Consider the following 144,179-nt stretch of genomic DNA (forward strand, 5'->3'; position numbering starts at 1 on the left):
TTCGAGCAAGCCATGTATTGATGCTTGTTGGTGGAGGGGGGGTATAAACTTTACCATTCTATTTGGGAACCGCCTATAATGTGTGTAGCATGGAAGATATCGCCATCTCTTGGTTGTTATGTTGACAATGAAAGTATACAGCTCAAAATATTATTTATCTCTATTTCAAAATCGAGCTCTGGCACCTCTACAAATCCCTGCTTCCCTCTGCGAAGGGCATATTTATTTACTTTCATGTTGAGTCACCACCCTCTTATTAAAAAGCACTAGCTGGAGAGCACTGCTGTCATTTGCATCCATTACTATTAATTTATATTGGGTATGACTATGACTGGATCTCTTTTACCATGAATTACAATGTCTAGTCAGTCCTTGATCTTTAAAGGTGCTCTGCATTTATGTTTTGCGGTCTCAAAAAGGGCTAGCGAGATACCATCTTATTATATCATATCATGATTGTTTTGAGAAAGTGTTGCCATCCGAGATTTATTATTATTGCTCGCTAGTTGATTATGCCATTGACATGAGTAAACATGAGACCTAAGAGTTATTGCGAATGTGGTGTCATAATCTTTGCTGAAAACCTGAATGCTGGCTTTACATATTTACAACAACAAGAGCAAACAGAGTTTGTAAAAGTTTTTCTTTATCACTTTCAGTTTATCAACTGAATTGCTTGAGGACAAGCAAAGGTTTAAGCTTGGGGGAGTTGATACGTCTCCGTCGTATCTACTTTTCCAAACACTTTCACCCTTGTTTTGGACTCTAACTTGCATGATTTGAATGGAACTAACCCGGACTGACGCTGTTTTCAGCAGACTTTCCATGGTGTTATTTATGTGCAGAAACAAAAGTTCTCGGAATGACCTGAAAGTCCACGGAACATCTTTTTGGAAAATATTAAAAATACTAGAAGAAGAATCCACGTCAGGGAGCCCACACCCTGTCCACGAGGGTGGGGGCGCACCTGCCCCCTGGGCGCGCCCCTGCCTCGTGGGCCCCCTGACGCTCCACCGACCTCAACTCCAACTCCATATATTCACTTTCGGGGAGAAAAAAATCAGAGAGAAGGATTCATCGCGTTTTACGATATGGAGCCGCCGCCAAGCCCTAAATCCTCTTGGGAGGGCTGATCTGGAGTCCGTTCGGGGCTCCGGAGAGGGGAATCCGTCGCCATCATCATCATCAACTATCCTCCATCACCAATTTCATGATGCTCACCGCCGTGCGTGAGTAATTCCAGCATAGGCTTGCTGGACGGTGATGGGTTGGATGAGATCTATCATGTAATCGAGTTAGTTCTTAGGGTTTGATCCCTAGTATCCACTATGTTCTGAGATTGATGTTGCTATGACTTTGCTATGCTTAATGCTTGTCACTAGGGCCCGAGTGCCATGATTTCAGATCTGAACCTATTATGTTTTCATGAATATATGTGAGTTCTTTATCCTATCTTGCAAGTCTATAGTCACCTACTATGTGTTATGATTCGGCAACCCCGAAGTGACAATAATCGGGACCACTCCCGGTGATGACCGTAGTTTGAGGAGTTCATGTATTCACTATGTGTTAATGCTTTGGTCCGGTACTCTATTAAAAGGAGGCCTTAATATCCCTTAGTTTCCATTAGGACCCCGCTGCCACGGGAGGGTAGGACAAAAGATGTCATGCAAGTTCTTTTCCATAAGCACGTATGACTATATTCGGAATACATGCCTACATTACATTGATGAATTGGAGCTAGTTCTGTGTCACCCTATGTTATGACCATTACATGATGAACCGCATCCGGCATAATTTTCCATCACCGATCCGATGCCTACGAGCTTTTCACATATTGTTCTTCGCTTATTTACTTTTCCGTTGCTACTGTTACAATCACTACAAAACCCAAAAATATTACTTTTGCTACTGTTACCGTTACTTCCATATTACTTTGCTACTAAATACTTTGCTGCAGATACTAAGTTATCCAGGTGTGGTTGAATTGACAACTCAACTGCTAATACTTGAGAATATTCTTTGGCTCCCCTTGTGTCGAATCAATAAATTTGGGTTGAATACTCTACCCTCGAAAACTGTTGCGATCCCCTATACTTGTGGGTTATCACTCCGCACTCCAGGCGGCCCGTGCACCGCCGAACACCGCGGGGCGTGGGCGGCGCGGTCTGGCACCTTCCACCCTCACATCGTGGCGCGCACAGGCCGCCGCAAGGGCCTCAAGCTACGTAGCAGCGACGGCGCCACACACCCGACGGGAATAAGCAAACATGCGAGCCGCGCTCATAGTGGCGCGGGAGCTGCTGCAGTGCCGGCTGGCGGAGAGCGGCCGCGATGCATTGCTGAAGCACGTCGCTGAGCTATTGGACGCCGCAACCAGGGGTACGCCGCCTTTCCGCTCCTTACCTACGCCTCAAGTTGTGGCCAGATCGCATGGTGGGCCTTCTCGCGCCCGCGTGCTCCCACGTGCACCATAAGGGTTCATCGGCGTCGGCATGGCCAACGGTGCCGGGCACCCGGCCGCACCTGTGCTTCCCCCAGCGGGCGTAGGTACGGATGTTGCCCATTCGCGACCCCAGCGGTATGCCACCCTACCACCACCAGGGCGTCGCGCTGGGGCCGGCGGCGTGGAGCGCGGGGCGTCTCGGCGGGGGTTCCGGGGCGGCGGCTCCGGAAGCCTATAGCCCTGCATGGTGGATCGAGAATACACGCCAGAGGATGACCCCGGCTAGTTCCTCGAGCCAGGTTGGGAAGAGGAGATGCTGGAAGTTGAGGCCTTCGAGGAACCACCCAGGAGCCTCACCGACCCCGCCAACGACAACAACCGCAGGGTACCGCTAATCTCTCAGGAGCAGTCTTACGCTAACCATGGGTCGCAGCTAGACCAGGTCACAGTGGTGGACGGCGACCCCAGCGCGGCAACCTCGCTTCAACCAGGGGAAGCGCACTGGCGGCTGCGCGGGAGGGGCCTGGAGCGAGGCCCCTCTCTGCGTCGCACGGAGCAAGGCGTCGCCCGGAGGTAGGTCCTCTGTCGGGGAGGCACGGACGAGCCTTCCCCCCGGCAGAGGGCCCGTGGTCGCCGAGGGCGCCGCTAGCGTCCCCTTTGCCCCTTGGCATCGTCCTGGTTTTCGGACGCCCCAACGGTGGTCGAGGGCCGCGCAAGGCGGGGCTCTCGTCTGGCGATATGAAGCAAGGCTCACGCCTGTGAAGGTCTCCGCCCGTGACACTCTCACGTATTAATGAGTGGGGCTGTACACGCCCCGGAGTCTCCGGAGAGCCTCCCTCAGGCCTCGGGGGCTCCCGCCCACGTCCTAGTGGAAGCACCATGCTCCGCGTTGGCCGTCGACACTGTCCCCCAATGACTATGCTCACGGCCTGTGAAAGCACTTAGCTCCGCATTGGTGGGAAGACAAGAATACTAGCTAGGTGCTGGATGCGGCCATTTGCTTTCAACCCCTCTTTTCTGTAGCTCGGTTTGCCGCCTTTTCAGATTTGAACTTGAAATTGTATTTTCGCTGACAAGTGCGGGGGGGCGTCTTTTTATCGTTGCATTGGTTTCTTGAATTTTATGGTCCTGCGCCTAGTTTTTAAGGACTGCGCCTGCTACCCCTCCCTCACGAGCACCTTGCGAGCGGGGGCTGGGTGGGGCATGCGTGCGCTTCCTGCCGCGCTCAGGCGCTTGCTTCTCGCGAGGCCCTCTTGGGCGGACTAGCAGGCTCCTCAGGAGCCCAACACCTTGCGGGCCCGCAAAGGACTCCCCTCGGGGTAAATACACACCGGCAACCATAAGACCAGTCCGAGGTCTATCGGGACTGAGGTAAGTTGCTACAACAAGCTCACAAAAGAACTTAAGGACTCATAAAATCAAGCTTTAAGTCTGGCTCAAGGAATAAAACAATAGTTTGATTACATGAGGGGCTCCCCCTCCCCAAAAATGCTCTTACATCTTGAAGGGCCATGCCCAAGCTTTTGCGTGCAGGTTTAAAAAAAAGGAGCACAGGCCTAATCGGACATGTCGCTCGCAGCGTCTTCCGAATCGTTCCTGGACGCGCTGCTGGCACCATCGTCGTCGCCTGCGTCGCCTCCGCGATCGTCAACCGCATCGCCTTCGTCCGCCACGACCACCACCGCGTCGTCCTCGGAGGCGAAGGCTCTGACCAGAGCATCCACATTATCGTCCACCCAGCGCGCCAGGTTGTCCCGGATAGCCCCGGGCACTGGGGCAATGGCGGCGTCGAAATCGAAGTTGGGGTCGGCATTTTGAAGATGGCTGAAGACGCGGGAGAATGCGCGCCCAAGGAGGCCTCGGCTCTTTTCGTCCACGAGCTCGCAAGCCCTCTCGGCCCGGTTCTCTAGGCGCGTCATGACATCGGTGAAGAAGCGAAGGTGGCTGGCATAGTCCTTGGCATGGGGGTGAGGGGCGTGCTCGTCGCAGATGACGCCTAGCACCTGATTGGCCCTCGTCCTGAGGTCCCGGAGCATGGGAGTGTGCTCGCGCAGTAACGTCAGCCGGCGGAGCGCCTCTTCCCTGCTCTGCTGCGCGAAGGACTCGGTGTTGGTAACTCACCGCTGAAGCGGGAGCAGCTCAGCACGGGCGGAGGCCAACTCCGCCTGAATGGAGATCAGGGCCATAGAGGCGGCCTTCTCATGCTGCTCCACCTCATTCAGCTTCGACCGGAGGGCAGCGGTTCTACCCTCAGCTTCGTCTTCCAAGAGCTTCAACTTTAGGTCGTATCTGTTGGCCAGATCCGCATGGCCCTCCGCCACCCTGCGGTCAATCTCCTCCTGGATCCTGGCCTCGCGCGCGCTTGCGGCATCCTCCGCCTGGGCGACTTGGCGCTCCCTCGTCTCCAACCGTTCAAGCTCGAGGCTGCGCTCCGTAGCCTCTAGCACCAGCACTTCCTTGCGCCTCAAGATCTCCTCCTCTTTGGAAGGCGCCCCCTTCATCAACGCCAAAACAGCCCTGCGGGCCTCGACCTGCTGCTCCAGGGAGGCGTTCAGGGCCTGGAGCTCCAGCCTGCGCTTCTCTGCGACCTCGCGGCGGTGGTCAGCCTCCCTGGCCTCTTCCAAGGCTCGGAACCTGGCCTCGCGCGAGGTTGCAAGCGATGCCTCGGCCTTCGCATTGGCACGCTCGCGCTGGAGATGCCCGAGGTTGATGGCCACCTTCAGTTGATGCCATTCGTCCACTAGACGAAGACCCTCAGTTTCAAGGTGGGCGTCGACGTCCACGAGTTCTTCCCCAAGCCGGCTCAGCGCACCCATCGCCTCTCGGAAGAGCTCGTGACGGACGGCACCCCGCTCGCGCGCAAGCTCGAACGCACGACCAGACCCGTCCTCCACACCGGAAGTCGCTGAAGAGGTCCAAGGTGGCTCGCCTTCTCCCAGCAGGGGGCTGGGGGCCGGCGCCTTTCCAGTCGCCCTTCGGGCCCTGTCGGGGGCCCGGAGGGGCGGAAGCTCATTGCCCGAAGGAGAGGCCAGGGTTGAGGCCACCCAGCCGCGGTCAATAACCAGAGGAGGAGCCCTTGGCACACCTTCCGCATCCCAGACAAGGTAGCGAAGGAGGGGCGACAAGAACGCGGGGTCGAGACGCCAGGCCGGCGCGCTTACCTCGCCGGCCGACCTCGCGACAAGTGCGGCAGGCCGGCTTGGTGCGCCCAAGGTCAGCTGAGGACTCGAGGCAGGAGGAGGTTGCCTCTCGGGAGACTTCGTCGTCTTAGCAGAAGGGGCCCTGAGAAACCATAGTCAGGAGGGGAAGCAGCACTCGAGAAATTACAAAGATAAGGTACTCACTCGTCTATGGCAATGTACTTCCTCTGTTTCAATAGCCGGAAGGCATCACCACTGCAGCTTGGAGATCCCTTCCTCTTCTGGAGCGCGTCGAAGTTCGGTCAGAGCCGGCCGAAGCCCTGGGTGCGGTCACCAGTGCCGGGCGCAGCTGGTGTGGCTCCTGAGGAGGCGACCTCAGGGGTGCTGGACTGCGTGGAGACCTCGGCCCTCGCCCCGTGGCGACTCACCGAGGCCTAGGGGGCTTCGGCCTCAGGAGCATCAGGCCGCGTCGTCCCTCCGGCCGCTCCCTCAGAACGGCTCTCTCGGGGCCCGCAGGACGACCCCTTAGGAGCCCCGAGCGGCACTGGTTCCTCAACAGCCGCGTTGCCAGCGGCCAGCAGTGGTCGCCCCCCTGCGCCCACTTCCGGGGAGATCACCGTGCTGGCGGCGGGCAAGGGAGCCACGAAGACAGGGTTCTCGCGAGGCCCTTTGAGGCCAGCCGGGCGTAGTCCCCAGTCGTCGAAGGGGGGCATCTGCTTCGCGAACTCCACCTTGTTCGAGCAGCAGTATAGAAGACAACCTTCTCTCGGCAGGCTGGCTGGCGTTGGGTCGCCAGTTAGGAGCTCGAGCACCGTGCACTGTGCCTCAGGGGCGAGAGCCGGTACCTGAAGCCTCATGCGGTCCCCGTAGCCGGAGAAGGTCCACATCGGTCGGGAGTGACGCTGAAGCGGAGTAATACGGCATCAGATGAACTCCTTCACCACCATAGGCGCCGTCACCCCGAGGCCCTTCAGCCTGGCCAGCTGGAGCCAGACATGAGCAAGCCGCTAGTCGGCAAGCCTGGTGTGCTCCCAGCCGGAGCTTGGGGCGGCCGGAATCCGTGGAAGCAGCAGCAAGGGATTGCGCATGCCAACATCCACATACACCCATCGCTTCCGGAAACCACCGACGACCGGCGAGAGCTCGAAGTCAATCCCCGAGCCGGCCGACGCAGCCACAGCCTGGAAAGACACACACCCCGAGCGCTAGCGAGCGTCTGTCAGATGCAGGGAGAAGAAATTGCGGAACAAGGCCACGGAAGGGGCAATGCCCACCATGGCCTCGCAGACGAAGGCGAAGACAGCAAGAAGGATGATGGATTGGGGATCAAGGTGCAGCGCGTTGATCTGATAATGCGAGAGCACCGCATTGAAGAAGTCAGAGAAGGGAGGGATCAGACTGGCCCAGAGGGCGTGAAGATGAAGGGGAACCTCGGTGACCGTCATGTCGATTTTAGTGCGGGAAGCAGGACAGGCCACCGTCGCCCCCCACTCATTGGAGTCGGCGGCGAGTGCCGGGCGCACCTTGCCCATCGCCTCCTGGTTGAGCACCACCGACCGCTCGACAGCGGGTTCGAAGATCGGCGGTGCAGGAGCCGAGGTACAGGACTCCTTCTTCCCCCTTCTTCTTCTGGCTTGGTGCCATGGCAGCGGGGACAGCTGGTGTCAGATCGGGCCGAGGGAAAAGATCCAATGTTTGCCAGAAGACGAGGGAGTCGCGGTGCACTCGCCTGTGATGGGGGTGGTGCTGTGTAGGCAATGGTGGCTGCTTAGCCAAGCGAAAATCGAGGACGCGTGGGGAAGTGAAGACGCCCACGTCCCGTCAATCGCCACGCGTCAATCAAGGCCACAGGCTATTGGGGTCCGTGGCGCTCCGCACTTGACCCTTGGCTTCGCCTCGAAGCCAAGTCCGAGCACGCCTTGGGCCCGGGGGCTACTGTCGGTGTCCTGGGAATGGGAGTACCCAGACTTGCCTGCCTGTGGCCCAGGGCGTGGCTCATCCAGCGGCCTGGTACGGCCCATCTTCATCAACAACCACTCAAGACCCTCGCGAGGGGCCAAGCCTCGCGAGGCGGACGACGCAAGACCTCCTCAAGGGCAGCCTCCCTAGGCTGGCTCCCGAGGAGTGGAGATATCAAGGAAAGGGGCACCTCACGAGGTGCTCGTGATGTGAGCCATGACGACCAAGGCCAGGCGGGCGCTAGCGGGCGCAGAGTACTCATTGCCTCTTTGGTGCTAAAGGGGCAAGCGCAGACGAGGAGTCCCGAGGCATCAGGCAAAGGTTTCCATATTGGTGCAACAAGACCAAGACCAGCAAGACGGCAGGATGGAGGTCACCACGGAGCCCACGACAGCGTCACCACCAGAGCCTTTGGCAGGCGAAGACCACCTTTTGTTAGGATAACTTGTACTAGTTGTCCCCCTTCAAACTCGCCGTTGTGGGAAATTCCCATGTACCCTCAAGAATGCGTTGCTTATCATAAGAGACTGTTTTGGCATGTCCTTTGCCTCAAAAGGATTCGGCTACCTTGCTGCATACTTATTGCTACTATCGTTACTTGCTCGTTACAAATTATCTTGCTATCAAACTACTCACTACTTACAGTTTCAGCACTTGCAGACATCACCTTACTTAAAACTACTTGTCATTTCCTTCTACTCCTCGTTGGGTTCGACACCCTTACTTATCAAAAGGAGCTACAATTGATCCCCTATACTTGTGGGTCATCAGTTGGAGGGGAGGAGAGGCAGCCATGGGAGCGCCCCAAGTAGGAGGAATCCTACTTGGGGTCCTCCCAATTCGGCCTCCCCCTTTCCTATTTCTATTCGGAGTAGGAAGGGAAGAGGGGGAAGGGGGAATCCTATTCCCTTTTTCCTTTCCTTCTTCCCCTTTCTTTCTCCAATTTGGCCAGACCATATGGGGGGAGCACCAGCCCCTTAGTGGCTGGTGTGTTTCCCCTCTTCGCCCATTAGGCCCATATAGCTTGCCGGGGGTTGCCCAGAACCCCTTCCGGTGACCCGATCCGTACCCGGTACCCCCAGAACACTTCCGGTGTCCGAATACTATCGTCCTATATATGAATCTTTACCTCTCGACCATTTTGAGACTCCTCGTCATGTCCGTGTTATCATCCGGGACTTCGAACAACATTCGGTCACCAAATAACATAACTCATGTAATACAAAATCGTCATCGAACGTTAAGCGTGCGGACCCTACGGGTTTGAGAACTATGTAGACATGACCGAGACACTTCTCCGGTCAATAACCAACAGCGGAACCTGGATGATCATATTGGTTCCTACATATTCTAAGAAGATCTTTATTGGTCAAACCGTAATGACAACATACGTTATTCGCTTTGTCATCGGTACGTTACTTGCCCGAGATTCGATCGTCGGTATCTTCATACCTACTTCAATCTCGTTACCGTCAAGTCTGTTTACACGTTCTGTAATGCATCATCCCGCAACTAACTCATTAGGCACATTGCTTGCAAGGCTTATCATGATGTGCATTACCGAGAGGGCCCATAGATACCTCCCGGATACTCGGAGTGACAAATCCTAATCTCAATCTATGCCAACCCAACAAACACCTTCGGAGATACCTGTAGAGCATCTTTATAATCACCCAGTTTCGTTGTGACGTTTGGTAGCACACAAGGTATTCCTCCGGCATCCGGGAGTTGCATAATCTCATAGTCAAAGGAATATGTATAAGTCATGAAGAAAGCAATAGCAATAAAACTTAACGATCATTATGCTAAGCTAACAGATGGGTCTTGTCCATCACATCATTCTCCTAATGATGTGATCCCGTTCATCAAATGACAACACATGTCTATGGTTAGGAAACTTAACCATCTTTGATTAACGAGCTAGTCTAGTAGAGGCTTACTAGGGACACAGTGTTTTGTCTATGTATCCACACATGCATCAAGTTTCTGGTTAATACAATTCTAGCATGAATAATAAACATTTATGATGGTATAAGGAAATATAAAATAACAACTTTATTGTTGCCTCTAGGGCATATTTCCTTCAGTCTCCCACTTGCACTAGAGTTAATAATCTAGTTCACATCACCATGTGATTTAACACCAATAGTTCACATCTTTATGTGATTAACACCCACATTTCACATTGCCATGTGACCAACACCCAAAGGGTTTACTAGAGTCAATAATCTAGTTCACATCGCTATGTGATTAACACCCAAAGAGTACTAAGGTGTGATCATGTTTTGCTTGTGAGAGAAGTTTAGTCAACAGGTTTGACACATTCAGATCCGTATGTATTTTGCAAATTTCTATGTCTATAATGCTCTGCATGGAGCTACTCTAGCTAATTGCTCCCACTTTCAATATGTATCTAGATCAGGACTCAGAGTCATCCAGATCAGTGTCAAAGCTCGCACCGACGTAACTCTTTACGACAAACTCTTTATCACCTCCATAACCGAGAAATATTTCCTTAGTCCTCTTTAGGTACCTAAGGATAATTTTGACCGTTGTCTAGTGATCTACTCTTGGATCACTATTGTACCCCCTTGACAAAATAATGGCAAGGTACACAATGGTTCTGGTATACAGTATGGCATACTTTATAGAACCTATGGCTGAGGCATTGGGAATGACTTTCATTCTCTCTCTATCTTCTACCGTGGTCGGGTTTTTAGTCTTACTCAAATTCATACCTTACAACTCAGGCAAGAACTCCTTCTTTGACTGATCCATTTTGAACTCCTTCAAAATCTTATCAAGGTATGTACTCATGGAACGTCCTATCAAGTGTCTTGATCTATCTCTATAGACCTTGATGCCCAATATGTAAGTAGCTTCACTGAGGTCCTTCTTTTGAAAAACTCCTTTCAAACACTCCTTTATGCTTTCCAGAAAATTCTACATCATTTCCGATCAATAATATGTCATTCACATATACTTGTTAGAAAGGTTGTAGTGCTCCCACTCACTTTCTTGTAAATACAGGCTTCTCCGAAAGTCTGTATAAAACCATATGCTTCGATCACCTCATCAAAGCATATATTCCAACTCCGAGATGCTTGCACCAGTCCATAGCTGGATCGCTGGAGCTTGCACACTTTGTCAGCACCTTTAGGATTGACAAAACCTTCTGGTTGTATCATATACAACTCTTCTTTAATAAATCTATTTAAGGAATGCCGTTTTGACATCCGTTTGCCAGATTTCATAAAATGCGGCAATTGCTAACATGATTCGAACAGACTTAAGCATCGATACGAGTGAGAAAATCTCATCGTAGTCAACACCTTGAACTTGTCGAAAACCCTTTTGTGACAATTCGAGCTTTGCAGATAGTAACACTACCATCAGAGTCCGTCTTCTTCTTGAAGATCCATTTATTCTTAATGGCTTGCCGATCATCGGGCAAGTCAACCAAAGTCCATACTTTGTTCTCATACATGGATCCCATCTCAGATTTCATGGCCTCAAGCCATTTCGCGGAATATGGGCTCATCGTCGCTTCCTCATAGTTCGCAGGTTCATCATGGTCTAGTAACATGACTTCTAGAACAGGATTACCGTACCACTTAGGTGCGGAACATGCTCTGGTTGACCTACGAGGTTCGGTAGTAACTTGATCTGAAGTTTCATGATCATTATCATTAGCTTCCTCTCTAGTTGGTGTAGGCATCACTAGAACTGATTTCTGTGATGAGCTACTTTCCAATTCTAGAGAAGGTACAATTACCTCATCAAGTTCTATTTTCCTCCCACTCACTTCTTTCGAGAGAAACTCCTTCTCTAGAAAGAATCCATTCTTAGCAACAAATATCTTGCCTTCGGATCTGTGATAGAAGGTGTACCCAACAATTTCTTTTGGGTATCCTATGAAGACACACTTTTCCGATTTGGGTTTGAGCTTATCAGGCTGAAGCTTTTTCACATAAGCATCGCAACTCCAAACTTTAAGAAACAACAGCTTAGGTTTCCTGCCAAACCACAGTTCATACGGTGTCATCTCAAAGGATTTAGATGGTGCCCTATTTAACATGAATGCAGCTGTCTCTAATGCAAAACCCCAAAACGATAGTGGCAAATCAGTAAGAGACATCATAGATTGCACCATATCTAATAAAGTATGGTTACGATGTTCGGACACATTATTATGTTGTGGTGTTCCAGGTGGCGTGACTTGTGAAACTATTCCACATTGTTTGAAATGAAGGCCAAACTCGTAACTCAAATATTCGCCTCCGCGATCAGATTGTAGAAACTTTATTTTCTTCTTACGATGATTCTCAACTTCACTCTGAAATTCTTTGAACTTTTCAAATGTTTCAGACTTGTGTTTCATTAAGTAGATATACCCATATCTGCTTAAATCTTCTATGAAGGTTAGAAAATAATGATACCCGCCGCGAGCCTCAACACTCATCGGACCACATACATCGGTATGTATTATTTGCAATAAGTCAGTGGCTTGCTCCATTGTTCTGGAGAACAGAGTTTTAGTCATGTTGCCCATGAGGCATGGTTCGCAAGCATCAAATGATTCATAATTAAGTGATTCCAAAAGTCCATCCGCATGGAGTTTCTTCATGCGCTTTACACCAATATGACCTAAACGGCAGTGCCACAAATATGTTGCACTATCATTATCAACTTTGCATCTTTTGGCATCAATATTATGAATATGTGTATCACCACGACCGAGATTCAATAAACCATTCACACTAGGTGTATGACCATAGAAGGTTTTATTCATGTAAATAGAACAACAATTATTCTCTGACTTAAATGAATAACCGTATTGCAATAAACATGATCTAATCATATTCATGCTCAATGCAAACACCAAATAACATTAATTTAGGTTCAACACTAATCCCGACGGTAGAGGGAGTGTGCAATGGTGATCGTATCAACCTTGGAATCACTTCCAACACACATCGTCACCTCACCCTTAACTAGTCTCTGTTCATTCTGCAACTCCTGTCTCGAGTTACTAATCTTAGCAATTAAACCGGTATGAAATACCCATGGGCTACTATGAACACTAGTAAGGTACACATCAATAATCTATATATTAAATATACCTTTGTTCACTTTGCCATCCTTCTTATCCGCCAAGTATTTGGGGCAGTTCCACTTCTAGTGACCATTCCCTTTGCAGTATAAGCATTTAGTTTCAGGCTTAGGTCCAGTTTTGGGCTTCTTCACGGGAGTGACAACTTGTTTGTCATTCTTCTTGAAGTTCCCTTTCTTTCCCATGCCCTTTTCTTGAAACTAGTGGTCTATTGATAACCATCAACATTTGATGCTCTTTCTTGACTGAGGGAGTCCTGGATTATGGGGTCGTCGGGTGTCCGGGCTATGTGACGTGGGCCAGACAGATGGGCCGTAAAGATACGAGATAGAAGGCCTTCCCCCGTGTCCGGATGGGACTCTCCTTTGCGTGGATGGCAAGCTTGGCGTTCGGATATGAAGATTCCTTTCTCTGTAAACCGACTTTGTACAATCCTAGCCCCCTCCAGTGTCTATATAAACCGGAGGGTTTAGTCCGTAGAGGCAATCATAATCATACAAGCTAGACATCTAGGGTTTAGCCATTACGATCTCGAGGTAGATCAACTCTTGTAACCCCTATACTCATCAAAGTCAATCAAGCAGGAAGTAGGGTATTACCTCCATTAAGAGGGCCCGAACCTGGGTAAACATTGTGTCCCCTGCCTCCTGTTACCTTCGATCCTTAGACGCACAGTTCAGGACCCCCTACCCGAGATCTGCCGGTTTTGACACCGACATTGGTGCTTTCATTGAGAGTTCCACTATGCCGTCGTCGAAAGGCTCGATGGCTTCATCAGTCATCTACAACAATGCTGCCGCGAAGGAGATTTTCCTCCCCGGCCAGATCTTCGTATTCGGCGGCTTCGCACTGCGTGCCAACTCGGTTGGCCACCTGGAGCAGATCGACAGCTACGCCCCTGGTCACCAGATCAGTTTTGGGAATCTGAACTATGTCGCTGATATCCGAGGAGACTCGATCTTCCAAGGGTTCGCGGCTCCAACCACCACTCCGGCCATAGATCCGGAGCACGTCACCAGGTCCGAAGACGCGAGTTTAGAACCCGCCGGACTCTATGCAGCTATAGAGCTCAACATTGGAGAACCGGAGAGAATAGCGCCACCGACAGTTATCACAAAGCCGAGCTCTTCTCCGGATACTAGCTCCGAACCCTCGAAGCCCGCGTCACGCGAGTTCGGCCAGGGAACTTCTGTCCCCATCCAACCCTCGCTCTTATATGAGGCTCTAGACTTAATGCGATCCCTCGCCATCACAGAGGAACTGCTTCCGAATTGCGCCCAGCCCGGACTAGGGGCTGAAAATAGGGAATTTTACCTCCCACCCACCACCCACTTTATAGCCACTGTCGAGGACCTAACCGACATGCTGGACTACGCCTCCGAAGACATCGACGGTATAGACGACGATGCCGGAGAGGAGCAGGCCCAAAATCCGCCGTTCACCAGACGCTGGACGGCCACTTCCTCATACGGCGTGTACATGGTGGGCACACCTAAAGAAGGCGACGACAATGATGAGAAGAACCCAGTCGAGGGCGAACCTCCTGAGATACCACCGAAGCATCGACGTCAGCGGCGCCGCTCTAAATCGCGTCGTGGAAAAGACAGCAGTACCGGCACCGGAGACAATGATACTTCAGAAAACGCCAAAGACCAAGAAGACCCCATTGGACCAACATCCGAACAGGATAACCGGGAGGACGGGCAAGTTGACCCTGACGAGCAAGCAAGGAACGAAGACTCGGAGGACAGCAACTATTTGCCACTCTCCGAGGACGATGTGAGCCTCGGCGACGAAGATTTTGTCGTGCCAGAGGAACCCCTAGAACAAGAGCGCTTTAAGCGCCGGCTAATAGCCACGGCAAGAAGCCTAAAAAAGAAGCAGCAATAGCTTCAAGCTGGCCAAGATCTGCTCAACGACAGATGGACTAATGTCCTGGTAGCCGAAGAATACGGCCTCAAATGCCCAACAAAGAGTTACCCGAAGCGTAAGCTGCTACCCCAATTTGACGATGAGGCACTGGAGCCTATACCACCTGCTCGTAACGTGGCTGACAGATTCGACCGACCACCACATGGCCAGGACAGAACGGCAACTCAAGCCGAACACCAGCCCGCACCACCTCGCCGTAAAAGCAGAGAAACAACAGCTCGGGGATACACATATGACCTACGACAGGACCTGGAAAATAGAGCAGGTTCGACTAGATCAATCTACGGGTCGTGGGGGCGTGCCCCCGCACGAGAAGACGGTTATCAAGCCTGGCGCGACAAGCATAACCACGCCCAAGCCGAAAACTGCATACGCACGTCATCCGAACTGCGTCGTGACATGGCCCGATACAGAGGCGCCGCACACCCCCTGTGCTTCACCGATGAGGTAATGGAGCACCAGTTCCCAGAAGGGTTTAAACCCATGAACATCGAATCATATGACGGCACAACAGATCCCGCAGTATGGATTGAAGATTTTCTTCTCCACATTCACATGGTTCGCGGTGACGATCTACATGCCATCAAATACCTTCCCCTCAAGCTTAAGGGACCAGCACGACACTGGTTGAACAGCCTACCAGAAAACTCTATTGGTAGCTGGGAAGACTTGGAGGACGCATTCAGAGATAACTTCCGAGGTACCTATGTTCAGCCCCCAGACGCCGACGACCTTAGTCACATAATCGAGCAACCCGGGGAATCGGCCCGGCAGCTCTGGACCAGGTTCTTAATCAAGAAGAACCAGATTGTGGATTATCCAGACGCCGAAGCCCTTGTGGCCTTCAAGTAGCATCCGAGACGAGTGGCTCGCCCGACACCTCGGCCAAGAAAAGCCGAAGTCCATGGCAGTCCTTACCGCACTTATGACCCGCTTCTGCGCAGGAGAGGATAGTTGGCTTGCTCATAGAAGCAATAGCACCAGCGACCCCAGAACCTCTGAAGCCAGGGACGGCAACAGCAAGCCACGACGCAACAAGCACAAGCTTCAAAACAATAACGAAGGAACCCAAGACATGACGGTCAACACCGGATTCAGCGGCTCCAAACCCGGTCAACGGAAGAAGCCATTCAACGCTAACAGAGATGGCCCATCGAGTTTAGATAGAATACTGGATCGGCCTTGCCAGATTCATGGCACCCCCGATAAACCTGCCAATCATACCAACAGAAATTGTTGGGCCTTTAAGCAGGCCGGCAAACTTAACGGCTAACTCATGGGAAAAGGGTCGCCAAGTGACGACGATGACCAAGAGCCTTGTCAACCAAACACAGGGGACAGAAGCAATTTCCCCCCGAGGTAAAAATAGTGAATATGATATATGTCACACATATCCCTAAGAGGGAGCGCAAGCGCGCACTACGGGACGTCTACGCCATAGAGCCGGTCGCCCAAAAATTCAACCCATGGTTGGCTTGTCCGATCACCTTCGATCGAAAGGACCACACAACCAGTATCCGTCACGGAGGTTTGGCAGCTCTGGTCCTCGATCCAATCATTGACGGATTCCACCTCACGCGGGTCCTCATGGACGACGGCAGCAGTCTCAGTCTACTTTATCAAGACACTATCCGCAAAATGGGCGTTGATCCGTCAAGAATCAAGCCCACTAAAACTACCTTCAAAGGAGTAATACCTGGTGTAGAGGCCCGCTGCATGGGCTCAATCATGCTGGAAGTCGTCTTCGGTTCGCCGGACAACTTCCGAAGCGAAGACTTGATCTTCGACATCGTCCCCTTCCGCAGCGGCTATCACACACTGCTCGGACGAACCGCTTTCACTTGCTTCAATGCGGTCCCACACTATGCCTATTTGAAGCTCAAGATGCCCGGTCCATGTGGCATCATTACAATCACTAGAAACATGGAGCGCTCCCTCCGTACTGAGGAGCATACTGCGGCCATTGTGGCCGAAGTACGAAGCGGCCCTGTCAAGCCGCACACCTCATCGGCTATTAAGCCATCGGACTTCATTGCGCAAGGCCAGTCAGTTCCGCATGCCGGCAGCCTGACAACTCCAAGGCTGGATTAGCAGTTTTGCCTCCGTCGACCGCCACGTACATCAGCAAAATTCGTACCGCGCGTGCACAATTATGCACTCAAAATACCTTGGGCATCGGCGGAGGCAATATACGGACAAGCCTATAACACAGTTCGACCTTATCGGCCTTCCCCTTTCTTTAATCATCTTTTCTTTTTTACAACAGGTGAATCAAAACCTACTCATTCTTCGGACTCATGAGGACTCTCTCCGAGCCCGGTTCCATATACATAGCCGAAGACCATCCCTCTAAAGGAATCTTTCTTACTTGGGCCAAAGCGGCGCAGACGTGCGGCAGGAAGGTGCAAAGCATTTAGTAGACCACAACTTCACTCAAGAACCTATATAGAGTTTTTCCCCTTAGCCCTAGACCCTCGGCATGTAAAATGGCCTTGGTGATTACGGTACCTTCTGTAAGATTACGTCTTGACGTATCAATCAGATCCCAGTGAACCAAATTCTTGTTCGGTATCATCTTTACTTATAGACTTTATTCCATCTGTTCAGTTGTCTCACGCACACACCTCGACACAAAATTGCCAGGGGCTCTATAGGGCAACATGTGTGTTACCAAACAAAAGTCCGAACAACTTTATAGCAAAATTCGGCGTCCCGAGCTCGGCACTATATGCATCGGCTCCGAATCATGTCTTTGGTCAATAGTTGGGTTGCCCAGCTCCTGTGTTTGCTGCCTTACGTTCCGTCTGATCGGCTAGGGTAGTAAAGGGAGAACTAATGTGATTGTGCTTCTGGTTCGTCCGGTTAAGCACCTCAGTAGAGAAAGCCAAAAACTGACTATCATGATGCGGCGAGAGCTGGTCAGCCACTGAGCGATTTATTACAATCCTTAGCGATTTTTCCGTATTACACGAAGGACTGTTTCCCGGTCACATATGTAATGCATCCGCGTCAGGGTAGCCGCGTACATACCAGGGGCTACTAGTATAGAACCATTGTCAAACTCCTATAGCTAAGTGAGAGCAATAAAACCGAATAGTCCGATTGCCTGGTTCGCCGCACTGACACCTCCTTCAGGGACCAAGACATTGGGTTAAGTGTAGTCATGTGCAATTCCGAACAGCCCAGTAGTATCTACATGGGGGTAGAAGCCGGCGACTGGGAACTCGCAGATATAATAAACGGCTGCACAGGAGGATACAACTTTTCATCAAGGAATGAATATATTACAAAATACTTAGTTCATAATACAAACCCCCCGGACAGTTCAGACTCGTTTATTCGAACACTACATCCTTAGAGCATTGGCCCTCTACAAGGCGGGAACCTTTTAGCACGTCCTCAAAATAGCGCTCCGGTGTGTGGTGGGCCTTGCTTTCGGGAGGACCCTCAACTGCCACCTTTTCGGCCTTCATTTTCACCCAGTGCATCTTGACACGGGCGAAAGCCATATGCGCTCCTTCTATACAGGACCACCTCATGACGGCGTCAATCTAGGGCAGCGCATCGACGAGACACCACATGAGGCGGAAGTAGTTGTCCGGAATGGCTTCGGTAGGCCACAACCGGACTATGACGTCCTTCATGGCCGCGCTGGACATCTTATGAGCTCTGCCCATTGTGCCATCTGGTCATTTAGTAGTACGGGACGCTCCTGCCCCACAAACTGCGACCAGAAGAGCTTCTCCGTCGCATACCCCTCCTGGGCCTGGAAGAATTGGACGGCGTCCGCGGCACTCTTCGGCAGATCCGCATATGCGTCTGGAGAACTCCATAGTCGATTAAGCAAGGCATACTTTCGGTCCCCAAATTTAGCCTATAAAAGAAAAGGCTTACCAGCCGCTATCTGACCGACTTGACGGATTTCCTCGCGCGCTGTGCGGGATTCGGACCGCGCCTCCAAAGCGTCTTGAAGGGCCTTGGCAAGTTCGGCCCCCTTCACCTTATTTTACGTTTCCAAGGATTCGCACTTGGCGGCGGTGTCCTTGAGCTTTTGCTCCATCTCGGTCACCCGTTCCTCAAAACAGCGCCGAGCGGCTTGTTCGGTCGTCAAGTCCACAGCCGCCTTATCGGCGGGTGCCTTGCTTACCCTTGCTTGCTCCTTGGCTTGAGCAAGCTCTCCCTAGGGGTTTCCACCGCAGCGACACCATCTGTACAAACACGCACATTGCAGCTCTTGAATTTCCACAAAACACGGACATAAACAGGCATACAGTAAGATGTATCTTATACCTAGTGCCTGGTCGAGCCGCGTGTTAACAAGGACTAGGTCCTCATCGGCTCCCTCCAGTTTCCGTTTGAGTTCGAAAACTTCCGCTGACTGAGCAGTCGCCGCTAACAGAGAAGCCTGTTTCAATCCAGATGAAAAGTATGTTACCACATGACAAATGATTATTGATCCTCTGCTCGCTTTTTTTAAAGAACCAAACAGAGTCTCAGAGGATACTATCTATATACAGGCATATTTCTCATAAAAATGATCACAAACATTACATTGCGTACCTCGAAGCCTGCTAGCAGGCTGGAGAAGGCTTCGTTTAGCCCACTCTTGGCGGACCGAATCTTCTCAGACACCGTACCCATCAGGATGCGGTGCTCGTCTAGGACGGATGCACTTTGGAGTACGTCCGCCGTAGTGTTCGGCGCCTCCGGATTAGCAGAGGTCGCTGCTCCCTCTTCTCCTGCAGAGGGTCGCTCATTAGACTCCGGAGCCTTGTGGGTCTCTGGAGTAGTATGCGGCTGGGGGTTGGATTGACTGACGCCCCCGTTGCCGGTCTTCATGGGGGCTGTACCCCTAGTCCTCTGACGGTCGAGGCATTACCCTGTGGCGCTATTAAATCGCCCCCTCGCGTCTCTTCAAGACTTGGGGAGGGTCTACGGGACGACACCTCGGTGTCATCCGCCCTGGGGGCGGAGAAACTAGTGGAGGCGACTCGCTCTCCATCATCTCCAGCGGCAGGTCCCCTGAGGATGAGGATGGCTGCGGGAGAACGCGGGCCGGACTAAAAAAATATAGAACTTAGAGTTATTATCGCAATTCATAAGATATCGAATGAATGTGAAAAACCCCGGACTACTTACGAGTCGGCCTGGGGCTTAGTCCGGCGACAGTGCTTCGGGATAGCCTCGGCGTCTGACTCCGAGTCATCGGGGAGGGTAATTTTGTCCCTCTTGGATGCTTTGGCCTCCAGGTCTTCAGAGGCCGCCCTCTTTTTGCCCTTGCGGGGAGGATCTTCTTCTTCCTCCTCCTCCTCCTCGTCGTCGCCCTCGTGAGAGGACTGGGCATCAGCTTCTCCGGACATTGCATTCAAAGTGCCCTCTTCTCTCTCCTTCTTTTTCTTCTTGTCCTTCTTTACCGGCGCCTGGTATGGCACCGGGACCAGCATCCTCATTACTAGAGGAGTGGCTGGGTCTTCGGGAAGCGAAGCCGGACACCGGATCTGCTCCGCCTGCTTGATCCAGACCTGTTCGGGGATGGACTGTTCAATACTTCTCATTTGGATGGACAAGCCTAGTGATGTTCTGGGGTTTTTGAATTTACCTCGGAGGCCGGATGGTTGCAGTCGAGGCCGGTGTCGTCTGAGGACCTTGGCCACGATTTCTGCTTCTTAAAAAGCAGCTTCCAGATCCCCTTATGCGTTGTGTCGTAGAACCGTTGTAGGGTCCGCGGCCCTTCTGGATTGAACTACCACATCTTGAGGGGCCACCGCTGGCAGGGAAGTGCTCGGCGGATCAACATCACTTGGATTACGTCGGCGAGGGTAATGTCCTTCACTATCATGCTCTGGACACGTTTCTGCAACAACAGCACCTCAGGGACCAACACCCAGTCCGGACCCTTGTCGGTCCAGGATGTGAGCCTCAGCGGGGGTCCAGATCTAAAGGCTGGAGCGGCTGCCCACTTGTAGCCGCGGGGTTCTGTGATATAGAACCATTCCTGTTGCCATATTTTGACGGTGTCTACAAAGGCTCCCTTTGGCCAATTGACTTTGGGGAGCTTGCTCACCGTGGCGCCACCACAGTCCGCGTGTTGCCCGTCGACCACCTTCGGCTTCACATTAAAAATCTAGAGCCATAAGCTGAAATGTGGAGGGACACGGAGCAAGGCCTCACACACGACGATGAACGCCGAGATGTGAAGGAACGAATTTGGGGCCAGATCATGAAAATCTAGCCCGTAGTAGAACATGAGACCCCTTACAAAGGGATGAAGGGCGAATCCAAGTTCGCGGAGGAAGTGGGGGATGAACACCACCCTCTTGCCGGGCTCCGGAGTAGGGATGACTTGCTCCGGATCGGGAAGCCTGTGCTTGATTTCTGCGGTTAGATACCGCGCTTCCTGCAGCTCCTTGATATTCTCCTCCGTGACGGAGGAGGCCACCTGTAACGCCCCGAGACCGACGCTCCAGATGCGTTCCATGTTTTGCGTGTCAGCTCGGTTATTTATTTTGTTGTTGCATTCTTCATCGCATCATTCGCATTGCATCGGCACTCTGTTGCCGTCATTGTTTTTCAAACTTGCATCCGCTCGTAGTTGCCGTGTTCCCCCTTGCGTTCATTGACCGTTCTGAGTCTAACCGGATTTTCGAGTCTCTCTTGTCTGACCATCTGACCCCCTGTGCACAACCACCGACCCCCTCGCGCGCGTCCGGAGATTGTCCCGAACCCGACCCGGGTTGTCGTTACCGATGGGTCCGGATCATCCCCCAACATCCCTAAAATATCTCCGTTTTCTTAATCGGACATCCTAACCTATATTTTCCCAGCCGTCCGATTACGATCGTAGGGACGTGATAGCCCCTACCCTAATCTCATTGCAGTATAAATAGTGGACAACCCTAAAATCTAGGGACCTGTCCCATCCTCCCAGCCGCGCCGCCACTCTACCAAATCCCCATCGGGATCCATCCCACCCAACCAGATCGCTCCGACCACCTCCCTCGTTTTGCGTCGCCGCCCAACCACAGCAAGCCTTCCTCGATCATCCATCCACTCCACCAGCCACCCACGAGCTCCCTCACGCTCGAGGCTGTCCTCCTCGTCTCCGCGCCTCTGCTTCGCCAGAGACTGGCCTCGTCGCCGCCCAAGCCCACCGGGGCTTCGGCCATGCCAGTGCCCTCCTCCACGCGCTGCCCCGCCGGGCCTCTCCTGCAACCGAGTCCCTCTCCCAGGCGCCCGCGTCGCCAAGTACCTCGACCAGCCGGAGCTTCTTCCAGCCTCGCGCGCCCGAGCCCCCGAGCTCCTCTGGTCGCGCACGAGCTCTGTGACCCCGACGGCCACTTCGTCAGTCTCGTCGCCGCCGTTGACTCGCAGGCCAGCACCTTGCCTCCTCCTGCCGACGCCCTCCACCACCCAGGCCAGCCCCCGTCGCCTTTCTCTTTTTCCTCCGTCCTTCTCCACCTCCCTAATCTCTCTGCTCCCTCTCTGCTGCTATGGTCAGGTGCCCCGTCGTCCGCGCCAAGACCAGCTAGCAGGCGCCCGCGTTCGTCGTCCCGAACCTCGCCTTAGCCTCACGCCTTCGCCTCAACTCCGGCCGGATCGGCTCGGTTCCCCGCCGCCCCGCCAAGTCCATGGGGCCGCCTCCCTGTCGCACGTCCGGTGAGGTCACCGGAGAGTGCCGTGCCTCTGCTGCCTCTCTATCCCGCCGTCGCTCCTAGCTTCCTTCCCTGTTCCCTCTCTGAATCCTCTCCCCGACCTTCATTTCTTCAGGCTTCAATAGCAGCCATGGAGCCGCCCCGCTTCAATTCGGCAGGGAACGGGACCCCGACGACCTCCACCGCCCGAATCCACCGCCTCCTGCCGCCCTTCACCTCCTGCCGTCGCCCGGATCCAGCGCCCCTCCGCCCGCCCATCCCCGGCCTCCTGTGCTCGCCTGCTTCCTCTGCATCGAAGCCGCTCGCCCTTTGTCTGCATCGCCCCGAACCGGTCTCCCCTCCGCGCGTTGACCACGCCCTGCCTCACTTCGATCTGCCTGCGAAGCCCAAGTCCAGCCAGCCGGCCTGCCTTGCCTCTCCACCGACCGGGCCGAGGCCCATGGTGAGGCCACCCCAGCGCCTCTTTTCCCTTCTGTTGGGCTAGCAGATTCGGCCCGCTTCTGTTTTTTTTTTCCTGTCAACAAATTTGTCTAATTATCTAGTGAATTAGTTTTACAGTAAAACCCTTGCACTTCATGCATTTAATAACTTCACAACCATGCATCGGATTAAAATAATTTATATATGTAAAATGCTTAGAATTTTGTGTATATTAATAATTTGCCACTTTCATCCCATGTTAAAATGTTTAAAATGCTGTTTATTTAATTTTGCATAAATGCCATGTTAAAATGATTTATTTCATAACTAAATAATCGTAACTCGGATTTTAATAAACTTTATATGCAAATGGGGTAGAAAAATGCCTAGTTTAACATGGTGCACTTCATTTTGCTGTTTAACAACATTAAAATTGTGTTTAGGGCAGAACAGTACCAAATCTAAAATATGCACATGAGGATTTTCCGGAATTGTTGTTTGTTGTTCCGGCCTCATTTAAATTGCTTAGAATGTGTAGTTTACTTATGCTTCACCTCTTGCCATGTTAATCAACATTTAATATTGTTGGGTACATAAACAAGAGCGATACTAAATAACTTGAATGTGGTGTTTCGTCAATATGCAACTCGTTGCATATTGAGCTCCACTTAATTTGTAGTATTGTTTGTGCATTTTGCCATGCCATGCCTCATTAAACCGGTCATGCATCATAATTGTTTGTGCATCATGCCATGTGTATGTGGTGGTTGTTTACTATGTTGTTTGTTTCTTTCCGGGTTGCTTCTCTCGTTAGCTTCGGTTTCGTTCCGGAGTTGTGAGGATTCGTTCGACTCCGTCCGTTTGTCTTCTTCATGGACTCGTTCTTCTTCCTTGCGGGATCTCAGGCAAGATGACCATACCCTTGAAATCACTTCTATCTTTGCTTGCTAGTTGTTCGCTCGATTGCTATGCCGCGTTACCTACCACTTGCTTATCAAGCCTCCCAAATTGCCATGAACCTCTAACCTTTGTCACCCTTCCTAGCAAACCATTGTTTGGCTATGTTCCCGCTTTTGCTCAGCCCCTCTTATAGCGTTGCTAGTAGCAGGTGAAGATGAAGATTGCTCCATGTTGGATTATGTTTATGTTGGGATATCACAATATCTCTTATTTAATTAATGCATCTATATACTTGGTAAAGGGTGGAAGGCTCGGCCTTATGCCTGGTGTTTTGTTCCACTCTTGCCGCCCTAGTTTCCGTCATACCGGTGTTATGTTCCTTGATTTTGCGTTCCTTACGCGGTTGGGTGATTTACGGGACCCCCTTGACACTTCGCTTTGAATAAAACTCCTCCAGCAAGGCCCAACCTTGGTTTCACCATTTGCCTACCTAAGCCTCAAGGGTCATCTTTATTTTAAACCCCGGGCCAGTGTTCCTCTGAGTGCTGGTCCAAACTAGAGCCACTTGCAGCGCCACCTCGGGGAAACTCGAGGTCTGGTTTTAGTTGTACGTAGTGTTCATCCGGTGTGCCCTGAGAACGAGATATGTGCAGCTCCTATCAGGATTTGTCGGCACATTCGGGCGGTTTTGCTGGTCTTGTTTTACCATTGTCGAAATGTCTTGTAAACCGGGATTCCGAGACTGATCGGGTTTTCCTGGGAGAAGGTTTATCCTTCATTGACCGTGAGAGCTTATAATGGGCTAAGTTGGGACACCCCTGCAGGGTATTATCTTTCGAAAGCCGCACCCGCGGTAATGTGGCAGATGGGAATTTGTTAATATCCGGTTGTAGAGAACTTGACACTTGACCTTATTTAAAACGCATCAACCGCGTGTGTAGCCGTGATGGTCTCTTCTCGGCGGAGTCCGGGAAGTGAACACGGTTTCTGGGTTATGTTTGACGTAAGTAGGAGTTCAGGATCACTTCTTGATCATTGCTAGTTCACGACCGTTCCGTTGCTTCTCTTCTCGCTCTCATTTGCGTATGTTAGCCACCATATAAGCTTCGTGCTTGCTGCAGCTCCACCTCACTACCCCATCCTTTTCTATAAGCTTAAATAGTCTTGATCTCGCGGGTGTGAGATTGCTGAGTCCTCGTGACTCACAGATACTTCCAAAACAGTTGCAGGTGCCAGGGATACCAGTGCAGGTGACGCAACTGAGCTCGAGTGGGAGCTCGATGAAGATCTTGTTCGTTGTGTTGTTTCTTTTCATGTTGATCAGTAGTGGTGCCCAGTTGGGACGATCAGGGATCTAGCAGTTGGGTTGTCTTCTTTTATTTTGGTTCCGTAGTCGGACCTATGTGGGTATCTCTGAATGATGTATGTTTTATTTATGTATTGTGTGAAGTGGCGATTGTAAGCCAACTCTATATCCCATTCTTGTTCATTACATGGGATTGTGTGAAGATGACCCTTCTTGCGACTAAACCACAATGCGGTTATGCCTCTAAGTCGTGCCTCGACACGTGGGAGATATAGCCGCATCGTGGGTGTTACACCACCCACTTGCCTTGAGAGCCGGCCATGGTCGGAGGAGTTGCAGAGGGGAGAAAAGCTTGGAACTTGGGCGCTGGAGCTCGAGGTAGGAGAGGCAGAGGGAGAATGAGGTGTGGGCGGAAGAGTTGGATTCTATCCACTTATATGGACTGCGAATATCAAGCATCCCCTCCCTCGAGCCTTAAAACTCGTATGTTCCCAAGGGGTCATGCGAACAGCATGGTTAGGTTATCAAAACTCGTATTGATGAGAATCCCGCAATAAGGGGACACGATCTCTGCTTTGACAAGACGTGTCAATGGGAGTTGCGTATTAAAACGCAGGGCGGGAGGCCAAAAAAATGGTTCGAAATGATAGCGGCGCCAAACATGACGTTTTGCCGGAAAAAGCTATCAAAGGATATATTTTAAGTATTATGCTTTTAAGGTTGGCAGGATAAACTTGTTATACAGAGCCGGATATAGATCTCTTGTTCGGGAAACTACTTTGGAGTATTCGGAGGAGGAACCCGCCTTGCAATGCCGAAGACAATCTGCGTGCCGGACACATCGTCATTGAAGACTGGTTCAGGGGCTACTAAGGGAGTCCTGGATTATGGGGTCCTCGGGTGTTCGGGCTATGTGACGTGGGCCAGACAGATGGGTCGTAAAGATACGAGATAGAAGGCCTTCCCCCGTGTCCGGATGGGACTCTCCTTTGCGTGGATGGCAAGCCTGGCGTTCGGATATGAAGATTCCTTTCTCTGTAAACCGACTCTGTACAATCCTAGCCCCCTCCGGTGTCTATATAAACCGAAGGGTTTAGTCCATAGAGGCAATCATAATCATACAGGCTAGACATCTAGGGTTTAGCCATTACGATCCCGAGGTAGATCAACTCCTGTAACCCCTATACTCATCAAAGTCAATCAAGCAGGATGTAGGGTATTACCTCCATTAAGAGGGCCCGAACCTGGGTAAACATTGTGTCCCTTGCCTCCTGTTACCTTTGATCCTTAGACGAACAGTTCGGGACCCCCTACCCGAGATCTGCCGGTTTTGACACCGACATTGATTTCTACCTTCGTCGATTTCAGCATCGCGAAGAGCTTGGGAATCGTTTCGTCATCCCTTGCATATTATAGTTCATCACGAAGTTCTAGTAACTTGGTCATAGTGACTAGAGAACTTTCTCAATCACTATCTTATCGGGAAGATTAACTCCCACTTGATTCAAGTGATTGTAGTAACCAGACATTCTGAGTACATGCTCACTGGCTGTGCCATTCTCCTCCATCTTGTAGGCAAAGTACTTGTCAGAGGTCTCATACCTCTCGACATGGGCATGAGTCTAAAATACCAATTTCAACTCTTGGAACATCTTATATGCTCCGTGGCATTCAAAACATTTTTGAAGTACTGGTTCTAAGCCGTAAAGCATGGTGCACTAAACTATCAAGTAGTCATCATACCGAGCTTGTCAAACATTCATAACGTCTGCATCTGCTCCTGCAATAGGTCTGTCACGTAGCGGTGCATGAACGTCCATTTTGCATCATGTTTCCTTACTGTTATTTATAATGTTTTTATCCATAATAATTCTTTTTGGAGTAATTCTAGAGTCTTTTCTCTCATAATATGCAAGGTATACACAAAGAGGGAGAATTCCGCCAGCTGGAAATCTGGACCTGGAAAAGCTACGTCTGCCCGCCTATTCTGCAAAACTCCAAACAAGCTGAAACTTCACGGAGATTTTTTTATGGAATGTTTGAAGAATATTGGAGCAAATAACTACCAGAGGGGGCCCACCAGGTGGGCACAACCCACCTGGGCGCGCCAGGGAGCCCAGGCGCGCCCTGGTGGATTGTGCTCACCCAGGCCCAGCTCCGGTTCCCATGTTCTGGTATATAGGTCATTTTGCCCTAAAAAAATAAGGAGAGGGCTTTCGGGACAAAGCACCGCCGTCTCGAGGCAGGACTTGGGCAGGAGCACTTTTGCCCTCCGGTCGAGCGATTCCGCCGGGGGAACTTCCCTCCCGGAGGGGGAAATCATTGTCATCATCATCACCAACAACTCTCCCATCTTGGGGAGGACAAAAGTAACTACAGCACCCAAACCCGTAGAAGACGTTCTTGCCCTCGATGGGGACGTGCTTCTGCAGCCGCGCCGTGACCTGCTGTATCTGCTCGGCTGTTGGGGTGCGCAGCCCCTGCCGGTACAGCCCCTCCAGCATGCCGATCTGCTCCTTGGTCGGCGTCCAGCGCGCATTCGCCGCCGCCGCCGCAGAGTTGTGCGACAGCGGCGGGGAGGGCAGCACCGCCGGATGGGGCGGGGAACTGGAGAGGCGGGTGGCAGCTTGGTGCTGGCGCTCGATGCTCTCCACGGCTAAGAAGGAAGGACCACTCTTCTCTGCATGCGGCTGGCGAACGCGCGCTACCAGGGGGCGCGCCATGGAGGAGCTCCTGCGCGCCGCTGTCCCTGCTGCTCTGCTGGGCAAGGGGAGGCCGCGGCTGCTCTACTGAGCGAAGCTGCCCGACGGGCGGGAGGTCGCCATCAAGCGCTCCGAACGACCGTACGCCGGCAAGATCCTCGACAGTTGGGTGCCGGTGCCGCGGGGGCACGAGGTGCAGGCACCCGAGGCAGTGGCGACAAAATATGCTATTTAATACCCCTCTGATATTGAGCATGATTATGATTTGTGAGTAGTTACTTTTGTTCTTGAGGTCATGGGAGAAATCATGTTGCAAGTAATCATGTGAACTTGATATGTGTTCGATATGTTGATAGTATGTATGTTGTGATTCCCTTAGTGGTGTCATGTGAACGTCGACTACATGACACTTCACCATATTTGGTCCTAAGGGAATGCATTGGGGAGTAGCAATTAGATGATGGGTTGCGAGAGTGACAAAAGCTTAGACCCCAGTTTATGCGCTATTCCGTAAGGGACCGATTGGATCCAAAAGTTTAATGCTATGGTTAGAATTAATTCTTAATACTTTTCTCGTAGTTGCAGATGTTTGTGGGAGGGTTAATCATAAGTAGGATGTTTGTTCAAGTAAGAACAACACCTAAGCACCGCTCCACCCACATATCAAATTATCAAAGTACCGAACACGAATTAAACCAACATGATGAAAGTGACTAGATGAAAATCCCGTGTACCCTCAAGAACGCTTTGCTTATCATAAGAGACCGTTTTGGCCTGTCCTTTGCCTCAAAAGGATTGGGCTACCTTGCTGCACTTTTGTTACTACTATCATTACTTGCTCGTTACAAATTATCTAGCTATCAAACTACTCGGTTACTTACAATTTCAGCACTTGCGGACATTACCTTACTGAAAACTACTTGTCATTTCCTTCTGATCCTCGTTGGGTTCGACACTCTTACTTATCGAAAAGAGCTACAATTGATCTCCTATACTTGTGGGTCATCAAGGCTATTTTCTGGCGCCGTTGCCGGGGAGTGAAGCGCCTTTGGTAAGTGGAATTTGGTAAGGGAACATTTATATAGTGTGCTGAAATTTATTGTCACTTGTTACTGTGGAAAACAATCCTTTGAGGGGTTTGTTCGGGGTATCTTCACCTCAACCAGAACCACAATTAGCTACCCCTCAACCTACTGCACCTACTGAAAATATTTAATATGAAATTACTTTGGGTATGATAGAACAACTGCTAGCTATCCTTATGCAGGAGATGGAACCTAACATCCTGATATGCACTTGATATATGTAGAACAAATTTGTGGATTGTTCAAGCTTGCAGGTTTACCCGGAGATGAAGTTATGAAAAAGGTTTTCCCTTTATCTTTGTAGGGAAAAGCATTGCCATGGTATAGGCTATGCGATGATATTGGATCTTGGAATTGGAACCGATTAAAATTGGAGTTCCACCAAAAATATTATCCTATGCATCTAGTTCATCGTGATCGGAATTATATATATAATTTTTGGCCTCGTGAAGGAGAAAGTATCGCTCTAGCTTGGGGGAGGATGAACTCAATGTTATATTCATGCCCCAATCATGAGCTCTCAAGAGAAATTATTATCCAGAACTTTTATGCTCGGCTTTCTCATAATGATCAAACCATGCTTGATACTTCTTGTGCTGGTTCCTTTATGAAGAAGACTATTGAATTCCGGTGGGATCTTTTGGAAAGAATCAAACGCAACTCTTAAGATTGGGAACTCGACAAAGGAAAAGATTCAGGTATTAAACTTAAGTATGATTGTGTTAAATCTTTTATGGATACCGATGCTTTTCAAAAGTTTAGCACTAAATATGGACTTGACTCTGAGATAGTAGCCTTCTTTTGTGAATCATTTGCTACTCATGTTGATCTCGCTAAAGAGAATTGGTTTAAATATCACCCACCTATTAAAGAAGAAATCAAAGAACCGCTACCAGTTAAAGAAGAAACTATAATTTACAATATTGATCCAGTTGTTCCTACTGCTTATATTGAGAAACCACCTTTCCCTGTTAGGATAAAGGAACATGCTAAGGTTTCAACTTTGGTCAACAAAAGCTATATTAAAACACCTAAACCTAATGAACAAATTAAAGTAGAACCTATTATTGCTATGGTTAAAGATCTCTTGGAAGAAGATATGGATGGGCATGTTATTTACTTCTATGAAGAAGCTGCTAGAATTGCCAACCTGAAAAAAGGATAAACATAGACCTGTTGTTGGCATGCCCGTCATCTCAGTTAAAATAGGAGATCACTGTTATCATGGTTTATGTGACATAGGTGCTAGTGTGAGTGCTATTCTTTACACCTTATATTAAGAAATTATGAATGACATAGCACCCGCGGAGATAGAAGACATTGATGTTACTATTAAACTTGCTAATAGAGACACTATATCACCAATTGGGATTGTTAGAGATGTTGAAGTCTTGTGTGGGAAAATAAAATACCCTACTGATTTTCTTGTTCTTGGTTCCCCACAAGATGACTTTTGCCCCATTATCTTTGGTGGACCCTTCTTGAACACCGTTAATGCTAAGATAGGTTGTGAGAAACAAATTTTCGGTGTTAGTTTTGGTGATGAGTCTCATGAGTTTAATTTTTCCAAGTTTAGTAGAATGCTTCATGAAAAAGAATTGCCTAGTAAGGATGAATTAATTGGTCTTGCTTCTATTGATGTACCACCTACTGATCCTTTAGAACAATACTTGCTAGACCATGAAAATGATTTTCACATGCATGAAAGAAATGAAATCGATAAGATTTTCTTTGAACAACGTCCTCTACTTAAACACAATTTGCCTATTTAAACTCTAGGAGGTCCTCCTCCACCTAAAGGTGATCCTGTGTTTGAATTAAAACAATTGCCAGACACTTTGAAATATGCTTATCTTGATGAAAAGAAGATATATCCTCTTATTATTAGTGCTAACATTTCAGAACATGAATAAGAAAGATTATTGAAAGTTCTAAGGAAGCACCGAGCTGCTATTGGATATACTCTTGATGATTAAAGGGCATTAGTCCCACTCTATGTCAGCACAAAATTAATATGGAACCATGATGCTAAACCGGTTGTTGATCACCAACGTTGGTTAAATCCAAAAATGAAGGAAGTGGTAAGAACGGAAATCTTAAAACCTTTGGAAGCAGGTATAATCTATCCTATAGCTGGTAGTAGATGGGTAAGTCCTGTTCATTGTGTCCCTAAGAAAGGAGGTATAACTGTTGTTCCTAATGATAAGAATGAACTTATTCCACAAAGAATAGTTACAGGTTATAGAATGGTAATTGATTTTAGAAAATTAAACAAACCAACTAGAAAAGATCATTACCCTCTGCCTTTTATTCATAAAATGCTTGAGAGATTATCTAAGCACACACATTGTTGCTACCTTGATGGATATTCTGGTTTTCACAAATACCTGTTTCTCAACTTGATCAAGAAAAGACAACTTTTACTTGTCCCGCTGGAACCTATGCTTATAGACGTATGCCTTTCGGTTTATGTAATGCACCTGCTACCTTTCAAAGATGTATGACTGCTATATTCTTTGACTTTTGTGAAAAGATTGTTGAGGTTTTCATGGATGATTTCTCTGTTTATGGGAAGTCTTTTGATGATTGTCTAAGCAATCTTGATCGTGTTTTGCAGAGATGTGAACAAACAAATCTTGTCTTGAATTGGGAGAAGTTCCACTTTATGGTTAATGAAGGCATTGTCTTGGGTCATAAAATTTTTGAAAGAGGTATTGAAGTGGAAAAAGCTAAGGTTGATGCAATTGAGAAAATGCCATGTCCTAAAGATATAAAAGGTATTCGTAGTTTCTTAGGTCATGTTGGTTTCTATAGGATATTTATCAAAGACTTTTCTAAAATTTCTAGGCCTCTTACTAATCTTTTGCAAAAGGATATTCCTTTTGTTTTTTATGATGATTGTTTAGAAGCCTTTGAAACACTAAAGAAAGCCTTACTTTCTGCACCTATTGTTCAACCACCTGATTGGAACTTGCCTTTTGAAATTTTGTGTGATGCTAGTGATTATGCTGTTGGTGCCGTTCTAGGACAAAGAGTTGATAAGAAATTGAATGTTATTCATTATGCTAGTAAAACTCTAGACAGTGCTCAACGAAATTATGCTACTACTGAAAAATAATTCTTAGCAGTGGTGTTTGCTTGTGATAAATTTAGACCTTATATTATTGATTCAAAAGTAACCATTCACACAGACCATGCTGCTATTAAATATCTTATGGAAAAGAAAGATGCTAAACCTATACTTATTCAATGGGTTCTCTTGTTACAAGAATTTGATTTACATATCATTGATAGAAAAGGAGCTGAGAACCCCGTAGCTGATAATTTGTCTAGGCTTGAAAATGTGCTTGATGACCCACTACCTATTGATGATAGTTTTCGTGATGAGAAGTTAGCTGCAATAAATGTCCCTTTTGTTTTTTATGATGATTGTTTTGAAGCCTTTGAAACACTCAAGAAAGCCTTAATTTCTGCACCTATTGTTCAAGCACCTGATTGGAACTTGCCTTTTGAAATTATGTGTGATTCTAGTAATTATGCTATTGGTGATGTTCTAGGAAAAAGAGTCGATAAGGAACTAAATGTTATTCATTATGCTAGTAAAACTCTAGACAGTGCTCAACGAAATTATGTTACTACTGAAAAGAATTTCTAGCAGTGGTGTTTGCCTGTGATAAATGTAGATCTTACATTGTTGACTCTAAAGTTATCGTTCACACTGACCATGCTGCTATAAAATATCTTATGGAAAATAAAGATGCTAAACCTAGACTTATTCGATGGGTTCTCTTGCTACAAGAATTTGATTTGCATATTACTGATAGAAAAGGACCTAAGAACCCCGTAGCTGATAACTTGTCTAGGCTTGAAAATGTGCTTGATGAACTACTACCTATTGATAATAGTTTTCCTCATGAGCAGTTAGCTGCAATAAATGTTGCTCATAATACTCCTTGGTATGCTGACTATGCTAATTACATTGTTGCTAAATATTTACCACCTAGCTTTACATACCAACAAAAGAAAAAATTCTTCGATGATTTAAGACATTACTTTTGGGATGACCTAAATCTTTATAAAGAAGGAGTAGATGGTATTATTAGACATTGTGTACCTGAGCATGAACAAGGACAAATCCTACGGAAATGTCACTCCGAAGCTTATGGAGGGCATCATGCTGGAGATAGAACTGCTCACATGGTATTGCAATCTAGATTTTATTGGCCTACTCTCTTCAAGGATGCCTATAAGTTTGTCTTATCTTGTGATGAATGTCAAAGAATAGGTACTATCGGTAAGCGTCAAGAAATGCCTATGAATTATTCACTTGCTGTTGAACCATTTGATGTTTGGGGATTTGATTACATGGGACCTTTTCCTTCCTCTAATGGGTATACACATATTTCGGTTGCGGTTGATTATGTTACTAAATGGGTAGAAGCTATTCCAACCAATAGTGCTGATCACAACACCTCTATTAAAATGCTTAAGTTATTTTCCCAAGGTTTGGAGTCCCTAGATATTTAATGACTGATGGTGGTTCACACTTCATTCATGGTGCTTTCCGTAAAATGCTTGCCAAGTATGATGTTAACCATAGAATTGCATCACCTTATCATCCTCAGTCTAGTGGTCAAGTTGAACTTAGCAATAGAGAAATAAAATTAATTTTGTAAAAGACTGTCAATAGGTCCAGGAAGAATTGGTCTAAGAAATTACATGATGCACTTTGGGCTTATAAAACAACATATAAAAAATCCTATGGGTATGTCTCCTTATAAAATGGTTTATGGAAAAGCTTGTCATTTGCCTCTTGAGTTAGAACATAAAGCATATTGGGCCATCAAAGAGCTCAATTATGATTTCAAACTTGCTGGTGAAAAGAGGTTATTTGGTATTAGCTCTTTAGATGAATGGAGAACCCAAGCTTATGAAAATGCAAAATTGTTCAAATAAAAAGTTAAAAGATGGCATGACAAAAGAATCCAAAAGCGTGAGTTTAAAGTCGAAGAATATGTTCTATTGTACAACTCTCATTTCAGATTCTTTGCAGGAAAACTCCTCTCAAAATGGGAAGGCCCCTATGTTATCAAGGAGGTTTATCGGTCTGGAGCCATCAAAATAAATAATGCCGAAGGTACTAACCCGAAGGTTGTCAATGGGCGACGAATAAAACATCAAATCTCCGGTACGCCCATTAATGTTGAAAGTAATATTATCCAAATTTTGACACCGGAAGAACACATAAAAGAGTCCTTCCGGAACACTCAAGAATCATGAAAATAAGGAGGTACGTGATACGGTAAGTAAACGGACTCCGAAAAATCCGGAAAAATATTTTTTTGTCAGTTTTGGAATATTTAGAAAAATAAGGAACTTCCAGGAAGCGTACCCTGGTGGGCATGGGTTGTGCCCACCTGGGACACCTTACGGACTCCGTTTTTCTACAGTTTACTTGTCCCCCAAGATAAAAAATCTATATGTACTTCCCGAACCTGTTAACCATGAGAGTGCAACTATCCCTGGGTGGTTTTGGTAATTACTAACAACATATAGCTCATTGAACTAATACTATTTCAAGATGATCATTTCAGAAAGTTCAATGATTGGCATGGCATGGATCAGAAATGTGGACCCCTCAAAATGCTATGGACACACATTGGCTCAAGCTCAAGACTCTACTTTTTCATTTTAGTGATCCAAGATCACATTGAGTCCATAGGAAAAGCTAATACTATTAAAAGGGGATGAGATGTTGCTTAATGGGCTGCTTGCTCAAAATGCTTAGTGATATGCTCCAAAAACCCTCAAGCACTTTCTCATATCCACATATGTCCCAAACCAAAAGTCAAACTCGGCCCTACCGATTTGATCTATCCGGCGCCACCGAGTTCATTTGACATAGCCACAGCCAGAAACACTAGTCACTTCGGTCTCAGTGATAGGGATCTCGGTCTCACCGAGATGGGATTGCAAACTCTCTGTTTCCCTTCGTAACATTTTGGTCTCACCGAAATGAGTGAATCGGTCCCACCGAGTTTGCCTGACCAACTCTCTGGCTAGCTTATTACCAAAGTCGGTCCTACCGAGTTTGTGTAGTCGGTCTCACCGAGATTACGTTATGCCCTAACCCTAATGAAATCGGTCCCACCGAGTTGACATGCCGGTCCAACCGAAAAGCCTAATGTTCACATTTTGAACTGAATCGGTCTGACCGAGTTTTCTGATTCGGTCCCACCGAGTTTGGTGAATTGTGTGTAACGGTTAGATTTTGTCTGGAGGCTATATATACCCCTCCACCCACTCCATTCAAGGGGAGAGCCATCAGAACATGCCTACACTTCCAGCATACATTTTCTGAGAGAGAACCACCTACTCATGTGTCGAGACCAAGATATTCCATTCCAACCACAAGAATTTTGATCTCTAGCCTTCCCCAAGTTGCTTTCCACTCAAATCATATTTCCACCAAATCCAAATCTGCGAGAGAGAGTTGAGTGTTGGGGAGACTATCATTTGAAGCACAAGAGCAAGGAGTTCATCATCAACACACCATATACTACCTTTTGGAGAGTGGTGTCTCCTAGATTGGTTAGGTGTCACTTGGGAGCCTCTGTCAAGATTGTGGAGTTGAACCAAGGAGTTTGTAAGGGCAAGGAGATCGCCTACTTCGTGAAGATCTACCCTAGTGAGGCAAGTCCTTCATGGGCGATGGCCATGGTGGGATAGACAAGGTTGCTTCTTCGTGGACCCTTCGTGGGTGGAGCCCTCCGTGGACTCGCGCAACCATTACCCTTCGTGGGTTGAAGTCTCCATCAACGTGGATGTACGATAGCACCACCTATCGGAACCATGGGAAAAAATCTCCGCATCTACATTGCGTTTGCTGCCTCCAAACTCCTCCCTTTACCTTCACATGCAAATGTTTTACATTCCGCTGCTATACTCTTAGACTTGCATGTGTAGGTTGATTGCTTGACTTGTTCTAGAGTTGTTAAAATCTGCCAAGACTTAAAATTGGGATAAGGCTAGATTTTTATTTGGTCAAGTAGTCTAATCACCCCCTCTAGACATACTTTCTATCCTACAAGTGGTATCAGAGCGTTGGTCTCCATTTGCCTTGATTTCCATAGCTTTTGGTGATCATAGCATTGGTTTCACACCCTAGGAGAGTATGGCGTCTAGCCAGGGAAATTACCATCGTAGAGGTCCTTACTTTGATGCTACTAATTTTGCTAGTTGGAAGCATAAGATGAAAATGCATATTCTTGGACATAACCCCACCGTTTGGGCTATTGTGTGTATTGGCTTACAAGGTGAATTCTTTGATGGAAGAGAACTGAACCGTGAAGCTACCGCGGAAGAGTTGAAGATGCTGCAATACAATGCTCAAGCTTGCGATATGCTCTTCAACGGATTGTGCCCCGAAGAATTCAACAAAATCAGCCGTCTTGAGAATGCAAAGGAAATTTGGGATACTTTGATTGATATGCACGAAGGTACCGACTCCGTCAAGGAATCCAAATTGGATGTGCTTCAAAGTCAACTTGATAATTTCAAAATGAAGGATGGTGAAGGTGTCGCTGAAATGTACTCTAGGCTTGCTCTCATCACAAATGAGATTGCCGGCTTAGGGAGTGAAGAGATGACCGATAGATTCATCATCAAGATAATCCTCAGAGCCTTGGATGGAAAATATGATACCGTGTGCACATTGATCCAAATGATGCCCAATTACAAAGATCCCAAGCCAACGGAAGTCATTGGAAGAACTGTTGCTCATGAGATGTCACTCACACTACAAAAAAATACACTTCCGTGATGATACGTGTTTGTCACAGTAGGTCACGTTTTCTGTCATGCATGTACATCCATGACAAATTTATGACAGATTCAAGATAGTCATACTTGTGCTGTCATAGAAGTGTTCCATGACATCACCAAAATTATCATCACGGAAGTGTCCACTTCCTTGACGATAAATCACGCGTCACAGAAGTGCTTTCGTCAAGGGTGACCGACACGTGGCATCCACTGTAACGGAACACCGTTAAGCTATCGGGTCCGGTTTTGGATCCGATAACCCGTTAACAGCCCGGACCAATGGGGATTTTCCACGTGTAAAATTCTGATTGGCTAACGGAAACACGTGTCAGCTCCACGTTGGCACAGGTGTCACTCATCCAATGGGCGAGATGCACCTATGATATGCTGACACGTGGACCGGCCCAAAAGTGGCCCATAAAGTTTAAATGGGCCGGCCCAACTAAAGGCCCACAAGATTTTGCGGTCCATAATGGGCCACCAGCAAAAGGCCCACGAGATTTTTCGTATCATAATGGGCCGGCCCAGCTAAAGGCCCACGAGATTTTGCGGGCCATAATGGGCCGGCCCAGCTAAAGGCCTGTGAGATTTTGCGGACCATAATGGGCCGGCCCAGATAAAGGCCCAACATTCTCAGTTAAGGCCCGTACGTCTAGTGTCAAATCGGCCCGTCAACGGCCTGTCCTAAACTTGTCATCATCGCGGCCCATGATCAGTTCTGGCCCGTTAACAGTCTGCTAAGTATATGGGCCAAATTACGACCCGGTGTATTTCCGGCCTGTTAAAGGTCCTGCTTCATTTGGGCCCATTTATATGCCATTGAAACTTTCGGCCCATAAATGATCGTGAAGGATTTGGGTCTTATTCGGCCATGTCTGACATTCGCCCTGTTAGCGGCCCACTATAGATTTGGGCCACTTTCGGCCTGTTGTGATTTTCGGCCTGTTAATGTCAGACCAAATCCAAGGGCCATATGTGGCCCAACGTCACATCGGGCCCATTAACGGCCCATATAAAAATGACGATAATCTGGCCCGACCGAACTTCCGGCCTGTTAAAGGCCCATGTATTAGGTCGGCGCATTTACGGCCCGTCCGAATTTTGGCCTATGAAAGATCTGCATCGTAAATGGGCCCAATCTCACTTTCGGTCTTTTAAAGGCCCATGTTTTTATGGGCTCGAGATATTTACACCTGTAAACGGCATATTGTTACTGAGGGCCCAAAATATGTTTAGGCCTGTTAAAGGCCCACTATGGGCACAGGCCTACCAAAAAAATATGAAATCTTATGCTGATTTAGGCCCAGATATTTTTAGTGGGCTACATGCAAATTTTGGCCCATAATCATTTTTAGCCCAATTGGAATGGGTCCGACGAATGTTAGCATGTTGGGCTCCTACGAAGCTTTCGGCCGAATACATTACTAAGATAAACCTACACTATACAAAAATAGCGTCGTAATTATTGCAGCCTTTGGCAGCAGCATAAATGCTATATCACAACAAAAGGCCTGTTGGCATAAAGTTTACAGTCCTTGCAGATAAAATCACCATCAGATGTATAGAAGCACAGATCATTTGACGTGAGTGCTAATGTTTCAGGCTGTAGAATCTGATGGAGCAGCACGATCTTCACCTTTTTTCCGCCATTGCTCTTGAACAACAAAGCGAATGTCTGATAGTCTGGTTTCAAAACCATTCATATCTTGACGACATTTCTCAACCACTATTCTTGTTTCCAAAATGACGTCCATTAGGGATTGGACTTGTGTCTGGAGCACAGATATATCACTCTGTCTAGCAGGAAGATTTTGTTCAGTAGGCGATTTGGACGAGGTTACCTTGACAACCAACCCAGAATTACGCAGGAAGGTGCTTTTTGCACTGTTAGTGGAGAGATACTGACGCACTGCAGCAAGAGGTGACATTGTGCCTATGATAGCCTCGTCACCTTCAGGTGGTTGTGGCTGTTCAATCATTTTTTCCATAGCTTCCTGAAAGTTTGAACTTGTAGATTAGTGTACCAGATAAGTTCCTAATGAGACAAAAACAAACAAAGTAGGTTACACGTTTATATACATAACTTATTTTGGTGAACTACTGTAATACATTAGCATGTATTGTAGTGCCAACTACATAATAAAATCACTTTCGGAACATATGTCCATGTAGCATGCCTACTGTATTGTCTATTTCCTCACATTCGTTGACATCTAAGGATAAAGAGACATGGTTTAAAGTAGGATGAACATAGTATGGCATCATTCATATCATGGGCAAACAGATATAAAACAAACAGGCTATTTTATCATTGTGTGCGCATGTGAGCATAAAAACTAGAATACAGATCAAGACCAAAAGAATATCCTTGATCTCTTTTAAACCATGTAAGGTGAAATGATACGTTAAGACAACTGTGTATAAAAGTGAACAGAGTAACTGACATTGGCTACAAACCAAGTAGTTAAATGAACACATCACAGTACCAATCAGTTCAAAGGCAGGAGGAGTAAGGACTTACAACAGCGGCTTGAACCGGTGTGCTCATGCCCTTCATCTTGCTGGTGTGGCAATCCTTGAAGATTTGCACTGCATTCGGTTCAGGTTCTTTTTGGTCCGCACAGGCTTTCCTCTGTATTTGGAACAAGTCAATATAGATACGATAATATGGCACAGAAAAAAGAAGGAAGTAACAGCTATTTACAAGAGCCTCGCAGTGTGCAATATAGCTATGAGATCCTGTTGTCTGTTGGAATTTCACTTTAGAACAGTTGGTCTTGTTCTTCAAACAGTTAGCCTAGAAGAAGATGCACTTGTAAGGCACATACATAAATACAAGTTCAATATGTGGTCTGATCAAATACATATAGCCTACCTGGTACTTTGGATCAGACCAGTGTTTAACAAGGGTTGTCCAGTCTTCATCTGTAATATATTCCACTGGAGATGTTTGGGCGATTTCATTGTTAGCCTTGCCTTCAAAGTGAGATTTTCAAAGGTGGTAACGATACTGTCGCGGAGCAGACTGAAAAACATGAGTGCATGCTTGTTTAGTTGCATCATCTTTCGGATCCAACTTGAACCTCATCTGTTGAAAAAAGAATGTGAGTCTTATAAGGAGGAAGCTAGAAAGTATGGGACAGAGCAAGACAATATTACTAATTGCGATGAATAACATTACTTACGGATAAATGGTCAAGGAAGGTGTTAAACTGGGTATTGTCTTTCTCATTCCTGTACTGGATCCACGTTGGGAGGATACGTGCATGACACCTAACGGCAACTGCTGCCTCTGATACTAACTTGGCTGACTCTGTAGCATCACGTGGCCTTTTTAAACCTGCCTCAAAATGGGTCTCCATTCTTCCTCCTTTAGATTTTGTTAATCTGTCAAGCATTATCCCTGATGTCTGTTTCCGCTTGCGTCGTGGTGCTAGTTCAACAACGAATATGGAAAGTGTTAGTGTACATCAAACTGTGAGAGTACATATAAAGGAGCATGCAACTGCAACTTGACTCGGTCAGGTACCGTCTTGGTGTTGATGCTCATGAGGTTCATATGATCTTGCCAAGTCCTGTTGTGTCAGCAGTGCTTCGGAAGTAGTGTTAGGTGTGAAGGCAGCTTGGGAACTGGCCAGTTCCGGAGCAAATGAACGAGTAACTCGTTGAGATGCTGGTACAGTTGAAGCAGATACTACAGCTGGTGGAGCAGGTGATACTGTGTTTGTAGATTTAGCCGGTGGACTTGGACCTTCTACTGCACTATAAGTACCAGCAGAATCTGGATGGCCGATCCTTTTCCGTTTCACCCGACGAGTAACTCCACTCCCTACTATATTATTTTCCTTGCTCTTTTTTGACTTTGCCATGTCAAGCCATACCCACAACACAAAAGAATAAAATCGCTCTTTAGAACTCATTGATGCATGATACAGACAAGCAATACTTTGATGTAAGACAACCGTATGAGGATGGAATATGTAAGGAAAATAGGACGGCATGACATATTCACAACTACGATGTGTAAACTAAGCAGAAGGATTTTCAAGAAAATAGAAGTGATGCAAGCTATACACCATATGAAAGATGCAACCAATATTACTCTGCCAAGTTAAAAGTGTCTTGTCATAAGTGGCAATTCGAAAAATTAGAAGCAGTACAACATAGAAATCAATGCAAGATGCAACCACTATCAAATTGCCATGTTAAAAGTGTCCAATCATGAGTGACTGATGCGGGATACACAACAGCAGTACTTTGATGTAAGAACATGGTATGATAGATAGATGCAGTGTATTCTAGACACAGAACGCCATGTCATATGCACATGTATAACGTATGAACTCAGCAGGTGCAATTTAATCAAAATAGAAGAAATACAGGCTAGACAACATATGCAACATGAAACCAATTATCACACTGTCAACTTAGAGCAAGCACCTGCGATGGAGTACGGGAGATGAACTCATCATGTAGACTTGGGACTTCAACTTCATTAGCAGTAGCAGTGGAAAATCTAGAGAGTCTCTGTTTGCGTCGGTGCGGAGGACCACCAACATTCCGTAACTTACTCTTTTCCTTCCTATTTTCTGATATTGCCTTATGAAGTCAAAACCACAAGAAGATGAATAAAATTAGCTCCGCATAACTGGTTGATGCATGATACAGACGAACACTACTTTGATGTAAGGCAAGCGCAGGATAGGAGGATGGAATATATACAAAAAAGACAGCGTTTCATATTCACACGTACGATAGGAGGATGGAATATGTATGAAAAAACAGTAAGCGGAAGGCATTTCAACAAAATTAGAAGAAATGAAAGCTAGGCACCATATGAACATGCAACCAATATCACTCTATCAGGTAAAAAGTGTCTCGTCGTAAGTGCCATTTCAAGAAATTAGAAGCAGTACAAGCTAGAAGACAATGCAAGATGCAACCTACATCACAGTCCCAAGTTAAATGTGTCTTATGGGTAAGTGATCGTTGCAGGTATAAGTTGTAAGCTACGCAGATGCAATTCAACATAATCAGAAGCAATACAAACTAGACATCATACGGAAAACGCAACCACATATAACAATTCCAAGTTAGAGCAAGCACCTGTGATGGTGGAGTAGGGGAGATGTGCTCATCATGTACACGTATGTTCTAGAAACAGGAACACGTGTCATATTCACAGGCATTATGTATAAAGTAAGCAGATGCAATTCAACAAATTTATAAGCAATACAAGCTAGACATCATACGCAACATGCAACCACATATAATACTGCCAAGTTAGAGCAAGCACCTGTGATGGTGGAGTAGGGGAGATGTGCTCATCATCTACACAGCTACGTTGACTGTCTAGCCTTGCGTTGTCTTGCGATTTTTTTTGGGAGGATGGCGGAGTAGAATCTGTAGAGAACCTCCGTTTTAGTTGCTCAGAAGGACCACCATCATCCAATGCCTTGCCAATTTCCTTCAGCTTTATTGATTTTGCATTGTGAGGTCAAACCGACAAGAAAAAGGAATATAATTCGCTCTTCAGAACTCATTCATGCATGATACTGACGAGCACTACTCTGATGAAAGGCAAAGTCATGATACGAGGATGGAATATGTATGAAAAAATGGACGGCTTGACATATTCACACCTATGAAGTGGTAACTAAGCAGAAGGCACTTCAACAAATTAGAAGCACTGCAAACTAGACACCATATGAAAGGTGCAATAAATGTCACTCTGCCAAGTTAAAACTGTCTCGTCATAGGTGGCGTTCATCAAACTAGAAGCAATACATGCTAGAAATCATATTCAAGACGCAAACCAATATCACACTGCCAACTTAAAGGTGTTCCATCATAAGTGACTGATGCAGGATACAAAAGAAGAGTAGTTTCATGTAAGAACATGGTGTGATAGACAGATATAGTATGTAGCAAAAACAGGAAAGCGTGTCATATTCACACGTATCATGTGTAAGCTAAGCAGATGCAGTTTACACTAATTAGGAGCAATACAAGCTAGACACCATATGCAACATGCAACCAGATATCACACTACCAAGTTAGAGCAAGCACCTTGGATGGTGGAGTAGGGGAGCGGAGACTTGGACCTTGTAATGCACTATCAGTAACAGATGCTCCGTTTACGTTGCTGCAGAGGACCACCATCATCGCCTTCCTTACTCTTTTCCTTCCTCTTTCTTGATTTTGCCTTGTCAAGTCAAACCCGCAAGAAAAAGGAATAAAATTTGCTCTTCAGAACTCATTGATGCATGATACTGACGAACACTACTTTCATGTAAGGCAGCCGCATGATAGGAGGATGGAATATGTATGAAAAATAGGACGGCGCGACATATTGACATGTATGATGTATAAAGTGTAAACTAAGCACAAGGTGCTTGAACTTGTTAGAATCAATGCAAGCTAGAAACCATATGAAAGATGAAACCAATATCACTCTGCCAAATTAAAAGGGAGCCCTAACAAATGTATTTGACCAAATTAGAAGCAATACATGGCAACAATTCCGAAATGGCGCTCCCACCTCCCACCGCGGCGCTGACCTCACCACCGGCGATCTCCACCATCCTCCACTAATCTGTGGATCCCTTCCGATCATCCTCTCCGGCGTCTCTTCTGGATCAAGGCAATACCCATCTCCTATGGGTTCGTCTGGTGGATCTACCCTTGGCTTGGATTTCTCCAAGGGTAGGGCTTTTTCTGATGAGGTTTTCAGATCCACTGGTCAAACGATCCATCCAATGGGACGAAGGAGGGCTTTCACATTGATTGTGTCCTTTAGCCACCATGCGTTCCGGTTGTCGGAGGATTCGGTGGCGGCAGCTTTGGAGGCTGCAATTGGTGGATCGGCAATCAATCTACGGGTTCTTCACGTCAAAGACAAGGTTTTCTCTTTCCAAGTATCATGCAAGCAAGTTGGTTTTATTATTATTGATCTGCGTTCATTTGCTTGCGATCTGTTCAAATGTTATTTCAATCTTTGGGGCAATGGAGGGCCTAATTGGGTTCGGGAACTTAAGATCTAGCGTAAGGAATGTGATGCTGAGTGGATTCTAATTAGTCCTACTAAACGTAGATCTTCTTTGGGTCTTTTGGCGATGCATAAGCCTCCAGTTAGATCTTCTCTTAAGTCAGCTACCACTGTTCGGAAGAAATTGTCTTTTGCCACGTTTGAACAGTATTCTGCCTGCAAAGGTTATAGATATCCTGCTTCTCAAAATTGCATTGATACTATTATGGATGGGGGTTATGATCTATCTGCTCATGAGCGTGTTGTTATTAGACAAGCGCCCCCTTGACTTGCATTGGACGGTAGCTTGGCCACCTATCGTGTTTGGTACTGTTCAACCATTGCCGGAGTTGCACCGGTTGACCACGTCGCCCACACTTGATCTGATAACTGTGGATCCGAGGCCCGTGGTTTCTGGTAATCTTTCTGCACAATTTGCGGAAGCGGGAATTTCTCTAGTTCAAAATGGTAGCTTCGAATCTAGCCCATCATCTTTGGAAGCACACCTTTCTGGCCCAGTGTCCCCAGAAGTATCTGCTGGGCCAATCTCTGGTCCTGTGGTTAATGGGCCTGCCCCGTCGCAGAATACCCCACTTTCTGAGATGTTGGATGCATCTACTATCCCAAGCCCACCAATCCCTCTACAGGAAATACCAACCACGCAAGAAGCAGCACAACAGTTTGGTGCCATGGTCAATGACATGGTGGACCGGGTTTTAACTTGTACCGTCTGTTCTCTCAGGGGCCACCTTGCAGCCTCTTCTGGAATGCGAGCGGTCTGCTCGGCTTGCTCACGCACGGGTCACTTTAGCAGGGATTGTAATGATTTCGCGCGCACCAATGGATTGGCTTGGAGACCAATTTCTCTGCAACAAAGCACGAGTATTTCGGAAAAAGCCTGCCGGTCAGGGGAACGGTGCCGGAGTTATTGGGATAGCTTGCCCAGTCACATCGTCGCCGCCCACATTGCACCAATCCCCTCTCCTCCTTCCGACGAAAACCCCATCCCCTCCTTGAAGCGGCCGGCTATGGCGAACTATGAGCTTGATCCACAGCGTTTCGTTCCGGCAGGCCATCACATCATCGATGGTGGATACATGCGGCTTCCTCGCACCTTCATCACGCCTGTGGCTCGTCCTCCTCGCCGCCATGAGGATTACATGGTCGCTGAGGTCATGCCTACTCTGGAGGGACCCCTTGGACCGGTCAGGGAAGAGATAGTTCAGTTCCTTCAAAACAGAGGTATTCTGGTTCGCTCCGCTCAGCCTTGGTTTCATGGGGTAGGGTTATTCCAAGTCAGTGGTCCATCTATCAGATATATGTTGATTCAGCATGCCCCTTTTCCTCTGGGTAATGATCGTTTTGTTAGATTTATGAAACATGATGAGGGAGAGAATTTTAAGGGGAGTCATGGGTTCCGCAAGGGTTGGCTTATGTTCATTGGGATTCCTCTTGATTATCGCAATACGGAGTTCATATCATAGGCGGTTGGCACTTTTGGGAAATTTCAGTCATGGGATAGTGAAGATCCATATTTGGTTCGGACTCTAGTGGAGGCAAGTTTCCCTGACACGCCATTGGTGCCACATGATGTGGTCTTTGGAGACTATGCAGAATGGGGAGGAGCTCAGGTTCGTGGACTGCTGCTTGCTATGTGTTGGGCGCTGACTTCGCTGATCAGATGCCAAATGATGAGGATCCAATGCCGCTGGATGGAAATCCGCACCCATTGCCTGGAAATCTACTGCAAGATAATTTGATGTTTGTTCTTCCGCCGTACCCGATGCTGGGGTGGAACGATGTGCCTATAGCACCTCCAGTGCCTCAGGACAATAACAATGGTGATGCTGGATGGGGAAATGCAAACTGGGGCGATAATGAGGATGAGCATCAACAGCCGCCTCAACCTGTGGTGCCAGAGCAGGACCAGGTCTCTATTGTCATTGATCAGCCGAAGGGCTCTGGGTCTGTGGAACAGCATGTGGAGATTCAGTTTGAGGAGCAAAATGAGTTGCAGCAGGATCAACAGTTACAGGACAATGTGCAGCCGGCTGTTGAGGAAAATCCTTTGGCAATTGTTCCATATCAACCTCCTGTCATTCAGCAGCATAAGATATTCATTGGCATGGCAAGGATTGTGGCTGGGCCACCGCTTCCTCCAGAGATGATCTGGAAGAGATCTTTTGAAAATCTGCTGGTGTCTGGCAGCCTGGAGGACAACTCCTCCTCTTCTGTGGTCTTTTCTTCTGCACAGGTCAATGACAAGAAGCAGACAAGAAGAAGGAAAACCGTGGCTCCTTTAGTGGATACTTCTGTACGAAGATGTACAAGAAGCGCGGCAAAACTAGATGGGTTTAAACCTATGAGTTTTGAGCAGCTTTCCCTCCAGCCCACCAAGAGGCGTCCGCGGTCCAAGCCCATTCAAGTGAAGGCCCCGCCCAATCCTGACGACGCTGGCGATAATGGCAAGTCTGAAGATGCTCCTCCACCCACGCCTCTCAATGTGCTACAAGCAATTGGAGCGGAGCTGGAGATCGACCCCAACCTGCTGTCCAAGGAGAAGCTTATGGCTCATCCCAAGGATGATTCCTCCTCCAGTGGTGTTTAAATGTTGCAGTTTAAAACTTTAGCTAGGTGTAGCGAGCCTGTTAAATTCGCTGTCGTTTATGTTGTTCTAAACTTTATGCTATGCGGTTAGAACTGGATGCCTTTTGTTTCTTATGGCGTGGGGTGTATGGCATTGTATGTCATGCAGTGGTTGATACCTCGATTTTTGGTTATCTCGTGAATCAAAGATCTATGCGTAATTGGAAGGTGCTTTGTTGGAATGTTCGTGGTCTAAATTCTGAACCACGACAGTGTTCTGTTAGAGAGAAAATTTCTGAAAGCCAATGTGCGGTTGCTTGTTTGCAAGAAACTAAGTTATCAGATTGTCCTCGTTCGTTAATTAAGAGCATTTGTCCTATGGGCTTTGATCAGTTTATTGAATCACCCTTGAGAGGAGCCTCGGGTGGTATTCTGATAGTGTGGCGTTCAGATGTTTTTAAGGGTGTCTTAATTGAAGTAAAGCCTTTTGGAATTGTCATCAGTTTCACCTCGGTGCATAATAATGACCAATGGTTTTTAGTAAATGTTTATGGGCCTTGTCAGGGTGTTATGAGGGATGAGTTTGTTAGCTGGCTATATAATCTTCAGGTGGAACCCGAACAAAAATGGTTGTTAGTGGGAGATTTTAATTTCATCAGGTCCATGGACAATCGTAATCTTCCGGGAGGGGATGTTAATGATATTTTTATCTTTAATGAGATCATTGGTCATTTAGGACTGCTGGAACTTCCTTTAAAAGGTAGAAGGTTTACCTGGTCAAACATGCAGGATGTTCCACTTCTTGAGCAATTGGACTGGTTTTTTACTTCTGCTAGTTGGATAAATCAATATCCCATGACACAAGTTGCACCTCTTGCTAGAACTGCGTCTGATCATGTTCCTTGTGTAATTTCTATCTGCACCACAATTCCTAAAGCTCATATCTTTAGATTTGAAAACTATTGGGTGCATCAACCTGGTTTCATGGACTGTGTGAGGGAGGTTTGGAACAAACCTTCACATAAGGCTCATATAACTGCAGTTATTATGGACAAATTGAAATCCTTGAGGTATGCACTCAAGAAATGGCAGAAGGGGCTCTCACACATTAAATCTTTGATTGAAAAGTGCAATTGGGTAATTCTGTGGCTGGATGATTTGGAGGATTGGAGGCCTCGTTCCATACCTGAGCACAATTTCAGGAAGATATGTAAGATGCATCATGAACACCTTTTACATTTGCAGTTTTTATACTGGAGGAAAAGGTGTACTATCAGATATATCAAGGTGGGAGAAGAAAATTCAAAATTCTTCCAGGCCATGGCAACAGAGATGTATAGGACGAATTCTATTGCTAGTCTGCAACTGTCTGATGGAACCACTCGGCCCAAAATTGTTGATTTTCTACCTTTGGTGGACTGCATGGAAAGAAGGCTAACTGCTAGTTCCTGGTTTTTACCACAAGGCAGTAGGTTGCAGTTGGTAAATTCAGTGATATCTTCACTGCCCATATTCTTCCTTTGCAGTCTATCTTTGCCACAAGGTATTCTAAAGCAGTTAGAAAGGATTCAAAGACAGTGCCTCTGGAGGAAATATGGTCAGGAGAAGGGACACTCTTTGGCTGCTTGGCCCCTTGTCTGCAGGCCCAAGATGAAGGGTGGGCTTGGAATTCTGAATTTGGGACTACAGAATGATGCTCTGCTCCTTAAGTACATGAATAAATTCTATAATAAAGCAGATGTGCCATGGGTCCATTTGGTGTGGGACTCATGTTACTTTCAGAGAATTCCTCATGACACTATTCTTTGTGGCTCATTCTGGTGGAGGGACATTTGTAAATTAATGGACAAGTATCGGGCTGTTACCTTTGTCACTGTTGGCAAAGGAGATTCTGTTCTATTTTGGTCTGATCATTGGGAGATTGACCAGTCTTGCATTCCTCTGCAAGAAAGGTTTCCAAGGCTTTTCCCTTTTTGCCTGCAGAAGAATCTTTCTGTCATGGAAGTGATACAGGCAGGAAATGTGCAGCAAATGTTTTCATTGCCACTGTCTGAACTGGCTTTTAGGGAGTTCAATCAGCTTTCAAGCTTGTTATTTGGGACTTCCTTAGACAATGGTTGTAATGATATCTGGGCTTGGAGACATGGGAAAAAGGCGGAGTACTCGGCAAAGAAGTACTATGATTTTGTCCACCAGCCTGTTATTGCCAATCCTATACTAAGCTGGGTCTGGAAAAGCTTCTGTACCATGACAATTAAAATGTTTGCTTGGCTGGTAATTATGGACAGAGTTAACACCAAGGATATGATTCATCGATGCCATTGGAGAATTAATGATGGACCTAGTTGTGTCCTATGCCCGACTGGAGTAATTGAGGATAGGAATCATCTATTCTTCCAATGTAACTTCAGTATGAGAATCTGGAACTACCTGCAAGTTTCCTGGTTAGATAGCAATGATATGGTGCAAATTGCCTTACATGCCAGGAAGAAGTTTAATAAGCCTTTTTTCTCAGAGGTGGTTTTTCTTGCATGGTGGAATATTTGGAAAGTTAGGAATGACAGGGCTTTTAGGCATGTCAACCCAACTTTTAGGCAGTGGAGAAATGGGTTTATTCATGATATTACTCTTCTTTCACATCGGATCAAGACCAGATACAAGGAGGCTCTGCTCAAATGGATTGATTTCCTGCCTCCTTGAAGGCCATCTATTTTGTAACTTCTTTCTTTCCTAGTTGTAGTTTTTAGTGCTTTCTTTAATTTCTTAGAGTACTATAGATTTTCTTGTATAGGCTTTCTTTCTTTTTGTTCCCGCTCTTGAGGAACTTTGTACTTATTCTTTGTTCTTTATTAATAAAATGTTGTGGGGTGTAAGCCCTGCAGTCTTCCAGGTCAAAAAAAAACAGGCTAGAAATAATATGCAATATGCAACGAAAAAAGGTGACTCATCGTAAGTGATTGATGCAGGATACAGAAGAGAGGTAGTTTCATGTAAGAACAAGGTTAACACATAGATGTAGTGTGTACAAAAAATAGGAAGTGTTGGGGATATTACCACTGGGCGTAAACCGGCCAGGAGAGGCCGGGTTAACCCCATAAGTAGTTCATCTGTATCTGAAGTCCATGAAGACAGACGGTGACGCTTTATGGAGGCCCAGGGCCCAAAGCCGGTTTAAGGCCTGTAGACATAAACCGGCATTGATATGTAAACTTGTGTTGTAAGATAGAAGTAGCAGAGACCGAGCCGGACATGATTATGAGCCGGCCTCGGAGTTCTGTAAACCGGCGGGCGTCAACCCATGTATATAAGGGGACGACCCGGCGGCGGTTCAAGAAGGACAGACAACAACTCGAGACTCAGGCAAAGCGTATTCGCTCCCTGGTCATCGAGACCCCAGCAATTTCATCACAACTAGACATAGGCTTTTACCTTCATCTTAAGGGGCTGAACTAGTATAAAACTCTCTTGCGTCCCTTGTCCGCTTTAACCCCTTTAAGTTAACCCGTAGCGATGGCTCCATGACTAAGTCCTTTCTCCAGGACATCTGCCGTCACAAAACCACGACAGTTGGCGCCCTCCGTGGGGCTATCGCACGATGGTTTCAAGTTCTTGGAGGGCAACTTCAAGGACTCAAGGGTTACGCTGTGGGCCGGATGACCAAGAGTCGTCGCGGCAAGCTCTACATCGACGATGCAGGCTGGGGCCCCGAGGCCGGCTCAATCGAGTACGGGTACCGGGTCCCCTTTGGTGGCATACACGTTTTCATTGGCAAGATCGGTGAACCGGGCCCTGAGCCGGACATCTGCACCGACCTCGTCGAAACGGCTCAGCGTGCAAGATCTGCCCGGGTCAAGCCTGTCATGAAGCGTGCCTTCGTGGGAGTTATCCATGGAGGGGAATCTGAGGATAGATCGGAATCTGGTGGTGAGACCGTCGTTTATTCCGGCGACGAGTCATCGACCAGAGAGACCGAGTCGTTATATTAGTTACAAGATGGCCGGATTGGGGGCTGTTCTAATGGCGACAGTATTCCGGACCCCTTTGATCTGCCAAACCGGGTTGCGATCTTCATGGCCGGTACGCAACCGGCGCTCCACTCTTTGACCGCAGCAGCGATGATTTCCGGATCGGCAGCGACAACAGCGGCCGGGGCAGGAGGCCCTGTGCGACCGCCAGCTTAGGTTCTATCTGATTTGTTTGACGTGTTGACAACGCTGGTGGCGGAGGTTAACCCGGCGGATCATGATGCGCACAATGCGGAAATCGCGAAAGTGAAAGATCAGATCACCCAGGCCAAAGCCGACTTAGCAGCTGAGGATACCAGGATAGCCGCGGAGCGGGCCGCTTTGGATGCACAAGCTTACCGGATTATGCTGGATCAGAGTGCGTCGAACGAAGTCCTGAAGAGGGGGCATCGATCTCGCCTCCCGCCGGTTTATGACGCTAGAAATCTCTTTAACACCCCAGGAGCAGGGACCAGTAATCTGCCAGTGGTAAACCGGGCGGAGGCACCTGGAGCAGGAGCGCTGGTTCAGCCACGTTCGGTGGACCCGCCTCGTTAGAACAACATTGTAGCACCGCATGTCCCCACGCCACCGGGTCATTATTCTAACCCGATGGACAACATTGTCGCTGCCGCTTCACGGCTGGCGGCCATCCCGATCGAAGGCGATTCTCCGGCGGCGGTCGAGACGCGTCGGGTTAAGGAGCTTCTTCAGACAGCCTTGGTTCAACAGGAGGCTTATTCATATAGTCGCGATCGGATTCATTCCACTCCCCGCCCAAGCCGGAGTTACAGTAGGCGTATGGATGAACCGGCAGTGTCAAGCAATGCGCGGAACCGTGATCCGCCCCGTGGCAATAACCCGGCGGGTGGTGCTGGTGATGCTCAGGAGGTGGTGGACCGGGCTCAGGCACGCAGAGAGGCCGAGTTAGCGGCACAACATGAAGCCCGTCTGCTTACTCCGGTTCGTCCAACCACATCGGTGGAACCAGGAGTTACCTCTAGTTCTTTGGGAGTACCGTGTCTCGTCCCGGCGTTACGCAATGTGCGCCTGCCCAAGGATTTCAAGGGCCCGCGCAAGGTGCCGAATTACACCGCTGATTTATCCCCTGAAACATGGGTCGAAAGCTATGAGATGGCCATGGAGATGCTGGATGTGGATGATGCAGCATGTGCGAAATACTTCACCATGATGCTAGAAGGGACAGCCCACACTTGGTTAAAGAGCTTACCGGCTAATTCTATCAGGTCATGGGCCGAGTTGAGAGCCCGGTTTATTCAGAATTTCAAGGATACATGCAAACAGCCTATGTTTTGTGGACTTAGCTGCCTGTGTCCAGGAGGAAGGAGAGTCAACAACCCATTGGGTGCGCCGGGTTTCGGAGATTTTGCATTCATCGGACCGCATCAACGCTGACACCACAGTTTTAACATTGGAAGGCAATTGCCGGTTTGAACCCCTGAAGTTGAAGTTGGGACGGCTCAAACGTCATTGTAATGACATGGGAACCCTCATGGCTGCACTGGTGAAGTATGCCGACTCTGATAGTACCAAGGATCCCGAGTCTGACGATGATAAGACAGGGAAGGGAAAAAAGAGCGGCAACGCCAAGGGGCAGCACCACAACCCGGCGGGTCATGGAAACGGCGGCAAGCGTAAGGCGGACCACGGTTTAGACTTTGTGGCTAATACTAATGCACATGACAAGGGCCAGCAGCGTAAGGGTAAACCGCCCCAGTGCGGTGGAAGGCCAAGTCCTAATCCGGACCGTTTGTCTTATCTGTTGAACCAGCCCTGTCCAAAGCATGGGACGAAGGAGGACCCATCCACGCACCTGTGGAAAGATTGTTACATCATGCAAGAGTTCAAAAATTCTGATTCTTTCCGGTATGATCATGGACCAGGAGGCGGTTCGGGCCCCGGCTCTCATGGGCCGGGTTATGGCGGAGGAAATTTCGGTTCAGGTTTCCACGGTAATCAGGGTGGACATAACAATCAAAGTAATCAGGGTAACCAAGGTGGCTATAATCATCAGGGCAATCAGCAGCAGCAGCAGCAGTCGGGTTACCAGAGCAACCCGAAGCAGTTGAATAGCGGACAGTATCATGTCTTCACCACTAGCTTGGACATGCATGATCAGAAGCTTCGTAAAAGGGCGGTGAATGCCGTTGAACCGGCGGTCCCCCGATACTTACGCTGGTCTGAACAGCCTATTGTGTGGAGTCGAGAGGATCATCCACCCCGGATTGATAATCTGGGTCATCTGGCGTTGGTGGTGGCACCTTAGGTGGGAGGCTATAAGTTCACCAAGGTACTCACGGACGGAGGGAGTAGTATCAATATCCTTTATCATGAAACTTTCCGTCGCATGGGGTTAACAGATAAAAATCTTAAACCGTCCAACACGGTGTTCCATGGTGTGGTGCCTGGTAAATCGGCGTATCCTGTTGGTAAGATAGCTCTGGAGGTGGCTTTTGCAGATGAACATGACTCAAGATCAGAAACTTTGACCTTTGAAGTGGTGAAAATCAAAAGCCCGTATCATGCCCTATTTGGACGGCCAGCTTATGCTAAGTTTATGGCACGACCTTGTTATGTCTATCTGCAGCTCAAGATGCCGGGTCACAAGGGAACTATAACCGTGCATGGGAGCCGCAAGATTGCTTTGGAGTGTGAAGAAGGTGATGCGGCTTATGCTGAGTCGGTTTGTGCAACAGAAGAGTTGAAGTTTTACAAGGACAATGTTGATCCGGTAGATATGACTTCGTTGAAGAAACCAACTACAGAGCATGATCCGGCCCTGAAGTTTAAATTGGCTGATGAGACTAAGCTTGTTGACTTCGTGCCTGGCAATTCGTCCAAGCAGTTTAGCATTAGCGCTAACTTGGATCCGAAATAGGAAAGCGCACTCATCGAGTTCATCCGTGAGAATCGGGACATCTTTGCATGGAAGCCTTTTGACATGCCAGGTGTACCGAGAGAACTCGCTGAGCATACTCTCAATGTTGATCCCAAGTATAAACTGGTCAAGCAGTTTCTCCGCCAGTTCAATGAAGAAAGACGCAAGGCTATTGGAGAAGAAGTAGCCAGACTCTTGGCGGCTGGATTTATCGTTGAAGTATTCCATCCTGAGTGGTTGGCTAATCCGGTGCTGGTCCTCAAGAAGAATGGCACTTGGCGTATGTGTGTGGACTACACAGACCTTAACAAAGCTTGTCCAGCAGATCCTTTTGCCCTCCCTCGCATTGATCAAATTATTGATGCTACGGCGGGTTGCGAGCGTTTGAGCTTTTTGGATGCATATTCTGGTTATCATCAGATCAAAATGGCAGTTAAGGACCAGGAGAAGACAGCCTTCATAACTCCCTTTGGAGCCTTCTGCTATGTGTCCATGCCCTTCGGGCTCAAGAGTGCCCAGGCGACTTATCAACGGTGTGTGCAGAATTGTCTGCATAAACAGATCGGCTGCAATGTTCATGCCTATGTGGATGATATTGTGGTAAAATCAAGGAAGAAGGAGTCATTGATTGATGACTTGAAGGAAACCTTTGATAACCTGAGGGTTTATAAAATGATGCTTAATCCGGCCAAGTGTGTCTTTGGTGTACCTGCAGGCAAGCTCTTGGGCTTTTTGGTGTCTAACAGGGGCATTGAAGCTAATCCGGAAAAGATCAAAGCCATCACCTCCATGGCTAAACCGAAGTGTATCAATGATGTTCAATGCCTGGCAGGCCGGATTGCCGCGTTGAGCCGGTTTGTCAGTCGCCTTGGTGAGAAGGCCATCCCTTTGTATCAGATGCTGAATAAAACGGATAACTTCGACTGGAGTGACGCCGCTAATGAAGCATTTGAGGACTTAAAGCGGCAGCTAGCTAATCCGCCGATTCTCGCTGCTCCGGTTGACAAAGAACCATTGTTGCTATATGTGGCAGCTAACGCTCGGGCTGTTAGTGTGGCTATTGTGGTGGAGCGCAAGGAGGCAGGAAAGGAATATCCGGTTCAGCGGCCGGTTTACTATATCAGTGAGGTACTTATTGAGTCCAAGCAGAGGTACCCGCATTGGCAAAAATTGGTGTATGTGGTTTTCATGGCAAGCCGGAAGCTTAAGCAGTATTTCCAAGGTCATCCCATCACGGTGGTCAGCTCTGCTCCTTCGGGGGATATAATCCAGAACAGGGAAGCAACTGGCCGGATTGCTAAGTGGGCTATCGAGCTCGGGCCTCACAGGTTGAAATACATACCCCGAACGGCGATCAAATCTCAGGCACTAGTGGATTTCATCAATGATTGGACAGAATTACAAGCGCCAGAGGAGAAGCCGGATCATACTTATTGGACTATTCATTTTGATGGGTCCAGGCAATTGGAGGGCTCGGGGGCTGGAGTCGTATTAACTTCCCCACGAGGTGATAAGTTTTGTTATGTTCTCCGTTTAATGTTCCCTTGCACTAACAATGCAGCTGAATATGAGGCTTTACTCCATGGTCTTTGGGTGGCTAAGGAGATGAACCTAAGCCGAGTTAAGTGCTTCGGTGACTCGGATCTGGTGGCTCAACTTGTGTCTGGTACTTGGGATTCCAAGGACCCACTAATGGCAGCATATCGTCGTGAGGTGGATATTGTTGCGGGCCACTTTAATGGTTATCAGGTGGATCATGTGGACCGGCGGAAGAATGAAGCGGCGGATGCTTTAAGCCGCCTGGGTTCCCAACGTAAATCGGTTCCACCTAATGTCTTCCTGGATGTTTTGCATAATCCATCCGTCAAGCTCCCTGGTGAAGAGGATTTGGCTGTTCCTGATCCGGAGGCTCAGTTGGTGGCGGCCCTTCATGTTATCCCGGATTGGACGGTTCCATATCTGGCGTATATGAACCGGGGCGAGTTACCAGAGGATGAAACTCTGGCCAGGCAGATAATCCGGCGGTCCAAGTCCATGACTATTATCAATGGAGAGTTACATCATTGTAGTGTGACACGGGCGCTTCAACGTTGTGTGTCTCGTGAGGAAGGCCGTGAAATTTTGCGTGAGATCCACGAAGGAGATTGTGCTCACCACGCCGGTTCAAAATCTTTGGTGGCCAAGGCGTTTCGTCACGGTTTCTATTGGTTGACAGCTCATGCTAATGCCGAGGACTTGGTCAAAAGATGCGATGGCTGTCAGAAATTCTCAAGACGCGCTCATGTACCAGCTCAAGAACTGAGGATGATTCCAATCACCTGGCCATTTGCAACTTGGGGGCTGGATATGGTTGGGCCTTTCAAGAGGTCCAAGGACAAGAAGACCCACCTTTTGGTGGCGGTTGATAAGTTCACGAAGTGGGTGGAGGCAGAGCCAGTTAGTAAGTGTGACGCAGCCACGGCGGTTCAATTCATCAAAAAGGTGATCTTTCGGTTCGGCTTTCCACACAGCATTATAACAAACAATGGTACCAATCTGTCAAAAGGTGCCATGAAGGAGTTCTGTCAACGTGAGCACATCCGGCTTGATGTGTCATCAGTGGCTCACCCACAGTCTAATGGTCAAGCGGAGAGGGCCAATCAAGAGATCTTGAGAGGCATCAAACCCTGGCTTATGGTTCCTTTGCAACGGACGCCGGGTTGTTGGGTTGAGGAGTTACCTTCTGTGTTGTGGAGCATCAATACCACACCCAACAGATTGACAGGATACACACCATTTTTCATGGTTTATGGAGCGGAAGCAGTTCTTCCTAGTGACGTCCATCATGACTCACCTCGTGTAGCGGCATATGTTGAAGCTGACGACGAGAAGGCACGGCAGGAAGCTCTTGACCTGTTAGATGAGGAATGTGACATGGCGGCAGCCCGTTCGGCGATTTATCAGCAAGATCTGCGTCGTTATCATAGCCGCCGGGTTAGAACCAGAACCTTTCAAGAAGGTGATTTGGTGCTTCGGCTCATCCAGGATCAAACGGATATGCACAAGCTATCCCCCCCTTGGGAAGGACCCTTTGTGGTCAGCAAGAATCTACACAACGGGTCGTACTACCTAATCGATGTTTGAGAGCGCAAAGACTCACGTAAATCGGAGGAGGAGACCAACCGGCCATGGAATATTGCTCATCTTCGGCCTTACTATACTTGAGCTATAGGCTCTGCTTATGTACATATTATGACAATGTATATATTATGATCAATATAATAAACCGGAACCTCGGCTAAAGCGGGGTATCTGTTCTTTTTCTTACATCATGTGTGGTTACATGGAGCTTACAAAGCGGCGTCCGGTTTACCCCTTGATTTAGCTTCTCTAAGCTTTATACAGCATCACTTGGGGGCTTGGTCGTATCCGAACCATAGCTACACCTCTTGATCGGTGCAATGCCACAGCATCACTTGGGGGCTTGGTCATATCCGAACCATAGCTACACCTCTTGATTGGCGCAATGCCACAGCATCACTTGGGGGCTTGGTCGTATCCGAACCATAGCTACACCTCTTGATCGGCGCAATGCCACAACATTACTTGGGGGCTTGGTCGTACCCGAACCATAGCTACACCTCTTGATCGGCGCAATGCCATAGCATCACTCGGGGGCTTGGTCGTATCCGAACCACAGTCACACCTCTTGATCGGCTCAAAGCCACATCAATCCGGGGCCAAAGAGAGTGTTGTAAAACAACAGCTCAAATATAGGCACCCACTGAGCACAACTCACAATGTTGCTTGGGGATTCTTTGTTGTCGAATTTAGGGCCTGGCAGCCCGAGAAAAGCCTCGACTACAACGGTTTTCATTTGCCTTTTGCTAAGTTTTCTTTGTTTTCATAAGATTTGTGATGTTTTTAAACCGGTGTTTATCAACCCGGTTAGGCTGTCAACTACAAGTTGTCAGTACACGATCAACTTATAATCCGGAGACTATCAGCCCGGTCTGGTTTTGACTCAAAGTCACCAGTATGGAATAAGTCGGTGTTTATCACAACCCGGAATGGTTTTATTGTAAACTGGTATCATATAACAGGAGTTACTTATCCTCCAGAATAGGGTTATGGCCCTCACTACAAAGTTGGTCAGCTAACATCATGCCTAAAGGTCCCAGGTATCATATATTTCCATATTGGGTTATCTTTTACAACCTTGGTTATAAACTGTGGTCATATATATATATGGGTATCATGACCCGGCCGGTGGTAAACCGCCAGGGCGCTTGAAGCTTCTTATCTGCAGGAACAACTTGAATAAATAGCTATGGATTACGAACATCATATCTTAAAGCATGGCAGATTAACACGCATCAGTTGCAGATAAATATGCACGAAGGCATAACATACCAAGTGTTTTAACTAGCCTATTACAAGGCGTTTCAGTGCCCAAATGGATAATTTTTTCTCAATAAGCATTGCAGCACGTGGAAGACTAAACCGGCCCCCGGATTATGATTGCTTACCAGCTTGACCTGACGGCTGCGGATCATCTTGCACCGGTTCATCTTCTTCGTCTCTACCCAGCGGCTGGAAGTCAACAGTTGTCTAGTCGATCCCAGTTAAAGCTTGGAACACAGCTTCGTCGCTTATAAGGGTTGACGGTTCAATATCAGGGGCATAAGTGTGCTTACGGATTGGAGGGATCAGATTTTGCGCTTCCAGAATTGGTGCAACAACCCGTCTGTTCTTGTCATCATAACTTGCCAGATAGTATGAGAGATCAGCTTCTTCAGTCAATTGACAAGCCAGTGGACGTACTTCCCGGTTTATGGCGCGGAGATCCTCCTAGCCAAATTCTGATCCGTCTTCTTTTAAGCTTGGGAAGCCTTTAGCCACGTCCACCGGATCAAGATCAGGCACCCACGCCTTTGCCCGGGTTAGAGCGGTCAGAGCTCCGGCCCTTGCCGCAGCTTTCTTTAGTTCTTCAACCCGGGCAGGCAGCATGGATAGCCTTTCTAAGGTGTCCTTGATCAATGTTTGTGGAGGTTTATTGTGTGAAGCGGTGCAGATGATCCGCTGCGCACCGGTATACAGTTGCTCTATCAGAGTATAGGCCGCTTTCAATTTCTTCTGTACGTCAGAGCCCAGATGGCTAATTCGAGTTCCTGCATCATTATAAACGTCAGTAAACAAGCAACACATGGGAAGATATGTTGAAAGTATAAAGCAAGGATGCTTACCAAACACAGCAACGGTCATCGCATGTACTTACCGCTTTACACCAGTTAGCTCGTCTACCACCGGTTTGAGAGCTGCCTCTGCGTCTTCAGCTCTTTTCTGCAAAGCGGATTTCTCTGTGTTCCAATCCGCCCGCTCCTTGTTGAAGCTCTCCTTTAGTTTTTCCATAGCGGCTAAGGCGCTCGTCAGCTCATCTTTTGCCTTGGAAGCTTCGGCCTGTTGGGACTTGATATTTTCTTGCAGGTCGGCGATTTGAGATTCCTTTTTGCTCTAGCTCAGCCTATAAAGAGATAGATATATAATGAGTTGACAGTACATATTTGAAGTACCAAGCACATAACAAGTTATGCCCTTAGTACTTGGGGGCTAATGTGTATTTGCTCAGAAAATGCTGATATGGGAATTCTTCTACAAAGTCCCGGTTCATCTACAAAGTGATGGTTAAACCGGCCCTTGGGGGCTACATCAGTGAAGTTAAGATGCATTGTTGCAAATATGAAATTGTTACTAAGTCCCGGTTTAAATTGGTATCTTAAACCGTCACTTGGGGGCTACTGGAGTTGATAAGCTGCAATTAAATATAAGAGAGAAACACTTATGAAGTTACGTCATATCGCTCCTTCATCAAGTTTACCAAACTAGCTTCATAGTCACGGCTGGTATATAGACGGTTCAAGAAGCCAGAGTGAATGTCTTGAGCATTGAGATGGGCGTAGCTTGATAACTCGGCATTCCATTTGCCTTTGCCGATAGCAGATAGCTCGTCCTTGGCAGTATGCTTTGACAAAGCGACAGGATTGCCAGGAGTGGTGTGGCCAGTGCCAGTAATCATAATGTCGTCGTCCTTATCATCAGCAGCCTTTACTGGAGTTGGTGGTTTGTCAGTATCCTTAACTGGACTGACTGGTTTGTCATCAGTTCGGACAGGGCTGGTTGGCTGGTCTGCATGACTTGTAGTGTCAACTCGCACTTGTTCGGCAAGGAAGTCATGGTCTTGAGGTGGCGGATCATTAAGCATGGCGTCAGCGTCGGTTTCTTCCGGGTCTGGAGTTTTTTCCGGTTCAACAACTACATTATCATCAGCCGGTTTGCTTAACCGAGCCTTCTTGCTGGGTCTCGGCTTGGTGCTGAGAAAAGATAGACATGAGGATCAGTACAGTATGTAAAGATAACACATCAAGAATAAAGACACGTGCATAGCTCACCCAGGAACTGTTTTGAGGGGTGGAAGCTGTGTGGCCGATGACTCGCCAGAAGATGAGTGAGAAGTACCCTGATAATTTGAATCAGATGGGTTAAGAGGCTGGCGGAAACAACCTGCTTTAGGGCATGAAGTATCAATGGGATAAGAGACCTCTGATCGGCGTTTCTGAACCGGACTGTTCGCTAAACCGGCAGAGGTAACAACCTGGCCGCTGTGCCGGGTTGTGCGGCGAGCCTCGTGCTGCTGTGTCTTCAAAAGAAAGTTTGGGTCCAAGTAAGCAAGGGGATGAGAAAATTTTACTTTCCGGTTTGCTCGACGGATTTTTTATGTCGGCAGAGGATCTGAATCAGAGGAAAGAATGATTACCTCTACATCATCAGCATGACTGCCTTCAGTGTTGTCCTGATAATAATCATTGTCAATGAGGTGTATGAAAAATGAACCAAGAGAGTCAAGTTCTACCTCTGGTTCCGGATTACCCACATCGTCATCAGCTGGTAGATCGGAGGATCCAGTGGTCCTTTTCTTGGCAGGTTTTTTAACAACCTTGGTCTTTGGACGAACTGGCTTGACCGGTTTGTCTTGCGGCTTCACCAGTTTGTCTTGTGATGGTTTCTTGTTCTAGAACGGATCATCACCCTGTCAGAAAATAATCACACTTTCAGAGAATATTTCGACAAAAGCAACTTCAGATAAAAAGATTATATGATTCTTACAGCTAGTGGTTTGTTGAAGGTGCAGAAAGGGAATAGTCCGGTTTGGGCACAGACAGCCTCCGGTTCGTTCAGTATCTTTTTTACAGCCTCAGTGACTTCTACATCTGTAAGCTGAATGTCAATGTGCCGCTGAGCATCCTTCAAACTCCCCGTATACTCACACATCAAACTGGAGCGACGGCTTAAGGGCAGAATACTCCAGCTTATCCAACAACGAGCAAGATCAACTCCTGTCAAACCGTTTGCCATGAAGGCTCTGAGCTTTGATAATTGAGGAGCATAGTTGGCCCTTTCTCTTGCAGTCAACCTCTGAGGAAAAGGATGTGTGTTGCTCAGGCGTTCAGGGCGGTAACCCGACAGGGGGTTTTCATCAGATGGAGTGGTATCCATGCAATAAAACCAAGTCTGGTTCCACTCTTTGGGGTGACTGTGGAGTTTGGGATGAGGGAAGGTGACTTCTTTCCTTTTCTGAACCGCCATTCCGCCCAGTTCCGTATTGGGTCCATCCGAGAACTATGTGCGACGGTTTAAGTGAAAGAAATCCCTAAACAGTTCGACTGTAGGTTCCTCTTGCAGGTAAACCTCACATAAGACTTGGAAGTGGCAGATGTTGGTCACAGAATTGGGACCGATGTCTTGAGGGCGCAGCTGAAAATTGGCTAGTACATCTCGGAAAAATTTCGAACCGGGAGGGCTAAAACCTCGACTCAGATGGTCAGCAAACACGACTTCCTCTCCGTCCTTGGGTGTAGGAGGATTTTCCGGGCCAGGGACCCTCCAGTGGATGACATCTTTTTTGGCTAAAGCGCCCGTTTTAACAAGATTGTTTAACTGCTCTTCGGTTACTCGAGAGGGAGCCCAGTTGCATTCATAGACTTGCTTGGCCATGGCAATGAAAGATCTGAAACATGATTATTGCTTGTTTAAAATTTACAGTGGACAACTATACAGCAGTATAAGGATACAAGCATATTGATAAACCGGATTTGGTTATTCGTAAACTGGAGTCTAACAATGGAAACGGTGTAATGCATTGGCGGTTCAACAGGGGACTAATGGTATCTACCGGGTTGTCATTTTTTCTGTGAAGTTAAACCGCCCAATCTGGTATTCAAAGTGTGTAAGTGAAGGAAGAAACAAGTTTCACATCTTGCTATGGTAATTTCAGATCTACCGCGCGTTGGAAAAACAAAATATATTCTGATCTAATTTCCAGCATGCTAAAGGTTCACCAAGATGAGATGAGTTGGATATCAAGCAGGTGCCTTAACAAAAGAAAGGAGTCTAAACTACAAAAGGCGTTGAAAATAGTCAGATCTAACCAGCCATTGGTGCTACCGAAGGAAGAATAGCTTCAAACTACGAAGAACGACGAACCCTAATGGCGGATCTAGGGCGAGAAGAAGAGGGACTTACTGATGCAGGAGGAAGCAGCAGAGGATCACCGCTTTTTCTTTGATACGTTCAGGTTGATGCATCGGCCTTTGTCGAAGCAGAGGCGAAGGACGACGGCGGCGGCAGAGCTTGAGGGTCAGTCGGCGCAAGGAAGACGACGACGCGAAGAGGCACGAGGGGGAAAATGGAAAGACCCCTGGCCCTATTTATAAGGGCAGAAAGATAAGCGTCAGGCGCGAAAATCAAGGAGCCTAAATTTTGGATATGAGGCGGAGATGTCGCCTCGATTGTCGGAGGTTCGTTAATGAAGGTGGATTATACACAGTTTTAAATAACAGGTGACGTCACGGTGGTTTACCATGATCCTAGAAGATGATGTCATGGCGGTTTACAAGATCATGTGAAGATGTTGAAGAAGAAAATTTCTTAAGTATTGAGGATTGACGTGAACCAGTTCAAATCAATCTGGGGCCTGATGTTGGGGATATTACCACTGGGCGTAAACCGGCCAGGAGAGGCCGGGTTAACCACATAAGTAGTTCATCTGTATCTGAAGTCCATGAAGACAGACGGTGACGCTTTATGGAGGCCCAGGGCCCAAAGCCGGTTTAAGGCCTGTAGACATAAACCGGCATTGATATGTAAACTTGTGTTGTAAGATAGAAGTAGCAGAGACTGAGCCGGACATGATTATGAGCCGGCCTCGGAGTTCTGTAAACCGGCGGGCGTCAACCCATGTATATAAGGGGACGACCCGGCGGCGGTTCAAGAAGGACAGACAACAACTCGAGACTCAGGCAAAGCGTATTCGCTCCCTGGTCATCGAGACCCCAGCAATTTCATCACAACTAGACATAGGCTTTTACCTTCATCTTAAGGGGCTGAACTAGTATAAAACTCTCTTGCGTCCCTTGTCCGCTTTAACCCCTTTAAGTTAACCCGTAGCGATGGCTCCATGACTAAGTCCTTTCTCCAGGACATCTGCCGTGACAAAACCAGAAAGGCATGTCATATTCACAGGTATAATTTGTAAACTAAGCAGGCAATTTACCCTAATTAGAAGCATTACAAGCTAGACACCGTATGCAACATGCAACCACATATCACACTGCGAAGTTAGAGCAAGCACCTGTGATGGTGGTGTGGGGGAATTGCGGTCATCAACTAGAGAGCTACATTGACTATCTTCATTTAGCCTTGCTGTTTCTTGAGAATCATGTGGGGAGGATGACACTGCACTCTTTAAACGAGTATGGCGTCTCACAGTAACCCACCCAGGTGACTGTCTCATCATAAGTGATTGATGAGGGATGCAAAAGAGCATTAGTTTGATGTACGAACATGGTTAATAGACATATGTAGTATATGTATCAAAAACAGGAAGGCATGTCATTATCAAAGGTATAATGTGTAAAGTAAGCAGATGCAATTTGACCAAATTGGAAGCAATACAAGCTAGACGCCATATGCAACATGCAACCACATTTGACAGCGCGAAGTTAAAGCAAGCACCTGGGATGGTTGTGTGTGGCAATTGAGATCATCAACTACAGAGCTACGTTTATTGTCTCCAACTGCTGACACTGCATCCTTTAGAGCGCTGAAACGCTTAGTGCTTATCTTCGAATTACACTGGAGTGACTTCTATCTTTTCTTTTCAGCATTCATCAACACTGCGTCAGAGTCTGAAATACCCATGCATAAAAAAACAATAGTGTGAGTATGGGTGAAGTGTGTGCACAATTAGTAAAGTGTAAAGGTAGCAGATAGCAGGTCGGTGAGAAATAAATGACGGGAGACATATGATAGCTCTACAACATGCATGGCACACTAAATTACTACAGGATTCTATGAAAATAACATTTGACTGAAAACAAATAGGTCAGTCCATTTTTTCTGCACCGTCCGATGTACAAAGAACGAGCAGATCGCCTTCATCTAACTCCAGCCAGTCAGTATTGACGATCTTCCTCGAAACGGCAGCGACCACCGGCCCAGTCCCATGCCTGCGCCCTCCCCTCGACCTCACCGCACCGCCGTGCTTGGCACCGCCCCCGGCAATCCATTCAAGCCCCGCCGACCTCCAGATCGGGCGCAAGCAGCTCCTGCACCCCACACCCCTATGATAGACACCGATGCGCCGCTTCCCCGGCGAACAGGCGGACTAGGTGCTCCGCGCGCCTAAGCGGGTGCTGTTTCTTTTAATTGCGGTTCGACTGACCCTGAATTGAAATCCAGGCGGGCTACTGACCTCTAGCAAAGGTGAAATAGTAAAGGGAGGAAACCTTGTGCATTTAGTATCACGAAGAAGATGCAGTAAGAAGCGCTCAACTAGTTTCTTTCGTGGGATGAATACGGTGTGAGCAGAGACGTAAGGTTTGCACGAATAAGGGAAGAGGAGTACCACTTTCTGCTGGCAGTGCTGTGTCCTCCTTCTGTTTTTCCAACGATCTTCTTGTGGTTCGCTGGAAACGAGAAGTTGTGGAGGACGGTGCAGCCTTGGACGAACCCATGGCCAAGTTGTTGAGTGTGGTGTGGTGGCCATCTGTCGGCGGCGGGGAAGCAGATCCGAGGCGGCGAACAACGGCATTGCGGGAACAACTTCGGTGAGGTGGACGGTTGCGACAGTGGAGCGGCAGCAGTGAGGCGTAGGAGGGCATGGTCGGAGTAGTTCTGGTACGGCTCACGTCGGCGTCGGCGTTGTGGAGGCAGCTCTACATCGGCTTCAGCTGCTAAGTCCTTGAGGGCGTTGCGGTTGCGGTTGCGTTGGACGACGACGTCGGGGTACCGGCTCCGGTGTGATGGAGGAGGGCGGCGGTGGATTGGGCGCAATGGGGTGGAGGACGGAGGAGGCTGGGGTTTCGCGGCTGGTGGAGAGGGCGTTTTGGCGCCCACGGAGTATGAATGGGGAAACGGAGGGAGGCGGGGAACTAAGGGGGAACAATGTTTCGGTTTGGGACGCGCTTGTTTGAAATTTGGGGAAAGTTACAAACTTTGCCCCCATCTAAAATTTCGGACATATTGCGGGTTGGGGGTAGGACAGTAATCTCAGGTGTCCCAAATGTGGGCGGGATAGATTTCGGCCGAGCGCATGGGTGTTTAGGCGCCCACGGCGTATGAATGCTTCTCAGAGGCGGTTGAGACTGACGTCTTGGTGAAGTTACAAACCTACCCCGGTTTAGACCTTTGGACATCGGGCCGATAGGCTACACAGGCCAGAGTCAGGACCGTAATTTCCTAGCACCAAACATTAGTCTCGCGCGGTTTCGGGTGACCAGATGCTTATTTGGCACTTCGTTCAATATTTGGGAGCAGAAGCATTAAAGTTTTCGGTTCTCTTGAATTGAACATTCAGGATTTGTCAAACTTCACAAATCTTTACTCTTGAAAATCCTAAAGCTACGATTATTTTGGAATGGAGGTGGTACATTTGAATATACATTGTACATGAGTATATATTAAAAAAATATGCAACTTACACTACAGGAAACAGCTACTTTGCCGTCTGCCATGGCGGACGGCAAAGGCTCGAAAGGCGGACGGCAAAGACCTTTGCCGTCAGCCGCGGACGGCAAAAGGCTTCGGCAAAGAAGGCTACGGTAAACAGCTGCTTTGCCGTCTGCTTCCTGGCGGCGGACGGCAAAGGCTCTTTGCCGTCTGCGGCGGACGGCAAAGAGGGCGGACGGCAATAATTGCGCTGTCAGTCCGTTAAGTGGCTAACGGCAGACCTTTGCCGTCCGCCGCAGACGGCAAAGAGCCTTTGGTCTTTGCCGTCAGCCTTATGATGTCATCTACACGTCACTAGATGGCAGGTTCTTTGCCGTCTGCCACTGATGGCAAAGTGCAGGTTCTTTGCCGTCTGCCACGGACGGCAAAGTCTTTGCCGTCTGCCACTGTAGGCAAACTGACCAAATGGGTCAGCTCCCAGTAAGCACAGTTGGCTGCCACGTGGCTTCTTTGCCGTCCGCGGCAGACGGCAAAGAGCTCTTTGCCGTCGGTGGCAGACGGCAAAGAGCCTGCATATTGTCTGTTTTTTCTGTTTTTTATTAAATCCCACAATTTGCAGCACATATCACATATATAAGTTTCATATCCAGCACATATCCAACACATATCTAGCACATAAGTTTCATATCACATATCACATCAGTTTCATCCATACACATTGTTCATACATAAGGAAGTTCCATCCATACACATTGTTCCATCCATATATATATTACAATGCAAAGTGTCATGAAGATAGCAAGCTAGATACAATGCAAAGTTTCATCAAAGGAAAAGCAAGCACTCCATCATAGCAAGCTAGCTTCCATCAAGTGAATGAAATCTGGAAAATGGTAAATAAGAAAGTTAGAAATAGGTGACTAGAACAAGAAGAAGACTAGAACAAGAAGTATATGTCATTTATGAGCTAACTTAGGTGAAATGGATCATATATGAGCTAACTAAGTTGAAATGGGTTGTTTATGAGCTAACTTAGTTGAAATGGATCATTTATGAGCTAACTTAGTTGAAATGGGTCGTTTATGAGCTAACTAAGGTGAAGGGCATCGTTTTTGAGCTAAGTAAGGTGAAATGGGTCATTTTGGAGCTAACCTAGGTGAAATGGGTCATTTTGGAGCTAACCTAGGTGAAATGGGTCATTTTAAAGCTAACGTAGGTAAAATGGATCATTTAGGAGCCCATCTACGTAAAATGGGTCATTTTAGAGCTAATTTAGTTGAAATGGATCTTTTTGAGCTAACTTAGGTGAAATGGATCATTTAAGAGCTAATTTAGGTGAAATGGATCGTTTTTTAGCTCACTTAGGTCAAATGGATCGTTTATGAGCTAAATTAGTTGAAATGGATCGTTTATGAGATAACCTAGGTAAGATGGGTCATTTTGGAGTTAACCTAGGTGAAATGGGCCATTTTAAAGCTAACGTAGGTAAAATGGATCATTTAGGAGCTAATGTAGGTAAAATGGGTCATTTTTGAGCTAACTTGGATGAACTGCATCATTTATAAGCTAACCTAGGTAAAATGGGTCATTTTGGAGGAAAATAAGCTAACTCTAGGTCATTATGGTAAGCATATTGGAGGAAATAAAGCTAAGTCTAGGTCTTTATGCATTTGTTAAGCAAAACACTAGAGAAACTTACCGTGATCAGGGAGGTGTAGGAGCGGGGTGGCTAGTGCCGGTACCTGGAGAAGGATCGTGCGATGCGTTTCTGGAGTTAAGCTGCACCAAAGATCATTTCCAATGTCTCGTTAGCATTACGACACTCAAATGTTAAGACTACCAAGTAATGTCCATTCAAACTAAACTCACCGTGCTCCCAGGAGCAATCACTGTCATCGGCGGAGCGGGCTGACCGGACTTCTCGCACACAGACTGCACATTTGGTTTTCAGAACAGAGTCATACTAGTTAGTAATGAGACTCAAATGTTAAGACTAGCAAGTAATCTGCAGAAGAAACTTACCACAAGGAGCTCGTACATGGCCCTTGCCTGCATGTCATTCCGTGCCCTCTCCTCCTCCATCATCTTTCTCGTCCTCTCCTCCATCTCCCGCTGCCTCTCCGCCGCCTCCGCCAGAAGTTTCTCCGTTCTATCTCTCTCAGTCTGTATAGCAGCCTGCAACACCACTCACATGACCATTTGTAATCATTGATGGAAGCGCACACAATGTAATGGAGAAAGATAACTGAGTACGTATCACTAACCTTGATGGCGAGTTGCACTGGCCGTTCACGAGGCCTTATCTCAGGAGCGGAGCTCGACTGGCGCGCCTTGATCTCCGGGAGAGTGCTAGGGCAACGGATAAGTCCATCTCCAATGGCTATGGAGCCATGGGACCTCCCGCCACCACATATCATCACCAGCTCTGGATCAATGGGACCCTGGCTCGGGTTAAAGTCCTCCCCTTTCCTCGCCTTCCCCTCATCTCTATATCTCACGAGCTTGTTGTGGGAGGAGATGTTGGTGAAGTTGTTTGCATCATCGAGGTCAGACTGAGAGAAAGCCTTGACTTTCTTGTAAGAGCCAGTGTGGGCCATGGCATACAGGTCGTACACCTCTGGCACCTTATCCGCCTTATTGTGGCGTGCCTGAAAGAGAGAAACAATGAAAATTAGTAATTAAAGGGCTCAAGCTAGCATGATGAATGAATTGCATGAATCATGAAGCAAACCACATACCCAGTTGCGCCCGAACTGATATAAGTTGGAGCTGCCTTGATGGTGTGGCACACCTTCCATTTGGGCACGTTTGTCCTTGGCCTGGTTGTGGAGGGCTAGCCATTCTTGTGAGCACCACTCATCGACCAACACCTCCCAACAATCCATCCGATCCGCACACCATCTCGGAGGCGCCTAAGTTAGCAAATAGAAACTTGAGCGCTACGGCTAAGAATTACTAAATGAAGGAACTTAAGTAGAAGGCCTTAAGAATTACCTTCATGTACTGCTCCTTACTCAGGAACTTATCGCGGCACGCCGGCTTGGTCTTCTTGATACCACGCAAGGCGTAGTAGTCTCGAACAGCCTGCACCCGAGCCTCGTGCCGTAAGTTCTGGAGTAGGCGCTTGCAGACGTTCTGGATAACATTTGCGCAGTCCTCCTCGTATCCCTCCTCACACCTGTAGAATGTCTGCAATCAAATGAGACAATATTGATTAGTACAATTAATAACTAGCTAGTTGAAGATTTTGAAATGTGTAAAGGAGAAATTACCCAGAACGTCCTGATCACCATGTCTGCCCTCGTGTCGCACACGACACCGTCGATAATGACATCCGGCGGGGCCGGGGCAGCCACGTAGTGCTCCCAGCTCAACCCAAGCTCTGGAAGCCGACCCTCACCAGGCAACGTGACAAACCCCGGGAAGTTTTGCCGGCAAAGAACTCCAAGGACGGAGTTGGGCCGGCGGACACTATGATGGTGGTCCCAACCCCTGCAGCATGACAAGGCCAACGCATTAGTTATTTGAAGAAACGTGAATGCAGAAGGTACAAAAATATTAAATGCACTTACGTACCTCTCCCCATCAGGGAAGATCAACCACCTCTGCTCGCGGGTCGCCGGCACGGACGGGAGCCGTGTAGCACCATGCTGGTACACGGTGCCACCCTCCTCCTCAAGATCAGTCGGCTCCCCGCCATCACCAGCATGGCCACTCGGCTCCTCGGGCTGATCCGGCCAGGTACCCCATCCGGACGTGTGCTCCTCCGGGGTCTCGTGGGCCGAACTCTCGTGGGCCGAAGGCCAGTCGACCCGAGGCTCGTGGGCCCAAGACCCGTGGACCGGAGGCTCGTGGACCGGAGTCCGTGTAGCCTCCTCCTCGGACGAGTCCACCCTAGCAGTCACGTGCTCGGGTGAAACAGCTGGGGGTGGCGGCGAGGAAGGTGCCCTAGCAGTCACCCTACCTCCTCTCCCGCGACCACGTGCCCCACCTCCTCTCTTCCTACCTCGTCCCCTGCTGGGCACCGCGGTCGACGAAGAAGGGCCCGACGGTGTGGACATACTGTCCAGCAACGCTCGGCGGAGAGGTACGTCTGGAATCAAAGACCTCAGACCACGCGCCGACGAAGAAGGGGCCTTGGCGCGCTCCCGACCAGCGCCCACCATCTTTCAACACCTGCCATGACAAACAGTAAACGAAATTAGTACAACATAAAAAAAAGACCGACATGAATAATAATATGTGTATCACTTAAGTGTATCATCATCAAGTACAACATTAAAATTTTTAATACCTGACACTACTAATAATCTCGATCAGTATCATCAATAAATGCATAATCATCATCATCACTATAATCAATGACGGGCTCATAGGGTTCAGTGGCCTCAACATGTGCAAGGCCACCTTGACGTAATCGGTGAAGCAATGACAGGTCATCCGCAGCAGTAACCTCTTCTTGTTCCGGCTCTTCTTGTTCCGGCTCTTCTTGTTCCTCCTCTGGGGTGATGTCGGATTCACTGTCGCTGTCTACTTCAATGTTTTGGGGTGAAGTATAGCGGTTCTTGAAACGCTTTTTGGAAAGACGTGTCTCTTGGAAGAATTCTCCTTCATATGTGTCTGGGTTAATGTGAGGTTCATAATCCTCTTCCTTTGGGGGAGATAGTCTAGCACGTGGCGGCACTTCATAAACGACATCCCAACCTTTCAGATTTGGATTAGTTTGGCAGGCCCACGGTAGATAGAATACTTGGGTCGCCTGTTGAGCCGTAATATAGACATCAGGAACATCTAAATGGGTGCTTTGGTTGATTTCAACTAGCCCTATATGTTCATGAGTCCTTCTAGTCTCCTTCGGCTGAAACCAATAACATTTGAAGACTACGACATTCGGTGGGTTTTCACCATAGAATAGAAGTTCATAAATTGCTTCAACTCTCCCATAATACTCGGTACCTCCTTCGCCGATAGCAGATACACAACAATTTGTAGACTTTCGGTCGGCCATAGATAGCTCTTTGCCATAGGTACGAAAGCGATACCCGTTGATGTCGTATTTGTCAAATGAACGGACCTTATAGTCAAAACCATTAGCGACTTGTCTCAATTCGGCGTCCATAGACTCTGAATTAGCCTACAAGTTTAATATGAAAGGATTGTTGCATTACGCACAAATTAGCGAATGAAACCGGGATAGCCGCCTACAAATTAGCCTACAAGTCTAATAGAAATTACCGTTTGTTTGAACCAAGAGATGAAACCGGGATAGCCGCCTCCTTGCTTTGCGAGAAGCTCATACTCTTCGACAGAATCCTTTTGGATCACCGCTCCATACGAGAATAAGGCGACGTATCGACTGTATGAAATATCCAGGAATAAGAGCAGTTCAAAGGAAATAGAAGTTGCGAAACTATGTACCGAGAACTTACTCGATGTACGGCCCGCACTTCTATCAGGTTGTTGAAGATATACAACGAAATGGTCCGCCATTGTTCGTTATCCAAAGATACTGGATTTGAAACACTGGCTGGTGCGAGATTCCCTTTGAATAGGCTGAGGTTGGATCCACCCTTTTTAGGGTCGTCAGCATTGTACCGAGGCTTCGGATTATGCAAATGACGATTTTTGGCTTCGTAGTGTGCTGTCACGAAGTTTGCCGCCTCCTCAGTGATGAATGCCTCAGCCATCGATGCTTCAATTCTACGTTTATTTTTACATTTTTGTCGAAGCGTCTTCTGCATCCTCTCAGTTGGGTAGCACCAACGATTTTGCACGGGCCCCCCCAATCTTGCCTCGGTCGGGAGATGCAAAATCAAATGTTGCATTGGATTAAAGAAGCCCGGTGGAAAGATCTTCCCTAACTTGCAGATCAACTCCGGCGCCAACTCTTCCATTTCTTCTAGCACGCCAGGCGATAGTTCTTTCGCACAAGAACACGGAAGAAATAGCTGAGTTCTGCCAGTACTAGCCATTCATCCTCAGGGATGAAGCCACGCAACATCACCGGCATTACCCGCTCAATCCATATGTGCCAATCATGACTCTTGAGACCAAATATCTTCAATTTATCAAGACTGGCTCCCCTCTGTAGATTCGCTGCATACCCATCGGGGAACATCAACTGCATTTTCACCCACAAGATAATTTCCCTCATAGCCGGCCTTCCAAGATTGAACCATGCCTTTGGCTTCGTCCAGTTCTGCTTTCCTTTCGGTTCTTTCATGTTTTGTAACGGCCTATCACATAGCGCCTCCAGATCGACTCTAGCCTTAGTATTATCCTTTGACTTCCCATCTATGCCGAACAATGTACCAAAAAGTGCCTCGGCGATATTCTTCTCAGTGTGCATCACGTCGATGTTGTGTGGGCAAAGGAGGTCTTTGAAGTAAGGCAGATCCCATAAGCATGTTTTGTGAGTCCAGGCGTGCTTAGAATTATAACCCTTGAAGTACCCTGGACGCTCGGGATCTGGCTCGAGAGCGTTTAACTGATCCAGGGTCTGTTGGCCTGTCAATGCATGTGGTGCAGAGTTTTTGACAACTCTACCTCTGATGAAGTTCTTCTTGTCTTTCCTGAACTTATGGCGAGGATTCAGGAACTCTCTATGCATGTCGAAGCAAGAAAACTTGCGACCGGCCTGAAGCCAACGAAAATCAAGAGCTCCCTTGCATGTGGGGCACAGGAACCTTCCATGCACACACCAGCCAACGAATAGCGCATACGCCGGCAAGTCATGCGTCGAGTACATGTACCAGACACGCATTATGAAGTTCCGTTTGCTATAGGCATCGTATGTCTTGAACCCATTATCCCAGGCTTCTTGCAATTCGTCCTTAAGCGGTTGCATGTACACATTCATATTTTCCCCCGGATAGTTGGGCCCTGGAATTATCAACGTCAGGAAAATGTTCTTTCTTTGCATAATCTGTCCGGGGGGGGAGATTGAGTGGAAAGACAAATACGGGCCAACAACTGTATTGGGCTGCCGTCATACCAAACACACTGAACCCATCCGTGCTGATGCCGACTCGAGGATGCCTCGGATCTGCCGCTTTGTCACCATGTAATTCATCAAACTTTTTCCACGCAACACCATCCGATGTGTGTACAATCATCAGATTCCCATCTGCATCTAGTTCGGTTCTTTTGCCCGTTTTGTGCCATGTCATCTGTCTGGCCGTCTCTTCGACCATGAAAAGACGTTGAAGTCTTGGTACGATTGGCATATACCGAAGAACACTAACGGGGATTTTGGTCTGTGTCTTCTCACCCATACCATTGTCTACCACAACATACCTGGAAGACTTGCAAATGGGACAATAGTTCAAGTCCGCATAGTCAAGCCTAAACAAGACACATCCTTTCTCACAGGCATGTATCTTATCATAGGGCATCTTCAGTGCACGGAGGATTTTGTCCGACTGGTATAGGTTTGCAGGCATTACATGGCCTTTGGGTAGAAAGCGTCCAAATACTGTCATCATTGCATCGTAGCATCCTCTGCCCAAGTTGAACTGAGCCTTCAGAGCCATTACTTGTGAGATGGCATCCAACTGACAAAGCTCAGTGTGCTCATGGAGCGGACGTTTTGAAGACTCCAACATTTCATTGAAGGCCTTTGCAGATTCCTCCATCTCCTCGTCCGAATCCCGAGCATCATCAAAGTCTTGCACCATGTTTTCCATCCCGGTACCATGCTCGTCGGTGCGACGACGATCCACCTCAGCTCGGTCACGTTGGGCAGACTCACCATGAAATGTCCACACCGTATAATCGGGCGTAAAACCACTCTTCTGCAGGTGTTTGCCCATTTCAGCCTCTGTCCTCTTTTCCCAATTGCCGCACCGTAAACAGGGGCACCAGGTTTTCCTCTGGCCATTTGCAAATGCGGCTCGCACAAACCCCTTGGTTTTTGTGAACCATTCAGTGCTCCATTTGTTCTGACCAGTGTGACCGGTGTACATCCACGCACGATCACTCATCTTGACTTTCAGAGCTACTAGACACACAACAAATATATATATATATATATAATTCAGCATGTATGTATTCATCAGTTGATCTACTTTGTCAATTTTATTACGTCCATGCAACCTACACTCTAATAGGTAATGATAGGTCCTAATCCCACCCGAGTATGTTTAGATTGGGTTCATTTTCCCATGCTATGCCCCGGATCCTACGCAAAATTTCGGCAGCACCTCCCCGCTGTTCTCCTGATACACGTCTCTGCAATAAACAGGGAGGATGTGTACCCGGAGAACAACAGGGGAGGCACTGACGAAATTTATGCGTCGGATCCGGAGCAAAGCATATGGGAAAACGAACCCAATCTAAACATACTCGGGCTGTCCATGGATAGCGTTGGACAATTCGAAAGAATCAAGGTTATAAATATGCAAATGCATGCATATTTATAACTATGACGCTTTCGAACGGGAGACACATATTGGTTACACATACTGATGATTCAAGACACATATATATCTAGCTATCAAGTTTCATCGGAATAGATCAAATAATTAATGGGGGAGGAGGACATGTCATTTGTGCTCACCCACGAACGAAGGGGCAGAGCTCGTCAAACGCACGGCGAGGTCGTCGAACACCAAACCTCGCAGCGATGAAACAACTGCACATTTAAAACTACCCGATCAACACAATTATATATGATCTTTTTCATAACAAAATCGAAAGATATATGACCTAACTAATAATTCACAAATATATGACCCCGTCGGCTTCTGGAAGGCCAAAGAACACCTTTTCGGGAGGTGTCGGGGGTCAGGGTGTCGTGTCGGTCTCGGGGTGCCGTGTCGGGGTCGGGGTCGGGGTCTCGGGGTCGGGGTGTCGGGTCGGGGTGTCGGGTCGGGGTGCCGGGTCGGGGTCGGTGTCGGGGTCGGGGTGTCGGGTCAGGCTCGGGGTCGGGGTGTCGGGGTCGGGGTCCGGGTCGGGGTATCGTGGTCGGGGTCTCGGGGTCGGGGTGCCGGGTCGGGGTCGGGGTGCCGTGTCGGTGTCGGGGTCGGGGTGTCGGGTCAGGCTCGGGGTCGGGGTGTCTTGTCGGGGTGCCGGGTCGGGGTCGGGGTGCCGTGTCGGTGTCGGGGTCGGGGTGTCGGGTCAGGCTCGGGGTCGGGGTGTCGGGGTCGGGGTGTCGGGTCGGGGTGCCGGGTCGGGGTGTCGGGTCGGGGTGCCGTCTCGGGGTCGGGGTGTCGGGTCGGGGTCGGGGTGCCGTGTCGGTGTCGGGGTAAGGGTGGGTGTGGTGTCAGGGTGTCGGTGTCGGGGTGTCGTGTCGGTGTCGGGGTCGGGGTCTCGGGGTCGGGGTGTCGGGTCGGGGTGTCGGGTCGGGGTGCCGGGTCGGGGTCGGGGTGCCGTGTCGGTGTCAGGGTCGGGGTGTCGGGTCAGGCTCGGGGTCGGGGTGTCGGGGTCGGGGTCGGGGTGCCGTGTCGGTGTCGGGGTCGGGGTCTCGGGTCAGGCTCGGGGTCGGGGTGTCGGGGTCGGGGTCTAGGGGTCGGGGTGTCGTGTCGGGGTGCCGGGTCGGGGTCGGGGTGCCGTGTCGGGTTGGGGTTTTTCCCTCTTTTTTCCTTTTCTTCTTCTTCCTATTCTTCCTATTCTTCCTCTTCTTCTTTTTTCTTCTCCTCCTCCTCTTCTTCTTCTTCCTTTCCTTTTTCCTCTTCTTCTTCTCCTCCTCTCCTCTTTTTTCTTCTTCTTCTTCTTCTTCTTCCTCTTCTTCTTTTTTCTTCTCCTCCTCCTCTTCTTCTTCTTCCTTTCCTTTTTCCTCTTCTTCTTCTCCTCCTCTCCTCTTTTTTCTTCTTCTTCTTCCTCTTCTTCTTTTTTCTTCTCCTCCTCCTCTTCTTCTTCTTCCTTTCCTTTTTCCTCTTCTTCTTCTCCTCCTCTCCTCTTTTTCTCTTCTTCTTCTTCATCTTCTTCTTTTTTCTTCTCCTCCTCCTCTTCTTCTTCTTCCTTTCCTTTTTCCTCTTCTTCTTCTCCTCCTCTCCTCTTTTTCTCTTCTTCTTCTTCTTTCCTCAAACTAAACTAAGCCTACAACTAAACCTAAACCTAAAACTAAACCTAAAACTACAACTAAAACTAAATCTAAACTAAAACTAAAACTAAAAAGGAAAAAAAGGAAAAAAAGAAAAAAAACAGAAAAAAAACTGAAAAATGGGGGGCTCACCTGGGGGGTGGAGGAGGCCGGTGCAGGAGGGGGCGGGGCGGTGGAGGAGGCGGCCTGGGGCGGCGGGGGGCCGGGCCTGGGGCGGCAGGGGGCGGGCCTGGGGCGGGGGGGGGCCGGGCCCGGGCGGTGGGGCGCGGGGCGGCGGGGGGCCGGGGCGGTGAGGGCGACGGGGCCCCGGGGCGGCGGCGAGCCGGGGCGGCGGGGGCGACGGGGCGGCGGCGGCGCGCGGCGGGCGGCGGCGTGGGAGGAGAGAAACGGCGAGGGAGAGGGAAGAAGTGAGTAACGGGCGGGGGGTACGGGCCGTTAGGTAGTAGGCTCTTTGCCGTCCGCCCCCCTTTGCCGTCCGCTTTTTTGCCTCTTTGCCGTCTGCTAGCGGACGACAAAGAGGTGGCCCGTTAAGTTTTTCAAAAACGGGCGGGGGGTGGGGGCCACCTCACTCTTTGTCGTCCGCTGGCCAACGGCAAAGAGCTGGCAGACGGCAAAGAGCTTCTTTGCCGTCTGCCCTTTCTTTGCCGTCTGCTTTTGGGTAGCTGATGGCAAAGAGCTTCTTTGCCGTCAGCTAGCAGACGGCAAAGAGCTGGCAGATGGCAAATTAGCTGATTCCAGTAGTGTTACCTCAGTTCATGCATGGTTCCAGATATAATCTCCTTGGTTGCAAAAAAAAGTTAGACATGCGTATGAATATATATAGCATGTTCAAACGCACAACAAAGATTGATGCCCCTTTTACATCTGATTTACAAATGCCTTTATCTCGGGTTCAAATACATGAATGCACTTCCTATGAATTCGAATCTTCGAAACCCCCTTTATGTTGAATTCGACATGTATTCTATTTCGTAGCTGGCAATTTGGAATGTATCTATGCAAGTGACAAATGTATAAAGTGCTTCACACTAACAACATGGAGTGCACTAATTAATGTTTATATATGAATTGCAAAAGCATCCATTGCCTGTATTTCAAACCGCTCTCACTCTATGGATCGATAATGAGAAATAAACACATGCACATGCTAGAATTCAATAGAGTATGGGTGTCTGATAGACCAATTTTCGTCGATACGCAATTTGCAAAATTCATGATCTCATCCAAAAATAATAATGCCATTTATATTTTAATTTAATGCGTAGAACCGCCTTTTAGACGTAGATGCACTATGCCTCGGCCCGTTCTCACAAACGCGCTATATATCTCTCTATCTACCGCATAAGTGCACACACTTTATATGCATCGGCATTTCTCTTTCACACATGCTCACAATCTCTCTCAGGGTGTCGGGGTGTCTCACACACATGCTCTCTCTGTATCTCTCTCTCTCTCTCTTTCTGACTACTATGTACCACTATTTTCACTAATCTCAGTTGGAAAACACTATTTCTCTCACATGCATATATACACACGCACGGTCTCAACTAGCCCTCTATAGCACATATATGTGCCTACGCGTCTCCCGCACGCACATTATCTTTAGGCCTCTCTCGCACACATTGCCCCCCCCCCAGACACACCTCTCTCTTAGTAGTTGGCAGATATGATTCCATCATATCATTCGGTAGGATATCCCTGACTGTTAGGCTGGATGGTAATACGAGGCAAAGTTTTACCCTAGTTCGGACCCTTGTAGTTGAGGAAAAAGCCTACTCATGGTACTGTATATTAGTGATAGGAGTGTGTACAAAGTACACGTGAATACCAGGCATTGTGCGTGTGTGTATACTATCGACGAACTAGCCCCGAAGCTTCTATAACATACTGGGGGCCTAGGGTTACAAATCATATATAGTCGGCTTATCACCAGCGGGGATAGAGTCCTCCGCGACTCTGGTAGCTAGCTTCGTGTTGTACGCCGAGTCCTCCACATGGGTCTTCGTATAACGCGTCTCGATCCAACCTATCTGGCGCAGGATGGAACCGACCCATGAGTCCTCATGTTGACCCACCACAACTAGAAATGATGTGCCCACCACACCACACACGCAATCGGCCACTAAGAAAATAAGCATATAGAATAGTACAATGTTATACATGAAAGTTAATTGCATGGTGCATCCAAAAATATTTGTTCTGCACTGTGAATGTTTATATATTCTCCTAAAATATTAGTCACGGGAAAGAGAAACGAAGGGCATATCTCTCCTTGTCTCCACCGGACATCCCCTCTTTCTACACCACTTTCACGTACGCACACAAACTATCTCTCGACCCTCTAAAAGTATGCATGCCCACGACACATTCACGCTTGACGGTCACTGTATTTCAAGCTAAAGCACTATACGGTCACTGGAGGTCAGAATATGCTCATTACGGTCACCGTATACATTCTCGTGGTGATCATACGGTATCCAGCTCACGATACGTCTCCGTATTTTCTTGATGACACTGACAGACTTTGCATTTGATGCATGCTCCGTATTTTGTTGATGACACTTACGGTCATTGTATTTGAAGCGAAAGCACGATATGGTCACTGGACTTCAGAATAAGCTCATCACGGTCACCACATACATTTTGTCGTGCTAACCAACATGTGGTTGGATGGTTAGGAGGACAGTGGTTTCTCGAGCCCACCAGGGTTAAAGTCCAGGTGCTCGCATTTATCCTGGGTTAATTTCAGTATTTTCCGGCGATGTGCGTTCAGTGGGAGGAGACGTTCCACTCGACTATGAGGCACCTATGGTGACTTCGTAAAATCTCAAGATCATATGCTGGCCCACTCTCTCGAAGGTGCTCATAGGGGTAGGGTCTGCGTGTGTGCGCTTATAGCGGTGAGTGCTTGCGCGTATATATGAGCCCTTGCGTCTGTACTGTGTTAAAAAAATACATGTCATGATTATACGGTCACTAGCTCACCCGTACAACTCTGTATTTTGTTGATGACACAATCAATTGACCAGTCAAACATTCCACATGGCACAACTAGTGTTGCACCATCGGGGGGTGTGACCGTGGGGCCCACCTGTCAGCCCGTATATGAAAGAAAGAAATGGTCGTTTGAGTTTGTACTGTGTTAATAAAATACGGAGTACATTTTAGGGTGATCATACGGTCACTGGCTCACCATACAGCACCGTAATTTGTTGATGACACGATCAATTGACCGGTCAAACGGTCCACATTCAGCAGCGCACATTACCATAGGGCCCACCCGTCAGCGCGTATATGAAGGACAGAAATGGTAATAAATTAGTGGTTGGTGGGTACTCGAAGTCGTGAGACCTCTGGTTGGCAGTCGCCGGCGGTGGGGGGCGCGTTGATTGGGCGGTGGGGGTGGGGATCGCCGGAGAAAAAGCTCGGCGCGGGGGGGGGGGGGCTAGAGGGATGGCCGGTGCGGCGGCGGACCGGCGGTGAGGAGTGGTTTCGGGGCGGCGTGGCGGCGCGGGTGGCGGGGGCCGGCGGTTCGGCCGGTGGTGGGTGGCGGCTCAGGGGGTGGAGTTTGATGATAAACTGCAGGCCCTTGATTTCGTATCCAACGGCTGGAAAATCTAATGACCAGAGATGAAAAAGTCAGTCGACTGACGTCTAGCCTCACCCCGCACGTACACATGCAAGCACGCAAGACACGCACGCATGCAGGCATGCAACACTGACACGTACACATAACGAACACACGCACACATGCAGGCGTGCAACACTGACGCGTACACATGCACTCACGAACACACGCACATACGCACACATGCATGCAACACTGAAACGTACCCTTGCACGCATGCAACACTCGCACACCTACATGCACACTGCACACGACGCAAGACACACGCTCAACCTATACGTTCATGCACCCTTTGTTAAGGACATGGATTGTTACGGGTATTAATCAATCTTATCTGTGATAAGTAGAAAACTGATGTTTGTAGTGGTCTTTATGAATCACAACGTATCGAACGGGCTATCAACATAGTAGGCTTATCTACATGAAAAGGATGACATCACACTCAATGAACAATCATCGTTTATGAAATGCCCGCTTCTGACCGCCCTGGCCCACCAAAGGTTCCTCTGATGTGTGCTGCCTGCGTTGGGTCACTGACATGCAGGCCATGTACCCAAAGAGCCCACACGTCAGTGGAAGAATGGCGTGATGTCCTACGTCAGAGTCGAGGGCGCCACTCGCTGCACGCTCGGCTGAACACGCCTCCTTGCCGCATTCAAATCCCTCCATGAAACCCGCCCGTGTGGAAGCCGAGAAACCCACTCTAGACATATGTCCGTTCATGACTGGGCCGACATTAAACGCAACGCCGGCCGAGCTCCTTCCGTCCGCCGTCTATTTAATCTCCTATTTAAACGAGGCCAAACGCCGGCCAAGAATCGCACACCTCCGCCGCTCCCCTATCTCCTCCTTCACCATTTTGTCCACTCTTACAATGGCTTACGAAGAGTAGTTATTCCGCAACCAAGCCAGCTGGGTGGCCCGCCGAGCCCGCCGGATACGAGCTATGCAGCTCGCTGATCCACCTCCCTCCCCTCGCCCGACGGAGCTAGTTGCCGCCCCAAGCCGGCGCGCGGTTCAGCAACTCGCCGCTCCAGGCCACCTCGACGAGGAGTAGCGCACGGGCGTCGTTGCTGCCATCCACGCCGCCGCCTCATACCGTGTCTCACGTAGGTGGGGGACGTGCACGAAGAGAAGAGGTGCACGCACGACGCACGTACTCCCGTCTCTTTCCCAACCACTCCCGCGCGGGTACACGGTGGAGCTCATTTCTATACGAAAAGGCAGCCCACGTGGTAACTTGACAGGTGTACTGGTTGTCCACTAGATGGAGGGAGGATCGTCTACCATGAGTGAACAAACAAATTGCGACTTGACGCGTTATGTTAAAAAAGAGGCAAACCATGTGGGGCCTACCTTAAGAGGCAAGGCTCTATACATTAGAGTACTTTTGATGTGTCCCGTGAACTCGCAGAACGAGGAGAAGCTTGCTTAGTACGCCGTCTCCCCCGCCCACGGGCGCGGTGGCTCGCAGGATGAGGTGAAGCTTGCTTATTATGCCTTACGCCCGCTCCCTCGCCCACGCGCGCGGTGGCTCGCAGGACGAGGAGAAAATTGTACTAGTACTCCCTCCGTTTACTCCTCGTCCCTACTACCTTGGTTAGAGAGATTATCATATTGTTTGGAATATATATGTCCTTTAGTACTCCCTCCATTTACTTATACAAGGCCACTATAAAAAAATACATTTTGCATCTATACAAGGCCACAAATAGTAATCGAGACAAAAGTTACTACTCCCTCCTTTCCAGTTTATGGCTCAATTTCAAAATCTCTCCAACCAAGGTAGACGGTGAGTGGTCGAATTAATTTCGTACTCCTAGTTTGCACAAGTAATTAGTACGCTCGTTTTTCTCAAGAAATAATGTTTGCCGAGGCATTAATTAGAACGAATGCATGAATGACCACTAAATTTCCATGAACTTCTACATGCATTGGTGAGTTTTCTCTTGACACTGCTTGCATCGGGTGATCTAACGCACCTCGAAATCCAACATGTGATGGTACTACTACTAGTAGTAGAACTGAGACTTATAAAATGGAAAAACGAATGTTTTGTAGATGGGCCCTATAAACCCTAGTGGGTACGTACTCCGTAAAATCAGATTTTCCCAAAACTAAGTCGCTCAACCTTTATTTGCTTGTTTCCCTCCTGCCTCCTTGCCTCGAACAGACTATGCCAAACTCCCATGCCTGCCGCGCGGGAAAAGACCCGCCCTCGCCTTTTTTTAGTCCGGGTTTGTATCGATGGATCGCACGAAGCAGCAAAAACCCAAGCCGTGTCTTGTACTCCTCCGTCGATGCTCGCTTTCATGAATTCTGTACTTCCTGTCGCCGACATGTGGGACATATAGCAACCAGGTCGACGTGTCAAGCACCAAATAACAGTGCAGAACAGCAGGGGGGACGCACCCCAGTCGTACCGCCCCAGTAATAGTAGTAATGAGCAATGAGACGTCAAATCACAATGCCACACCTTCCCAGACGGACGAAGCAACCATTATTTCACACTTCGGTTCGCCATCATCTCAAACCACGTAGTATTGCTTCTGCCTCAAGAGGGACACGCGCATCGCCTTGGTACATCATGACACGTGGGACCGCATGACAGGCCATGCTCCCCCGCCGATCGCTCGGTAAAATCACCTCACTTTTTACTACTATACTTCCTCTGTATCGGTTTACATGGCATGCACATCGTTCTAGGTTGAGAATTTAACTAGCTATATACGTGATGAACAGTATATGTTTAGAAACTACATCCGCTTAATAATCCAATGATATACTTTTTGTGACATAGTAACTCAGATTTAGTTAGTCAAATGGATGACCTAGAACTATGTGCATGCCCTATAAACCGAGACGTCTAAAAAACGAGACGGAGAGGGTAGTTCAGTACGTATCTTTTTAGATCAATATAGTCGGGATTCACCAAGGAGCAAAACCAAGTGGTAGGATGCACCTGTCGTGTTGGCGTAGCGACTCAAGCAGGGTCAGTCCGCACACGAAATGGCGACACACTTAACAGGACCCCTTTGGCCGACATGTGGCTCATCCACCATCTTGTTCCACGTGCGATGCACCAAATTACAGTTCAGAGCAGCGGTTGGAATTGGAGGCACCCCGGTCGTAGCGCCGCAGTAGTAGAAAATGAGCGATGAGGGGTCAAATCACAAAGCCCCACCTTTCCCGCATTAAGCTGGACGGACGAAGCAACCATCATTTCACTCTAGGGCGCAAGAGCATAAAGAAATGAGAAAACCAATGATGCGTGCGGCAGCTACCTAGGGCACCCTAGGGTAGGGGTCTCCACTAAAGATCATTTTTTTTAAAGCGCCTCCACTACAAATCGGCTTCTCCCTCGTCCTCTTGAAGAAAACCGATGATGCGTGCGGCGGTAGGGTTTGTAGGAGTACTACTAGGGCGTGCGGGGCCACGTCGTAGTAAACGGGAGAGGGATTGAGTTCGAGTCGACGCCTTAAATATGTGTGGGCCGCTTGGTTTTAGGGGAACGAGGCAGCATTTTGGGTTCGGGGACCAGTGGAGATATAGTACGTACAAAAAATTGTGGACGTAGGTTCGACCGAAAGGCAATGATGCATGGGCCCTGCATTTTGATATACCCGGGGCCGCGTGAAATTTGCTACTCTACTCAAAACTAGTAAGGTACACATGCATTGAACGCATGAGATTTCGAAACCAAATTATGAATAAATACACACTATAGCATGTAAAGCTTTGAGTCATATATGCATGATGTAGATGTTCGTTTAGTTCTTATAGTTCATCTCATTCAAAATCAATTAGTTTTATAAAAATGTTAAGATTCATGGGGGTGTGCATTGTAAAGCATAAAGTAAAAAACAAATAATGGCATTTCATTTAGAAAAAATCAATTATGATACGGAAGATTCTAGAACAAAGGAGAAGTGCATGTGTTTTGAGGTTTGTGCATTATGCTTAAGTTCAACCATGGAGTCTTCTAAATTGTACATGTGGCAGATCTGGTGGAATGTTGATGATATCCAACGGCCAGTAGTGCTCGGATTTGCCATCTCTGCACTGTCGGATTAGCTTCATCTAGCGACCATCTTTCAAGTTATTCGCACACTATATAGTTCTTGTGCCATAGTTGCATGTCTTGGAAAAAAGCTACTAGTGGGTTGTACTAGCTATTTAGGAATATAAGATGTATACATGGAAGTTGTAGGGAAAGAGATGACATGGAGTATCTCAATTCCTATGAGTAGGGATTGGAAAAGAGATGTCATTTGGTTGACATCATAGGAAATTTTCTATTGAATCTAGAGATGACATGTATCTCAATTCCTATGAGGAGGGATTAGAAAAGAGATGTAATTTGGTTCATATCATAGGAACTTTTCTATTGAATATACGCTAATGTTTATTTTCCTTTGAAATTATGGGAGTATAGGAATCCATTCATATGAACCAAGTGGCTCTAAAGCTATAGAAATGATATCATGTTTATTTCGTTTGAAATGTGGAGTATATGAATCTATTCCTATGAACCAATTGGCTCTAAAGGACAAAATCCTATAAAAATCATATCATATAGAGTTCCTATGATATTCCTCCACACCAAAGGATGGTTGAAATTGTTGCAGGTGATACGATGGTCTTTCTTTGTAGACTCCTCCCCCATCTTTATAGTTACCTCTCGAAGATGAATGAAATGATATATACAGGGTATTCTACATGTGCAATTTGGTACACGAAAACTCGGTAAAAGTTTGCGAGGTTAGAATTTTCAATAAAGCTATATGCACTGCATTTTGGAACGGAGGGAGCATACGGCAGTTGCTAACACTCACGTGGAAGATTTGTGTGTAGGAGGAGTGGCTGTTCTGTTAAATGACATGGCAAAACTGACACTGTCGGATGCCGATCTAACGGTTCTTACGGCGTTCGTCAGGAAAAGGCTCGTGGCGAACGTTTGTCGGATAATGATTTATGGACACATGCATTGCATTGATACGTGCCTCCCTCTCTCTCACGCACACGCACCCTCCCGAGTCCTCTCGCACCCACCGTCTATCTGCAGGTAGACGTCACACACATATGTGCTCTTCACACCCTACCCTCAGAACTTCTAAAAAACAAAAGACGTCGCACACATTTTATTTTAGCTCACACATCACACACTTATACTATTACTCTTGTGGCGAACGTTCTTTGGGCATAGTATATTGTACTCTCACGAGGAGAAGCGGTGCACGCACACAATAGTTCTTTCACACCCACTCGCGGGTACACGTAGGAGCGCATTTTTTTGAAGCTGGTACAACAAAATCCCTCCACTACATATATAAGCAGGAGCCTTAGCGCTTGCTTTACTAGGGTTCCTCTCATTCACTCTCTCATGCTCTCCAGATCTAAGCAAGACATAGGTGGCCACACTCTCTCTTAGCTCATGGCTGGTCACAAATCCGGTCGGACAACCTCGACCGGGGCAGGGGTGTAGGTGCATCGTTCACGCTGTCGTCGGCGGCGAGGGAGGAGACCAACGGCTGCCCGTGCATCCCGATCAACGGCCGTGCCGTTCTCTCCGAGAGAGCGCCGGCTCCGGAGGGCCTCCGACCCCTTCTTCCTCCCTGCGGTATTGTGGCCAAGATGCGGCCTCCCAACACCGTCTTTGCCACATGCCGACGACCCTCAGGTATATATTCCTTCGAAACCTTCCTTGCTCTACTGCCCCAGCTCCCCACTTGGCTTTGTGTGGATCTTTTTCTACTTCCGTCCGCTGTTCCAAAGCCACCTAGACTTTTACTATTATTAGAGGTAAAGCTAGTTCATACGGTCGACTCTAAGAGTTGGTTCAAACAGGGAAGAAAGTGGGAAAGCTGTAGCATGAATCTAGGACTTGGTTCTAAGAGGAAACGGGAAAAGTAGTAGATACTGGCTACCCAACCGGTCTCTTGGTTGAAAAGACAAAGAAAGCATGGTGGATGGCGAAGGGTGGGGGAAGTGGACCTATCTCTTGGTTGAAAAAGGAAGGAAAGTGACGGGTGTTGGGGGACAACGCAAATGAGAATGAGCAGGTCTAGATTTCCTGTGCTCACATAGGAAAATGTCGCCGAGGAGATAAAAAATGGGACAAGTGCAGACATGTTGCCTGAGTGTTTGCCGCTCTCGGCAACCACATCTGCCTCACAACTTTATGCCTCTGCTGTCCCTACGCCCATATCGCTACCGTTAATGTAAAATCACATGAAGCATTAAGCAATGCCACCTAATGTCACTATAAGTAATGGTTTAGTGCCGTCGATAAATTGAAGCAATGCAGTGAAGTGCTTCCGTCTTGCTTTATTTCCCATGAATTGTGTTTTTGCAGTTACACTTAAATCTCACACCGCTAACATTGCTTCATCCGAGTGGAACTGCACAAATTTGATTGCACATTTATTGACCATGTGCTACTCTCATGACAGTAATACTAATGCTATTGTTCTGCATGTTAATCTAGTGGCAGTGTTGATGTGATGTGATGCTACTTACTTAAGGACACTTTCATACTATCAATCTAGTGCCAATTATAACACAATAGATGTTGTTGTTGATCATACGCCACTGCAAATATCTGTCACTGTTTAAATAACCGTATTTCGTATTTGCGCAAACAGGGATGTCTGTCTCCATATCATTTCGGGATGTCTTTCTCCGTATTGTTTCTATCCGTGCAATCAAAAGCACACACCTCAGTTTTAGTAGAACTGCACAAAATGAGATGGCTATCCCTCGTTGCCGTCGTCTAACCACCCGTCTTCCAGGTATTCCTACATTGGTAGTTACTAGGTAGAATGACCAACGCAATCTAAAAGAAGCTGATTCATACGTTTTACTTCCTGATTGCAGTGCAGGGACGAGCGAAAACATCTACATCCTAGTCTGGGATGCACTTTCCTCCAGTTCATCCATGGACCGAGGACAAGCTGGCACGGCTGCACGGAGGTTTTTGGGACAGGTGCGCGGACAAGAGGCATTGTGGTCTGCTTATTTCTGCAAATAGTGGCGCTTAAATTTAGTGGAATGCACAAGACTTTCAGCTGGTCAGTACACTGCATGGTTCAGTTCAGCATTCCAGCTAAGAACACAATTATAATTGGTTATTCTGGAATGAGAGAACCTAACCCTAGATGGTGGCAACAAGAAAAAACCAGAGTGAACTCCAGGAAATTTAAGCCTGCCGGGAGGCCCTTTGCTCAGAGAAGCCTTGCTTGTCTTTTCCTGATTTGTAAACCTTCTCACAACTTTGTCTTTTGCTATTAACTAGTATATGTTTGTTATGTTCTATGAATCATTGAGATGTATAAAATTGCTTAACTTATGCTTTTCAAGTTTTTTATGAAGCTGAGTTTAATGTGAGTGTTCCACATGAACGCTGGACTAGCGTGTGAACGTTTGGAATTTACATTGTGGCCTGAGTTAACTGCATGAACCACTGTAACAAGATACATAGTTGCTTATATGTCAGACAACAGATTGTTGATTGTTAGCTGGTCGATAGCCTAGTGTTGAAGCGAGCTGAGCCAATGTGCGTGTTTTGCACAACTGCTTACAAGTGGGGTAGCACCAACAGTGTTTACAAGTACTTATGTATAAGTCGGCGCACAGTTCTCGAACGAGTACTCTATTTCATCAAAACACACACTGCTCATATGATAAAACTAGTGAGGACGCATCTATTTCGACAACAATTACGATGATTCACGGGCACACAAAAGTAGCAGTAGTTCCCATAGACGGATTCAAACAGAGTACTAGCCCCAGAGGGCTCGATAACAGGCAAGGTTCGGATAATTAGACAGAATCCAAACTACTATTAAACACTAGCTGGGGCAAGTATTTCATGCCTCGATCTAATTTGGGCTGGACACAAGATGGACCTTGCCATGAACATCATCGAGGACGTCCGGCAGCAGCTCAATCCTGTGAACCTTCATGAATACAACCTTGTGGCCTTGCCACTCATAAACTTGTTTGTGGAGGCATGCCACGTCATCTTCCTGCGTAAGCTTGACAAGAACAGTATGCCTCACAAACGAAGGAGTAGCTTTGAACTTCTTGTGCTTCAGTACACCCTGGACAACACGCCTGACAACAGTGAGGCTGGAATACAACTCTTCATTGGTATAAGCGCAAATGGCTTCCAGGATCCAACAGCCTAAAAACTCTGTTTTCCCAGTGCGTATATTCAGGTCATCCGCCTCATAGCGAGTCACATGTACAACCACACAATCCTTGTCTGCATCAGGGCTCTAATTGAAACAGAAACAAATTCTGAATTACTTTCCAACATAAGAAACGCAAGTTATTTAAACCACTATGTATAGCATGGCATCGAAGCTAATAAAATTTTGCATTATTCATCACCACATACTTAGATGAAAAACCACAATCGAGATCAGCAAAGAAGAAAATCACCTTGGGCAGCTCAGCGGGGGGGGGGGGGGGGGACACATCCTCGAAGGGGGAAAACTGCACCTGCAGTGCCAGGGGGCTGTAACCTCAAACGGGGCGTTGACCATCTCAGTAGTGGTCGTGAGCGTATCTGGGGTCGGCTCGGTGGCTGCCTCCATCTTCTTGGAGCTCCCTGTCTCGTGGGGATCAGCCTCCCGCGTCTCCTCCAATATCGGCAGATCTTTGCCTGGTTCTCCTTGGTCCATCATGAAACTGACGAATACTAGGAGACCACTGAAAGGAAAACACAATCGCAATGACAATGAAACAAAAAAGAGAGTGAGGATCGGTTACTGCTTTGCAAAAGTTCTTTTTTTCTCTAAACGAAGATATACCAACATCACGGATCCGCTTACCTTCCCTTCGTTGGGAGAGAAGAACGGTGGCAGATGCGAGTGTTGCCTTTCTTGAAGACGGTGAGGGAGAAGGGGATTCAGCGAAGAGTGAAATGATGGTTGCTTCGTCCGTCAAACTTAGACTGCGGGGAGGTGGGGTTTTGTGATACGACGGCTTGTTATTGCCATGCTACGACCGGGGTGACTCTCCGCCTGCATACTGCCTTCTAATTTGGTGGATGGCATTTGGGCCCGCGCGCTGCATGGCCCGCATGTCGGTGAACAAAAGTATAACGGCATTTAGTAGAGGGAGACGTTTCGATGACCTAGGAGGAGCCAGAAGCGGTATTGTATCCACTGTACTAGTAGTAATTGTTTTTCTGGGTAGCTATAGAGTGTCTCCACTGTACTAGTAGTAATTGTTTCTCTGGGCCCAAGACAAAACAGCCCATCCACCCTAGTAAATAGTAAAATCAATTCAAAAGTCCATATATTACTGAATGAGAGGCGCTACCCACACCCAGCACACCGCCCCCCCAAAAAACATGGGTGTTCTTCTTCCTCCTCACTCCCACCCACCTCACGTCAGCTTGCTCCACTCATACCCCCAAATTCCTCACCTCACTCCTACAGAAAACCCCAGCTCCCCTTCTTCCTCACTACTACAGAAAAACCCCAGCTCCCCTTCTTCTTCGCTCGCACTACAACTAGGCTCGTCATTCGTTACTCTGCTCAAATCCGTAAGCGCGACGCGACGCCCTCGAGGAAAATGGAGTCGGCTGACCCCAATGCCAAGAAGATGAGGCCCTCGCCAGCGGCGACGCCTGTTGTAGATCTCGCACCCGGCAGCGCGGGGAGAAGCGGCGACCCCGCCCCCACCGGATCCCAGGAACCCGTAGAATCTCGGGTGGACCGCATCAGCGATCTCCCGGACGCCATCCTTGGGGAGATCATCTCGCTTCTCCCCACCAAGGATTGCTGCCGCACCCAAGTCCTCTCAATTCGGTGGCGCCCTCTATGGCATGCCATGCCCCTTAATGTCGACTGTCGTCAGCTATCTCTCTTCAATGTTGAAATCCCCAGAGCCATCATCTCCTCCTACCAGGGCTCCGTTCAAAGCCTCTGCATCCCGTCATGCTACCTGAGCAAGCATACCATGCCCTGCATGGTGGACGCCTGGCTGAAATCCCCTGGATTCACAAAACTACAGCTGCTTGAGTTCTACTATTCCCCTGGAAATCACCTACCAGATACCGAACGCCATCTACCCGTGCCCTCAGCACCGATGTCCATCTCGCGGTTTTCCTCCTCTCTCCACACCGCCACCTTTGCACTATGCGACCTACCAGACAATCTGGTACTAAACCTTCGACTCCCATTTCTGAAGAAACTTTCACTTGTGCGGGTTCGCATATCGGAGGCCTCATTGCACAGCATCATCCACTCCAGTTGCCCTGCCTGGAGTGCTTGGTGCTTGTTTTCACAGTTAGAATCGGTTGTCTCCAAATAAAGTCGCCTAACCTTGTAAGAATTGGAATTTGTTTTGACGGAAGGCAGCTCATAATCCAAGATGCCCCATTCACTTCAAAGGTTGATCATTGATTCTAGTTATTCACCGTTGCAAATAATTGTCCTCTCTGCGCCTAAACTGGAGACCTTGGGTGTAATACATGATCTCTGTGCTCATTTCAATTTGGTGTTTGGCTCCACAGTTCTTCAGGTACTTTACATTATCATCTACACTTGTAACCATAAGCTGCATTTTAAATTTTTGCGCATAAGTTACATGTCATCTTGGAGTACACATTTTGTACTAATATTATGTTCTATGCTCAATGAAGAGTTTCTCCATGGATGGCCTATCAATGGTGCTGGATTCTGTCAAGATCTTATATATCCAAATGAATAGTTTTGATCTGAACAAGATTATTGGCTTGCTGCAATGCTTTCCATGTCTGGAGAAGTTGTATATAAAGGTGATAATTTCACGCACATTGTAAGCCCGCATATAGTGTACTAGAATTAACCGTTCAGCTGTTGCTCTTTCGACACTCCTTTTTTTAGACCTTAACTGTTTTCAATCTTCATGTCTATTTAGGCAACATGACGGTGTAAGAAAGTTATAACCAATCGGTGGATTCGTAAGCATCAGGATTTTCTCACTTCTCATGAGATTCGATTGAAGACAATAACACTAGAACGATATGTAGTCAACCGTGCAAACACTAGATTTGTCACATTCTTCCTGCTGAATGCGAGGTTACTATTGTCCATCAGGCTTAAGTTTATCAGCAGCATGGTCTTGACGGATGGGTATGTGGAAGAGCAAAAAAAGGAGTTTCAGGTGGGCAAAAGAGCTTCTGAACATGTCGGGCTTCTATTTACAACATATTGTGGTCATAATCCAATAAATTTTACGACCCAGGATGTTCATTCTATGGACCTGACCGGTCCATTTGACTATGACTGCCAAAAACAGTGCTGGAGTTAGATGTTGTTGCCCTTTTCAACCTGGGTTTTTTTGTAAACCTGATGAACAATTAACCCTCGTGCTTTTGTACAGTTTATAAGCTGGAGTTAGATGTTCTTGCCCTTTTCAACTCGGCTGTGACTGTCATATTTTCTTTGAACCAAGGAAAATGGCTTGCCAGTCGTTTAATTTAGAGTGAAATATTGTAACAACTAACAAATCCCAACCAAGGGAAATAACATCACTCTCGCCGGCTGCTTAAGCTCACTGTGCATTACAGAAGCCAAGTGATTAGCCCCCACCAGCACCCACAAACTTATTTCCAACTAGCACATCAAATGGGCTGTAAATTTTCATAGGAAGGGCTGCATGACCGTGACAGATTTGGATTCTCACATTTGGGACCCGCGAGGAAATAGCCTATCCAAGGTGGTGTCAACTTACTATCCAGTCAACAAACGATTATGCCTACCAGCCGTTGGATTGACATCCAACATCTGTCGTGTATCTTCTATCTCTTGTCTTCTTCTTCCTCCAGTCACCCAAACAAAACCACCCCGTCGGCTCCGCCTGCTCACGCCTCCCATGGCTGGTTGCGCCTCCGCCGCCCTACCGTACGTACCCTCCAACACTGGCCAGTCCCTCCCTCTATTCCCCCACACGTCCTGTTATTCTCCGGCGACGTCAGCCCCAACACGCACCCGCACCCGAACCAGTCAACCCTCGTACTCCCCTCCGCCTGCGACTGGACGGGCGCATCTTCCACGTCTCCTGTTCATTCCGTCCGAGGCCTCGCCGTCGTCCTCCGCCTTGCGGCCTTGGTTCGCTCGCGGTGCGTGGTGCACCGCCCTCTTGCGTTGTCAACGTCGTCAACAACCGAGAGGAACAAGGAGATGATTGTACGTGGAGAGGATGACAGTAGGGACCCACCAGCGTCATGGCAGTACGCAAGCAAGTGCCTCTATATTACAAGCCCAAAAATATGATTCCTCCTCATGGTTGGACATCTGGGGCTCACGCCATTGTCAACATAGTCAATAAACGAGAGAATTACACAACGAGCGGCTGACACCAGGGACCCAGCAGGTCGCGCAGTTTTTTTTGAGGAACAAGCAGTTGTTATTTATACTAGTTTTAGCGATGGGTCCGGGTAACAACGGGGCTGTGCGGGGGCTGTGGCCCATCTAGCCAGGGTTTTATTTATGTTCACCACATCATGAGCCCAGTTGTGTTTTTTTCTTGCTGAAAATGGCTAGCCCAGTTCTATTTTTTTTAAGAAATACCCAAACGAGGCCTACTTGCTTTATAAGCCCTGCTGGGCTGCAAATCTTGGGAAAACTTTGTTTTTGCCACTCTAGCTTTTGCCCACTTTGTTTATGCCACTCTAGAATTTGACATTTCACTTTTGCCACTCTTAGCTTTTGACAATATATCACTTTCGCCATTCCGTGGCAAAAGCTAAAAAATTAGAGTGGCAATTGTGGTACATGTCAAAATCTAAGAGTGGCAAAAGTGAAATGAAAAATTATCTTTTTTGCAACGGAATGGCATTTGTGATGTATTGTCAAAAGATAAGAGTGGCAAAAGTGAGATGTCAAATTCTAGAGTGGCATAAGCAAAGTTGGCAAAAACTAGAGTGGCAAAAACAAAGTTTCCCCGCAAATCTTTCAAGACGAGGAGAGTTTCATTCGGTTTGCCCAGAAATGGGTTGTACATTTTTAAAACACATCAAACCAGGAATTAGTTTCAATTTTTTTCATTACAAGATTTTAAATTCCATTGATTTTTATGCGTGGACAATTATTTGGATTTTATATTTATATAAATTATTTTCAAAATAGTTTGAATCTCAATCGATATTTTGGGATTAAAAACAGTTGACCGCACCGAAATATGCAAAAATTTGTATACTTTTTAACCGTGGCCACAATATGGGGTGTAATGCTAACAAAAAGAAGATGGGCTCCAAAAAATTCTTAAGAATTAGCAAATGGGATGTACATTATTAGAAATAATGCACACGACAGCAGTGATTGTTGGATGTCCATCCAACGGCTGTCGTGCTTCTTCAATCTCTGCTTTTCCTGCTCCAGCCGCTTAAACAAGCGCCGGCGGGTCTGCCTGCTCCCTCCTCCCGCGGCCGGCTATGCTGCCGCGCAGGCCTCACCGCCCCACCGTACTCCCATCGTTGGCCTAGCCATCCCTCTACTCACCCACACCTACTGTTATTCTCCGGCGACGGCAGACGAACCAGTAAACCCTCATACAGTCGTACTCCCCTCCGCGTGGGAAACAACTGCCGAGTCTTCCCTGCCTCCGTGTCGTTCCCTTCCTAGGCCTCGCCGTCGTCCACCGCCCTGGTGCTCTCTGCGTGGCCTGGTCGACGTGGTCAATGAACGACATCCATCGGAAGTGGACTGTACGTGGAGAGGCTGACAACTGGGTCCACGGCCGCACGCAAGGAAATGCCTCCTTATTACGCGCAAAATAATGATTCCTCCACCTGACAGCTAGGACCCACGGGAAGGGCTTCTGTATTTCATAGAAAAAACGTTCCCTCCGCTGACAGGTCAGACCCACCAGCTATATCTTCGCACGCAAGGAAGTGCCTCCTTATGACGCACAAAAAAAAGAATACCCCCCTGCTAGCTGGGACCCACCATAGTGGGTGGCTGACTTGTCGGCCTACTAAGTTGACGGGGAAAAAGGGCTTTGTCAACTTAGTCAATATGAACGATTCTAGCTCCAGTGACCGTACGATGTCCATCCAACGGCCATAGTGCTTCTTCAACCTCTAGTCTTCTTGCTCCAGCCGCCCAAAGCAGCGTCGGTCGTGCCGCCTGCTCCTGCCTCCCGTGGCCGGCTGTGCTGCCGCGGAGGCCTCACCGCCCCCGTACTACTCCCACCGCTGGCCAGGCCATCCCTCCACTCACCCACACCCCCTGTTATTCTACAGCGACGGCATCCTTACACCGCAGCCGAACCAGTGAACCCTCGTACTCCTCTCCGCGTGGGCATCCACTGCCATGTCTTCCCCGGCTCCGCGTCGTCCCCTTCCTAGGCCTCGCCGTCGTCCACTGCCTTGGTGCTCTCGGCGCGGCGTGGTCAATGTGGTCAACGACCGACTTCCATCGGAAGAGTACTGTACGTGGAGAGGCTCACAGCTGGGTCCACGGCCACAGCCCAGTTTTTTTGTGATTTTCCAAGTAAGTCGCTTTGTCAGGCCTGTTGGGCTGCAAATCTTTCAAGACAAGGAGAGCTTCATTCGGCTGGCCGAGAAAATGGCCTATCAGTAATGAGAAATGGGCTGTACATTTTTAAAACACATCAAACCGGCAATTAGTTTCAAATTTCTTTTTTTCATTTCGAGATTTTAAATTGCATTGATTTTTATGCGTGGACAATTTGTTGGATTTTATATTGATATACATTTATTTTTAAAATTAGTTTGAATGTGACTGGAAATTTCGGGATTAAAAACAGTTCGGACCGCACTGAAATATGCAAAATTTCGTATAATTTTTTAACCGTGGCCACAATATGGGTTGTAATGGTAACAAAAAGAATATGGGCTAAAAAAACCTTAAGAATTAGCAAATGGGCTGTAAATTAATAGAAATAATGGCAGATGGGTTGTATGCTGTTTTCCACAGATTTGAGGCTTTTCTAACAAAAGGTTTACGCACAAGCAGTGACTGTTGGATTTCCATCCAACGGCCATCGTGCTTCTTCAATCTCTGCTCTTCCTGCTCCGCCGCTCAAACAAGCGCCGGCGGGACTGCCTGCTCCCTCCTCCCGCGGCCGGCTGTGCTGCCGCACAGGCCTCACCGCCCCACCGTACTCCCATCGCTGGCCTAGCCATCCCTCTACTCACCCACACCTGCTGTTATTCTCCGGCGACGGCAGACGAACCAGTAAACCCTCGTACAGTCGTACTCCCCTCCGTGTGGGAAACAACTGCCGAGTCTTCCCTGCCTCCGTGCCGTTCCCTTCCTAGGCCTCGCCGTCGTCCACCGTCCTGGTGCTCTCGGCCTGGCCTGGTCAACATGATCAACGACCGACATGCATCTGAAGTGGACTGTACGTGGAGAGGCTGACAGCTGGGTCCATGGCCGCACGCAAGGACATGCCTCCTTATTACGCGCAAAATAATGATTCCTTCACCTGACATCTGGGACCCACCGAAATGGCCTCTGTATTTCACGAAAAAACATTACCGCCGCTGACAGCTTGGACCCACCAGCTATATCTTCGCACGCAAGGAAGTGCCTCCTTATTACGCACAAAAAAATGAATACTCCCCCTGCTAGCTGGGACCCAGTATAGTGGCAGGCTGACTTGTGGGCCTACTAAGTTGACGGGGACGGAGGGCTTTGTCAACTTAGTCAGTATGCACGATTCTAGCTCCACTGACCATATGATGTCCATCCAACGGCCGTAGTGCTTCTTCAACCTCTGGTCTTCTTGCTCCAGCCGCCCAAACCAGCGCCGGTCATGCCTCGTGCTCCTGCCTCCCGTGGCTGGCTGCGATGCGGCGGAGGCCTCACCACCCCCTACTACTCCCACCGCTGGCCAGGCCATCCCTCTACTCACCCACACCCCCTGTTATTCTGCAGCGACGGCAGCCTCACACCGCAGCGAACCAGTGAACCCTCATACTCCTCTACGCGTGGGCATCCACTGCCGCGTCTTCCCCGGCTCTGCGTCGTCCCCTTCCTAGGCCTTGCCGTCGTCCACCGCCCTGGTGCTCTCGGCGCGGTGTGGTCAACGTGGTCAAGGAACGGCTTCCATCGGACGTGGACTGTACATGGAGAGGCTGACAGCTGGGTCCACGGCCGCAGCAAGGAAGTGCCTCCTTATTACTTGCAAAATAATCATTCCTCCACCTGACAGCGGGGACCCACCGGACGGGCCACCATATTTCGTGAAAAAAATGTTTCCCCCTGACTGCTGGGACCCACCAGCTACATCTTCGCATGCAAGGAAGTGCGTCCGGGCAAAAAAAACGATTCGTCCCACTGACTGCTGGGACCCACCAGCTACATCTTCGCACGCAAGGAAGTGCCTGACAGTCGGGACCCAACTGGTCGAAGCGTACGTAGCGTTGTCATTCTGGTCGCGGACGTGTACATACATACTGGTCGATGTAGAGGCGCGCATGTGTCGTAGTAGAGGCGCGCACGTAGCATGTACACGTACGTACAGCGACCAGTGTGCAAGAAAGAAAATACGGCCGCGTACGTACATATGGGCAGGGTCTCGAACGCCTACTCGCGTATACGTACGGCCAGGGCTCGTGTACATGGCTGGGTCGGAACGGAGAAACTGCGTCATCGTCGTGTTCATGGGGAGCCAACCGGTTGGGTCGGAACGGAATGCGTCGTCGTGTTCATCGGGAGGGCTTGGACGGAACAGTCGATGGAAATGAGGCCTGGTGTACCGCAAAACAGAGGAAACGGCCTTGTGTTCGACCGGCCACGTTCGAAACGGGATCCTGTTCATCGGGAGGGGTCTGGCGTACCGCAATGGAGGAAACGGACCTCCTACGGTCGAAACGGGGGTCCTGTTGATCGGGAGGGGTGTGGCGTACCGCAAAACGGAGGAAACAGACTTGTGTTGGAGCGCTACAGTAGAAACGGTGGTCCTGTTCATCGGGAGGGGTGTGGCGTACCGCAAAACGGGACTCCACGGGATACTGTTCATCTCCACCGTCGACCCCCTCCAGCCTCCACGGGCTACTATTCATCCACCGTCGACCTCCTCCAGCCTCCACCTGCGACTGTTCATCCACGGGCTCCTGTTCATCCAGCCTCCACCGCGCGCTAATCCACCAGCTACTGGTCAACCAGCCCTCTCCATGGGCTCCTGTTCAACCACCCCTCCACGGGCTAGTGTTCATCCTGCCCTCCACCGTCTACTGTTCATACTGCCCTCCACGGGGTGGTCCTGTTCATCCAGCCCTCCACGGGGGTCCTGTTCATCCAGCCCCAACTGGCTCGACCGATCGGGGTACTGTTCATCCAGAGGCAACACCACGGGGGTCCTGTTCATCCACCCCCATCGGGAACTGTTCATCCAACCCCCCCCCCCCCCCCGCAACGCTCACTGTTCATCCAGAGGCAGCATCGATCGGCTTCAGTTAGCAGAAGTAGCGAAGGAATCGCTCGATCGGGTTCAGTTAACAGCCATCGATCGATCGCTCGGGTTCAGTAACGCGTAGCCTGCAGTGCAATCGCTCGGGTTCAGTTAGAGCCGAACGCCTCGCTCGGGTTCAGTTAGATCCCAACATCTCGCACACACGCGCGTACATACGAGAGAAATGCGCATCGCTCGGCCCCCGACCACCCACCGTAACTGGGGACTCCCCGATATTTTCCGCGCCCTCGCTTCTACCACGGTTTTTTCTGTCATGGACGGCCCAAAGAATGTCATGCAGCTGTGTCTCCGGCCCGCCCAGGACGAAAAGCCCATTTTCTGTCATGATTTTTTCATAGAAGTAGGACCCCACCACATCTATGATGATACCGGGTTTTGTCACAATTATCGTCATAGAAGTGTTTTTTTTCGTTCGGCCCAAAATGTCACGGATGTGTCTTTTTTTGTAGTGTCAAGGATAAGGAAGAGCTTCACAACAAGTCAAGTGGTGCTTACAAAGCCTCATGTGATGCTCCTACAACATCAAGTGAGAAACAAACCTTCAATGAGGAATTGAGTCTAATGGTGAAGAACTTCAACAAGTTCTACAAGAGTAGAAGCAAGGAAAGAAGTTCCAAGTCAAGGTCCTACAATGACAAAAGATCTTCGAGTCGTGAGCGTAATTGCTACAATTGTGGAAGACCCGGACACTACTCCAATGAGTGTACGACCCCCTACAAAAGAAGAGAAGATTCACCCAAAAGGAGAAGTAGAAGAGAAGAATCACCACCTAGAGAGAGGAGGAGTAGAGATGATCGTTATGAACGAAGAACCTCTCGGAGAAGCAAGGATTCGAAAAGGAAGGAGAAGTCATCAAGGAGCTACACAAAACAAAGACATCAAGCTCATGTTGGTGAATGGGTATCCGGCTCCGACTCCGACCATCACTCCGAAAGAAGTTATCAATCCGACTCCGAATATACTCAAGATGAAGGTGTTGCCGGTCTAGCACTTGTGTCAACCAACTCCTACGACATATTTGACTAACCAAATGAAGGAATTGGAAGATGCTTCATGGCTAAAGGTCCAAAGGTATCACACCCCGAGTATGTTGATTTCAATAGTGATGAAGATGATTTGCTAGGTGATGATGATTTACTTGTTGACAACTCTAGTGATGAAAACTATGATGAGCTTGCTATTAATCATGCTAATCAAGATTAAACGAACGATGATGATAAGAAGGAGATTGAGCGTCTAACTAAATAACTAAACACTCTTAAGTTAGCTCATGAAACTACCTTGGAAGATCATCGAGAACTTTTAAAGACTCACGAGAAGTTACACTTTGAAAAGCTCAATCTTGAGCAAGAGCATGGGTTCTTAAAAGGGATCAATGATGATCTTCGCAAGAAAATTTCTTCTTACATTGCCAAGCGTTTACTCTTGTCTACTTACATGCCACAAGTTAAATCTAGCAACAAGAGTAAGAAAGATTCTTCTTCTAGTAGTAACAATAGTCATGTTAAATCCAATATTGTTGCTTCTAGTAGTTCTCTTGATTCCACTAATGATTCTCTTAGCCAAGTTACACTTGAGCAAGAAAATAGCTTATTGAGGGAATTATAGAGAAAGGTGTTTACAAGAGCCCTGCCGAAAGTAAGCAATTTGAGGAAATTGTACGCAAGCAAGGAAGGCACCGGAAGAATCAAGGTGTTGGATTTGAATGAAAGTTCAATGCCAATGGAGTTGAGTGGGAAGAAGATCAATACCCCAAGACGAAGTTTGTTCCTCAACAAGAGAAGTATGATCCTACTTCTTTCCAAGGGACACAAGCTCAAGATGATCTTCCACCACAAGACCACAAGCAAAAAGGCAAGGACAAGCTTCAAGAAGAGATTGATGCATTTGAAGAAGCTCCTAAGGCCTTGGTCAAGTGGGTTCCCAAGACTACATCAAGTTCTACTTCATCAAGTACGACTACAACTCCAAGGATTCCCATCGAGATGATGTGGATCCCGAAGAAGAAGAACTAGAGAGTTCTTGAGGGTGACTCCGCCAATATACTTCACCCATATCATTTTGGCGAGGACAAGTGCAAACAACTTCCACATCTTGCACTAGTTCAAGGAGTCACAAACCCTCTTGTTGGTAAGACAAGGGACAAGGTAACCTACTGCTTTCATGGACATCATCTATGTGTACATCACTCTATGTCTATGGATATCCTTGTTTGTTCCTTGTGGGAATAACCCGTGTAGGTATTGAAAGTGCAACTCACTCCAATGGATTGCTCCAAATGATCTACATCAACATTTAGCATACACATCTTCAACATCTACATGAAGTCATCATCGACAAAACCCAAGGTTAGTTCATCCCTCTTAGGGGGGATATCACATCTAGGGGGACCTTTACTCTAATCAATTGAGCTAAAGCAACTCTAATGGTGTGAACACAACAATGATTTATGTAAAAGTTCTCATTTGACTCCTAAGTCAATATTCTCATATATAGATGACCTAGTCATCACCAATTGCTTGATAGATGCTAGAGAGTTTGTGCATGCTCTGTCACATATTTCATTTGCCATTTTATTGTGTGAGCATGTTGATTGCATATTTTACTCATTCGAGGACATCCATTTGTTGCTTTGATTGTTTGGCTTTTTCTCTTTTGCCAAATGGATGGACAAGAATGCCTAAGAACTTCCTCTAGCTATCTATGCTTTTCTCATCTCAAACTCTATTCATGCTACATCACAAAGTTTGATCAAGTCAGATTCGAACCACTCTGTGTGAGGAGCACTCGGAGTCCCCGATTCGTCATAGACTTAAACTTCCAAAACCTCTCTGTGCATTTCGGTATGACCGATCCATCCACTTCGGTCACACCGAGTTCACTGAGTTCATCTAGGTTTTCAATCTCGATGCAACCGATTTGAACTTTTCGGTCACACCGAGTTGCAGTAACCGCTAGCGATTCTACATCTCGGTGCCACCGAGTTGTTCCACTCGGTCACACCAACGCGGTCAGGATATATATACCCGTGGGTGATATTTTGGAAATTTCTTCAAAACCCTCCATCCCGCGCGTGTCCTGCTCTGCCGCCTCGGGTCTCTGGATGGTCTTCTCGTCGCCAGTGACCTCCCGCCGCTGGTCTCCATCGCCATCAACGGGATTCTGCCCCGCCGTTGTTGCCGTAGCGAACTCCCGCCGAACTAGGGTATGAGTTCGATCTTGTGTGCTAATTCCTTACTCTGATTCTAGCACATTGCTTTGCCATGATCATTACCACGTATGAAATCAATCTATCTAGAGAAATCTTCCTTTAGGTTACGTTTGATTCGAAAATTTAGGGTTAGGTCTCCGCCAAACTCATCTCGGACCGACCGAGTTGTAGAAATCGGTCTCACTGATTTGGCTTAGGTCTAACCGAACATTGCAAACCGGTGCGACCGAGTTCAACACTCTGTGAAACCCTAGCAATATCGGAGCCACCGAACTGTGACTCGGTCTGACCGAGTTCACTAGTTTAGACTCCAAAAGTTGCTTCGGTATCACTGAGTTTAACAAATCAGTAGCTCCAAAATGCTTTCTATGAAGAACTAAAATTAAGTTTTTGACTCATCTGTTTTGCAAAAACTCTACACTTTGTGATGCTCATCTATTCTACCTCATCTATATCCATTCACAGGGTCTGCTGTCAGCTTGCTTGCCAGAATGCCTGACCAGAGTGATAGCCAGAATAAGTCAGAAGAGCAAGTGCAAATGAGTGAGGGCACTAGTCCCTCAAGCAGCTATGACGAGGGCAGCAGGAGCACTCCCAGTAATTTGCCCAAGGCAGCCACCAGATCAAGGAAAAAAGAAAACCTCAGATTCTGAGGATGAGGACTATGTGGCTACAGAGGAGGAAGTGAGCTCCAAGAAGAAAGTCCTGAAGAAGGAATATGGCACAGCTGCTGCAACCAAGCCTGGGTTGCACAAGAAGGCACCAGCTAAGAGAGTTCCAATGTCAAAGGCCGGAACCTCCACTCAGGAAACCATGGAATTCACACTTGAACCAAAGGAGGCTGGTGAGGGCAAGAAGAGGAAAGAGAGGGTCAAGAAGACCACTGCCAGAGTCATTGGGAGATCCGCTATGTTTAGAGATCCAGCAGAAGAAGATGAAGAGGAGGAGGATGCTGCACCAGCACCCAAGTCCCAGAAGCTTATGGGGGATGCTATTAAGTCAGGGGCTGCTCCTTCAAAGCCCAAAACTGCTCCCAAAGCTACTGCTCAAGCACATAAGCCTTCTAAGCCCAAGAGAAGCACCAGGAACATCCCAGCTGAAGAGAAGAACAAGGCCACAGTGCCTGAAGTTGAAAAAGAAGATGATGAAGCCCAAGTGCTGAGAAAACTGAAACCAAAGATTCCAGACCACAGTGACACTCATCCAGTGGCACAGGATATGAACATCAGGAAGTATGCAGGATTGAGACTTTGGAGACATGCTGATCCCTATGCTGTGAGGAGGAAGACTGCTGTGGATTACAGGTTCCACACCAAAGAACAACAAGATTTCTATGAGACCATACTATTGGACAAGAAACCTATAGTCCGTGATATGAAGTGGGTTGATTGGGATTTCATTGATGAGAATGAAGATTATTTCCCAGGAGTGCATGAAAGCTTCAAAGCTTGTGGAGTTGACCAGTTTGTTCGACAGAATCTTACCAAATGGAATGATGAGCTCATTATGCAGTTCTACACCACTGCTCATTTCTATCTAGATGGTAGAATTGTTTGGATGTCTGAAGGTACAAGGTACTAGTCAACTGTTGATGAGTGGGCAAAGTTGATCAATGCCCCAGAACAGCATGAGGATGATTTGGATGTGTATGCCAAGAAGAAGAAAGACCACAACTCTATGGAAAACATGTACAAGGAGATCCCAGACAAAGCTTTGGAGACACACAAGTTTGGATCTGTGCATTATTTGTTGTCTGGTCTACCTACAATCAACACAATCTTGAGGCATACTCTGCTACCCAAATATGGAGATCACAAGATGATTAGAGGACATTCAATCAACTTGCTGCAGATATTTGATTTTCCTCATAAATTCAAGGTCATGAGCCTGATTGTGGAAACAATCAAGAGGACAGCTGCTGATCAGAAAAGATCTTGTGGGTATGCTCCACACATTCAGGTGCTCATCAACTCCAAGATGGGCTCAGGCACTTACTTGTTGGACAAGGAGCATTTACCTTTGCACCCAGAATTTGAGGATAACACTGTTGTGATGAATGAGGATGATCATTCATCAGTGCAAGCACAAGAGAAGAGAGCAAAGGCAAAGGCAGAAAAAGCTGCAAAGATGCCAAGTGTTGAGGAAGCATCTCAGGTGTTCTTAAAGAGCAAACAAGATCAGCTAGCTTATCTGATTCAGGCAACTTTGAGGATTGAGAAGGGCTTGGCCACCCTGACTCAGAATCATGAGAGCTTGGAAAGGATTATTGAGACCAAGTTTATGATCTTGATCTGAAAGTAACTGAGATACAGACTGCAGTTGAGCAGCTCCAGGAGGAAGCAGAGGAGAAGAAAGGACAAGGTACTACATATGCTTTTCAGCGAATGCCAAGAGGTCAGAGGTCAGCTGTAGTGCTAGTGCTAGATACAAGAGCTACTTCATCTGCACCAGTAGCAACAGCTTCAGTGCCACCTCCAGCAGCCACTCCACCAGCTCCAGCAACATCTACTGATGCCTTCGTCCTTGGAGTTATCTCTACACCACCTCCCGAAGACCAAGCCTGAGAGACGCATAGCACTATGCATTTTCAAACTTTTTGGTAACATGTTGCCAAAGGGGGAGAAATGTATAGATCATAGGCTTCGAGAGAGAGTGTTTTTCTTCTTTGTCTCTCTTGCTATTTGGTTGAACTTTCGTGTGCTTGTTTGATACTCGTTATGTCTGTGTGAGATACTTATATGATCATGTGTTTGATCATATCATACTTTAATGTTTGCTTGGATGATATTGTCTTTTATATCCCTATATGATCATTCACTTTGCTTGGTGATGAGTGCATGTTTTAATTTCTATCATTTTGAGCGCTCCACCAAGATGTATGTGACATGGAAGAGTGACCCATGATCCTAATAGATTGTGCATTTGCATTCAAAAGCAAATTTTAAATAATGCACAAATTTAGGGGGAGCTCTTGCTTATCACATACTTCTCAAAGTGATGATGTATTTCAATCTTATTATCATTTGTCGAAGCTTTGATCTATATGTTGTCATCAATTACCAAAAAGGGGGAGATTCAAAGTGCAACTATCCCTGGGTGGTTTTGGTAATTACTAACAACATATAGCTCATTGAACTAATACTATTTCAAGCAGTGGCGGAGCCAGCGCCCGGCGAGCCAGGGCACTTGCCCGGGCTCGCTAGCTAGGCACCAGCTACGATGGCCCCATTACAGTGGAAAAAATCATAACCGCATCGTGATTAGCCTGGGCTGCTGGGCCGGTTATCGCTGGTTACTTAGCTAATGGGCTTCTTTAAACTTAGGTGAGACACGCGTGCGTTCGTACTCAACTCAAATGAGAACTAGGCCTACAGGCTACTAGGCTACTGGCCTAGCAAGCAGTCTATTCGTTTGTTGCCTCCCAGACGAGAAGAACCACACGATCGGTGGATCGCTCCACCTCCGCACGATGTAGCTTTCCTTTTCTTTTTTCCTTTTTGAGATGAGAAAACCCCACGATGTAGTTGTTCAGCTGTTCCAGACTACGGCACCCTAGGTCGATCGGAGACAGATCGGCGGGTGGCGGCGAGTGGAGGCTCGCCTGGGCTGGGCACGTGGCCGGCGGTGTACTGAGCCGGAGCGGATCCATCCCAGGAATGACTTGCATCATCGGCCGGCGGCTGCTTGCTCACCCCTCCGTAATTGGGTGAGATTGCTAACTAATTTGAAGATTGAAAGACTTATTAGGATTTAAATTTTGAGGTTAGGACGTGGGGTTTTGGTCATCAGGTTATATATTACTACCTCTGTAAATAATGTAAATTAGAGATCTAAAATATCTTATATTTATCTACGGATGGAGTAGTTCACTTTGAAATTACATTTGTATGAATATTATGTTCATCATTTTACTTCACTATTATTAATGTAGATTTGTGATACAGGATTTCAGTGCTATTTTATATGTTGTGTATCTGAACCAACATTTTTTTCCTGCTTGGAATTTTTGGAAACCAACTAGTTACCGACTAGGACAACAATTTTTGTTTGCTACACACATTCAGGTAGTGTCAAATAGAACCCATATGCATATTTTATTTCATTTTTATTTTTTTGTGGGTGAAAGGAAGATTTTATTTCATCAATCAGGACATAAGTCATTCTTATAAATATCAGGATGTCTCCTGGTCCCGAACCCAACCACACCACAGTGCGACCTTCTGTCCGTCCAAAGGAGGATAGATAATGGCTTGCACCATGCTGTTCCATACGAACATGAGATAGCTTGAACATCCTCCGTTCCCTCAAAATCATTTGAATTTGATCAACCAACATGGTATAGCGAGACCGGTCCCTGTCGGGCCCATTAATCATGTTAAGAGCGACAAGGCAGTCTGTCTCTACTTCTATCGGCATCTCCGTCCATTTCAGGGCGAGGTTGATGCCCTCCATGCAAGCTGAGAGCTCAGCCTCCAATGGTTCTGTACATGTACACAACTCTCTACAAGCTGAGAACCCATATGTGTATTGTAACACAACATAGCGCCTAGCTCGGTGAAAGTGCTTTCGAGGTCATGGGATCGACTACCAATCTTGCCACCCTGATTTTGATTTTAATGTTGTTAGCGTTTTAAAAAATATGGCCGCAGTGGGTTACGGAGGACTCAAACCCCATGTAAATACATTTAGGTAAAAACTCCGATTTTTTTAAACCGGTACCCTTACCGGGAAAACCGGTAGCAAGATGTTTTTTTGGACCCGAACACCTAATTTCAATTCTCAAATTAGACACTTAGTTTTAAACTTGCCCAGGCTTCACAAAATCCCTGGCTCCGCCCCTGATTTCAAGATGATCATTTCAGAAAGTTCAATGATTGGCATGGCATGGATCAGAAATGTGGACCGCTCAAAATGCTAAGGACACACATTGGCTCAAGCTCAAGACTCTACCTTTTCATTTTAGTGATCCAAGATCACATTGAGTCCATAGGAAAAGCCAATACTATTAAAAGGGGATGAGGTGTTGCTTAATGGGTTGCTTGCTCAAAATGCTTAGTGATATGCTCCAAAAACCCTCAACCACTTTCTCATATCCACATATGTCCCCAACCAAAAGTCAAACTGGGCCCTACCAATTTGATCTATCCGGCGCCACCGAGTTCATTTGACATAGCCACTGCCAGAAACCCTAGTCACTTCAGTCTCACCGATAGGGATCTTGGTCTCACCGAGATGGGATTGCAAACTCTCTGTTTCCCTTCGTAATGTTCCGGTCTAACCGAGATGAGCGATCAGTCCCATGGAGTTCGCAATGCAAACTCTCTGTTTCCCCTTCATAACATTTCGGTCTCACCGAAATGGGCGAATTGTTCCCACCGAGTTTGCCTGACCAACTCTCTGGTTAGCTTATTACTAAAGTCGGTCCTACCGAGTTTGTGTAATCGGTCTCACCAAGATTACGTTATGCCCTAACCCTAAAGAAATTGGTCCCACCGAGTTGACATGTCGGTCCCACCGAAAAGCCTAACGTTCACATTTTGAATTGAATCGGTCTGACCAAGTATTCTCATTCGGTCCCACCGAGTTTGGTGAATTGTGTGTAACGGTTAGATTTTGTGTGGAGGGTATATATACCCCTCCACCCACTCTTCATTCAAGGGGAGAGCCATCAGAACGTGCCTACACTTCCAGCATACATTTTTTGAGAGAGAACCACCTACTCATGTGTTGAGACCAAGATATTCCATTCCAACCACAAGAATTTTGATCTCTAGCCTTCCCCAAGTTGCTTTCCACTCAAATCATCTTTCCACCAAATCCAAATCTGTGAGAGAGAGTTGAGTGTCGGGGAGACTATCATTTGAAGCACAAGAGCAAGGAGTTCATCATCAACACACCATCTATTACCTTTTGGAGAGTGGTGTCTCCTAGATTGGTTAGGTGTCACTTGGGAGCCTCCATCAAGATTGTGGAGTTGAACCAAGGAGTTTGTAAGGGCAAGGAGATTGCCTACTTCGTGAAGATCTACCTTAGTGAGGCAAGTCCTTCGTGAGCGATGGCCATGGTGGGATAGACAAGGTTGCTTCTTTGTGGACCCTTCGTGGGTGGAGCCCTCCGTGGACTCGCGCAACCGTTACCCTTCGTGGGTTGAAGTCTCCATCAACGTGGATGTACGATAGCACCACCTATCAGAACCATGGGAAAAAATCTCCGCGTCTACATTGCGTTTGCTCCCTCCAAACTCCTCCCTTGACCTTCATATGCAAATGTTTTACATTCCACTGCTATACTCTTAGACTTGCATGTGTACGTTGATTGCTTGACTTGTTCTAAAGTTGTTAAAATATTCCAAGACTTAAAATTGGGAAAAGGCTAGATTTGTATTTTGTCAAGTAGTCTAATCACCCCCCCCCCTCTAGACATACTTTCGATCCTACAAACCACCGTATCGCGGTGAAATCCTTTGTTTTCTTTTCCTTGTTGTTTTCTGTCAGATCCCATCTACCATGGCCACCTCCGGTTCCTCTAAGGACAAGTTCTTCAAGAACGTCATCAACCCATATCTGCGGGAGGTGGTGCAGCATCCTCAGGTCATCCAGATGCATGAGGGGCTGCTCCACATCCGCGATGTGCAAGGTCCCAAAGGGACGGGATCCGTGGAGGCCAGACTTGAAGCTATGGAACAAGATGTCTTGCGGTGCAAGGGGATGGTGGAGCATGGACTCAATGCCAATCACCTTATGATCACGGACCTCTCCCGTGATCTCAAGGTGGAAGGCAAGCCCATGAAGGACATCGTCTTCACCCTCAACGAGCAAATCAACTTCCTCCAAAGCCAGATCTATGATCTCCAAACCAAGTCTTTGAATATGAGGCGAGGTTTAAACGTATGAGTTTGGCTGCTAGTTGTAGGACCCGTGAGACTCACTCCTCCTCTTATGATGGTGGACCACTACCATGGAAATCCAAGGACAAGATCTCTCCTTCATCACCATCATCTTCTTCACCACCAAAGGAAAACTAAGTATCGGGTATGGGCACTCCCCTTGGCTTCCTCCAAGCTTGGGGGAGGTGCCCCGGTATCGTATCATCCCACTATCTTCTTCCTTTACTTATTTTAGTTCGATCTTTTGCTTTAGATGAATAAAAGTTTAGTTCGATCCTTTCTTGTTTGAGAGTTTCCTTAGTGATATATCCTTGTAATCGTGTGCAAGTTATATAATAAAGTTTAGTTTGAGTTTTTGCTTTCTTTACTTTCATGTTACAAATAAAGGAAAATAAATAAGGAAGAAGAAGAGAAAGGAAATAAATAAAAGAAAGGAAATAAATCAAAAAGATCATATACTAATCCTATGGTAGGTGATGACACCACATAAGGAAAAGTATAAGTAGAAAATTTTATTAGAGATTGACAAACATAACATTAGCCAATGATGCAACTCATGAAAGAATTAATAAGGGAAGAGAAGATTCACATATAAATATACTATCCTAGAAATCTTTTGTGATTGTGAGCCCTCATCAAAATATTATATGCCAAAATTGTTGACGTTGGACAAGGAAGACAACTTAATGGTTTATGTTTGTTTATATTCACATAGAAGTCATATTGTCATGGATCCATGTGGTGCTTGCCCCCTATCTTTGCTAGCCAAAAGTTCCGCACTAAGTAGAGATACTACTTGTGCATCCAAAAACCCTTAAACCCAAATCTTATTTTCAAGTGTCCACCATACCTACCTAGGGATTGAGCAAGATCCCTCAAGTAAGTTGTCATCGGTGCAAAAAGGCAATAAAATTGCTTCTAAAAGTGTGAGATCATTTAGTGTAAGATAAAATTGAGCGTTGCACGAACTTGTGATGGTGAAGAATAAAAGCGACAGACTGCATAATAAAGGTCTCTATCACAAGGGGAAATGCAACGTGACGTTCTTTTGCATTAAGGGGTTGAGCATACAAACAAACAAGCGCATGGCAACCTCTGCTTCCCTTTGTGAACGGCCTATCTTTTACTTTTATGTATTTAATTTCATGCAAAGAGTCAAAGTTTTCCTTCTATCCTTTTTTCTTTTTCTCCTTTGGCAAGCATCATGTGGTGAGGAAAGATCTAGGAACATATGTCCAATTGAATATAGATAGCATGAATTATTATTGTTGACATCACCCTTGAGGTGAATGCGTTGGGAGGCGAAACTATAAGCCCCTATCTTTCTATGTGTCCAGTTGAAACGTTTTGCTCATGTGTACACGGTGAGTGTTAGCAATCATAGAAGACTATATGATGGTCGAGTATGTGGACTTGCCTAAAGGCTCCGATACGTGACCCTTCCTGAAAAGATGATGAATTGTAGTTGCAAAGTTGACTGAGAACATAGTTTGTTGGTTTTTAATAGAGTTTTTGCTTTATACTTCAATAGTGTGATGAATTGTCACTTATTCATGAGAAGTATATGATAGAATTTCTATGATAAAAGTCTTATGTTTAATTTTGTTGCTGTTATAATAATCTATATGATGCTTCTATGTCCATATTTTGTTTTTATCGACACCTCTCTCTCTCTCTCTCTAAGCATGTGGACATGTTTTTCGATTTCGGTTTTAGCTTGAGGACAAGCGAGGTCTAAGCTTGGGGGAGTTGATACGTCCATTTTGCATCATGTTTTCTTACTATTATTTATAATGTTTTTATCCATAATAATGCTTTTTGGAGTAATTATAATGCCTTTTCTCTCATAATATGCAAGGTATACACAAAGAGGGAGAATTTCGGCAGCTGGAAATCTGGACCTGGAAAAGCTACGTCACGCCACCTATTCTGCACAACTCCAAACAAGCTGAAACTTCACGGAGATTTTTTATGAAATATTTGAAGAATATTGGAGCAAATAACTACCAGAGGGGGCCCACTAGGTGGGCACAACCCACCTGGGCGCGCCAGGGAGCCCAGGCGCGCCCTGGTGGGTTGTGCTCACCCAGGCCCACCTCCGGTGCCCATCTTCTGGCATATAGGTCATTTTGACCTAGAAAAAATAAGGAGAGGACTTTCGGGAGTGCCGCCGTCTCGAGGCGGAACTTGGGCAGGAGCACTTTTGCCCTATGGCAGAGCGATTCCGCGGGGGGAACTTCCCTCCCGGAGGGGGAAATCATCGTCATCATCATCACCAACAACTCTCCCATCTCGGGGAGGACAATCTCCATCAACATCTTCAACAACGCCATCTCATCTCAAACCCTATTTCATCTCTTGTGTTCAATCTTGTTACCAGAACTATAGGTTGGTGCTTTTGGGTGACTAGTAGTGTTGATTACATCTTGTAGTTGATTACTATATGGTTTATTTGGTGGAAGATTATATGTTCAGATCCAATATGCTATTTAATACCCCTCTGATCTTGAGCATGATTATCATTTGTGAGTAGTTACTTTTGTTCTTGAGGTCACGGGAGAAATCATGTTGCAAGTAATCATGTGAACTTGATATGTGTTCGATATTTTGATAGTATGTATGTTGTGATTCCCTTAGTGGTGTCATGTGAACATCGACTACATGACACTTCACCATATTTGGGCCTAAGGGAATTCATTGTGGAGTAGCAATTAGATGATGGGTTGCGAGAGTGACAGAAGCTTAAACCCCAGTTTATGCGCTATTCCGTAAGGGATCGATTGGATCCAAAAGTTTAATGCTATGGTAAAAATTTATTCTTAATACTTTTCTCGTAGTTGCGGATGCTTGCGGGAGGGTTAATCATAAGTAGGAGGTTTGTTCAAGTAAGAACAACACCTAAGCACCGGTCCACCCACATATCAAATTGTCAAAGTACCAAACATGAATTAAACCAACATGATGAAAGTGACTAGATGAAAAGCCCGTGTACCCTCAAGAACGCTTTGCTTATCATAAGAGACCGTTTTGGCCTGTCCTTTGCCTCAAAAGGATTGGGCTACCTTGCTGCACTTTTGTTACTACTATCATTACTTTCTCATTACAAATTATCTTGCTATCAAACTACTCGGTTACTTACAATTTCAGCACTTGCACACATTACCTTACTGAAAACTACTTGTCATTTCCTTCTGCTCCTCGTTGGGTTCGACACTCTTACTTACCGAAAAGAGCTACAATTGATCCCCTATACTTGTGGGTCATCATGCATCAAGGACATAATTCTTCTGTGCAGCAATGAGGATAATCCTCAGATCACGGACCCAGTCTGCATAATTGCTACTATCATCTTGCAACTTAGTTTTCTCTAGGAACATATCAAAAATAAATCAGGGGAGCTATACGTGAGCTATTGATCTACAACAAAGATATGCAAATACTATCAGGACTTTTTTTATGATAAATTAAGTTCAATTAATCATATTACTTAAGAACTCCCACTTAGATAGACATCCCTGAAGTCATCTAAATGATCACGTGATCCATATCAACTAAACCATGTCCGATCATCACGTGAGATGGAGTAGTCTTTAATGGTGAACATCTCTATGTTGATCATATCTACTATATTATTCACGTTTGACCTTTCGATCTCCAGTGTTCCGAGGCCATGTCTGTACATGCTAGGCTCGTCAAGTTTAACTCGAGTATTCCGCATGTGCAAAACTGTCTTGCACCCGTTGTATGTGAACGTAGAGCTTATCACACCCGATCATCACGTGGTGTCTCGGCACGACGAACTGTCGCAACGGTGCATACTGAGGGAGAACACTTATACCTTGAAATTTTAGTGAGGGGTCATCTTATAATGCTACTGCCGTACTAAGCAAAATAAGATGCATAAAAGATAAACATCACATGCAATCAAAATATGTGACATGATATGGCCATCATCATCTTGTGCCTTTGATCTCCATCTCCAAACCACCGTCATGATTTCCATCGTCACCGGCTTGACACCTTGATCTCCATCGTAGCGTCATTGTCGTCTCGCCAGTTATTGCTTCTACAACTATCGCTAACACATAGTGATAAAGTGAAGCAATTACATGGCGTTTGTATTTCATACAATAAAGCGACAACCATAAGGCTCCTGCCAGTTGCCGATAACTTTTGTAAAACATGATCATCTCATAGAACAACATATATCACATCATGTCTTAACCATATCACATCACAACATGCCCTGCAAAAACAAGTTACGTCCTCTACTTTGTTGTTGAAAGTTTTACGTGGCTGCTACGGGCTTCTAGTAAGAACCGTTCTTACCTACGCATCAAAAACCACAACGGTGATTTATCAAGTTTGTTGTTTTAACATTCAACAAGGATCGGCCGCAGTCAAATTCGATTTAACTAAAGTTGGAGAAACAGACACCCGCCAGCCACCTTTATGAAGGAAATATGCCCTAGAGGCAATAATAAAGTTATTATTTATTTCCTTATTTCATGATAAATGTTTATTATTCATGCTAGAATTGTATTAACCGGAAACATAATACTTGTGTGAATACATAGACAAATAGAGTGTCACTAGTATGCCTCTACTTGACTAACTCGTTGATCAAAGATGGTTATGTTTCCTAGCCATAGACATGAGTTGTCATTTGATTAACGGGATCAAATTATTAGGAGAATGATGTGATTGACTTGACCCATTCCGTTAGCTTAGCACTTGATCGTTTAGTATGTTGCTATTGCTTTCTTCATGACTTATACATGTTCCTATGACTATGAGATTATGCAACTCCCGTTTACCGGAGGAACACTTTGTGTGCTACCAAACTTCACAACGTAACTGGGTGATTATAAAGGTGCTCTACAGGTGTCTCCAAAGGTACTTGTTGGGTTGGCGTATTTCGAGATTAGGATTTGTCACTCCGATTGTCGGAGAGGTATCTCTGGGCCCTCTCGGTAATGCACATCACTTAAGCCTTGCAAGCATCGCAACTAAAGAGTTTGTTGCAAGATGATGTATTACGGAACGAGTAAAGAGACTTGCCGGTAACGAGATTGAACTAGGTATTGAGATACCGATGATCGAATCTCGGGCAAGTAACATACCGATGACAAAGGGAACAACGTATGTTGTTATGCGGTCTGACCGATAAAGATCTTCGTAGAATATGTGGGAGCCAATATGAGCATCCAGGTTCCGCTATTGGTTATTGACCGGAGACGTGTCTCGGTCATGTCTACATAGTTCTCGAACCCGTATGGTCCGCACGCTTAACGTTACGATGACAGTTATATTATGAGTTTATATGTTTTGATGTACCGAAGGTTGTTAGGAGTCCCGGATGTGATCATGGTCATGACGAGGAGTCTCGAAATGGTCGAGACATAAAGATTGATATATTGGACGACTATATTCGGACACCGGAAATGTTCCGGGTGATTTCGGAGAAAACCGGAGTGCCGGAGGGTTACCGGAACCCCCCCGGGAGAAGTAATGGGCCTTATGGGCCTTAGTGGAGAGAGAGAGGGGCAGCCAGGAGGGGCCACGCGCCCCCTCCCCCTCTGGTCTGAATTGGACTAGGAGAGGGGGGGCGGCGCCCCCCTTTCCTTCTCCCTCTCCCCCTTCCTTTCCCCCTCCTAGTAGGAGTAGGAAAGAGGGGAGTCCTACTCCTACTAGGAGGAGGACTCCTCCTCCTGGCGCGCCAACAAGGGCCGGCCGGCCTCCCCCTTGCTCCTTTATATACGGGGGCAAGGGGGCACCCCATAGACAACAATTGATCTATTGATCTCTTAGCCGTGTGCGGTGCCCCCCTCCACCATATTACACCTCGATAATATTGTAGCGGTGCTTAGGCGAAGCCCTGGGTCGGTAGAACATCATCATCGTCACCACGCCGTCGTGCTGACGAAACTCTCCCTCAACACTCGGCTGGATCGGACTTCGAGGGACGTCATCGAGCTGAACGTGTGCTGAACTCGGAGGTGCCGTACGTTCGGTACTTGATCGGTCGGATCGTGAAGACGTACGACTACATCAACCGCGTTGTGTTAACGCTTCCGCTTTCGGTCTACGAGGGTACGTGGACAACACTCTCCCCTCTCGTTGCTATGCATCACCATGATCTTGCGTGTTCGTAGGAAATTTTGAAATTACTACGTTCCCCAACAGTGGCATCAGAGCCAGGTTTTATGCGTTGATGTTTTGCACGAGTAGAACACAAGTGAGTTGTGGGCGATATAAGTCATACTGCTTACCAGCATGTCATACTTTGGTTCGACGGTACTGTGAGATGAAGCGGCCCGGACCGACATTACGCGTACGCTTACGCGAGACTGGTTTCACCTTTGCGAGCACTCATTGCTTAAAGGTGACCGACGGGTGTCTGTCTCTCTCACTTTACTTGAACCGAGTGTGGCTACGCCCTGTCCTTGCGAAGGTTAAAACAGCACCAACTTGACAAACTATCGTTGTGGTTTTGATGCATAGGTAAGAACAGTTCTTGCTAAGCCCGTAGCAGCCACGTAAAACTTGCAACAACAAAGTAGAGGACGTCTAACTTGTTTTTGCAGGGCATGTTGTGATGTGATATGGTCAAGACATGATACTGAATTTTATTGTATGAGATGATCATGTTTTGTAACCGAGTTATCGGCAACTGGCAGGAGCCATATGGTTGTCGCTTTATTGTATGCAATGCAATCGCCATGTAATTGTTTTACTTTTTCACTAAGCGGTAGTGATAGTCGTAGAAGCAATAGTTGGCGAGACGACAACGATGCTTCGATGGAGATCAAGGTGTCATGCCGATGACGATGGTGATCATGACGGTGCTTCAGAGATGGAGATCACAAGCACAAGATGATGATGGCCATATCATATCACTTATATTGATTGTATGTGATGTTTAACTTTTATGCATCTTATCTTGCTTTGATTGACGGTAGCATTATAAGATGATCCTTCACTAAATTATCAAAGTATAAGTGTTCTCCCTGAGTATGCACCGTTGCGAAAGTTCTTCGTGCTGAGACACCACGTGATGATCAGGTGTGATAGGCTCTACGTTCAAATACAACGGGTGCAAAACAGTTGCACACGCAGAATACTCAGGTTAAACTTGACGAGCCTAGCATATAACAGATATGGCCTCGGAACACGGAGACCGAAAGGTCGAGCGTGAATCATATAGTAGATATGATCAACATAGTGATGTTCACCGTTGAAACTACTCCATCTCACGTGATGATCGGACATGGTTTAGTTGATATGGATCACGTGATCACTTAGAGGATTAGAGGGATGTCTATCTAAGTGGGAGTTCTTAAGTAATATGATTAATTGAACTTGAATTTATCATGAACTTAGTACCTGATAGTATTTTGCTTGTCTATGTTAATTGTAGATAGATGGCCCATGCTGTTGTTCCATTGAATTTTAATGCGTTCCTTGAGAAAGCAAAGTTGAAAGATGATGGTAGCAATTACACGGATTGGGTCCGTAACTTGAGGATTATCCTCATTGCTGCACAGAAGAATTACATCCTGGAAGCACCGCTGGGTGCCAGGCCTGCTGCAGGAGCAACACCAGATGTTATGAACGTCTGGCAAAGCAAAGCTGATGACTACTCGATAGTTCAGTGTGCCATGCTTTACGGCTTAGAACCGGGTCTTCAACGACGTTTTGAACGTCATGGAGCATATGAGATGTTCCAGGAGTTGAAGTTAATATTTCAAGCAAATGCCCGGATGGAGAGATATGAAGTCTCCAATAAGTTCTACAGCTGCAAGATGGAAGAGAATAGTTCTGTCAGTGAGCATATACTCAAAATGTCTGGGTATAACAATCACTTGATTCAACTAGGAGTTAATCTTCAGGATGATAGCGTCATTGACAGAATTCTTCAATCACTGCCACCAAGCTACAAGAGCTTCGTGATGAACTATAATATGCAAGGGATGGATAAGAGGATTCCCGAGCTCTTCGCAATGCTAAAGGCTGCGGAGGTAGAAATCAAAAAGGAGCATCAAGTGTTGATGGTCAATAAGACCACTAGTTTCAAGAAAAAGGGTAAAGGGAAGAAGAAGGGGAACTTCAAGAAGAACAGCAAACAAGTTGCTGCTCAGGAGAAGAAACCCAAGTCTAGACCTAAGCCTGAGACTGAGTGCTTCTACTGCAAGCAGACTGGTCACTGGAAGCGGAAGTGCCCCAAGTATTTGGCGGATAAGAAGGATGGCAAGGTGAACAAAGGTATATGTGATATATATGTTATTGATGTGTACCTTACTAAAGCTCGTAGTAGCACCTGGGTATTTGATACTGGTTATGTTGCTAATATTTGCAACTCGAAACAGGGGCTACGGATTAAGCGAAGATTGGCTAAGGACGAGGTGACGATGCGCGTGGGAAATGGTTCCAAAGTCGATGTGATCGCGGTCGGCACGCTACCTCTACATCTACCTTCGGGATTAGTTTTAGACCTAAATAATTGTTATTTGGTGCCAGCGTTAAGCATGAACATTATATCTGGATCTTGTTTGATGCGAGACGGTTATTCATTTTAATCAGAGAATAATGGTTGTTCTATTTATATGAGTAATATCTTTTATGGTCATGCACCCTTGAAGAGTGGTCTATTTTTGTTGAATCTCGATAGTAGTGATACACATATTCATAATATTGAAGCCAAAAGATGCAGAGTTGATAATGATAGTGCAACTTATTTGTGGCACTGCCGTTTAGGTCATATCGGTGTAAAGCGCATGAAGAAACTCCATACTGATGGACTTTTGGAACCACTTGATTATGAATCACTTGGTACTTGCGAACCGTGCCTCATGCGCAAGATGACTAAAACACCGTTCTTCGGAACTATGGAGAGAGCAACAGATTTGTTGGAAATCATACATACAGATGTATGTGGTCCGATGAATATTGAGGCTCGTGGCGGATATCGTTATTTTCTCACCTTTACAGATGATTTGAGCAGATATGGATATATCTACTTAATGAAACATAAGTCTGAAACATTTGAAAGGTTCAAAGAACTTCAGAGTGAAGTTGAAAATCATCGTAACAAGAAAATAAAGTTTCTACGATCAGATCGTGGAGGAGAATATTTGAGTTACGAGTTTGGTCTACATTTGAAACAATGCGGAATAGTTTCGCAACTCACGCCACCCGGAACACCACAACGTAATGGTGTGTCCGAACGTCGTAATCGTACTTTACTAGATATGGCGCGATCTATAATGTCTCTTATTGATTTACCGCTATCGTTTTGGGGTTATGCTTTAGAGACGGCTGCATTCACGTTAAATAGGACACCATCAAAATCCGTTGAGACGATGCCTTATGAACTGTGGTTTAGCAAGAAACCAAAGTTGTCGTTTCTTAAAGTTTGGGGCTGCGATGCTTATGTGAAAAAACTTCAACCTGATAAGCTCGAACCCAAATCAGAGAAATGTGTCTTCATAAGATACCCAAAGGAAACTGTTGGGTACACCTTCTATCACAGATCCGAAGGCAAAACTTTGGTTGCTAAGAATGTATCCTTTCTAGAGAGGGAGTTTCTCTCAAAAGAAGTGAGTGGGAGGAAAGTAGAACTTGATGAGGTAACTGTACCCGCTCCCTTATTGGAGAGTAGTTCATCACAGAAATCTGTTCGTGTGACTTCTACACCAATTAGTGAGGAAGCTAATGATATTGATCATGAAACTTCAGATCAAGTTACTACTGAACCTCGTAGGTCAACCAGAGTAAGATCCGCACCAGAGTGGTACGGTAATCCTATTCTGGAAGTCATGTTACTTGACCATGGGGAGCCTACGAACTATGAAGAAGCGATGGTGAGTCCAGATTCCGCAAAATGTCTTGAAGCCATGAAATCTGAGATGGGATCCATGTATGAGAACAAAGTGTGGACTTTGGTTGACTTGCCCGATGATCGGCAAGCCATAGAGAATAAATGGATCTTCAAGAAGAAGACTGACACTGACAGTAATGTTACTGTCTACAAAGCTCGACTTGTTGCAAAAGGTTTTCGACAAGTTCAAGGGGTTGACTACGATGAGACTTTCTCACCCGTAGCGATGCTTAAGCCTGTCTGAATCATGTTAGCAATTGCCGCATTTTATGATTATGAAATTTGGCAAATGGATGTCAAAACTACATTCCTGAATGGATTTCTAGAAGAAGAGTTGTATATGATGCAACCAGAAGGTTTTGTCGATCCAAAAAATGCTAACAAAGTGTGCAAGCTCCAGCAATCCATTTATGGACTGGTGCAAGCCTCTCGAAGTTGGAATAAACGTTTCGATAGTGTGATCAAAGCATATGGTTTTATACAGACTTTTGGAGAAGCCTGTATTTACAAGAAAGTGAGTGGGAGCTCTGTAGCATTTCTAATATTATATGTGGATGACATATTGTTGATTGGAAATGATATAGAATTTCTGGATAGCATAAAAGGATACTTGAATAAGAGTTTTCCAATGAAAGACCTCGGTGAAGTTGCTTATATATTGGGCATCAAGATCTATAGAGATAGATCAAGACACTTAATTGGACTTTCACAAAGCACATACCTTGATAAAGTTTTGAAAAAGTTCAAAATGGATCAAGCAAAGAAAGGGTTCTTGCTTGTGTTACAAGGTGTGAAGTTGAGTCATACTCAATGCCCAACCACTGCAGAAGATAGAGAGAAAATGAAAAGTGTTCCCTATGCTTCAGCCATAGGCTCTATCATGTATGCAATGCTCTGTACCAGACTTGATGTGTGCCTTGCTATTAGTTTAGCAGGGAGGTACCAAAGTAATCCAGGAATGGATCACTGGACAGCGGTCAAGAACATCCTGAAATACCTCAAAAGGACTAAGGATATGCTTCTCGTTTATGGAGGTGACAAAGAGCTCGTCGTAAATGGTTACGTCGATGCAAGCTTTGACACTGACCCGGACGATTCTAAATCGCAAACCGGATACGTGTTTATATTAAACGGTGGAGCTGTCAGTTGGTGCAGTTCTAAACAAAGCGTCGTGGCGGGATCTACGTGTGAAGTGGAATACATAGCTGCTTCGGAAGTAGCAAATGAAGGAGTCTGGATGAAGAAGTTCATATCTGATCTAGGTGTAATACCTAATGCATCGGGTCCAATGAAAATCTTTTGTGACAATACTGGTGCAATTGCCTTGGCAAATGAATCCAGATTTCACAAGAGAACCATGCACATCAAGAGACGCTTCAATTCCATCCGTGATCAAGTCCAGGTGGGAGACATAGAGATTTGCAAGATACATACGGATCTGAATGTTGCAGACCCATTGACTAAGCCTCTCTCATGAGCAAAACATGATCAGCACCAAGACTCCATGGGTGTTAGAATCAATACTGTGTAATCTAGATTATTGACTCTAGTGCAAGTGGGAGACTGAAGGAAATATGCCCTAGAGGCAATAATAAAGTTATTATTTATTTCCTTATATCATGATAAATGTTTATTATTCATGCTAGAATTGTACTAAACGGAAACATAATACATGTGTGAATACATAGACAAATAGAGTGTCACTAGTATGCCTCTACTTGACTAGCTCGTTGATCAAAGATGGTTGAGTTTCCTGGCCATAGACATGAGTTGTCATTTGATGAACGTGGTCACATCATTAGGAGAATGATGTGATTGACTTGACCCATTACGTTAGCTTAGCACTTGATCGTTTTAGTTTACTGCTATTGCTTTCTTCATGACTTATACATGTTCCTATGACTATGAGATTATGCAACTCCCGATTACCGGAGGAACACTTTGTGTGCTACCAAACGTCACAACGTAACTGGGTGATTATAAAGGTGCTCTATAGGTGTCTCCGATGGTACTTGTTGAGTTGGCATAGATCGAGATTAGGATTTGTCACTCCGATTGTCGAAGAGGTATCTCTGGGCCCTCTCGGTGATGCACATCACTATAAGCCTTGCAAGCAATGTGACTAATGAGTTAGTTGCGGGATGATGCATTACGGAACGAGTAAAGAGACTTGCCAGTAACGAGATTGAGCTAGGTATTGAGATACCGACGATCAAATCTCGGGCAAGTAACATACCGATGACAAAGGGAACAACGTATATTGTTATGTGGTTCGACCGATAAAGATCTTCGTAGCATATGTAGGAGCCAATATGGGCATCCAGGTTCCGCTATTGGTTATTGACTAGAGAGATGTCTCAGCCATGTCTACATAGTTATCGAACCCGTAGGGTCCGCACGCTTAACGTTCCTTGACGATATAGTATTATATGATTTATGTATGTTGGCAACCGAATGTTGTTCGGAGTCCCGGATAAGATCACGGACATGACGAGGAACTCCGGAATGGTCCGGAGATAAAGATTGATATATGGGATAATACTGTTTAGTCTCCGGAAGGGTTCAGGAATTCACCGGAAGAGGTTCCGGATGTTTCCCGAAATGTTTGGGAACGAGAACACTTTATTTGGGCCAAAGGGGATAGCCCACAAGGTTTTTGGAAAGCGCAAAAAGAAGTTTTGCGGAGTCCAGGGGCCAGACGCCAGGGTCCCTAGCGTCAGGGTCCAGACACCGGGAACTGTAACATCCCAAATTTTCAATTTGGAATGTTATACATAGATCATCATTGCATATCATGTTTTATTGCATTTTGACAAATCCTCGATAAATCCTAACCAACTCAAGGACCCTCGGAGAGAGTTGGGGATTTTCTCGAATTTTCTTTTGATTTTTCAGACGAGGATTTTGATTTTAATTATTTTCTCTCCGGAAAAATATTTCATTCTTAAATTATACGAGAGGAGAAAATATGAATTCTCCAAAACAATTGAAATACTGGAGGAAAAATGTTAAAATCATTATTAGGAATTTATTGGATTATATTTGCAATTTTTATTGCATTTAAAAAAATATGCATGTTTTCAAAATGTTTATTTTTTATTTTAAAAATGTTCACCCTATTCTAGATTTTCTAACTAGACGGGGAAAAATTTATTTCATATTTTTCTGATTTTTATTTATTTTTCTACGCATTTTTCTTCGTGGAACTTTTAAAAAAAAAGAAACGCCCGCGCCGACTGGGCCAAAGGCCCAGCCGACGGCCCGCGCCGCCCGTCGTCTCCTCGCGCAGCACGCCGCCCGCCGCCGCCGGAGTCCGGCTCGGACACGCCGCCCGCCGCCGCCTTTGCCCCTCCTCCAAGCACCCCCCTCCCCCTCTTATATACCCCCCCCTCGCCTCTTCCCTCTCACCGCCGCCGCCGCACCCGCCGCCGCACCCCGCCGCCCGCACCTGCGCCGCTGCCGCCGCTCGCCGAGCCCCGCGCCGCCGCCGCCTTGCGCCGCCGCACCCCGCTGCCCCGAGCCCGAGCCCCGCCGCCTCGCCGGAGCTAGCCGGAGCCCCGCCGGAGCTCTACCCCGACGAGGTAGATCTCGCCCCGTTGACCGGTTTTTTTTTAAAAAAAACCCTTCGTTTAAAAAAAACCCTAGATCGGTTTTTTTCGGTTTTCTTATTTTACGAGCGTTCACCGAACCGTTCGTTTTAACGAACGCGTTCATCGGTTTTTCTCTGTTAACGAACATCCGTTATTTAACCGTTCGTCCGTTTTTCTTTTTCGTCGGATTTTTCTCGTTATTTTCTCAGATTCGATTTCTGATCGAATCTTCGTTTCTGTTTAACTTCTCGCTCGTTTATCGGAATCAGGTGATTCAAGCGCCTAGAGTTTCGTCTCGAAATTCTCTTTCCGTTTAACCTACTCAAACAAGTTTTTGCTACAGTAAAATTTGACCTAGATCCAGATTAGCAAACAAAGTTTCTTTCTTCCGCCGTTTGACTTTCGTTGTTTCTTTCGAGTTGATTCTTTTTGCAAACTGGAGTTCTTAAGTTGAACTTTCTGGTTGGATCTTTCATTCGAGTTTTACCTGTGCATTAGTTGAGTACTGATTGTATGCTTGTTTGTTTGCGATAGAGTACCCGGAGTGTGCCGCTTGTTACTTCGAATCGCTAGGTTTTGCGGATCATCAGCAAGGCAAGTAACACTTTGATCATACCCCGTTCATACCCAGTTTTATTGCATTAGATCTATTCCTTCAAACACATTGCATGATTAGGATCTAATAAACTGTGGGTATTGGGAAGTAGTTGAGGTAGTACCTATTACCTGTTTTTCTATCAAACCTTTGGGAGTTACTTCTACGTTGCTTTTATTATTGCCATGCTATGCTCGTAGACGTGGATTGGCTTTGAGTGAAATTCATGACAGATGTGAGATTGTTAATTAATGGTTTACTTAAGGTGGCAACTTAAACTCACATCTGGGTGGATTGAGGTACCTGGGTATTCCAGGATTGCCTGTTTTTCTTTTGGACCGCCACCCAGGTTCAAAGGGATCATGAGATTATTCATGCTAGAAACTTCCGTGTGCAGCCGCAAGCTATTATGGGCTCTAGCATAGTTGATTAAGTTGTGTGAACTCTTACAGTGGTAGACTAGCAGATGTAGGGGAAAGTAGGTGTAACGGTCTACCCATACGTAAGGTGCAAACACTTCTGAAAGACTGTGTCTTGGTCATCCGTTACTCAAACACCATGTAGTGCAAGTAATCCAACGGAGGAGATCAAGTCTTGTGGGAAAAGTGCAGAAACCTCTGCAGAGTGTACAAACTGATCATGATTAGCCGTGTCCCCGGTTATGGACAACTTGAGTATCTAGTACTTGGATTATCATGTGAATCTCAACACTATGTTACTTCTAATTAATTTTGTTGGGTTATTGATGACTTTTTAATTGGGATTGAGATGCTGTCAACCATCTCAATGTTTCACAACCACCATGATAGTTAAATAAAATTTATTCCTTTGAAGTAGGATAAAATTGGCTTTTCGCAAAACTGTAACCATAGAGCTTTCCACCAGCCATATATGCATATAGTATAGCATTATTATTGTTCACTATTCTCTATGTGTTACATTGCCAGCATATTCCATGTGCTGACCCGTTTCGGGCTGCAACGTTTCATGTTGCAGACTTTTCAGACGACGAGTAAGGTGCCTTAGGTCGTGGTCTTATACTCAGTGATGCCGCTGGAGTTGATGGACTCACTTATCTTCCAAGTCTTCCGCTGTTATCGTTATTAGATGGCCTTAAGCCATGTTTATTATACTTAGTCTCTATGAGATATCCGATGTAATAAGTGTGTGATTGCTACTCTGTTATAAATCCTCCATTTGTACTGTGCGTGTCAGCATTACTGATCCAGGGATGACACTGGTGCACAGCAGCACAGGCCATTTGAGGCCTGGTCGCTACAAAGTTGGTATCAGAGCACACGCTGACTATAGGACACGACCACTAAGCTTAAGCCCTAGAAAGCTTCTCTCTTCTCATTTCTGACTCCTCTCCACTTTCTACTCTTTTAGGAATGGCGAATGCCAGGAGCAAGTTCATGCAACCAGATGAAGACACGCCGTTTGGACGACATTTGAAGGAAGTCACCAAGTACTTGAACATAGGAATACCAAGCGTCATCGGAACCTGCAACGCTACCTTACCAGAAGAGGAGAGCTGGAAGATTCAAGTTATCATTCCAGGAAGGACGTTTGCGCCAATTACGGAACCCATAAGATTGGTTTTCGAAGCACCAACTTGGAGTTTAGGGAAGAGCATGGCCGCACACATCGCCATGGGACGCATTGGAGAAGTCTACCACCAGGAGCTTAAGGATACGATTTATCAAATTTGTGGACGTCGAGACGCGCAATGGGAGATGATCAAGACCAAGAAGGATGGATCAATTGCAGCTTTCATCCAGGAGCAGAACCAACATATTCGTCGCCAGGAGAACCAGATGTGCACGGACAAGGAAGAACTAAAGAAGGCATTTACGAAGATCAAGGAACTCCAAAAAGAACTCAAGACTACACGCGAAGATTATTTGGAGGAAATCAACGCACTTGTCGGGAAGATTGACGATTTGGAGAAGAAGATTGGAGCGTCCGTGGGAAATCCAGTACCAGAAGCAGAAGTCGACGAATGCACTTGTCCGGATAACTACATCATCATCGACGACACCGACTCGGAACCAAGTGAAGACGAATGGATTGATGAAGCTGGAGCAGACATCATGGAGTCTTCAACGGATCAGAATTTTTAGTAGACCACCATACCAGTAGTAGTTTTACCACCATTCAGTACTATAGTTCAAGCACTTTGTAACGCTAGTTAGATCGATTGTTTTGTCTTGTTTGGATTGATTGAGTGATATTGATTGAATTTGTCTCATGAGCATATGGGTAGTGTTTTCTCTCTAGACCTCATTCTATTCTTAATTCTCATCTTTTCTAAACCCATCAGATGCCTCCGAGACGCGACACCGGATTTGTTTTCCCGCCAGAGATCACCCAGTTGATTCAGCAACAAAATGCCCTGATGCAAGTGTTAGTTCAGAACCAAGGCAACAACAACAACAATAACCCACCGCCACCACCACCTGTTGATCACCTAGCCCGTTTCTTAAGGCTAAACCCGCCGGTGTTTTCCAGTAGCACCGAGCCGATTGTAGCAGATGATTGGCTCCGCAAAGTTGGAAGGGAGTTGACCACTGCAGGACGCACAGATGCGGAAAGAGTGCGTTTCGCCGCACATCAGCTTGATGGACCCGCAGCATCATGGTGGGAGAATTACACAGCCACGCACCCTATTGACACTGTCACATGGGACCAGTTTCAGCAAGCTTTCCGTACAGCTCATGTTTCAGCAGGAGCTATGGCTATGAAGAAGCGTGAGTTTCGTAACCTACGCCAAGGAGGACGCACCGTAGGCCAGTATGTGGAGGAATTCAGTAAGCTAGCACGTTATGCAGCAGATGACGTTGCTACAGATGCAGCCAAGCAGGAAAAGTTTCTGGAAGGACTGAATGACGAGCTGAGTATGCAGTTGATGATAGCAACCTTCAACAACTACCAGGAGCTGGTAGATAGAGCTCTCATGATTGAAGGGAAGCAACAGCAGATTGAAAACCGTAAGAGGAAGTATGGACAAGGGAAGTATAACTCTGGAGCCCAGCAGAAGCCACGTTTTACCCCGAAGCCGGGAGGACAGTTTTAGCATACCCATGGAGGAGGTAGTTCGCACAACCATAATGGCTCCAAGAATGGTAGTGGGAATGGAGGAAGCAACGGACAGAACCGCACCAACCCATCTACCCCAGCCAAGAGGGACCTGAGCCAAGTCACTTGTTTTAAGTGCCAGAAGAATGGACATTATGCCAACGAATGTCCCGAAGCCCAAAATGGAAATGGCAATGGAAGCTCTGGGAAGAAGCCGAACCCGTTCAACAAAGGACATGTGAACCACGTGAGCGTGGAGGAGATTGAAGCTCAGCCTGATGCAGTAATAGGTAAGTTTTTGGTTAAGTCATTTACTGCAACTGTTCTTTTCGATACTGGTGCATCGCATTCATACATATCAAGGGGATTCGTGAATAAGTTTAAGATGTCCACCAAAGTTCTCAGAAACCCTATGTTAGTAACCTCGCCAGGAGCAGAGTATATGGCCACCCAAGGATGTTTTCAGATACCATTGGCCATTGGTAGGCATGTTTTCCCCTCATACCTCATTGTTTTGGAATCGCAAGGTTTGGATGTAATTCTGGGAATGGATTGGCTATCGTTGTATGGAGGAAACATCGATTGTGCCAGCAAGACGATTTTGCTTACCACCCCAGAAGGAAAACGGATCAAGTATGTATCCAGGCATATGCCGAAGAGGACTCAAGTGAATTCCTTATCAGGAGTTGTACAGGAGGAAGTACCAGTGGTGAAGGATTATCCGGATGTATTTCCAGAAGAGTTGCCAGGCATGCCACCAGATAGAGACATTGAGTTCTTGATTGAACTTTTGCCAGGCACCGGGCCAATATCTAAGAGACCGTATAGGATGCCCGCTAAGGATTTGGAGGAAATTAAGAAGCAGATCAAGGAGTTACTGGATAAAGGCTATATTCGCCCAAGTTCGTCACCTTGGGGATCACCAGTACTTCTAGTGGAGAAGAAAGATGGATCACTAAGGATGGTTGTTGATTACCGAGGATTGAATGAAGTGACCATCAAAAACAAGTACCCACTGCCAATGATAAATGATTTGTTTGACCGCCTGCAAGGAGCTAAAGTATTTTCCAAGATCGATCTACGATCAGGATACCATCAGTTAAAGATTCGAGAGCAGGATATACCCAAGACGGCATTTACCACCAGATATGGATTGTATGAGTATACCGTTATGTCATTTGGACTGACTAACGCACCTGCCTATTTCATGAACCTAATGAACAAAGTATTTATGGAGTTTTTGGATAAGTTCGTCGTGGTATTCATTGATGATATTTTAATCTTTTCCAAGGATGAGGAAGAGCATGAGGAGCATTTGCGATTGGTACTTGAGAAGCTCAGAGAACATCAGTTATATGCCAAGTTCAGCAAATGTGAGTTTTGGTTGAAGGAAGTTGGATTCCTTGGACATATTATTTCCGGAGAAGGAATAGCAGTAGACCCTGCCAAGGTTGACACAGTGACAAGTTGGGAATCACCCACGACAGTTGGAGAAATCCGGAGTTTTCTTGGACTTGCAGGATACTACCGGAGATTCATCGAGAATTTCTCGAAGATTGCTAAGCCCATGACTGAGCTACTGAAGAAGGACACCAAATTCAATTGGACTGAGGAATGTGAAGCTAGTTTCCAAGAGTTGAAGAAACGATTGGTTACATCACCAGTGTTGATTCTGCCAGATCAACGCAAGGACTATGAAGTTTATTGCGACGCTTCTCGTCGAGGACTTGGAGCAGTGCTTATGCAGGAAGGAAGAGTTGTTTCGTATGCTTCACGACAACTTAAACCCCATGAGAAGAATTATGCTACGCATGATTTGGAATTAGCAGCCGTGGTGCATGCATTGAAGACATGGAGACATTTTCTCATCGGAAACCATTGTGAGGTGTACACGGATCACAAGAGTTTGAAGTACATTTTCACGCAGAAGGAGTTAAACCTCAGACAGAGGAGATGGTTGGAGCTCATCAAGGATTATGATATGAGATTGCATTATCACCCCGGAAAGGCTAACGTAGTAGCAGACGCGTTGAGCCGCAAGAGTCATATCAGCACCCTCATGACAGGAGAGTTACCTCAGGAGTTAGCCGAGGACCTACGCGAGCTATGTTTGGAGATAGTCCCGAGAGGCTATTTAGCGACATTGGAGATTCAGTCTACCTTGATGGAAAGGATCAGAGAAGCTCAGAAGTCAGACAAGAAGATTAAAGAGATAAAGGAGAAGATGAGCAAAGGAAAAGCCAAGGGATTTCGTGAGGATGAGAACGATACCTTATGGTTCGAAGACCGCATATATGTACCAAATGATCCGGAGATCAGGAAGTTGATTTTGCAGGAAGCCCATGATTCACCGTACTCGATTCACCCAGGGAATACCAAGATGTATTTGGATTTGAAGAACACTTTCTGGTGGACCGGAATGAAGAAGGATATTGCGGAGTATGTAGCAGTTTGTGATGTATGTCAGAGAGTGAAGGCAGAGCATCAGAAGCCAGCAGGATTGCTGCAACCATTGCCGATACCCGAATGGAAGTGGGATAAAATAGGCATGGATTTTATCACAGGATTACCAAGGACTCGTTCAGGCTATGACTCGATATGGGTTGTAGTCGACCGTTTGACGAAAGTGGCTCATTTCATTCCAGTAAAGACCACTTACACCAGTGCTAAGTTGGCAAAGATATACATGACCAGGATCGTATGTTTGCATGAGTTCCGAGGACCATTGTATCAGACAGAGGAACCCAATTTACCTCGAAGTTTTGGAAGCAGTTACATGAAACATTGGGAACCAGGTTGGAATTTAGTACAGCATTTCACCCACAGACAGATGGACAGACCGAGAGAGTCAACCAGATTTTGAAGGACATGTTGAGAGCATGTGCACTAGATTATGGATCTAGTTGGGACGACAATTTGCCATATGCGGAGTTTTCATATAACAACAGTTATCAAACCAGTTTGAAGATGGCCCCCTTCGAAGCTTTATACGGAAGGATGTGTAGAACACCGTTGCTATGGGACGAAGTTGGAGACCGTCAGTTGTTTGGACCAGATTTGATTAAGGAGTCTGAACAGAAAGTAAGGTTGATTCGCGATAGGCTCAAGGTAGCCCAGTCCAGGTAGAAGAGTTATGCTGATTCTAAACGAAAAGAGACAGTTCACGAAGTCGGAGACCGAGTGTATCTTCGAGTATCACCCCTTCGAGGAGTGAAGCGCTTTGGAGTTAAGGAAAAGTTAGCGCCCCGTTTTATCGGACCATACAGAGTGTTGGAACGTATGGGAGAAGTTGCTTACAAGCTGGAATTGCCCGAAGGATTGTCTGAAGTACATGATGTATTTCATGTTTCGCAGTTGAAGAAGTGCCACGCAGAGATGGCTGAGATACCACTGAGAGATACTGTGCCACTGGAAGCGATTCAGTTGGACAGTGATTTGACTTATGAAGAGAAACCAGTTAAGATTCTCGAGTATGCCAGCCGAGTTACCCGCAGCAAGGTCATCAAGTTTTGCAAAGTTCAGTGGAGTCACCACACAGAAGATGAGGCCACCTGGGAGCGAGAGGAAGATCTACGGAAAAACCACTCCCACCTGTTTTCTAGCCAACCCGAATCTCGAGGGCGAGATTCATCTTAAGGGGGGTAGGTTTGTAACATCCCAGATTTTCAATTTGGAATGTTATACATAGATCATCATTGCATATCATGTTTTATTGCATTTTGACAAATCCTCGATAAATCCTAAGCAACTCAAGGACCCTCGGAGAGAGTTGGGGATTTTCTCGAATTTTCTTTTGATTTTTCAGACGAGGATTTTGATTTTAATTATTTTCTCTTCGGAAAAATATTTCATTCTTAAATTGTACGAGAGGAGAAAATATGACTTCTCCAAAACAATTAAAATACTGGAGGAAAAATGTTAAAATCATTATTAGGAATTTATTGGATTTTATTTGCAATTTTTATTGCATTTAAAAAATATGCATGTTTTCAAAATGTTTATTTTTGATTTTAAAAATGCTCACGCTATTCTAGATTTTCTAACTAGACGGGGAAATTTTATTTCATATTTTTCTGATTTTTATTTATTTTTCTACGCATTTTTCTTCGCGGAACTTTAAAAAAAAAAGAAAAAAAAACGCCCGCGCCGCCCGTCGTCTCCTCGCGCAGCACGCCGCCCGCCGCCGCCGGAGTCCGGCTCGGACACGCCGCCCGCCGCCGCCTTTGCCCCTCCTCCAAGCACCCCCCTCCCCCTCTTATATACCCCCCCCTCGCCTCTTCCCTCTCACCGCCGCCGCCGCACCTGCCGCCGCCGCACCCCGCCGCCCGCACCTGCGCCGCCGCCGCCGCTCGCCGAGCCCCGCGCCGCCGCCGCCTTGCGCCGCCGCACCCTGCTGCCCCGAGCCCGAGCCCCGCCGCCTCGCCGGAGCTAGCCGGAGCCCCGCCGGAGCTCTACCCCGACGAGGTAGATCTCGCCCCGTTGACCGGTTTTTTTTAAAAAACCCTTCGTTTAAAAAAAAACCCTAGATCGGTTTTTTTCGGTTTTCTTATTTTACGAGCGTTCACCGAACCGTTCGTTTTAACGAACGCGTTCATCGGTTTTTCTCTGTTAACGAACGTCCGTTATTTAACCGTTCGTCCGTTTTTCTTTTTCGTCGGATTTTTCTCGTTATTTTCTCAGATTCGATTTCTGATCGAATCTTCGTTTCTGTTTAACTTCTCGCTCGTTTATCGGAATCAGGTGATTCAAGCGCCTAGAGTTTCGTCTCGAAATTCTCTTTCCGTTTAACCTACTCAAACAAGTTTTTGCTACAGTAAAATTTGACCTAGATCCAGATTAGCAAACGAAGGTTCTTTCTTCCGCCGTTTGACTTTCGTTGTTTCTTTCGAGTTGATTCTTTTTGCAAACCGGAGTTCTTAAGTTGAACTTTCTGGTTGGATCTTTCATTCGAGTTTTACCTGTGCATTAGTTGAGTACTGATTGTATGCTTGTTTGTTTGCGATAGAGTACCCGGAGTGTGCCGCTTGTTACTTCGAATCGCTAGGTTTTGCGGATCATCAGCAAGGCAAGTAACACTTTGATCATACCCCGTTCATACCCAGTTTTATTGCATTAGATCTATTCCTTCAAACACATTGCATGATTAGGATCTAATAAACTGTGGGTATTGGGAAGTAGTTGAGGTAGTACCTATTACCTGTTTTTCTATCAAACCTTTGGGAGTTACTTCTACGTTGCTTTTATTATTGCCATGCTATGCTCGTAGAAGTGGATTGGGTTTGAGTGAAATTCATGACAGATGTGAGATTGTTAATTAATGGTTTACTTAAGGTGGCAACTTAAACTCACATCTGGGTGGATTGAGGTACCCGGGTATTCCAGGATTGCCTGTTTTTCTTTTGGACCGCCACCCAGGTTCAAAGGGATCATGAGATTATTCATGCTAGAAACTTCCGTGTGCAGCCGCAAGCTATTATGGGCTCTAGCATAGTTGATTAAGTTGTGTGAACTCTTACAGTGGTAGACTAGCAGATGTAGGGGAAAGTAGGTGTAACGGTCTACCCATACGTAAGGTGCAAACACTTCTGAAAGACTGTGTCTTGGTCATCCGTTACTCAAACACCATGTAGTGCGAGTAATCCAACGGAGGAGATCAAGTCTTGTGGGAAAAGTGCACAAACCTCTGCAGAGTGTACAAACTGATCATGATTAGCCGTGTCCCCGGTTATGGACAACTTGAGTATCTAGTACTTGGATTATCATGTGAATCTCAACACTATGTTACTTCTAATTAATTTTGTTGGGTTATTGATGACTTTTTAATTGGGATTGAGATGTTGTCAACCATCTCAATGTTTCACAACCACCATGATAGTTAAATAAAATTTATTCCTTTGAAGTAGGATAAAATTGGCTTTTCGCAAAACTGTAACCATAGAGCTTTCCACCAGCCATATATGCATATAGTATAGCATTATTATCGTTCACTATTCTCTATGTGTTACATTGCCAGCATATTCCATGTGCTGACCCGTTTCGGGCTGCAACGTTTCATGTTGCAGACTTTTCAGACGACGAGTAAGGTGCCTTAGGTCGTGGTCTTATACTCAGTGATGCCGCTGCAGTTGATGGACTCACTTATCTTCCAAGTCTTCCGCTGTTATCGTTATTAGATGGCCTTAAGCCATGTTTATTATACTTAGTCTCTATGGAGATATCCGATGTAATAAGTGTGTGATTGCTACTCTGTTATAAATCCTCCATTTGTATTGTGCGTGTCAGCATTACTGATCCAGGGATGACACTGGTGCACAGCAGCACAGGCCATTTGAGGCCTGGTCGCTACAGGAACCCTGGCGTCTGGCCCTGGAGTTCGAGAAGGACTCTTGCCTTTCGGGTGAAATCGACTTTGTGGAGGCTTTTACTCCAAGTTTCGACCCCAAGGCTCAACATATAAATAGAGGGGTAGGGCTAGCACCCAAGACACATCAAGAAACACCAAGCCGTGTGCCGGCAACCCCGTCCCCTCTAGTTTATCCTCCGTCATAGTTTTCGTAGTGCTTAGGCGAAGCCCTGCGGAGATTGTTCTTCACCAACACCGTCACCACGCCGTCGTGCTGCCGGAACTCATCTACTACTTCGCCCCTCTTGCTGGATCAAGAAGGCGAGGACGTCATAGAGCTGAACGTGTGCTGAACGCGGAGGTGTCGTACGTTCGGTACTTGATCGGGACGGATCGTGAAGGTGTACGACTACATCAACTGCGTTGATAAACGCTTCCGCTTACGGTCTACGAGGGTACGTGGACAACACTCTCCTCTCTCGTTGCTATGCATCACCATGATCTTGCGTGTGCGTAGGAAAATTTTGAAATTACTACGTTCCCTAACAGGTTCGGGCCGCTTCATCCAACAATACCGCCGAATCAAACTAAGACGTTGGTGGTAAGTAGTATGACGATCCCCGCCCACAACTCTTTGTGTTCTACTCGTGCATATCATCTACGCATAGACCTGGCTCGGATGCCACTGTTGAGGAACGTAGCACGCAATTTCAAAAAAATTCCTACGCTCACGCAAGATCTATCTAGGATATGCATAGCAACGAGAGGGGGAGGGTGTATCCACGTACCCTCGTAGACCAAAAGCGGAAGCGTTTGACAACACAGTTGATGTAGTCAAAATTCCTCTCGTTCCGACCGATCAAGCACCGAACGTACGGCACCTCCGAGTTCTGCACACGTTCAACTCGATGACGTCTCTCAAACTCTTGATCCTGCAAAGTGTCGAGGGAGAGTTCCGTCAGCACGACGGCGTGGTGACGGTGATGGTGAAGTGATCCGTGCAAGGCTTCGCCTAAGCACTACGTGAATATGACCGGAGGCGTAAACTGCGGAGGGGGGCGCCGCACACGGCTAACAATATTTGTTGTATGTTCTAGCGGTGCCCCCCCCCATATATATAGGTTGGAGGGGAGGAGAGGCAGCCATGGGGGCGCCCCAAGTAGGAGGAATCCTACTTGGGGTCCTCCCAATTTGGCCTCCCCTCCTTTCCTATTCCTATTCGAAGTAGGAAGGCAAGAGGGGGAAGGGGGAATCCTATTCCCTTTTTCCTTTCCTTCTTCCCCTTTCTTTCTCCAATTTTGCTAGCCCATATGGGGGGCACACCAGCCCCTTAGTGGCTGGTGTGTTTCCCCTCTTGGCCCATTAGGCCCATATAGCTTGCCGGGGGTTGCCTGGAACCCCTTCCGGTGACCCGATACGTACCCGGTACCCCCAGAACACTTCCAGTGTACGAATACTATCGTCCTATATATGAATCTTTACCTCTCGACCATTTCGAGACTCCTCGTCATGTCTGTGATCTCATCCGGGACTTCGAACAACATTCGGTCACCAAATCAGATAACCCATGTAATACAAAATCGTCATCGGACGTTAAGTGTGCGGACCCTACGGGTTCGAGAACCATGTAGACATGACCGAGACACTTCTCCGGTCAATAACCAACAGCAGAACCTGGATGCTCATATTGGTTCCTACATTTTCTACGAAGATCTTTATCGGTCAAACCGTAATGACAACATACATTATTCCCTTTGTCATCGGTATGTTACTTGCCCGAGATTCGATCGTCGGTATCTTCATACCTAGTTCAATCTCGTTACCGGCAAGTCTCTTTACTTGTTCCGTAATGCATCATCCCGCAACTAACTCATTAGGCACATTTCTTGCAAGGCTTATCATGATGTGCATTACCGAGAGGGCCCAGAGATACCTCTCCGATACTCGGAGTGACAAATCCTAATCTCGATCTATGCCAACCCAACAAACACCTTCGGAGGTACCTGTAGAGCATCTTTATAATCACCCAGTTACGTTGTGACGTTTGAAAGCACACAAGGTATTCCTCCGGTATCCGGGAGTTGCATAATCTCATAGTCAAAGGAATATGCATAAGTCATGAAGAAAGCAATAGCAATAAAACTTAACGATCATTATGCTAAGCTAACGGATGGGTCTTGTCCATCACATCATTCTCCTAATGATGTGATCCCGTTCATCAAATGATAACCCATGTCTATGGTTAGGAAACTTAACCATCTTTGATTAACGAGCTAGTCTAGTAGAGGCTTACTAGAGACACAATATTTTGTCTATGTATCCACACATCTATCAAGTTTCCGGTTAATACAACTCTAGCATGAATAATAAACATTTATCATGATATAAGGAAATATAAAATAAAAACTTTATTATTGCCTCTAGGGCATATTTCCTTCATCGAGTGCCATGATTTCATATCTAAATATGTTATGGTTTCATGAATATATTTGCGTTCTTGATCTTAGTTGCAAGATGTATGCACCTATTATCGTTCTGAACCTTAGACCCCCAAGGTGACCTCGAATTGGGATATTAAAGCGGATGATTTTAACTTGAGGATTTTATGTATTCATCATGTGTTAATGATTTGATATGGTTCTCTATTAAAAGGAGCGCCTTAATTACCCTTAGTTTCCGTTAGGACCCCACTGCACGTTCTTGCCGCAAGCACGTATGACTATCGAAATACATGCCTACATATGATTGATGAATTGGAGCTACCGTGTATCGCTCTAGATTGTGTCTATTACATATTCAATCTCATCTGAATATCCATCACTACTCCATGCCTACACTTTAATACTACTGCCTTTGCTCAAGTTATTACTACTATACTGGAATATCCATTGCTACTCCATGCACAACAATGGAGAGCCCACCCCCACGGAGGGTCGGCGGGAGTCGTGCGAAGGGAGTTGCAACCAAGTTGGCCCTCTGTGCCTTGGCCAAGCCTTACGCCCGGGGCCGCAACACCCTTATGGCCTTTTTGCCCCAATGTCGTGGCAGGATTGACTCTCCTTCCCACGGCTAAGGCATGCAAAAGGTGCCGCAACCCCATCGCACCTCCGCTAACTTGAAGGAGACTGTGAGCCAAGCTCGTCCGCAAGAAGGGAGCCACCAAAGTACAAGAGCGAGCTAGCCAAGATCTCGCCACATCAAGGTAGCGCCACGGAGGACTACCACAGAGGCCACCTGACCTCACTCGTACTCCTCAAGCCCGCAACACCCATGCATTTAAAGACCACATGGGACGTCAATGCTTGTGGAAGCCAAATCCAAAGAAGATACATGTCATGACTCTCCACAAAGCCCTAACAGGAGTCTTGCCCCTACGATAAGCCTGGAGAGAACAGGCGCCCACAAGGCCCAAGCTCCACTTGGTGCTTCCTCCCCAAATCATCAAGCCATTGGACGAGCAATTGCAGAAAGCTCAGGGTGCCCAAGGAACCTATGTAGGAACGTCCGCCTCACCCCATGCGAGCCCAGGCGTCCCTGAAATACCTTCACACAGGACAAATACAAACACCATGGATAGGGTGGATAAAACGACATGGATGCCTGCCAAGATCCCCTATTAGCAAGGTGCTCATATGATACCTGCCATCAACAACAACATCACCGACTCATGGGCCGCCGCCCTCATCAACGGCTTAGACCTCAACAAGCCCTGCAAGCTACTATCACAAGCTACTTGTCCTGCCCGCCGCAAGCTACTATCACAAGCCTCACGACATCACGAGAGGTCAGGGTCGTCGCTCCGTTGGGTTGTGCAGCTTTGGCAACTATGCCATATCGAGTCTCAACCATAGTTGCGCCGGTGACTCGAAGGATCAACCCCCGTTTGAGGATCTGCCTCGTTATACCATCATCGAGCTTGATGATGTCTCAAGCTCACCCGCCTCCCTGGGGGCACGCGAAGGAAAGGAGTTTTCTTTCATGCATAAATCTCGTAGGAAGCACAGGAAGATCCAACACAGAGCACGCCTTCGGAAGCCATGCCCTCCAAGCACCAAGGAAGACGCTCGCCCCCAAAAGCGGACAGAAGCCGACCCAACAGCCCTCGCAGCATGAAGAAGTCACATTGAGCGCTCGTGCGCCGCAAGAAGGCGCCAGGATTGCTCCCTAAGCCGCCACAATAAAAGAAGGAAGCAAGCCCAATTCTCAATGCTACCTTCGTCGCCAGCGGAAGCCCAGGCCAACAAGCAACCCCCTCGTAATGGAGGTCGAGGACATGCCCTTCCTAGGCAAGCTCGAGAAACCAACTATTAAGAAGGTCATGGGAAATTCCACCTCATTGCATCTCATGAAAGTATACACTATCGCCACCTTCCTAAGGAGACGACCCGTGGAAGTGTGTGATCTCCTCCCACTCCCACGTGCACGAAGACTTCTTTGCTATCATCAACAAGGTCAAGTTAGCTCCGGTAGGGAAGTGACGACATCAATGCGGCGACGGCGACTTGGTTTGGCGGTGGTAGTCGTCGTTCGATGATCTAGAGACCTTGATGCAAATTTTATTATGTTTAAGATGCTTTGTACTCTGAACTTTTATAGACTTTTTTGCTGTCATCAACAAGGCGGCCGCAGCGGCAGGTTTTTTTTTTAACTGGGAACACACGTTCCAATTTACTTAACCACGCGCAGCGTTGTCGCTGGCAACCAAGTCAACAACACAGTCCGGGACCTGCTCCATCCACCAGGAGTTAGACACGCCCGCGCTAAATCCGAAAGCAGCCAGCCTATGGGCAACCCTATAACAGGAACGTTTACAAAAAGTGAAATCAAAGGCGTCGAAGGACGCAAAGCAGATGCTTCGAGCTTCTCGTAGCAGGACTCCAATGGAGGACTTGTCATACTCACCCGTCTTCAGAGCATTAACCAGCTGCAGCTAATCTGACTCAAAAATAACCCGATGGATGCCCAGTTCGCTAGCAGCTTCAGTGGCTTTGATGCATGCAGTAGCTTCTGCCTGGAGTGGTGAGGCAAGGAACTCGAGTTTTCCAGCGCAAGCAGAGATAACATCACCTTGGTCCGAGCGGGCAACACAGCCCCAAGCCCAGCGCAAGCAGAGATAACATCACCTTGGTCCGAGCAGGCAACACAGCCCCAAGCCCCGTGCCCCACGGCGGCGGCTTGGTTTGGTAGTGGTAGTCGTCGTTCAATGGTCTAGAGGCCTTGATGTAAAAAAAAAAATTATCAAAAGGGGTTTCCCTCACCCCATTTTATTAGAAGTAAATTTTATTATGTTTAAGTTGCTTTGTACTCTGAACTTTTATACACATTTGGATCTTTTGAAAAAAGAGAAGGAGGGCATTATACACATTTGGATCTTTTGAAAAAAGAGAAGGAGGGCACGGAGACAGTGGCCGGGTCGCTGGGGTTGACAACGGGTGTCACTTACTCCGGGAGTCCGGGTGGAAGAGTATAGAATGTTTGATTGTGGTGAGTGCAAACACGTTCCTCCACCAGCAGATGGCATCCAATGATCCAACATCCAATACAATCCCAAATTCCCAACCAGTACCAGAGTACGAGCTCATATCTTAAGAGCCAACATAACCACATCCCGTTCCATTTGGAATGGCACTTGCCACCCAGCAGCACCGAGGCCAATTCCACTTGACAACAAAAAAGAATATCTCACGTCACTAATAGCACGGCTTCCCTACTCTGCTGCCTGCCTGACTTCCTACTACTCACATCCTACAACAGAGCGACGACGCTCAAGAGCAGCGCGGTGACGACGATCCGGACGAACGACGTCACATCGCCGGCTGCCCGCCAGGAGCCGGAGTCCGTGGTGGAGTTCGACGACGGCGCCAGCGAGGTTCCATTCAGCAACGCGCTGCCGTTCTTCCCACTATAGACACAAGATCCATGGCCTGCACAAGCAAAGAGACGTTCCCACGGCATGAGTCCAAGAATGCGAAAGAACAGGCAATGAAGTTACTGCAGGGAAGGCTGTTGAGCTTACTCGGATCGGTCGTCGTGATCACGGCGACGCCGGAGAAGTAGCACGTCCCTGAGCCCATCCCCATCCCATGGTAGTAGGCATTGAACGCGTACGTGGCGTGATCCTCCACGGTGTCCGGGTCATAGCACGGCTTCCCCTGCGTCAGCACGGAGCAGTCCACCTTCCCCGGGCCGCACGCCCAGTCGAGCGCGGCCTGCAGCATCTTCTCGTCCGCGCCCTCCCGCGCCACGCAGTAGGTCTGGTTCGTCGTGTCGTTGGCCAGCAGCACGCCGGAGCCCGTCAGGTGCAGCGCGTACGCCGGGATGCCGTTCATGTCGAACAGGCCCCAGTACTTCTCCGACGCGGTGCCGGGGCGGGTGTCCTCGTCGTACAGCTCGTAGATGAACGTCGGCACGGCCACCCCGGGGTGCTTGGGCGTGCCGGTGACGTTCATCACGTGCCGGATGAGGTTGCTGTTGTACGTGTCGGCGTTGTCGTTGTTGGCGTCCGGCTCGGCGGACGCGTCGCCCTTGTGCGGCCACCCGGTCTCCGTCACCATGACCGGCACGTTGGTGACGTTGAGGTACGCCATGGCGAAGTAGGCGGCGTCCACGACGGCATCGAAGACGTTGGTGTAGTGCAGCAGGGTGTTGGCGTCCACGGCCTCCTTGTTGGGCGGCAGCGGCCGGAACAGCGCGTAGTCCAGCGGGATGACGCCGTTGGAGCGCATGTAGTCGTAGTACGGGTAGACGTTGAGCATGAGCGGGGCGCCGGTGGACTGCAGGAACTTGAGCATCGGCACGAGCACGGGGTCGAGCGAGCGGTTGAAGAAGGCCTGCGACGGCGGGAAGGAGTCGAGGATGATGGAGGACGAGTGTGGTGTGGAGATCTTGATGTACTTGTCGAGCGCCGCGGCCACGAGCGCGTTCTGGAGGTAGCGCATGGCGGGCATGATGAGCGGGGCGGCGTTGGGGAGCGTGGAGAGCACCTCGGAGCCGACCGCGATGGCCGTGATGTTCACGGAGGGGTAGTGGGCGGCCACGTTGCGCGCCACCCACTTGGCCGCCGTGGCGTTGGAGTTGCCGATGGCGAGGAGCTGCTCGTTGGGGACGGAGATGATGACGCGGATGCCGGTGTTGGCGAGCGCCGACAGCATCCCCGGGTCGGCGTCGTAGAGGCGGATGTGCCGGATGTTCTGCGAGCGGAGCAGCGTCGTGATCTGCGTGGCAGCCGGCACCGATGACATGGCCGTGCCGATGTTGACGCCGATGTACGCCCCTGCACGCCAACGAAAAAAAGTTCAGACAACAGAGCCATCTACGTGTACCAAAGTTCTGCACAAACGTGGCATGCATCTTTTAGGCCATCATCAGATGCAAATACATTCTCCGTGTTTTAGTTTAGGCGAGAGAACAAAGTGCATAATAAAGCAGAAATCTTCGTTAAACCATACACTAATCGTACAGACATGCATGATGCCGATGCTAAAGTATCATGAACAAAACAGTAATAAACTGGCAAGTACAAAAAGAGAAGAGAGGAATGTTTTATAAAGCTGAAAACAAGCCACTCCTCCGGATTTCATATTGCGAAAAATGGGCATGGGACATTTGGGAGGGGGCACACGGCTAGCTGTAAAGCACAAACTGGGTATGGGGAAAGACGTTGGGCACAGTGGCTTTGGTCTTTCGTGCGGCCATCCGCGCAATCCCGGGCTCTCGTGGGTGCACTGCACCGCTCTGCTTCACTCGCGCAGACAAGGCAAGCATGTCCCTGTGTCGCGTACGCCATGGACGTGACTTCATTAACCACGCAGGGCCCGCTGGCCGGTGCTAATACACTGCCATGTGGTCCCGCGGACACATCACTTTTTTCTTTGACAGTCAAACGGGTAGAACTGGCAGAGAGAGACGGTGCTGTGCACGCTCAGAGTAGTGACCACTGACCAGTAATCGGCATGTAATCCGTGGACATGATTAATGAGTCATTTCCACCGGGTTAACCCTGATGATCAACACCACGCCCTACCCCGGGACGGTCAGTGGTTTGACCACGATGGACGCCCACCGACACGGTACCCAGCTCAAGAAAACCTTGGCATCAACCCGGTGTTGCAACACATGCATCCTATGGGAAATTACCGGCTGGAGAACAGAACAGGAGGACAGGGAGGACCCGCAAAGGCTGACGCTAAACATGGGCCTTCGTACGGGCTCAGCGGCCATCGTCTCTTTCTGCTTAAAACTTATGTGCACAAAGCCATCACAGATTCATGGGATGCCGGGGTTGGTTCTTGGTTGTCTGGTCACTGCATTATTTTAGTACGTATAGGCAGATTAGCGTTGGGTGAGAGACCGTTTGATGCTACTGGTAATGTTCCTTGCCCTAGCTCCAAGTAAATCTTATTCTAAGCCCATATTCATAGAATATAATGATAACAGGACCAGATGTTCTTATGGAACGTGCATAACTTGTATAAAAACTAGCCCGTTGCACGTGAAATGGGCAAGGAATACACGGCCTGGAAAACCCCAGAGAAGGGAATCCCAGGGAGACCGGGGTGGCAAGCACAGAATAGGCCGAGCAGGACGAGTAGTCAAATCCAAACCCCAAAAGATACTGCTTGATTTACCCGTATCCCATACTAGTCCTAGCAATTACTCAAATGTTAAGAGAAAGATACTTAATCCGATAGCAAGAGAAAGCTGATGGCTGAACATTCCCAGCAGGACAAGCCAGAAACACACCGGATCATAAGACGACAAAGGAAAAAAATCCAAGAGAAAGGGACGGCACTAGTTCGACTAGCCTCAATCATCCTCAGGCTGGGTTCTCAGGGTTGCTGTAAGAAAGAACACTGCAGTGGCACGGAGATCGCCCGAGATGGAAAATCATGCATGGTGAAAGAGAAGAACTAACCATGTACTACAAGAAATGCCAGGAATAGAAAGAAGCCAAGAAACAAACTCACCATCCTCGCCGTGAGTAGCTTGGGCGGCGGCCAGCAGCAACAGGAGGAAGAAGTGGAGCTTCGCCATGTCGTCGCCAAAAGAAAAAGGCCCGGCCAGGAGCTCCAGACTACTTTAGCCCGGTCAACCTCAGGTTCCTGGCTCTCTCTTCCCCGCCCTGTTTTCCCTCTCCCAGCTCGGGGGAAGCAAAAGGAACCTAGCTAGCTACTCCTTTTCTTCAAGATCCAGACTGCCTAAGTCGATGGATGATAACTTGGCCAAGAAGAGGCCGAAGAAGCCAAAGGCAACTTGATAGGAAGAGGAAGCCGAAGAAGTGAAAGGGGGATGAGAAGGGGAGAAGCAGGGGTCGAGAGGAAGAAGAGAAGCTGGACAGGCCGGGGAGGTGTGGCGAGTGGACCTATTAATATGAGGACGCAGAAAAGGAGGGGCTTTTGTGCAAAAGTGGGGCCGCAGCCCAATGGGAGGGGGAGCCCACCAAGGGATCCGTTGCTTCGGGCGAGTACCCCTTCCCGGTGCCTCGCCCGTCACTGACAGTTGCGCCCACCACGTTCGGACGGCCCGCATGTCAGCAAGCAAGGCATCTTTCCGGGGACAGCCTACGGTTAAGCAGCACGGATCACATGGCGCATGTCAGACATCCGACGGCTGCGATGCGATCTCGGGGAGCCCAGAGGCGGTGTTCGCGGGTTTCCCTCTCGTCCACCCACCCGGCGCTGACCCTTGCCTACGTATGTTCGACTGAGATGTGGACCCTCCAGGAATGCCTGGTCCCGTAGTACTGTGCTAGCGTCCATCTCTGCGCCGCTTCCCCAGCCTAGGACAAAGGGAAAGAAACGAACAAGCCACAGTAAAGCGCTGCCTGCTCACCGACGTGTGGGCCGTGGGGGGCGGACCCACGTGTCAGCTGCAGCTAAACACCGGGCGATGGGACAGTGTCGCAGACAGGTGGGCGCCCCTTACGAGGAGGGGAGGAGCAGGAGGTCTCCGGCGTGGAGGAGCAACGGTCAAAAATTGGCGACTCCGCCATGTGGTTCGGCTCTGGGCTGGAGGCGGAGGGGATTGATTGGGTGCGCCGCGCGGTGCCCGCCATGGCACGCACGCACGCTGGCTTCTTCGGCTTTTGGACCCAACGGTCGTATTCGCATGCTCTCAGAGACAGGCCAGGCCGCCTCGGCGACATGACCGTAGCTGTACCATCGGCTGCTGGAATGCAGTGCTCCTTTCTCCTTTCACTTTCTTTTTCCTTGCGTGCTTTGGTGATAGAACCTTGCTATGCGTACGATGAGTTTTCTGCCCAACACTGTACGACTAGAGATAATTAAAATAGTTCAGTTTGTGGGCCATAGCATCTATAGATGATTTGCTCTCTGATCGTACTGCTCGGACGAGAAAAGCATCATATGCAAAGCAGTTTGTTTCTCCCTATGACCAAGGGAATATATACGGCCAAGCGGATGTGTTCATTGTTTAAGGTATTCTTTAAGGGAGAACGAGGTAAAGACACTAAAAGGGCATCTCCGATGTCAACCCGTAAATTTCCTCCCACATTCGTCCGCGGACAGAGGGACCAGTCTCCGGACATCTAGAAACAAGAACCATGGGAGATTCCCTGGCTCCTTGGCGATCAACGATTGGTGGCCGTCGGATCCTTTTGCTTGATGGGTTTTCGAACGTCGGATCGAGCCACTGGAGGATGTCGGCCGTCGGATCGAAGCAGCGCTCCTGTAGCAACGAACAGTTTCACCCCGCGTAAATATCTCATGCCACCGCCTGTAATTGGCATGGCCCGCCAGGCTAGTTTCATCTTTTCACCTTTTGCCCATGTGCGTGTTGGGCGCTGGTTGGATGAGGTGAGGGGGGTCGACTGCTGCATCCCCGTGCTCCCATTCTCCCTCGCAGGAACCCTAGCCGCCACTCCCCATCGTGCGCTTCTTGCAGCTGTCGCTCGTTCCTCTCTCGTTGGCGCTGCTCTCCCCATCGACCTCGCCATCGCCGTGAGGAAAGCGCAGGCCGCCGCGTTGCATTGACCTCCTCCCCAACTATTGACCTCATGTCGCGTGCTCCCTCCCCTTCCCCACGCTCACCACACGAGGTAGAACATTGACTCTTGGGGGCATTCATTGCTTGAATGCACCATGGCAAGGTGTGTCTGGGCATTGGATGATGGAGAACTAGCTGAACAACTAGTGAAGACACAAGAAACAAATGCTAAGTATTGGCTTTTCCTTTTAGAACGCGACATTCTATCTCATGCTGATTTCGTGAAGTTGGTAGTAACCCTCTAGGCATTTTGGACGGCGAGATGAAAAGCTATCCATGAGGACACCAGATTTCTGAACTGGAATCCATTAAGGAGACAACAAGAACTGACAGGCCTCTTCAAAATATTCAACAAGTGATGCAATCCACTGCTTAGAAGTGTTGGGGAACGCAGTAATTTCAAAAAAAATCCTACGTTCACTCAAGATCTATCTAGGTGATGCATAGCAACGAGAGGGGAGAGTGATGTCCGCGTACCCTCGTACACCGAAAGCGGAACCGTTATGACAACGCGGTTGATGTAGCCGTACGTCTTCACGATCCGACCGATCCTAGCACCGAAGGTACGGCACCTCCGCGATCTACACACGTTCAGCTCGGTGACGTCCCACGAACTCTAGATCTAGCTCAGGTCATGGGAGAGTTTCGTCAGCACGACGGTGTGATGACGGTGATGATGAAGTTACCGACGCAGGGCTTCGCCTAAGCACTACAACGATATGACTGAGGTGGAAATCTGTGGAGGGGAGCACCGCACACGGCTAAACAATCAACTTGTGTGTTCTTGGGTGCCCCCCTGCCCCTGTATATAAAGGAGCAAGGGGGAGGCCGGCCGACCCTCATAGGCGCGCCAAGGGGGGAGGAATCCTCCTCCTAGTAGGAGTAGGACTCCCCCCTTTCCTAGTCCTACTAGGAGAAGAAGGAAGGAGGGGGCACCGCCCCTCCCCCTAGTCCAATTCGGACTAGGCCCATGGCGGGGCGCGCGGCCAGCCCTTGGCAGCCCCTCTCTCTCTCCCCTAGGCTCAATAAGGCCCATTGCTTCTCCGGTGGTTCCGATAACCCTTCCGGCACTCCGATATATATCCAGTGACCCCCGGAACTCATCCGGTGTCCTAATATAGTCATCCAATATATCATTCTTTATGTCTCGACCATTTCGAGACTCCTCGTCATGTCCATGATCACTTCCGGGACTCCGAACAACCTTCGGTACATCAAAACACATAAACTCATAATACCGATCGTCACCGAACGTTAAGCGCGCGGACCCTACGGGTTCGAGAACTATGTAGACATGACAGACACTCATCTCCGGCCAATAACCAATAGCGGAACCTGGATGCTCATATTGGCTCCTACATATTCTATGAAGATCTTTATCGGTCAAACCGCATAACAACATACGTTGTTCCCTTTGTCATCGGTATGTTACTTGCCCGAGATTCGATCGTCGGTATCTCAATACCTAGTTCAATCTCGTTACCGGCAAGTCTCTTTACTCGTTCCGTAATGCATCATCCCGTAGCTAACTCATTAGTTACATTGCTTGCAAGGCTTATAGTGATGTGCATTACCGAGAGGGCCCAGAGATACCTCTCCGACAATCGGAGTGACAAATCCTAATCTCGATCTATGCCAACTCAACAAACACCATCGGAGACACTTGTAGAGCATCTTACGTTGTGACGTTTGATAACACACTAAGTGTTCCTCCGGTATTTGGGAGTTGCATAATCTCATAGTCATAGGAACATGTATAAGTCATGAAGAAAGCAATAGCAACAAACTAAACGATCATCGTGCTATGCTAACGGATGAGTCAAGTCAATCACATCATTCTCTAATGATGTGATCCCATTAATCAAATGACAACTCATGTCTATGGCTAGAAAACTTTAACCATTTTTATTAACGAGCTAGTCAAGTAGAGGCATACTAGTGACACTCTGTTTGTCTATGTATTCACACATGTATCAAGTTTCCGGTTAATACAATTCTAGCATGAATAATAAACATTTATCATGATATAAGGAAATATAAATAACAACTTTATTATTGCCTCTAGGGCATATTTCCTTCAGTCCCCCACTTGCACTAGAGTCAATAATCTAGTTCACATCGCCATGTGATCTATCACCAATAGTTCACATCATCATGTGATTAACACCCATAGTTCACATCGCCATGTGACCAACACTCAAAGGGTTTACTAGAGTCAATAATCTAGTTCTCATCGCTATGTGATTAACACCCAAGAGTAATAAGGTATGATCATGTTTTGCTTGTGAGAGAAATTTTAGTCTACGGGTCTGCAATATTCAGATCCGTATGTATTTTGCAAATTTATATTTCTATAATGCTCTGCACGGAGCTACTCTAGGTAATTGTTCCCACTTTCAATATGTATCTAGATCGAGACTTAGAGTCATCCAGATCGGTGTCAAAGCTTGCATCGACGTAACTCTTTACGATGAACTTTTTATCACCTCCATAACCGAGAAACATATCCTTATTACACCAAGGATAATTTTGACCGATGTCCAGTGATCCACTCCTAGATCACTATTGTACCCTCTTGCCAAACTCATGGTGAGATGCACAATAGGTCTGGTACAAAGCATAGCATACTTTATAGAACCTATGACTGAGGCATAGGGAATGACTTTTCATTCTCTTTCTATTTTCTGCCGTGGTCGGGTTTTGAGTCTTCACTCAACTTTACACCTTGCAACACAGGCAAGAACTCCTTCTTTGTTTGTTCCATTTTGAACTACTTCAAAAACTTTTCAAGGTATGTACTCATTAAAAAAACTTATCAAGCGTCTTGATCTATCTCTATAGATCTTGATGCTCAATATGTAAGCAGCTTCCTTGAGGTCTTTCTTTGAAAAACTCCTTTCAAATACTCCTTTATGCTTTCCAGAAAATTCTACATCATTTCCGATCAACAATATGTCATTCACATATACTTATCAGAAAGGCTGTAGTGCTCCCACTCACTTTCTTGTAAACACATGCTTCTCCAAAAGTCTGTATAAAACTATATGCTTTGATCACACTATCAAAGCGTATATTCCTACTCCGAGATGTTTGCACCAGTCCATAAATGGATCGCTGGAGCTTGCACATTTTGTTAGCACCTTTAGGATCGACAAAACCTTTTGGTTGCATCATATACAACTCTTCTTTAAGATATCCATTAAGGAATGCAGTTTTGACATCCATTTGCCAAATTTCATCGTCATAAAATGCGGCAATTGCTAAAATGATTCGGAGAGACTTTAAGCATCAATACGAATGAGAAAATCTCATCGTAGTCAACACCTTGAACTTGTCGAAAACCTTTTGCGACAATTCGAGCTTTGTAGATAGTAACACTACTATCAGCGTCCGTCTTCCTCTTGAAGATCCATTTATTCTCAATGGCTCGCCAATCATCGGGCAAGTCAATTAAAGTCCATACTTTGTTCTCATACATGGATCCTATCTCAAATTTGATG

General features: G+C 47.3%; 2 protein-coding genes across 8 annotated transcripts; one reads left to right on the forward strand and one right to left on the reverse strand.

Moving 5' to 3' along the window:
• The first annotated feature begins 21,503 nt into the window (after window positions 1-21,503).
• On the forward strand, window positions 21,504-86,044 carry LOC109778402 (uncharacterized). 7 transcript variants are annotated; one of them, XR_012182316.1, is made up of 10 exons: window positions 21,504-22,246; window positions 22,358-22,684; window positions 23,477-23,567; window positions 28,544-28,621; window positions 28,960-29,353; window positions 30,558-30,736; window positions 31,273-31,432; window positions 33,709-33,957; window positions 85,295-85,441; window positions 85,527-86,044. XR_012182316.1 is itself a non-coding variant. In XM_073496853.1 (10 exons), the coding sequence occupies exons 6-10, from the start codon at window positions 30,725-30,727 to the stop codon at window positions 85,556-85,558; spliced, it is 486 nt and encodes a 161-aa protein (XP_073352954.1). In that variant the 5' UTR covers window positions 21,521-22,246; window positions 22,358-22,684; window positions 23,477-23,567; window positions 28,544-28,621; window positions 28,960-29,353; window positions 30,558-30,724; the 3' UTR covers window positions 85,559-86,044. The 7 variants fall into 7 exon arrangements, 3 of the variants coding, with proteins under 3 accessions (XP_073352954.1, XP_073352955.1, XP_073352956.1); XM_073496853.1 differs by having other exon boundaries at window positions 21,521-22,246; window positions 33,709-33,843; XM_073496854.1 differs by having other exon boundaries at window positions 21,521-22,246; window positions 33,709-33,792.
• Window positions 86,045-135,200: 49,156 nt separating this feature from the next.
• On the reverse strand, window positions 135,201-139,010 carry LOC109778398 (glucan endo-1,3-beta-glucosidase 3). The gene is made up of 3 exons (XM_020336954.4): window positions 138,642-139,010; window positions 135,692-136,948; window positions 135,201-135,599 (listed from the first exon to the last, which is right to left on the reverse strand). Exons 1-3 carry the CDS (start codon window positions 138,706-138,708, stop codon window positions 135,421-135,423), a joined length of 1,503 nt encoding a protein of 500 aa, XP_020192543.1. The 5' UTR covers window positions 138,709-139,010; the 3' UTR covers window positions 135,201-135,420.
• Between the last annotated feature and the right edge of the window lie 5,169 nt (window positions 139,011-144,179).

Source organism: Aegilops tauschii, chromosome 4 (genome assembly GCF_002575655.3).
Source record: "Aegilops tauschii subsp. strangulata cultivar AL8/78 chromosome 4, Aet v6.0, whole genome shotgun sequence".
Taxonomy (NCBI): Eukaryota; Viridiplantae; Streptophyta; class Magnoliopsida; order Poales; family Poaceae; genus Aegilops; species Aegilops tauschii.

Coding starts and splice junctions, on each gene's coding strand:
- LOC109778402 (XM_073496853.1), top strand. Junction 31,433..33,708: donor ATGTCCTAAAGATATAAAAG/GTATTCGTAGTT, acceptor GATTCTTTGCAG/GAAAACTCCTCTCAAAATGG. Junction 85,442..85,526: donor TCTAACCACCCGTCTTCCAG/GTATTCCTACAT, acceptor TCCTGATTGCAG/TGCAGGGACGAGCGAAAACA.
- LOC109778398 (XM_020336954.4), bottom strand. CDS start 138,708: ATGGCGAAGCTCCACTTCTTCCTCCTGTTGCTGCTGGCCGCCGCCCAA. Junction 136,949..138,641: donor AGCTACTCACGGCGAGGATG/GTGAGTTTGTTT, acceptor GTTGGCGTGCAG/GGGCGTACATCGGCGTCAAC. Junction 135,600..135,691: donor GATCACGACGACCGATCCGA/GTAAGCTCAACA, acceptor TTGCTTGTGCAG/GCCATGGATCTTGTGTCTAT.